Below are 144,179 nucleotides of genomic sequence, written 5' to 3' on the forward strand. Positions count from 1 at the left end.
GATGGCAGGCACCCGTCCAAGGCCTGTGAGGGATAGGAGGGAGGTGGGTTGGGGGTGTAGGACCTGGGGGATGAGGGAGATAGAAACAGTTGCATTTGGGGAAGAGGGGGGCAGGGAAGGACTGGCAAGGTTATGATGAAATGGTAGTGTGTCTGTAGACAGTTGTCTGGAGAGATTGGAAGAGCCTTGGTAGCGGGAAGAGGAAGGGTGGAATATAAGGCCTTAGGGAGGTGAGGGGTACAAACGAGCAAAACAAGACCATCAGTACTAAAACAACAACTTCAAACCAAATGACAAGCTTTATTCCATGTTACAAAGTACAACAACAGGATGACAACACAAAACAAGTCCAAATTCACCTGTGATTATTCAGACACACTTGAATTCAGACACATTCATTTAACAACCAGTAACTAAAACTAAAGTCCCTGAATTCACCTGTCCGTCTGTGTGTGAGAGTGAGTGCCTACTACTGAACAGCGATACAATTACCTTGTAATAGGAGCTGTGTCATTACGTTGAGAAAACAGTTGAGGAACGTTTAGCAATCCTCTCCCCTCTTAGCTCAGGTTTAACAAGCAGCTAAGCTGACCTGTTGATAAATCTTTTATCATGTCAGAATCTCTGATTGTTGTTGGTATAAATAAGGTACATAATAGTGAGACCATTTTTTATCTTCAGATTAGTTGGAACAACTCCAGAGATTCACAGTGTGCACAACAAGGAGGTGAAATGCAATCAACTTGAACTCTTCCAATGAACAGCGCACCAAACTGAATCACTGCAGGAGGTGGAGAGGGATGGCACAAATATCGGAGCTGTGTGGATTCTTCCTCTCTTTCAAGTCAATGTCATAAAGTCTGATTCAGAGTTCAGGGTGTGCTACTCATTCTCCTCTTCTCACTCCTGGAACGGTTTCCCTTTTTTTTTTTTATTATGGCAAATGTACAGAAACGCCCGGCCACACAGCCATGTGCTGAGGCAAGCAAGTTAGCAGTGCAACCACACCTCTAAATCGGGAAGAGGCAGGAAGCCACTGAGGCAGACAGTCAGGGGTCTGAGTCCAGGTGACTCAGGTCACACACAGGTCCAGGAACAGATGGCGGTTTAATGAGAGTGCTGAGTGTAAACTGGGTATGTGAGGTCTGATAGGTCAAGGAGCAGCCGGCAGCAGGAACAGTCAGTAGGCCATCCAGAGACATGGACAGTCCAGTGGCAAAGTATTGGGCTGAGAAACCTTGGGAGGAACTGGGCAGGCATGTACAGTTTGTGTGTGTCACAAATGTAAGTGTGAGTGTATCTGTAACATTATTCCTTGTCATCGTTTCATGATGTTGCCGAGACGCACTTTCTTTTCCTGCTCAAACTGCCGGTGGTCAACTCTCTCCAGAAAATTCTTTCTTTCCACATACCTAAAAACAAACACAGAAAAAATAATTACTAAATCAAACAAACATCTAGCAGGAGATATTAAGAAGCACCCCTGTGTGCGCGGACAGAGACACACACACACACACACTCACTGGACTTTATGCAAACTGGAAACAATATATCCTGAGGCTGCATTTATTGTACCTGGGGATTTTAACAAAGCAAATTTGAGAACATGGCTACCTAAACTCTATCAGCATATTGATTGTAGTACTCGCGCTGGCAAAACTCTGGATCACTGCTACTCTAATTTGCGCGATGCATGCATCCCGCCCTCCCTTCGGCAAACCTGACCACGACTCCATTTTGCACCTCCCTTCATTTAGGCAGAAATTCAAACAGGACGTAATCGTGACAAGGACTATTCAACGCTGGTCTGACCAATCGGCATCCACTCTTCAAGATTGTTTTGATCACGCGGAATGGGACATGTTCCGGGTAACCTCAGAATAATATTGATTGATACGCTGATTCGGTGAGCGAGTTAATAAGTGAACCACCACATTTAACCATGGAAATTTGACTGGGAGTATGGCCGAATACAAACAGTGTAGTTACTCTCGCATTCAAACAAGCAAAATGTCAGTATAGAAACAAAGTGGAGTCGCAATTCAATGTCTCAATCACGAGACGTATGTGGCAGGGTCTACAGACAATCACAGACTACAAAAAGAAAACCAGTCACGTCATGGACACTGACGTCTTGCTTCCAGACCAACTAAACACCTGCTTTACCCGCTTTGAGTATAATACAGTGCCACCGACATGGCCCGCTACCAAGGACTGTGGGCTCTCCTTCTCCGTGGCCGATGTGAGTAAGACATTTAAACGTGTTAACCCTTGCAAGGCTGCCGGCCTTGACGGCATCCCTAGCCGCATCCTCAGAGCATGCGCAGACCAGCTGGCTGGAGTGTTTACGGACATATTCAATCTCTCCCTATCCCAGTCTGCTGTCCCCACATGCTTCAAGATGGCCACCATTGTTCCTGTACCCAAGAAGACACTCCTGTCCCATTCACATCAACGGGACAGGAGTGGAGAAGGTGGAAAGTTTTAGGTTCCTTGGCGTAAGATCCTCCGAAATGGTCCACCCACACAGACAGAGTGGTGAAGTGCTATGATGAAACTGTCTCTCATGAGGACCGCCACAGGGATGGAAGACCCAGAGTTACCTCTGGTGCAGAGGAAAAGTTCATTAGAGTTACCAGCCTCAGAAATTGCAGTCCAAATAAATGCTTCACAGAGTTCAAGTAACAGACACATCAACATCACCTGTTCGGAGGAAACTGTGTGGATAAGGCCTTCATGGTTGAATTGCTGCAAAGAAACCACTACTAAAGGACACCAATAAGAAGAAGAGACTTGCTTGGACCAAAGAAACACAAGCAATGGACATTAAACCGGTGGAAATATGTCCTTTGGTCTGGAGTCCAAATTGGAGATGTTTGGTTCCAACCGTCATGTCTTTGTGAGACACGGAGTGGGTGAACGGATGATCTCCACATGTGTATTTCCCTGCATAAAGCATGAAGGAGGTGTTATGGTGTGGAGGCGCTTTGCTGGTGACACTGTGTGTGATTTATTTAGTATTCAAGGCACACTTAGTCAGCATGGCTACCACAGCATTCTGAAGCAATACCCATACCACCTGGTTTGGGCTTAGTGGGACTATCATTTGTTTTTCAACAGGACAATGACCCAACACACCTCCAGGCTGTGTAAGGGCTAGTTTACCAAGAAGGAGAGTGATGGAGTGCTGCATCAGATGACCTGGCCTCCACAATCACCCGACCTCAACGCAATTGAGATGTTTTGGGATGAGTCGGACCGCAGAGTGAAGAAAAAGCAGCCAACGAGTGCTCAGCATATGTGGGAACTCCTTCAAGACTGTTGGAAAACCATTCCTCATGAAGCTGGTTGAGAAAATGCCAAGAGTGTGTAAAGCTGTCATCAAGGCAAAGGGTGGCTACTTTGAAGAATCTAAAAACTAAAATATTTTGATTTGTTCAACACTTTTTTGGTTACTACATGATTCCATGTTACAAGACTTGTGGAGGTCTACAATTTTTTTTCTGAGATCTTGGCTGATTTCTTTAGATTTTTCGATGATGTCAAGCAGAGGCACTGAGTTTGAAGGTAGGCCTTAAAATACATCCAGAGGTACACCTCCAATTGACTCAAATGATGTCAATTGGCCTAACAGAAGCTTCTAAAGTTATGACATCATTTTCTGGAATTTTCCGAGCTGTTTAAAGGCACAGCTCGGCAAACGTCTGACCCACTGGAACTGTGATACAGTGAATTATAAGTGAAATAATCTGTCTGTAAATAATTGTTGGAAAAATGACTTGTGTCATTGCACAACCGACTATAGTCCTAACCGACTATAGTTTGTTAACAAGAAATTTGTGGAGTGGTTGAAAATCTAGTTTTATTTTGTTTTGTTTTTTTGTTGTTGAATTTTACCCCTTTTTCTCCCCAATTTCGTGGTATCCAATTGTTAGTAGCTACTATCTTGTCTCATCGCTACAACTCCCGCTCGGGAGAGACGAAGGTTGAAAGTCATGCGTCCTCCGATACACAACCCAACCAAGCCGCACTGCTTCTTAACACAGCGCGCATCCAACCCGGAAGCCAGCCGCACCAATGTGTCGGAGGAAACACCGTGCACCTGGCAACCTTGGTTAGCGTGCACTGCGCCTGGCCCGCCACAGGAGTCGCTGGTGCTCGATGAGACAAGGATATCCCTACCGGCCAACCCCTCCCTAACCCGGACGACGCTAGGCCAATTGTGCGTCGCCCCACGGACCTCCCGGTCGCGGCCTGTTACGACAGAGCCTGGGCGCGAACCCAGAGTCTCTGGTGGCACAGCTGGCGATGCAGTACAGCGCCCTTAACCACTGCGCCACCCGGGAGGCCGAAAATCTAGTTTTAAGTGTATGTAAACTTATGACTTCAACCGTATATACTATATTCTATTTTACTGTATTTTAGTCAATTCCACGGCGACATTGCTCATCAATCTAACATTTATATATTCCATTATTTTAGAATTGTGTTTTGTTAGATATTACTGCACTGTTGGAGCTAGGAACACAAGCATTTCGCTACATCCGCAACAACATCTGCTAAATATGTGTATGTGACCAATAAAATGTTATTTGATTTCCATCTCCTATTCCTTCTCCTAGCATGGCCTAGCATGGCCTATGCACACCACATAGAGCTAGAAAGATACCACTGTACCCAAAGTTCCTCCCCAAAGCCATTACCAGCTGCCTCACGGCTCACGCCCACCACTGGTTGTTGTCTGGATCAGAGGGAGGGAGGCCTCCTCACTGGCCCCCCAGCCTGTGTGTGACCCCCCGTGGGAGAGCAGTCCCAGGGCATACCCCTACCATGGGGCTGTCTGGAGCTCCAAGAACAGCTATGTGGTCTCCCAGTGTGGCCTAGTGGACCGCCCTCAGCCCACTGCTACCTCTCTCTCAGGACCCTGGCCTCGGCAACCACATCCCTCCCAAAGAGACAACACAAGAAAACACTGAGAAAAGGGAGGAACTGGGAGAAAGCAGCCATTTAGCGTGTCGGATAGGCTGTATTTCTGAACTCTCCAACTACAGTCTTTAATTTAATGTATATTTACTTCATCTCACCACAATCTAGATTGGCTGAATATACAGTAAGACTCTTCTCTCTCATCTCCTATACTGAAGCACAGACAGACATAGCCAAAACCAGGGTAAGTGGTGGTAGTGTGACATCTCTGCCTGCATGGTTGAAAGCCTCTTCTACTCTCAACAGGCAGTGACAGAGTTAATCATCGCAATGTCTCCAAGGCTGCTCCAATGATGTCATGCTAGATTAGCATCCCCCCTGGTGGAGACCAAATCATCCCAAAGCAGTGGGACTGGAGAAATGAGAGAGCTAGCTCACACAGAGGAGTGCTGGGGTGCTGGGTAGCCATGGAGACAGGTGCAGGCTGGGTTATGATGATTACGGGAAGAGATAATACAGAGACCTCAACCAGTGGCAGCAGGTATGTCATCCCCAGCCCCAGAGCAGGCTGGGTAATCACAGGTGAGCAGATGTCTGACTCCTTTTATTGGGTTCAAGAGACAAATGAACCCTTAAAAGGCCCAGTGCAGTCAAAATTATGTTTTTTTTTATGTTTTGTATCATATTGTACAACATCTAATGAAACAATATCAAAAATGTTATTTCCTGATAGTTGCTGGTTGAAAATAAAATGTACACAGGACATTCTAAATCAGCAGGTTTTGCATGAGTGGAGTTTTTGCTTGCCTGGTGATATCAGAAGGCAGTATAAGTTAATAGACCAATAACAGAGATTTCCAAACCTCTCTGCCAATAACATCTAGTTTTCAGGTTACATATCCCTCTATGTCCCTCACTAAAACCACTCCCAGACAGTCCTAGAATTTTTTTTATTGCTAAAAAGCTATTTTTGTTTATTTTTTTACCATTTTAATAGAAAAGTATTACAGTAAGGTATTTTATTGTCACCAAGACATTTTTTCATTGAGATAAAAACAGCTACATTGGGCCTTTAAATCAGAGGACTAGAAAAAGGTACCTGTGGAAAGCAACCCACCTTACAGAACTTGGCTATATCACCTGACACCTGACTTTCAGTGTCACCCAGGGATGAGCAAAAATTACAAAATACAATGACAAAAAAAGAGAGATCAATGTATCAAAATAAACGACAAAATAATTGTATTTTATAATGAATTTAATTCAAATACATGTATTTTGTATTTTAAAATACAGAAATACATTTGCAAGTAGCCGGGCCGAACTGCAATAAACATTCTCAGTAACAGTTACAGAACATTTTACTTGCTATGACTGTGATTGGTTATTGTTTCTAGTTGAATGCACTGACTGTAAGTCACACTGGATTTGTAAAATGTACATATGAAAATGAACATACAAAAAAACAAAACAATGTGGGGTCATGTCTAGATGGGATACAGTTTAACCTAATTCTACTAATCTGCAGTGTAAATTCTCCGAAACCTGCCTAGAAAAGTCCATTTTGACAAAACCTTGTTTCAGGGCAGAGCTCATTAGAATAATACTCAGCATTCTTTGCAATTGTAATTTTTTTCATACACATTTATATTTAGTTAATTTAGCAGATGGTCTTATCACACCATAGTACCATCAGACTTCTGATACCAATGCAAGGTGAAAGGGGGCCATGAAAAATGGCGAACCTCTATAAAATATGGTATAGAAAAGTATTTTGAAAATAAACTACAGCTCTCGAAAGTATCTTGTAACAAAATACATTTGAGTGTAGTTCAGCCCAGTGTAAAAAATACGTAATTAAAATGCATATTTCAAATACACGTAACAGAAATACTGCCCATCTCTGTTGTCACCACTCAGTTGATAGAGATCCTCGGCCCTCCTGACAAAATTGGGTCATCTGCACACATTTTTCACCCAATCCACATCACTGTGTTATTTTGACATCATTAATTTCTCTGTCATTTCATAATGTGCCCCACAAAGCAGGTCACCTCCCTGTGAGTGAACACTTGAACTAGACTAAGTGATAAGCATCGAGGTGACAGCCTTTTAGTGGTTGAGGAGATAGGAATATAGCGTGCTAGGTAGTTTGTTGTCTACACAGATTACTTTTATCCCTTAGCTCTCACTGTGAGCTACACACACCATAAGACTGGCCTACATCTCTTCAACATTCATTATTCATGATCAAAAGCAAAGAGATGTTCAGAAGAAAGTTGGTTACATAGTTAATTTAGACCAGGGGATGCGCAACTTTAATGTGGGTGGGAGCCACACTAAAAAAATCGGAACTGATGAGGGGCCGCAGTGGCTCGCAGGTCTGCGTACACACATCCATACCCACATGCAGTCAGAGTCAACCCTTGCCTTTTGGGGGCCCTAAGCAACATTTTGTTGCGAGCAAAAAAATATAGCGGCTCTTAACAGTGAAGAGAAACAATTGAAGTTTTAGATTTAATTTCCTACAATTCCACACATTTTGCCATAGGGTTGAGACAAATGTTTGCAGTTTTCAATATGATATCTGATGATCAATGGGGCCCCACCCGGTCAGTAATTCGACCTTGCTTACTACAAGTTTAAATAGCTGGCCACTAAACTAACTTACCAATCTAACAATGTTTAGCTGACATGGGCTTATTGAGTGACTGTCAGTAACTGACATAATAGAACACATCCTGATGCACAAGCACATTTTGAAATTGCACCCTGTGAATTCTATTATTCTAACTTTTAATAGTAAGTTGAGACCAGGAAATTAATCCGCAGGCCTACAAAAAGGAGGTGGCCCGTGGGCCGCCATTTGCCGATTTAGAGTGAACTCTCACTCTCATTTCACGGCCTGACTATCTCCTATGTGGTTTGTGTGTGTGACAGAAATAGGCATATGTATGATGCACACATATCTATTAATATCCACAGAACATAGGGGGAGGGGGAAGTGGGCAGTGTATATGCACCACTTTAGTGTAGGTGTCTTTTCACACTCCTGTGGTTGGCTGCTCTGAAACACTCACTGCATACAACAGGCACATAGGACAAGTGCTTTGTGTATTTGTGGGGTTTCAAAAATGTACTCAGAAAAGAGCAGGTTAAAAATGCATATGAATACACACGCGATCTCACTTAACCACACACCTATACACTGCAGCAAAGGGCAAGCTATAGTAGTGCATTCATCAGCATCAAGGAGTGAAAGGCCTTATCTGCAGAGCTCCTGGGTAAATGGATGTGGACTGCTATTGCTATGTATAGAGCAGGTGCTGCTCTGCACCCGACTCCCTGCCCCCCTCTAACCTCATATATAACCTGTTCTCGACTGTGTTTTCTTAGCTCTGCTCCGTACATTTCCTTTTCTGTGACGCAGGAACAGCGACCAACAGCCAGGCTGCATAGCTCATCAGTCAGAGACACAGAGGAGGATGGAGAAGAGGAGAGAAAGTTGGTGGTGGGGGGGGGGGGGGGGCTGTTCAATTATTCATCTGTTCAACAGTAACCTTTAGGAAAGAATAATGCCACTGCAGGGCCTCTCTGACAGCAGAGAGAAAATCCTGTTCTGGGAGAGGAGGCAGGCAGGAAGGGAGATGAGCGCCACTGAAAGCCCTGGATGTCAGATGATGCTGGTATTCTGAGAAGGCATGCAGATGGACAGCTGCTCCACAGCTACAGGTCAAGCAGGGGGATTATAGGCATTGATTGAAACTCAGTGTTAAATTCAAATCGTCCATCCATCATATCTAAACCAATATCCCAACAATTTCAATGAAAATAATAAAATCAACTCGGTTGGTGGTACACAACACACTCCCCGCCTCTCGCCATGAGCCATCCACCCGTTGCCAAGAACCACATACCGGATTTCTTAATTAACAGGGTTGTTAAAATTGATTTTTAAGAGTATTACTTGCGCCTACCTAGCTCAAATTCTAGATGTCGTATTAAAACTACACTATAGCATCCATTTTTATTTATTTCACCTTTATTTAACCAGGTAGGCTAGTTGAGAACAAGTTCTCATTTGCAACTGCGACCTGGCCAAGATAAAGCATAGCAGTATGAGCAGACAACACAAGAGTTACACATGAAGTAAACAATTAACAAGTCAATAACACAGTAGAAAACAAAGGGGGAGTCTATATACAATGTGTGCAAAAGGCATGAGGAGGTAGGCGAATAATTACAATTTTGCAGATTAACACTGGAGTGATAAATGATCAGATGGTCATGTACAGGTAGAGATATTGGTGTGCTAAAGAGCAGAAAAGTAAATAAATAAAAACAGTATGGGGATGAGGTAGGTGAAAATGGGTGGGCTATTTACCAATAGACTATGTACAGCTGCAGCGATCGGTTAGCTGCTCAGATAGCTGATGTTTGAAGTTGGTGAGGGAGATAAAAGTCTCCAACTTCAGCGATTTTTGCAATTCGTTCCAGTCAGGCAGCAGAGTACTGGAACGAAAGGCGGCCAAATGAGGTGTTGGCTTTAGGGATGATCAGTGAGATACACCTGCTGGAGCGCGTGCTACGGATGGGTGTTGCCATCGTGACCAGTGAGCTGAGATAAGGCGGAGCTTTACCTAGCATGGACTTGTAGATGACCTGGAGCCAGTGGGTCTGGCGACGAATATGTAGCGAGGGCCAGCCGACTAGAGCATACAAGTCGCAGTGGTGGGTGGTATAAGGTGCTTTAGTGACAAAACGGATGGCACTGTGATAGACTGCATCCAGTTTGCTGAGTAGAGTGTTGGAAGCCATTTTGTAGATGACATCGCCGAAGTCGAGGATCGGTAGGATAGTCAGTTTTACTAGGGTAAGCTTGGCGGCGTGAGTGAAGGAGGCTTTGTTGCGGAATAGAAAGCCGACTCTTGATTTGATTTTCGATTGGAGATGTTTGATATGAGTCTGGAAGGAGAGTTTGCAGTCTAGCCAGACACCTAGGTACTTATAGATGTCCACATATTCTAGGTCGGAACCATCCAGGGTGGTGATGCTAGGCGGGCATGCGGGTGCAGGCAGCGATCGGTTGAAAAGCATGCATTTGGTTTTACTAGCGTTTAAGAACAGTCGGAGGCCACGGAAGGAGTGTTGTATGGCATTGAAGCTTGTTTGGAGGTTAGATAGCACAGTGTCCAATGACGGGCCGAAAGTATATAGAATGGTGTCGTCTGCGTAGAGGTGGATCAGGGAATCGCCCGCAGCAAGAGCAACATCATTGATGTATACAGAGAAAAGAGTCGGCCCGAGAATTGAACCCTGTGGCACCCCCATAGAGACTGCCAGAGGACCGGACAGCATGCCCTCCGATTTGACACACTGAACTCTGTCTGCAAAGTAATTGGTGAACCAGGCAAGGCAGTCATCCGAAAAACCGAGGCTACTGAGTCTGCCGATAAGAATATGGTGATTGACAGAGTCGAAAGCCTTGGCAAGGTCGATGAAGACGGCAGCACAGTACTGTCTTTTATCGATGGCGGTTATGATATCGTTTAGTACCTTGAGTGTGGCTGAGGTGCACCCGTGACCGGCTCGGAAACCAGATTGCACAGCGGAGAAGGTACAGTGGGATTCGAGATGGTCAGTGACCTGTTTGTTGACTTGGCTTTCGAATACCTTAGATAGGCAGGGCAGGATGGATATAGGTCTGTAACAGTTTGGGTCCAGGGTGTCTCCCCCTTTGAAGAGGGGGATGACTGCGGCAGCTTTCCAATCCTTGGGGATCTCAGACGATATGAAAGAGAGGTTGAACAGGCTGGTAATAGGGGTTGCGACAATGGTGGCGGATAGTTTTAGAAATAGAGGGTCCAGATTGTCAAGCCCAGCTGATTTGTACGGGTCCAGGTTTTGCAGCTCTTTCAGAACATCTGCTATCTGGATTTGGGTAAAGGAGAACCTGGAGAGGCTTGGGCGAGGAGCAGCGGGGGGGGGGCGGGGCTGTTGGCCGAGGTTGAAGTAGCCAGGCGGAAGGCATGGCCAGCCGTTGAGAAATGCTTATTGAAGTTTTCGATAATCATGGATTTATCGGTGGTGACCGTGTTACCTAGCCTCAGTGCAGTGGGCAGCTGGGAGGAGGTGCTCTTGTTCTCCATTGACTTCACAGTGTCCCAGAACTTTTTGGAGTTGGAGCTACAGGATGCAAACTTCTGCCTGAAGAAGCTGGCCTTAGCTTTCCTGACTGACTGCGTGTATTGGTTCCGGACTTCCCTGAACAGTTGCATATCACGGGGACTATTCGATGCTATTGCAGTCCGCCACAGGATGTTTTTGTGCTGGTCGAGGGCAGTCAGGTCTGGGGTGAACCAAGGGCTGTATCTGTTCTTAGTTCTGCATTTTTTGAACGGAGCATGCTTATCTAAAATGGTGAGGAAGTTACTTTTAAAGAATGACCAGGCATCCTCAACTGACGGGATGAGGTCAATGTCCTTCCAGGATACCCGGGCCAGGTCGATTAGAAAGGCCTGCTCACAGAAGTGTTTTAGGGAGCGTTTGACAGTGATGAGGGGTGGTCGTTTGACTGCGGCTCCATAGCGGATACAGGCAATGAGGCAGTGATCGCTGAGATCCTGGTTGAAGACAGCGGAGGTGTATTTGGAGGGCCAGTTGGTCAGGATGACGTCTATGAGGGTGCCCTTGTTTACAGAGTTAGTGTTGTACCTGGTGGGTTCCTTGATGATTTGTGTGAGATTGAGGGCATCTAGCTTAGATTGTAGGACTGCCGGGGTGTTAAGCATATCCCAGTTTAGGTCACCTAACAGAACAAACTCTGAAGCTAGATGGGGGGCGATCAATTCACAAATGGTGTCCAGGGCACAGCTGGGAGCTGAGGGAGGTCGGTAGCAGGCGGCAACAGTGAGAGACTTATTTCTGGAGAGAGTAATTTTCAAAATTAGTAGTTCGAACTGTTTGGGTATGGACCTGGAAAGTATGACATTACTTTGCAGGCTATCTCTGCAGTAGACTGCAACTCTGCATCCATAAAGTGAGCACTGGACATAAAAACATGCTGGAATGACAAAATTTGTAGGTGCAACAGTTTTTATTAAATGTATAACTTATCACTCTCCCGTGCACATTTCTTATTAAGAAACAACGACGTGCTACCTTCTTGTAGCATCTCTGACAATATGCTACCATCTCTTATTGGCCGAATCTCAGAGTTCTAACACCAGGTTGGTTGCTCGGCAACAACGCAGCTGCCAATCAGGAAGTGTATGCAAACCTAGGTTACTGTATGTAGCTAGCTGGTATATTCAAGCTGAAGTTAATCAATACATGCAAACAGATATTTAGATTAGCTAGGTAGCTAAAGTTACATAGCTAATGTTAGCTTGCGTGTACAAAGTTCAGCAGCTAGCCTCTGTAGCTAGCTAACACCAGTCAGCTGAAAGCTGGCTAGCTAACGAACAGCCAAATAAAAGGTAGCTAGCAAATTAATGTGGTTTTGTTTTGATGAGCTAGGTATCTAAATAACGTAACGTTATACCAGTCAGATGAGAGTTACCGTTGGCTAGGTAGCTAGCAAGCGAGGGAAGCTAGCTAACTATATTTACCCAAATAAGGTTTTTCACATAAGGCTGAAGTCATCATGTGTAAACTGCTGATCTCGTGTAATCGGAGCACAAACAAATATGCACAAATAAACTTGCGAACATCCTTGGCTGCTATGATAGCAACCTTAGCTAGCATTACAATCTTACGTTGACTAACGTGTATGGCCAGTTCATGCACCGAAATAGAGCATACTTTCTTACACAAGACATAACTAGTTAGTTACGTTAACTTTAAAATCACAGACCTTTGGGAAACAGCCATCCTACTTCACATTAATTTGCATTGCACAGACCAAGTTGTGGTAAGATGAAGTATCACAAAGAGACAGAAACAGAAACCGTTTACCTCATCATAAGTAGACATAAGTGCATGTGATTAAATACTTCCAATAGAAGAAAAAAATGTAGTTACGAATTGAACTTCAATTAAATGAGTTGACTCTTCACATGGGATGATTTCACTGAACAACAAAGGGAATATTGAATGATTTCCTCTGCTTGGAGCAACAGGATTGGGGGGGGGGGCAGTACGGATTTATTTTCTTACATCTGCAAGCAGAGCCTGAACATCAGACAGGATGGCATTGTCTCCCTCAATCTGTGCAATGGCTACTGCTATTGGTTTCAAGAGTTTCAGGATGCTTACCACTCTCTCCCAAAATACATAATCCAGAAGGATCCTCTTGATGGGGCTGTCCATATCGGCAGACTGTGATATGGCCATTTCCTGGAGAGACTCCTTCCCCTCCAGGAGACTGTCAAACATGATGACAACACCACTCTGCTCTTATTCTTCTCACTTTGCTTGGTGAGGTAGATTGCTGCTATAACTTGATGACCCTGCCTAACCATTTCCTTGGCTCTCTTGTAGAGTGTATCCATTTTCTTTCAGTGCAATGACATCCTTGAGGAGGAGATTCAATGCATGAGCAGCACAGCCAATGGGTGTAATGTGATGTTAGGACTCCTCCACTTTAGACCAAGCAGCCATCATGTTCACAGCATTGTCTGTCACCTTGGAGCAAATACCTTCTGTGGTCCAAGGTCATTGATGACTGCCTTCAGCTCATTTGCAATGTAGAGACTGGTGTGTCTGTTGTCCTTGTGTCTGTGCTCTTGTAGAATACTGGTTGAGGGGTGGAGATGTAGTTAATTATTCCTTGCCCACAAACATTTGACCACCAACTCTGCATCCAGCAAATGAGTAGATAAAGCATGTCTGGTTGGAGGGGTGTATGCTGGGCGAAGAACATTCAGAAATCTTTTCCAATACACATTGCCTGTGAGCATCAGAGGTGAACCAGTTGCATTCACAGCTCGAGCAAGACATTCATCAGCATTTCTCTGACTACGTTCCTCCATTGAGTCAAAAAAACTTTGATTCCAGGAGGACCATGAGCTGTTGCTATCGATAAGGTGTCCGATTCATCATTTTCACCTCGAATAGAAGTATAGGGACTTTTGTCAGAGGTTGCTTGTTGTGAGCGCTGAGGGAACTTTATGCACTTGGCCAGATGATTCGGCATCTTTGTTGCATTGTTCACATATGATTTGGCACAGTATTTGCAAATGTACACAGCTTTTCCTTCTACATTAGCTGCAGTGAAATGTCTCCACATATCAGATAGCGCCGGTGGCATTTTCCTGTAAAGATTAGAAAAAAATGACAAAAAAAAAATCAAATTCCAGATAAATAGTTAAGCAGTTAGATTAAACAACTCCTTTGTAAGATAAATGTTTTAAAATTATATGTATGGAAACAGGTGTATTAACACTCCTCAGTTAGCAGGCTCAAGCAAGCTAAAATCCACATGGTAGCAAAAACTAACTACAAAAATTGTTAACAAGTTAGAAATGATTTAAACACACTTTTCTGTAGGCTACAATTTACTAGTTAAGAAAAATATAATCTACATCATATAAAATATATTCACCCCACCCAGTATTGTAATCAAAACTTGTAGTCCTTGGCTCAGAGTGTAGTAGTGTGGGCTCAATAGCATCTCATAGTGTGCAATATCTTGAGAAACAGCTGTACATGTGATGGAAGAGTGCACTGCACATGTGATGGAAGAATGCACTGAGGGTTGCAATTCCATTGAATTGTGGATAGTTTAACCAAAATATGCCACAAGACCTAGAATTGCCTTATGATTTTAAGCAAAATTCCCCAAATTCCAGGGCTTAACTTCCTATGGAAAATTTCTGGAAATTTCCTGGAATATTTCCGACCCTTTGCAACCCTACTCAGACTCACTGCTTGCCGAACATTCTGTGTGCCATCCTGGTCTCATGCAAAGCCGGGACACTGAAATTAGTATGATATGTTACGTTTGGTGTGGTTACATAAGATAGTAGGTTACTTAAAACCTCTTAAGGATCCGCCTCTTTTCCCCCCAATTTTCACCTAAAAAGACATACCCAAATCTCAGGACCTGAAACAAGGATATGCATATTCCTAATACCATTTGAAAGGAAACACTTTGAAGTTTGTGGAAATGTGAAATTAATGTAGGAGAATATAACACATTAGATATGGAAAAAGATAATACAAAGAAATGCAAGAGTAAGGCCATAATGTATTATTCCAATCCAGGCACCATTTAGATTTTGGCCACTAGATGGCTGCAGTGTATGTGCAAAGTTTTAGACTGATCCAATGAACCATTGGTTATATGTTCAAAATATTGCACCAAGACTGTCCAAATGTGCCTAATGGGTTTATTAATACATTTTCAAGTTCATAATTGTGCACTCTCCTCAAACAATAGCATGGTATTATTTCACTGTAATAGCTACTGTAAATTGGACAGGGCAGTTAGATTAACAAGAATTGAAGCTTTATGCCCATATCAGACATGTCTATGTCATGGGAAATTTGCATGTTACTTACAACCTCAAGCTAATCACATTTGGTTAACCATCCCGTGGGGGACACACCAATCCTGTAGAGGTTTTAGACCACTTCACTGCAGCCAAATGACCAAATCACCCACTAGTGGCCTCATGAGGTGAAATGAAATTCATATTTTTCAAAATTAAAAAACATTATTTCAAAACACTTGCCGAAAATCTGGTGTTTGTATGTCAAACGGTTTTGTTATATTTCAGTCTCCTGTAATGTATACTGTGCATTCGGAAAGTATTCAGACCCCTTCCCTCATTCCACATTTTGTTACGTTACAGCCTTATCTAAAATGGATTAAATCCACATTTTTTCCTCATTAATTTACACACAATACCCCATAATGACAAAACTAAAATAGGTTAGTAGACATTTTGGCTAATTTATTTTAAAAAAAAAATATATATATATATATATATATATATATTATTTACATAAGCATTCAGACCCATTGCTATGAGACGAAAATCAGCTCAGGTGCATCCTGTTTCCATTGATCGTCCTTGAGATGTTTCTACAAATTGATTGGAGTCCACCTGCGGTCAATTCAATTGATTGGACATGATTTAGAAAGGCACACACCTGTCTATATAAGGTCCCAGAGTTGACAGTACCAAAACATTTCTGCAGCATTGAAGGTACCCAAAGAACACAGTGTCCTCCAACATTCTTAAATGGAAGAAGTTTGGAACCACCAAGACTCTTCTAGAGCTGGCCACCCAGCCAAACTGAGCAATCGGGGGAGAAGGGCCTTGGTCAGGGAGGTGACCAAGAACCCGATGGTCACTCTGAAAGAGATCCAGAGATCCTCTGTGGAGATGGGAGAACCTTCCAGAGAGACAACCATCTCTGCAGCACTCCACCAATCAGGCCTTTATAGTAGAGTGGCCAGACGGAAGCCACTCCTCAGTAAAAGGCAAATGACAGCCCGCTTAGAGTTTGCCAAAAGGCACCTGAAGGATTTCTAAATCATGAGAAACAAGATTCTCTGGTCTGATGAAACCAAGCTTGAGCTTGACCTTTTTGCCCTTTTTGCCCTGAAACCTGACACCATCCCTACGGTGAAGCATGGTGGTGGCAGCATCATGCTGTGGAGTTGTTTTTCAGCGGCAGGGACTGGGAGACTAGTCACGATTATGGGAAAGATGAACAGAGCAAAGTACAGAGAGATCTTTGATGAAAACTTTCTCCAGAGCGGTCAGGATCTCAGACTGGGGCAAAGGTTCACCTTCCAACTAGACAACGACCCCTAAGCACACAGCCAAGACAACGCAGGAGTGGCTTCGGGACAAGTCTCTGAATGTCCTTGAGTGGCCCAGCCAGAACCCGGAATTGAATCCGACATAACATCTCTGCAGAGACCTGAAAATAGCTGTGCAGACACCCCCCCCATCCAACCTGACAGAGCTTGAGAGGATCTGCAGAGAAGAATGGGAGAAACTTCCCAAATACAGGTGTGCCAAGCTTGTAGCGTCATACCCAAGAAGACTCAAGTCTGTAATCGTTGCCAAAGATGCTTCAACAAAGTACTGCATAAAGGGTCTGATATTTCAGTTTTTTTATTTTATACATTTGCGTGTAGATTGATGAGGGGGAAGAAAACTACGTCAAAAAAGTGAAGGAGTCGAAATACTTTACGAATGCACTGTATAAGGTGTCATATTGGGATGCAAACTCAAAATTGAATACTATATCTGACATGGTACATGTCTTATCTTTTTTTGAAGCACATAATCATGTGTGTGAGGTGTACACGTTTGTTTCAAAGTAGATTTGTTTAAGAGAAACTCTGTGTGACCCTGATTTAGCCCACTGCAGTAAAAGGTTTTACGACAAAAATGAGGGTGGTTGGTCGGAGTGGAAGGATGGGCGTATAACGCGAATGTCTAGCAACCCAAAGGTTCAGTGTTCCAATCTCATCCCAGTCAACTTTAGCATTTTAGCTCATTCCCAACTTTGCAACTACTTACTACTGTTTAGCTACTTATAAACTACTTAGCATGTTAGCTAACCATTCCCATAACCTAACCCTTTAACATAACTCCTAACCATAACCTTAACCCCTAGCCTAGGTAAATCTAGCCACCTAGCTAACATTAACGTTAGCCTCCTAGCTTACCTTAGTGACAACAAATTGGAATTCGTAATATATCATACGTAATGGAAATTCATAACGTATCGTACGAATTGAAATTCGTAACATATACAAATTCCAATTCGTAACATATAATGTGAAATGGATGATGGCCATCCACAAATTAATACACACCATACGAAACATAACATATACTATACTGAAGGACAACATAAACGCAACATGTAAAGTGTTGGTCCCATGTGTCTCAAGTTGAGGGAGCCTGCAAATGGCACGCTGACTGCAGGAATGTCCACCAGAGCTGCTGCCAGAAAACTGAATGTTAATTTCTCTGGCTTCCCGAGTGGCGCAGCGGTTTAAGGCACTGCATCGCATCACTACAGGCCTGGGTTCGACCTCAGGCTGTTTCACAACCGGCCTTGACCGGGAATCCCATAGGGCGGCGCACAATTGGCCCAGCGTGGGGGGGGGGGGGGGGGGGTCTTTACTTGGCTCATCACGCTCTAGCGACTCCTTGTGGCGGGCTGGGTGACTTCGGTTGTCAGTTGAACAGGGTGTGGCTGGCTTCCGGGTTAAGCATGCAGGTGTTAACTTGTTATGGCTGCAATCCCGATATCGGGACAAGTGTCATCAACAACCGCTGAATAGCATAGCGCTACATTCAATAAATATTACTACAAATATTTATATTAATGAAATCACAAGTGCAATATAGGAAAACACAGCTTAGTCTTTTGTTAATCCACCTGTCGTGTCAGATTTTGAAATTGTGCTTTTCAGCGAAAGCAATCCAAGCGTTTGTGTAAGTTTATCGATCGCACGACAAAACATTAAGTACACTTAGCATCAGGAAGCTTGGTCACGAAAATCAGAAAAGCAATCAAATTAATTGTTTACCTTTGATGATCTTCGGATGTTTTCACTCACGAGACTCCCAGTTACACAACAAATGTTCCGTTTGTTCCATAAAGATTATTTTTATATCCAAAATACCTCCATTTGTTTGTCGCGTTATGTTCAGAAATCCACAGGAAAGAGCGGTCACGACAACGCAGACGAAAATTCCAAATAGTTTCCATAATGTCCACAGAAACATGTTAAACGTTTTTTATAATCAATCCTCAGGTTGTTTTAAAAATATATAATCGATAATATATCAACCACAAATGTCTTTCACAGTAGGAGAGGGGAAAACAATGGCTGTCCAAACTCATGTGACCACTTGACGCGATGTTATCGTTCTGGCTCATTTTTCAAAATAAAAGCCTGAAACTATGTCTGAAGACTGTTGACACCTTGAGGAAGCGATAGGAAAAGGAATCTGGTTCATATCCCTTTAAATCCAGCAAAGGGAAGCTATGAAACATGGAGTTTTCAAAATAGAAGCCACTTCCTGTTTTGATTTTCCTCAGGGTTTCGCCTGCAATATCAGTTCTGTTATACTCACAGACAATATTTTGACAGTTTTGGAAACTTTAGTGTTTTCTATCCAATACTAATACTAATATGCATATGTTAGCGACTGAGGAGCTGGCCGTTTACAATGGGCACCCTTTCATCCAAGCTACTCAATACTGCCCCTGCAGCCATAAAAAGTTAACGAGTGCGGTTTGGCGGGTCATGTTTCAGAGGACACGACTCGACCTTCACCTCTCCCAAGCCTGTTGGGGAGTTGCAACGATGAGACAAGATCGAAATTGGGGAGAAAAGGAGGTAAAATACAAAAGTATATATAAAATTAAAACTGAGGTGTATTTCTGTCTGTAATAAAGCCCTTTTGTGGTGAAAAATGTATTCTGATTGGCTGGGCCAGGCTACCAAGTGGGTGGGCCCATGGCTGCACTCCTGCACAATCATGTGAAACATGTGAACAGCATAGATTAGGGCCTAATGAATTTATTTCAATTGACTTCTATGAACTGTAACTCAGTAAAATCTTTGAAATTGTTGCATGTTGTATTTATATTGTTGTTCAGTATAAATGGAATGTCACGGATTTACATACAGAATAATACGAAATGCTATACGATCAGGTCAACGTGAGGTCAAAAGAAAACCAAGTTAGCAAGCATTTTGTTAACTACTTGATTAATTTTAACCAAGCAAGATAAATAAATGTGGAATCACTACTGAGTGAATTAACAAAATAATTTTGGAATGAACGCTTCCAAAAAATTTGAATGGTCTGTCGAAGTCAAGGTGTTTAGTTCCTAGTGTAATGGTTAGAGTTCCCAGCTGTGGGTCATAACATTGCGGGTTCATCTCCTGGAGGAGATATTTTGACCATTCTTTTGTTAACCTGTTAGATCTCTAGGGGCGCTATTTCATTTTTGGATAAAAAACGTTCCCGTTTTAAGCGCGATATTTTGTCACGAAAAGATGCTCGACTATGCATATTCTTGACAGTTTTGAAAAGAAAACACTCTGAAGTTTCAGAATCTGCAAAGATTTTGTCTGTAAGTGCCCCAGAACTCATTCTACAGGCGAAACCAAGATGATGCATCAACCAGGAAATTAGCAGAATTTCTGAAGCTCTGTTTTCCATTGTCTCCTTATATGGCTGTGATTGAGCAAGGAATGAGCCTACACTTTCTGTCGTTCGCCCAAGGTCTTAGCAGCATTGTGACGTATTTGTAGGCATATCATTGGAAGATTGACCATAAGAGACTACATTTTCCAAGTGTCCGCCATTTTCGTTTATATCGATCTGTGGACACTGTAGATCAAAATGTCTTGAATTGAGCGATAGCCCTGGTTCCCACGGATACAGGGGCTGCAGTCCAAATTCAAAGTAGACAGACCTTGGCCCTAAACAGCCCTTGAATGACGTTTTACATTGTCATATCGGAGAGCCAATGTCCTTGGTTGAAATCTTGAAATTGAGCTCAAAAACAACCAACCTAAAGCTATGAATGTACCTAGCAAAATAATGTAGTTAGCTAGCACTTCTGTCAGTTAGCTAGCTAGCTAGCTAGCTACAGTTACCCATAGCTGGCTAACTAGTTTTATAGTTTGGTCATTTATTCCAATATGTTTATGAAGCTAGCTACGTTTTATAGGGTCCTCACTACAAGACTAAGCCACTTTGCCAATGCTAAAATCAATGTCATCTATACATTTGTTTTAGTAAGCTAGCTTACAAAATTCATAATTTTGTCTGACATGCCGAAAATGCAGCCGTGTTGATTAAATTTGACACTTTCCGGCCACCGGAGTATGACACGTGACCACAGTTTGCATTGAATTGTGGGTCATATCAACCCCACAAGTTGATATGTGGACCTCCACTTAACTTCTTCGATATAGGGGGCGCTCTTTTAATTTATGGATGAAAAACGTTCCCGTTTTAAACCAGATATTTTGTCACAAAAAGATGCTCGACTATGCATATAATTGACAGCTTTGGAAAGAAAACACTGACGTTTCCAAAACTGCAAAGATATTGTCTGTGAGTGCCACAGAACTGATGCTACAGGCGAAACCAAGATGAAATTTCAAACAGGAAGTGCCCCAGATTTTGAAGGCGCTGTGTTCCGATGTCTCCTTATATGGCTGTGAATGGAACAGGAATGAGCTTACACTTTCTGTCGTTTCCCCAAGGTGTCTGCAGCATTGTGACGTATTTGTAGGCATATCATTGGGAGATTGACCATTTTACACTACATCTACCAGGTGTTCGCTTGGTGTCCTCCCGTCGCAATTATTGCGTAATCTCCAGCTGCGTGTATTTTTCCGTTTGCTTCCAAGGAGAAACCCAACTGCCACGAATTATTTATCATCGAATAGATATGTGAAAAACACCTTGAGGATTGATTCTAAACAAAGTTTGCCATGTTTCTGTCGATATTATGGAGTTAATTTGGAAAAAAGTTTGGCGTTGTAATGACTGAATTTTGGGGTTTTTTTCTTAGCCAAACGTGATGAACAAAACGGAGTGATTTCTCCTACACAAATAATCTTTTTGGAAAAAATGAACATTTGCTATCTAACTGAGAGTCTCCTCATTGAAAACATCCGAAGTTCTTCAAAGATAAATGATTTTATTTGAATGCTTTTCTTGTTTTTGTGAAAATGTTGCCTGCTGAATGCTAGGCTTAATGCTATGCTAGCAATCAATACTCTTACACAAATGCTTGTGTAGCTATGGTTGAAAAGCATATTTAGAAAATCTGAGATGACAGTGTTGTTAACAAAAGGTTAAGCTTGTGAGTGAATATATTTATTTCATTTCATTTGCGATTTTCATGAATAGTTAACGTTGCGTTATGGTAATGAGCTTGAGGCTATGATTACGCTCCCGGATAAGGGATTGCTCGACGCAAGAAGTTAAGACAAACTGCATCTAGTTTCGACAAGGATTCCCGCAAGGCAAAGAGGCTAGCGCGAGTGCGGAGGGCGTAAAAATAACGTTTTTGGACTGCAACCACATTATATTTTCTGAGCCTGTGTGATGTAGGATGTGAAATCTGAAACCACTTGAAGCTGGGATGTCCTTCCTACCATTTAATTCGCTCTTCCGACTGTCCATTAAATCTTGGCATCCCTGCAATTGTTACATCGTAGAGGAGCAGGAGAGTGATTTCAACAAGGTAGCAAATTCAGAGATTGATTTATAGACATTAATATAAAATAGTAGAACGTTTTTGATTAAAATCTATGTGTTTGTCATAGACAGACAATATTAATATGAGATTAAAGTAAATCACAGTATAATGGTTTAAAAGCAGGATTTTTATAATATTACCGTTAAACAACTTTATATCACTTAGGCACAGCAGGCATCAAGTTACTTGCTGATAAATTTGCATAAAAAAGGTCTATCAAATTTACCAAACACAATTAAATGCTTACAATTGCCAACTTATAGGCATGACTCATTTAGGCATCTTAATAAAGCTGGACTGCTGCAGAGCTCAGCAAGGTACAAGCTGTCGATCACAAAGCTCTTGTCTATAGGGGATTCTCTCCATGACTATCCACAGTCCAACCTGCTGATGACTACTGTAGATAGTGTGAGGATTTAGCCGGAAGAAGACGACGCGACAGCACCCTCCTCAGGGGATTGGTACTCAGTGTAAAGCCAATTAGTACATACCTGGGCCCACTGATTGGCTAGGTGTCTCCCTCTATATAGGTGTGCCAGGAGATGAGCTCGAGGTGGATTGGGAGCAGACACCGGGACCTGTGAGGACGTTGGACTTTCCTACCTCAGAGAAAGCTTCTTCATCTGATGCACCTCGGCTCTATGTTAAACAAGGCAGGCTATTGATAGAGGGAAGCGTTCGCCCTGTAAATATGATGTGTAGATGATAGTCTAAAGACAAGGGGAGCCGTTTGTTGTTTCGTGTTCCATTTTTGGCCATGGCCTTTTGGTCAACTGGTTAGTTTATGTGTATTATTTTTACGCTGTTGGACGCTACCTTGTACTGGAATTATTTTGTCTGGCGAAAAGAAAACCCGTTTAGTGACAATACAAAAGAAAAGGAACCACAACCACTGCCTCAGGTCTGTTCATTTCATGCCTGTGTTAGGGTGTTTCAGACTAGCTGATCCATCACAACAGATAAAGGCCACTGGTATCAGACACAGATGTGTTCTGTAGCTCAGGATTAGTATTGGACAGTAGATATTATATAGGACCAGTCCATCAGGATAAGGCTGGTGGGTAGAGGCAAAATACTTTTTAACTGATCTATCAGTTTACCAGCCTGTTGAACTGGTGGAATGGTGTTGCAGTACACTGAATGGCATCGCTGGTCTGACTCACCCCTCTTTGCCGCGGTTGTGGATGGCCAGCTCGTCCCCGATGCCTTCCTCGTCTTTGAAGGCGTTCCAGTCCATCTTAGACTTCTCTAACGTGCTCATCTTCTGTTTCTTCCCCCCGAGGCGGTTCAGGATGCTACCCATCCCTACAGGCCTCTTCACACTGAGGGGGACACATATAAACGTTACACAATAAAAGAGAACACAGAGGAGGGGAGGTGCTTGTGACACAGGGCTGATGAAGTTGGATATTTTTGCAAGCCTCATCTTCAGAAAACAGCAGAGCGAAATTATGAAATTTTCAAGGGAGAGCAATAAATGAAATTGGAGCCTGACTGTTATTGTCAGCCGATATTGGCCTTTTACCGCTATATTGGTATCTGCCTATAATTCCACTAATAAATAGGATGAAAAATGGGAATCTCATGCTTATCTGAACGCTTGATGTGATTCATTTCACAATGTAAAAAAAATCTAAATTTCAAACATATTTGTTGGACAATTGCTGTTTTGGATGGCAATTTATAAGAATTCAGTGTGGAATAATTACACTTGAATTTCCCCTGCGTAAAACAGTTTATCGGCAGATATATCGTAAAGTTTTGTCCCCCCAAAAATCTGAATCGGTATCGGGCTCTAAATGAAATAGTCACAAGCTCTAATGCTCACAATGAAGAAAATTTAATAATGGGGGAAGAGAGCGAATGAGGGAAGAGTGGAGAGAAAAGAGACAGGACAGAGGAAATATAGAGATTTCAGATTATAAAACCAAACAAAACAGGCTTCCGAATTGTAATGATTCTTCTAGCAGTTTATTTCAGAGCATCACCTCGTTTCTTTGTGCAGCTGTGTGAACAAAGATGTCAGTCCATTTTGATACAGAAGAAAGTCATCCTGACACTGAGGTTTCTCTTGGCTGCAGCGATGAAATGCTAAACAATATGTGCTGAGAAATAGCTGAAGACATCACACTGGCACGCCTCCCAGAGTGCTGGCGGAGTGGTTGGGGCACCATCAGACCTTGGAGGTACTGGACGGTGTCAGGATCCAAGGACGAGCACTTTCATGCTCAATTGAGTCATATTGCAGGTCCCTTCTAGAAGAACAGACTCAAAATGTGTTTACACTAATGCTTTCCTCTCTTTGTTTGCATCTGTGTGTGTCAGCAGACAGTAAAGACGGGGTGTGTTTAACAAGGGCGTCTCCTATATCAAGGTTTTTGTGGATAACCAGGAAATGGAAGTGACACTGAAACAGAGGTCAACAAAAGAAGACATGGCAGCATACACCCTTACACACGCGTGTGTTACCCGCACGTGCAAACCCAAACACACCCATGTATCCCACTCTAACCATGTTGATAACAAGCCTGTTTATAGAGTTCCAGCTCATTGGAAGTGTGTTACAACAAGCAGCTCATAATCTAAAATGGATGTAACAGGCTGGCTATAAAATGAAACGGCAAGGAGAGGACAAACACACACTGGCAAACATATACTAATCAATCCAGCTGGAGGTAGGGCCAACGACAAGCCTGAATCAGTAACACATTGTCAGTCATACAGTGCTACTACAGTATATTGCTACTAAAAGTACTGAAGTGAATTAACACAGAGAGAAAGAGAGGAATAGGAGAAAGACCCCTGGTCCACACAAGGCAGATATTGTTCTCATTCCACAGAGAGGATAAGGGTGCTTTGAAGAGAAACAAGGGTAAAGTCTGCCTGACAGAATGCATCTGCCATCTGTACCGGGGCTGTCTGCATCGCTCAGGAGAGAAGAGGATGGCGGGCAACAGAAATGCAAGGGGGAACCTTTCTTCTTTTCTTCTGCATTGTTTTGTTTGTGGGTCTTTCTGTGATGCACTTCAGGAACAGATCAATTTCCTGCAGAATAGCAGAATGCTCACACACACAGACACGTCTTATCCTACCAACACACAACCAAACTCCCCCTCAATAACACACTCCCTTAGTAATGTACACACACACACACCACACTGACTGAACATGTCACATAAGCCCATGCTTACACACAGCTTTCTGCCAGCTGTGCCCACTGAGCACTGTTCCCACGACAGCCTGACATGGGCCAGACTAAACATCCAAATAGCTTAGCACATGCACATACACACCATCGTTCTGCACCTACAAAAACAATAATATCCACTTAGAACACAGTGTGTGGTGAACAGAACTACATGGAGTAGTGATAAATGAAAAATGAATTAAGGTCATATCTAATATTGTTTTTCTTTTCCCTGATCTAATCCTGGAGAAGCTCGCAAGACAAGTGCTGCAAATGTCCCAATCACTGTACTGCATCATCAGCCTCTCCAAAACACTGGGCTGCTGCTGCTCAGTCATGTGCAAGCAGCAAGCCTTAATGCAGCAATGTGAGCCTCAGCCTCCCCCAACACAGGCTACAGCACACAGATCTATAGAGGACAGTTACACAACTCCAGTGTTAATATTTCAACATGTGTGTGACTGTGTAAAGGTTTGTGAGTCTCATATTGTGTCACAACTTCTCTATTACAAGCAATGGCTGCACATTAATGGACAAAGCCATCGATCACATGACACCATTCAACCCTATCTGAAGACTCAATAGCACATTGAAGTGAAATGAAGACGGTTAAAGGAAAATGCCACCCCAAAAAAACAAAATTCCACCCTTTATGTATTGGTTTCATTAGTCCATTGTTGATATGGTCCCAAAATGTTTTTCATGTATGACGCATTTTGCATCAAACCAGCGGTATTTCGGTATTTTGAAAGTATCAAAGTATATTTTAGATTATTCAAAGTAGCCACCCGTTGCCTTGACAGGTTTGCACACTCTTGGCATTCTCTCAACCAGCTTCATGAGCTAGTCACCTAGAATGCATTTCAATTAACAGGTGTGCCTTGTTTAAAGTTCATTTGTGGAATTTCTTTCCTTCTTAATGCATTTGAGCCAATCAGTTGAGTTGTGACAAGGTAGGGGTGGTATACAGAAGATAACCTTATTTGGTAAAAGACCAAGTCCATATTATGGCAAGAACAGCTCAAACAATCAAAGAGAAAATAAAGTCCATAATTATTTTAAGATATAAAGGTCAGTCAATACGGCACATTTCAAGAACTTTCAAAATTTCTTCAAGGGAAGACGCAAAAACCATCAAGCGCTGTGATGAAACTGGCTCTCATGAGGACTGCCACAGGAAAGGAAGACCCAGAGTTACCTCTGCTGCAGAGGATAAATACATTAGAGTTACCAGCCTCAGAAATTGCAGCCCAAATAAATGCTTCACATCTCAACATCAGCTGTTCAGAGGAAACTGTGTGAATCAGGCCTTCATGGTCGATTAACCTGCAAAGAAACCCCTACTAAAGGACACCAATAAGAAGAAGAGACTTGCGTGGGCCAAGAAACACGAGCAATGGACATTCGACCGGTGGAAATCTGTCCTTTGGTATGATGAGTCCAAATTTGAGATTTTTGGTTCCAACCGCCGTGTCTTTGTGAGACGCAGAGTAGGTGAACGGATGATCTCTGCATGTGTGGTTCCCACCGTGAAGCTTGGAGGAGGTGGTGTGATGGTTTGGGATGTATTTAGAATTCTAAGGAACACTTAACCAGCATGGCTACCACAACATTCTGCAGCGATGAGTTGGACCACAGAGTGAAGGAAAAGCAGCCAACAACTTCTCAGCATATGTGGGAACTCCTTCAAGACCGTTGGAAAAGCATTCCAGGTGACACTGGTTGAGCGAATGCCAAGAGTGTGCAAAGCTGTCAAAGGCATACTACATGATTCCATATGTGTTATTTCATAGTTTTGAAGTCTTCACTATTATTCTACAATGTACAAAATAGTAAAAAGAAAAGAAAAACCCTTGAACGAGTAGGTGTGTCAAAACTTTTGACTGCTACTGTATTTTGAAAACTTGATTGCTGACATGCTGCAGGAGGGACTGGTGCATATTGGTACTATATCAACGACGGACTAATGAAAGAAATACCAAAAGATATCAAATCAAAATCAAATTTGATTGATGACAGACATGTTTAGCAAATGTTATTGCTGGTGTAGCAAAATGCTTGTGTTCCTAGCTCCAACAGTGGAATTATAAAATATATAAATATTAGATCAAGCAATGTCAGTGGCATTGTTTTTGGGTGCAGTTTACTTATACTTTTTGCATCTCAAGGAGACATAACATGCTTTATTTCTATTTATTACGATTAAAAGAAATAAACATAGGACATTTGGAGACATAACATGAGCAGTTTGAGCTTCCTCAATGAAGTTCCCTCTCATTGAGTAACTCAAGTTGAAGGCTAACTGGGGTACTACAGGTTGCATTAAATCAAAGTTTATTTGTCACGTCGCCAAATACAACAGGTGAACACCTTACAGTGAAATGCTTACTAACCAACAGTGCAATTTCTAAAAATAAATATTTAAAAAAATAAATATATTAGGTGAACAATAGGTAAGTAAAGAAATAAATAAAATAAAAACAACAGTAGCGAAGCTACAGTTGAAGTCGGAGGTTTACATACACCTTAGGCAAATACATTTAAACACAATTCCTGACATTTAATCCTAGGAAAAATGCTCCGTCTTAGGTCAGTTAGAATGACCACTTTATTTTAAGAATGTGAAATGTCAGAATAATAGTAGAGAGAATGATTTATTTCAGCTTTTATTTCTTTCATCACATTCCCAGTGGGTCAGAAGTTTACATACACTCAATTAGTATGCATTGTTAACTTGGGTCAAATGTGTCGGGTAACCTTCCACAAGCGTCCCACAATAAGTTGGGTGAATTTTGGCCCATTCCTCCTGACAGAGCTGCTGTAACTGAGTCAGGTTCGTAGGCCTCATTGCTCGCACACACTTTTTCAGTTCTGCCCACAAATGTTCTATATGATTGAGGTCAGGGCTTTGTGATGGCCCCTCCAACACCTTGACTTTGTTGTCCTTAAGCCATTTTGCCACAACTTTGGAAGTATGCTTGGGGTCATTGTCCATTTGGAAGACCCATTTGAGACCAAGCTTTATCTTCCTGACTGATGTCTTGAGATGTTGCTTCAATATAGCCACATCATTTTCCATCCTCATTATGCCATTCATTTTGTGAAGTGCACCAGTCCCTCTTGCAGCAATGCACCCCCACAACATGACGTTGCCACTCCTATGCTTCACGGTTGGGATGGTGTTCTTTGGCTTGCAAGCCTCGCCCTTTTTCCTCCAAACATAAAGATGGACATTATGGCCAAACAGTTCTATTTTTGTTTCATCAGACCAGAGGACATTTCTCCAAAAAGTATGATCTTTGTCCCCATGTGCAGTTGCAAACCGTAGTCCGGCTTTTTTATGGCAGTTTTGAAGCAGTGGCTTCTTCCTTGCTGAGCGGCCTTTCAGGTTATGTCAATATAGGATTAGTTTTACTGTGGATATAGATACTTTGGTACCCGTTTCCTCCAGCATCTTCACAAGGTCCTTTGCTGTTGTTCTGTGATTGCGTGGTCCCATGGTAATTATACTTGCGTACTATTGTTTGTACAGATGAGCGTGGTACCTTCAGGCGTTTGGAAATTGCTCCCAAGGATGAACAAGACTTGTGGAGGTCTACAATTTTTTGGTCTGAGGTCTTGGCTGATTTCTATTGATTTTCCCATGATGTCAAGCAAAGAGGCATTGAGTTTGAAGGTAGACCTTGAAATACATCCACAGGTACACCTACAATTAACTCAAATGATGTCAATTAGCCTAACAGAAGCTTCTAAAGCCAAGACATAATTTTCTGGAATTTTCCAAGCTGTTTAAAGGCACAGTCAACTTAGTGCATGTAAACTTCTGACCCACTGGAATTGTGATACAGTGAATTATAAGTTAAATAATCTGCCTGTAAACAATTGCTGGAAAAATGACTTGTGTCATGTACGAAGTAGATGTCCTAACCAACTTGCCAAAACTATAGTTTGTTAACAAGACATTTGTGGCGTGGTTGAAAAACGAGTTTTAATGAATCCAACCTAAATGTATGTAAACTTCCGACTTCAACTGCATATACAGTAGCGAGGCTATAACAGTAGCGAGGCTAAATACAGGCACCGATTAGTCGGGTTGATTGAGGTAGTATGTACATGTAGATATGGTTAAAGTGACTATGCATATATGATAAACAGAGAGTAGCAGTAGCGTAAAAGACTGTTAGCGGGTGGCGGGGGGGTCTTTTTGTCCTAGACTTGGCACTCCTGGACCGCTTGCCATGTGGTAGTAGAGAGAACAATCTATGACTGGGGTGGCTGGAATCTTTGACCATTTTTAGGGCCTTCCTCTGACACCGCCTGGTATAGAGGTCCTGGATGGCAGGCAGCTTTGCCCCAGTGATGTACTGGGCTGTACGGACAACCCTCTGTAGAGCCTTGCGGTCGGAGGCCGAGCTGTTGCCGTACCAGGCAGTGGTGCAACCGGTCAGGATGCTCTCGACATTGCAGCTGTAGAACCTTTTGAGGATCTGAGGACCCATGCCAAACCTTTTTAATTCCTGAGGGGGAATATGCTTTGTCGTGTCCTCTTCACGACTGTCTTGGTGTGTTTGGACCATTCTAGTTTGTTGATGATGTGGACACCAAGGAACTTGAAGCTCCCAACCTGCTCCACTACATCCCCGTCGATGAGAATGGGGGCGTGCTCGGTCCTCCTTTTCCTGTAGTCCACAATCATCTTCTTAGTCTTGGTTACATTGAGGGATAGGTTGTTATTCTGGCACCACCCGGCCAGGTCTCTGACCTCCTCCCTATAGGCTGTCTCGTTGTTGTCAGTGATCAGGCCTACTTTTGTGTCGTCTGCAAACTTAATGATGGTGTTGGGAGTCGTGCCTGGCCATGCAGTCGTGGGTGAACAGGGAGTACAGGAGGGGACTGAGCACGCACCCCTGAGGGGCTCCAGTGTTGAGGATCAGCGTGGCATATGTGTTGCTACCTACCCTCACCACCTGGGGGCGCCCATCAGGAAGTCCAGGATCCAGTTGCAGAGGGAGGTGTTTAGTCCCAGGATCCTTAGCTAAGTGATGAGCTTTGAGGGTACTATGGTGAATGTTTCAAATAGCAACTTCTTATGTGTCCGATTTTAAAATAAACTGATTCAAGGACATATATCTGGTGTATTTTGAAGCAATTATTGGTACCGTGACTGTCTTTGAAACATTTTACTGACACGAAGATTGCCATTTTTCCATTTACTATAATGGGGGATGGATCCAGTTTTCTGCTAACAATAACTGAAGTACCGTGGTCGGCCTTAAACCTCTGTGGCTTCAATGAGAGGGGGCAGTCGTTCTCCCCTGAATAAAGGACCAATGAGGGATGGAGTGAGAGGGATGAAGGAGAAACTAGAAAGCGACACAAAGCAGTTCCTTAGAGAACAGGCACGATAAACAGTGCAGCTATAGACACATACAGTACATGCTCACACAACGCCACTGTAATCCAGGCTCCAAACTGCTGTGACAGGGGATCAATAGACCATCAGGGCTCAACTGATACTCTATCCAGCCTGTCCCCGTCCCTGTGTGGTGGGCTGGGGAAGGTCTGGGCAGTGTGCCAGGCTGCAGCACTCCTCTCTCGGTGTCTTTGTGTCTGTCTGGGGAGAATGTTAAACATACTGCCCAGGCTACAGGGGAGAATGTTAAACGTACTGCCCAGGCTACAGGGGAGAATGTTAACATACTGCCCAGGCTGCAGGGGAGAATGTTAAACATACTGCCCCGGCTGCAGGGGAGAATGTTAAACGTACTGCCCAGGCTGCAGGGGAGAATGTTAAACGTACTGCCGAGGCTACAGGGGAGAATGTTAAACGTACTGCCCAGGCTGCAGGGGAGAATGTTAAACGTACTGCCCAGGCTACAGGGGAGAATGTTAAACGTACTGCCCAGGCTACAGGGGAGAATGTTAAACGTACTGCCCTGGCTACAGGGGAGAATGTTAAACGTACTGCCCAGGCTACAGGGGAGAATGTTAAACGTACTGCCCTGGCTACAGGGGAGAATGTTAAACGTACTGCCCTGGCTACAGGGGAGAATGTTAAACGTACTGCCCGGGCTACAGGGGAGAATGTTAAACGTACTGCCCGGGCTGCAGGGGAGAATGTTAAACGTACTGCCCAGGCTGCAGGGGAGAATGTTAAACGTACTGCCGAGGCTACAGGGGAGAATGTTAAACGTACTGCCCAGGCTACAGGGGAGAATGTTAAACGTACTGCCCAGGCTACAGGGGAGAATGTTAAAAGTACTGCCCAGGCTACAGGGAAGAATGTTAAACGTACTGCCCTGGCTACAGGGGAGAATGTTAAACGTACTGCCCAGGCTACAGGGGAGAATGTTAAACGTACTGCCCGGGCTGCAGGGGAGAATGTTAAACGTACTGGCAAAATGGCGGACGGAAGACAGGGTGGTGCGGCAGGTGCCGCTTCTCATTCGAATGCTGTAATTTTATCTAAACCATCAGGTGTACGCCGATCCCAGCTAAGTAACTCATGCAAAGAGTTAAAGCGCAATTATGTGTTTTATCTCCAGTACTCTGCCATGATTGTCAGTTATGTAGCTGCTCTACTGATAATCTCAGTGCGTCCTTGCTGGGATGACACAATCAGTCTACTACCGGAGAATATCAACACCAAACACATTGGCTCACCGTTCCACGGGAGCGGACAGTACACAGCATACCATAATGTTCTGAATAATGGCCAAGTCTACCTCTCTCCTTATTCTACTGAACCGCTTAGGCGTAACAAACACAAGTCCAACATTTATCGGAAACTGTTAAACTACCTGTTCACTACCCTCCTGCTCTCCGGGGATGTACAACTCAATCCTGGGCCCAATATCACCGAGCCAGTGATACGCACCGGAGTGGAGAGCGGTGGATGGCCTCGTCCACTGGTCGTCGCCGCTGTGGAGGTGGGTGAGTGCTATGGTCCTATGGTTTCTCTCGACTCACCCGGCTCCAGGATAGATTTTGTCTCTTCAAACATACCAGAGTTGCTATATGCGATCCCTGACTCTGTTTCTGGTACGCAAGATATTTTAATTAGTTCCCCGCATCCAGTGCAGGCGGGAGGGATTGTTAATTGCGCTACCGAACTGCCCCTAATCAAAACTAAACAAAACGGCCTAAACCCAGCCGTCAGAAAACACAGAAAATTTAACTCTTTTCAATGTGTCAATCACTCTCGAGTCATCTGGGACCCACGAGCTAAGCCCAAGGGACTACTAGGGGGGCACTTGAACATTCGTAGTGTCATTCCAAAAAGTGATCAAATTCAACATCTACTCACAGACTCCAACCTTGACTTTCTCTGCCTCTCAGAGACATGGCTCCATAAACACTCTCCATGTGCTGCTTTGATTGTGCCTGCTACAATGTTTTCAGGAGAGACCGGATTGAAGGAAGAGGAGGGGGTGTGATGATTTACATTAAAGAACATATCCGATGTAAACAAATTGAGTGGTCATGTGATAATGAACTAGAATGTATCGGCCTGAACGTTACACTGTCTCCCCAAATGTCTTTTACCCTCATTGGAATGTATAGGCCACCTTCCACCAAAAGTGTGTTTTTTGATCAGTTTAATACCATGCTTAGGGAATGTGATTTTGGGAAAGAGGTCATCTTAATGGGAGATTTTAACATTAATTATGAAGACAAGTGTTGTAGGAAAACCCTCAAACAGATCACTAATACCGTTGACCTTACACAGCTAGTTAAAGGGCCAACCAGGGTGACTTGTTGCTCTAAAACACAGATTGATTTGGTGTTCAGTAATAAACCAGAGAGAGTGACTAAATCATTCAATATGGTTACTGGGCTATCTGATCATATTCTGACACTTGAAAATTGGCCAGCTGGCTAAAACCGGCACTTTTACTGAAACGTTGATTAATGTGCACTGTCCCTGTAAAAATAAAAAATAAACAAAAAAAAAAACTGCCCAGGCTACAGGGGAGAATGTTAAACATACTGCCCAGGCTGCAGGGGAGAATGTTAAACGTACTGCCCAGGCTGCAGGGGAGAATGTTAAACGTACTGCCCAGGCTGCAGGGGAGAATGTTAAACGTACTGCCCTGGCTACAGGGGAGAATGTTAAACGTACTGCCCTGGCTACAGGGGAGAATGTTAAACGTACTGCCCTGGCTACAGGGGAGAATGTTAAACGTACTGCCCAGGCTACAGGGGAGAATGTTAAACATACTGCCCAGGCTGCAGGGGAGAATGTTAAACGTACTGCCCAGGCTACAGGGGAGAATGTTAAACGTACTGCCCAGGCTACAGGGGAGAATGTTAAACATACTGCCCAGGCTACAGGGGAGAATGTTAAACGTACTGCCCAGGCTACAGGGGAGAATGTTAACATACTGCCCAGGCTGCAGGGGAGAATGTTAAACGTACTGCCCCGGCTGCAGGGGAGAATGTTAAACGTACTGCCCGGGCTGCAGGGGAGAATGTTAAACGTACTGCCCAGGCTACAGGGGAGAATGTTAAACGTACTGCCCAGGCTACAGGGGAGAATGTTAAACGTACTGCCCAGGCTGCAGGGGAGAATGTTAAACGTACTGCCGAGGCTACAGGGGAGAATGTTAAACGTACTGCCTGGGCTGCAGGGGAGAATGTTAAACGTACTGCCCAGGCTGCAGGGGAGAATGTTAAACGTACTGCCCAGGCTGCAGGGCCTGTTTGGGGAAACACACAGGGTCTGGCTGATAGGAGGCTGGCAGTAATCACAATCCATTTTATTTGAAGATTGAGGTCTCCCATGACCAGAGCCTCTCTCTATAGCTGTCTCAAATAGGGAGACTGATAACACACAGAGCATGAAGACACACACTTACTGTACACAGTACACACACAATAAATACACACAACAAAATGGGAATGATGACACACACACGCAGTTCTGCAACTTTGGCACAAGGAAGGAGAGGAGCAGAAAAGGCGAAGCGAGGTGAGGAGAGGTGGGGCTAAGAGCCTCCTCCACCCCCTGCAGACAGACAGGACTGTGACATGGTGGTCTCTCTGGCAGGATGCCAACCGCATTCCATTGTGCTCCAGAAGAAATGCGTCCCCTTCTCAGAGTGGGACTGACCCCAGTATTCACCCATAACAAACAAATGGACCACTAGAATAGAAAGGAGTGGGTGCTGATGTTTAGTTAGGAATAACGACTACTATGCTCTGTTATACTACAGACCAGAACACCATGGTCAAATCCTCTTCGTTGTGGACCTAAAACTTCCCCTGTCTGTCCCCTGTCTGTCTTACCTGTGCTGAGAGGTCTGTCTGGGCAATGGGCAGGGAGATGCTTGAATGACCCAGATATCAGGGAAAAAATGTGTAGGAATGCTCCTGGAGCAGTGGCCAGGTAGGACAGAGAGGACCTTAACATCAGCCAGGGAGTGGGAGCAGTATCCAGAGAAAAGAGGAGTTATGCATCACAATGGTCCAATACAACCCAATCACAATCCTTTCATTACAAGCGCAAACTTCTAGCCAGTGGACAGTCAGTGATAGGCTATGCATGATTATGAGTGTGTTTTGGATACCAGAATAGGGACAGTAGAGTAGGTTTAATCGTATTTGCTAAAGGCTTTATTCCACTGCAGCCTTGACAGTTTGAATAGAGACCTTTGAAAGACTCATTTTTAAAACAAGCCCATAATATCAAACTAAATGAGCCAACAACAGCCGTACCAGAGGCCCGAGCCCCACTCTGTCCTCCAACTGGCCTACAGTACAGACTCTCTCTCTGGTGCAAGACTCAGGTGACTGAAGTGATGCCAAAATGGACTAAACCGTATTTTGTGCGTGTGTGTGTATTCTGACATACCCATTTGAACTTTCCTCAGAAGATTAAATCCCTCCCTTCCTCTCTCTTTCCATCTCTCTCGCCATCCCTCCCATCTTCAAAGCCTGGTCCAGTCAGGAATGTGTTTCCGGGGTGCTGGTATCTCATGCCCTGCCCTGGGTGAGTAAGTGAGTCAGTGAGTGAGTGACAGCTCTAGGTTAGGGTGAACAATAGGGAACACCTGCTGTGGAGGAGCTCTTTTATACAGCTGCCACCTGTTCCCAGGTCAGCTGGCCAACCACCCTCTGGCTACTGGGACACCGCCACAGGTCCCTTCTGGCACTCTGTGACATACACAGACCCTTCTGTCCCCTAACAGGTCTAGCCACACTGTACCTGCAGCAGTAGCTCATTACTCTGCGCTGCTCTGTCTGGCTGTGATGTGTCGTAAGTGAATAACGAAACAGCACTTTGGTTAATATCTCCTCTCCCCTGCTGGGCCTCTCAACGGGGGCCTCGCTCCACACTTACACACACTCACCAGCCCTAGCTCGCTCTCACACAGGCTATTCATACAGTACTCCTCCCCATGAGTCCCACTCAATATGTCCCCTCTCAGTTTCTCTCCATCTGACTTTCTGTAAAAATCCAGATGGTTTAAACAAATCAGGGATAAAGTGCAGACTAGCCCAGAACTCTCCAGAGGACTGACAACTATGTGATTCAGAAATACATCTCAGGCCAATTTAATCTGGAGAAATGACATAAAAGCAGACACACATAGAGCACCAGAGGTCAGGCTGGACCACAGCTAAAAAGAGAAGGGAACGTCAGAGCAGTGGGCCCCAGTGTGCTGTTTCATCAGGGGCCTCTCCTCTTTCATCAGGCCCTCTAACACAGACTAGGCCCGAACCAGAGGGTGGGGTATGGGGGGGGGGGGTCTCAGGGCACCTCCAACAGTTTAAACTTTTTCTCCCAGAGGATCCCCCCAGCACACATGTTCCTCTGCTGCTGTGGTTGCCAGGGAAACTGTCAAACATACCAGCTCAAAAGGAAAGAGGGAGGTCTGGGGAAATGTGGCTCAGGGTTTGGGTGTCTCAGGTAGGTAGGTTTGTGTGTGTGTGTGTGTGTGTGTGTGTGTGTGTGTGTGTGTGTGTGTGTGTGTGGACATTGTTTGGACAAACAGGAAATAAACATTTGGGATTACAGGATTGTGCATTAGTGGGTTGATGCAGACACACTCATACTGACATATCCACTGACACGTCAACATCATTGCAACATGTCTTCTGTAACCTACTGAGACATCTACGTGGTGAGTGTAACCTACTGAAACATCTACATGGTGAGAGTAACCTACTGAGACATCTACGTGGTGAGAGTAACCTACTGAGACATCTACGTGGTGAGTGTAACCTACTGAGACATCTACGTGGTAAGAGTAACCTGCTGAGACATCTACATGGTGAGAGTAACCTACTGAGACATCTACGTGGGGAGTGTAACCTACTGAGACATCTACATGGTGAGAGTAACCTACTGAGACATCTACGTGGTGAGAGTAACCTACTGAGACATCTACGTGGTGAGTGTAACCTACTGAGACATCTACGTGGTAAGAGTAACCTACTGAAACATCTACATGGTGAGAGTAACCTACTGAGACATCTACGTGGTGAGAGTAACCTACTGAGACATCTACGTGGTGAGTGTAACCTACTGAGACATCTACGTGGTAAGAGTAACCTGCTGAGACATCTACATGGTGAGAGTAACCTACTGAGACATCTACGTGGGGAGTGTAACCTACTGAGACATCTACATGGTGAGAGTAACCTACTGAGACATCTACATGGTGAGTGTAACCTACTGAGACATCTACATGGTGAGAGTAACCTACTGAGACATCTACATGGTGAGAGTAACCTACTGAGACATCTACATGGTGAGTGTAACCTACTGAGACATCTACATGGTGAGTAACCTACTGAGACATCTACATGGTGAGAGTAACCTACTGAGACATCTACATGGTGAGAGTAGCCTACTGAGACATCTACATGGTGAGAGTAGCCTACTGAGACATCTACATGGTGAGAGTAGCCTACTGAGACATCTACATTGTGAGAGTAGCCTACTGAGACATCTACATGGTGAGAGTAACCTACTGAGACATCTACATGGTGAGAGTAACCTACTGAGACATCACCACCACAGCCCTAGCTTAACCTCACTCAGGCTCAGCCTGTCACCACCACAGCCCTAGCTTAACCTCACCCAGGCTCAGCCTGTCACCACCACAGCCCTAGCTTAACCTCACTCAGGCTCAGCCTGTCACCACCACAGCCCTAGCTTAACCTCACTCAGGCTCAGCCTGTCACCACCACAGCCCTAGCTTAACCTCACTCAGGCTCAGCCTGTCACCACCACAGCCCTAGCAGCCCTTGCTTAACCCCACTTAACATACTAACACAAGTGGATGGATACACCCCCCACAAACACAACCCAGTTTTAAGTGCTTAGCTGCAATTAAATGTTTAGTGCCTTCAGAAAGTATTCACACCCCTTGACTTGTTCCACATTTTGTTGTGTTACAGCCTGAATTTAAAATGTATCACATTTAGATATGTTTTTGTGACTGGCCTACTACTACACACAATATACCATAATGGCAAAGTGGTATAATGTTTTTACAAATAAAAAATGAAAAACGGAAATGTTTTGAGTCAATAAGTATTCAACCCCTTTGTTATGGCAAGCCTAAATCCGTTCAGGAGTAAAAATGTGCTTAACAAGTCACATAAGTTGCATGGACTCATCCGATGTGCAACAATAATGTTTAACATGATTTTTTAATGACTGCCTCATCTCTGTACCCCACACATACAATTATCTGTAAGGTCCCTCATTTGAGCAGTGAATTTCAAACACAGATTCAGGCCAGGGAGATTTTCAATGATAAATCACAATTCTGAAAGAAGATGAGGATTAAAGAAAGGGTTGATATAAGGTGGTGTAACCATGTAAGGTGAGGTTAAAAGCTATACAATGGACATTTCATCCCACCGGTCACCTGACCGGGCAGTGTGTACACACAACAAACACACAGATGCTTCTCTACGGGTGACTACGTCAATCTCCTCAACAGTTATCATGACACCACAAAACTCTACCTAAACATAGAAACCTCAACATAAGATACGACACACAGCTCGTGCATTCTAGATGGTGCATGTACAGCAGGTTTCTATAGAGAGGTCTCACTGGTATGTGAGGATGCTCTTTGCTCTGCAGCTGAATGAGGCTCCTCCACTTAAGGTAGTATCTTTTAGCACCCTCTCATTACAAAGATAGCAACGTGTAACACTCAGACATAATAACCTATGGTGGTGAGGCACATCTGATAGCCCTGCTGAAACATAACACCATGACTGGTCCTTCACTTCTGTGCATTGACACTAGTGCTGAGCGATTCATCAAAATGTTGGTTATTTTTAGTTTTTTAAAACAACTTAATTGACCGACATCAGGTTCAATTATTTTAATTACATTTCCTTCTGTTTTTTTCTGTGAGCTCAATGCACACATTGCACAGTTTTTCTAGAAATAAATCAGGTCCAGCCTGAACTGTGGAATTTAATAGGGAGTTGTTGTTTCCAACAGGCCAATATCCTAAATACACTACATGACCAAAAGTATGTGGACACCTGCTGGTCAAATATCTCATACCAAACTCATAGGCATTAATATGGAGTTAGTCCTCCCTTTGTTGCTAATTCAGCCTCCACTCTTCTGGAAAGGTTTTCAATTAGATGTTGGAACATTGTTGCTGGGACTTGTTCCCATTTAGTCACAAGAGCATTAGTGAGGTCGGCACTGATGTTGGGCAATTAGGCCTGGCTCCCAGTCTGCATTCCAATTCATCCAAAAGGTGTTCGATGGGGTTGAGGTCAGGGCTCTGTGCAGGCCAGTCAAGTTCTTCCACACCGATCTCAACAAACCATTTCAAAACCATTGTCATACTGAAACAGGAAAGGGCCTTTCCCAAACTGTTGCCATAAAGTTGGAAGCACAGAATTGTCTAGAATGTCATTGTATGCTGTAGCGTTAAGATTTCCCTTCACAGGAACTAAGGGGCCTGAACCATGAAAAACAACCCCAGATCATTATTCCTCCTCCACCAAACGTTACAGTTGGCACTATGCATTGGGGCAGGTAGCATTCTCCTGGCATCCACCAAACCCAGATTCATCCTTCAGACTGCCAAATGGTGATGCGTGATTCATCACTCCAGAGAACGCAAACAGTTCTTGTGTTGACGTTGCTTCCCGATAGCCAAATCCACTTATTTAAATGGGTGTCCACCTACTTTTGTATATACAGTGTAATTTAAAGCATAAAACATGGTAATTAACTACAATGACCATAATCCATTTCGCATCTACTTGTCCGGTCTGTGTTTTCTTTTACACCTGCTACGGAAGAGACAAAAGAATGCATGAGCATGAGGTGATATAAAGAGCAGCTTTAACTTCGCGAGTTCTCTACCTGAAAATACATGATCTAAGTGATTGATAGTTGGTATTCAGCAGTCATTAAAGTATGCCTTTGAAGAACTACCAAATAGTGATTTTGTCAGCAGCAGCAGTTCTATAGAGATGAGATGATGACCTGGAATGAAATAATAAATTCATCAAATAAAATACACAACATCTCAAATATTGTATTAAAGTAAAGTCATGTCAATAAATGATGGTTAATAAGTGATAATCAGTAATGACAGTCACTACCATCATGGCTTGTACGAATTGTTTTATTTTGTGTTTTTAGAGTATTCAACCCACATAACGCATAGCGCATTTAATGGAAAATAAATATCGAAACTGAAATCCGTGATTTAAAAACTAATCGAAACCGACCTCAAAAAGCACTAATCGCTCAGCAATAGAGGACACACACATCTATGATGAAGGAAAATAGTTTATGTTCCTAAATCTGGGGAGCACTCATCGTCTGTCACACCTCTCTCTTCACTGACAGCGCCGCAGATTCCTCATCTCTACTCTATTACCCGTCATTAATTCCCTCAGTCACACTGCTGCTGGCTCTGACCCCACTTATCCCGTGACCCCTCACCTCTGGAGAGCAACCTGCTCTCAGAGCTCTCAGTGAGATGGGAAACATGAGTGTGCTACAGAGCTCCAGAGGATGGTCCACAAGCCATAGAGTCCAATGATGAGAAAACTACTACTGTTGTCGCTGCAGCATACCTCACTGGTAGTCTCTCATCACCCTCTCTACTGTTCTAGATGTAGGCCTTCCTTTCCCCGATTGATTCAGTTAAGATCAGAGTTGAGCAGAGACCCTTGAAAATAATACTGCAGAACTTTGTAGAATTCATGAGAATGTTCTGATCTGGGAGCAAAATGTTCTGATCTGGGAGCAAAATGTTCCAGTCAGGCTCGAACTCACACACACTTACATACACACACACACGCAAAAACGTGTACACACACACATACGCACTCAGTCACACACTAAATTGAGAAGTGAGTGCACAAAAATACAGACAGACATGCCTCTAATGTATAACTTGGGTGTAGAGTCAGGCCAGACATAATGTATGATAGCTTTCCTCTCCATCTTTGTAAAAACAAAGAAAATGTTTATTTTTAGGCCCCTGAGATGTCCTTCTAGAATTAGAAAAGCAGCCCTCTAAGCTGAGAACATATGGAAATCATTAGCCTTTGGAGACATACTTACTCTCTCACGAAGCATGAGCGTGCGCACACACAAATACATTCACACACACTCACACCGAACATATGTCATACACACAAAAATACAGGAAAATATCAACCAATGCAACTGCCCTGTTAACATTGAAATACTCACACACCATAACACAGGCTTATTTTATAGAGAGCCAGCTACAGTCAGGAACAAAGAGTGGGAAGTTAACAATTACATTAATGAAGAAGGGCAATTCCACGGTAACAGAATAATGCTGAGACCGGGGGTCAAACAAAAACCAATGACTGCAAAGTTAAACAAACCTTACAACTATGCACAAGGACTACTTGTAACAATTTCCACAGAAATTTGTACAAAAACACATTTACTTGAAGAACAGATGCAAAGTTTGGTAACAGAATGATGGTTTGTGCTGCTGTGCCATCATTGTGTTGCCAAACTCTGCATCTGCACTGTTCTTCATATGTTTGATCCTGTCCCAAGATCGTTGTGTTTTGGACAAGTGTTTTTGCAACATGTCTGTAGTTTTTGGAGTCAATGTAGAATTGTGCTCTCTGTTGGCCCTTTTTGGTCTACCACCTACTGCTTTAATGGTGTGCAGGATGCATTTGCTTTTGCTACTATCTTTGCCAAGAAATGTAAAGTCCTGGAGTGGAAAAACGGTCACCCACCATCGCATAGTCAATGGCAGCAGGACCTGATTCACTTTTAAAAACTAGAAAAAAAATGTTACATTTTAAAAAGGGAAACATTATGTATTTCCTCCCTCCTCCAGAGGCAAGACTTTCCAGGTAATTTACTTGACTGACTGTCGCTGATTTTGTAATTATTATTTATTTTCCAAATATCTGACGTGCCTCCATTCTGTTGAACTGAACTGCTGAGATCTGCTACCATACCCGTCCATGTACCTTTGAGCTGTGCTTCTTGGCCCTGGGGACCCATTCAGCCTCTCATTGGGGTTGGGTGCATGCGGGTGCGGCTGGGAATGTGCACCCATTTGGGTCCCCAGGATCAGGATTAAGAAGCACATCCTCTGAACAATGTAAAAAAAATGGCTGTGACCTTGTCTGAAGTTGTCTGAAATTCTAAATCATTAAATATGTAATAACTTGAAAGGTGAAATGAGAAAAACAGGAATACATATATTTATCAACAACCAAATGTGTGTGTGTGTGTGTGTACACAAGACTACAGTAACATTAGGAAGTCTAGAGAAGACAGTCTTACTGTTGTGTCACAGTGGCGATGATGTGCGTGCATGTGTACGTGAGTGTGTGCCCGCCTACGTTCTGAATCAATGTCACCCGGTGTTGAGTAGTGAGGTAGCACCATAGAGACAGAGAGCAATCAATCAACCAATCACTAGAGTTCCCAACAAGCGGCTCTAAATCTCAGCGGTATGCTAATCGATAGCACTTAGCCTGAACCGCCAGTATTTCACAATGCCGCTGTGGACTACTGTTCTGGCAGATTATAGCCAAGCCACCCCCCCCCCACACACACACACACACACAGAGCATGACAGCAGGTCAATCAAATCTATGAACACAACTGCTCTCAATTAGATGGGGGATGGAGGATTGATGAAATGTTGGCTGGTGTTTTTGTTGAGTGCTAGGCTTGGGCGGTATACCGTATACTGGGTTATTTGGAAATAGCCACAAGATGGTTTTTCAATACCGTTTAAACTATTTTTTTGATTTTTATTTTATAAATCAAAATATTTGTAGGTAACTTCTTAAGTAAATACCAGCAGTCAACTTGTGCAATGTCGTTCTTCATTACACCTGCCACATAATTTTTCATTATGAAGCTTACCAGTAGTCCCCAGTCATGTGGTGTTTGTTTACAAGCACACAACGACGAGAGACCGCCTTGTGAGCAGCAAGCACCAGGGGATCTAGTTACAGTATGAAATTCACAATTATATGTTTGCCAGCTAGACATCTTATAACTATTATAAGTGAACTGTCTAAAATGTTCTAAACGCTCTGCAGTTGTGCATTTGGTTTGCTAATTTATTGTCTAGTTAGCTATCTAGCTAAGTGGCTAGCTTCTTCCAAAATCAAGCTGAGGTAGTCTAACAGCAGGTAGTGGCAGTCGGGGTCGTTTAAGATGAGCATGACCTTATTTCTATTACAGCATATCGGATGACTGTCTCCATATTCCATTCAACCAGCTCAATGTAACATTGATAGGATTAGGCTACTACTTGATACTAAAATTGTCCCTATACCCATCATAAGGTTGCTACAACAGGTCGAGAGAACATTTTTAGTAATCAAGGTGACAGACAGTGACACATTAAATACCGCCTTGCACAGTCTTGCCTGCATCTAGCTGATCTAGGGCGTAATCATTAGTCCAACAGTTGCAAACAAGAGTTTCTATTGGACAAATTCAGGTATGTTTATCCCTGTTTCATTCCATTTGCTTCCGTTTAAGATTTTTTTTCCAACAGAATTGGTGGAACGCCCCTGATCACCCGCAAAAACAGTTCACCTTCATAGCAGCGACAAACAAACAGCATGATCACTTTGCTTGTTGTACAACTCGTTCTCGCATCTATGAGCTCTCCTCCTCTCACCTTTTCCCTTCATTTGTGGACTTCAGGGCACAACACAACAGCTGTCTGTGACCAGGCAAAAAAAACAAGCCAAACCTTCATACCATAACCGCTACACACAGCCTACAACGTTGTCACCATATTGGCTAACGTCATAGTCAACATAGCTACTAGAACTAACGCGTTAGTAAACCCGCTACAATAATGCAGTACAGAATACAGAAAGTAGTTTAGCAGTTACACCAGCTGGCCCCGGTGGCAATAAATGAATAAAACCAAAAGTTTACCTTGACTTGGAAGAGTTCCAGTGTTGAATAACCATAGCCAGCTAGCTAACATAGCCTCTGTCTGTTTGAGCCGGGTGTTTGAGTGGGCTAAACTAGCTAGCTGCATTCGCTAGCTAAGCAAGTGGGGGGAAAAAAATATATAAATATAGCGCGCTCTCTCGCTGAGTCAACTACTCACAACATTTTATGCACTGCGGTGCTAGCTAGCTGTAGATTATGCGTTCAGTACTAGATTCATTCTCTGATCCTTTGATTGCATGGACAACATGTCAGTTCATGCTGCAAGAGCACTGATAGGTTGAAGGACTTCCTTCGGAAGTTGTCATGATTACTGTGTAAGTCTATGGAAGGGGGTGAGAACTATGAGCCTCCTAGGTTTTGCATTGAAGTCAATGTACCCAGAGGAGGACAGAAACTAGCTGTCCGGTGGCTACACAATGGTGCAACCCCAGACTGTGCTGTTGAAGCTTCTGTAATTGTAATCAATTATTTGGTGACGTGAATATATTTAGTATAGTTTTATCTAGAAAGGCTAACTTTCTTAATGTTTCACTATGTAAAAAAATATATAAAATTCACTGAGGATGGCCCTCCCCTTCCTCCTCTGAGGAGCCTCCAATGCCTCCTGGATCAAGAGCCTTGCTGCCCAATATTTGTTGTGTGTGTGCAGCAAAATGTGAGTTGCATTTTTTTTGTTACTTGTAAAACTTTATGAGCTGTCCTGCAAATAGTTTAGGTAAGAGACTGTATACAATGTTTGTAATCCGCTCGTTAGTATTTAGTTAGCACTTTCTCTGGGATTTTACATGTACTTGTTAGCATTGCTAACCATCGGATTACAGAGGCTAAGGTGGGTTTGAAAATAGCACCCCTTGTGTTCAGTGCTGACATTACCAAATATCCTGGTAAGGCACAAGGTCGATATGAAGGTATTACAATTTGGATACCGCCAAAGCTGAGTACACCACTATGATGCCTTATGCAACGACAGGCACCACAGAGCTCTGTTTTTAGCCATCTTTCCTTTATTGTGTTTATTTCATGTCTCAATACAGTTATCTTGATAGTGCCTCCCTGGAACAGATCTATAAAGGAAGAATTATATAAAATGTAGATAGAGAAAGACAGAGAGGGAGGGAAGGTGTGGGGATAGTAAGAGAGAAAAATAGATTGAGATGAGGTTGAGAGAGGGGAGAAAGGAGGGGGACAGAAAGTGAATGGAAAAGCAGACAAGAGAGCAGTTTTTTGTGCGCAGTAATGGCAGTCAGAAGGCCAGGGCCACATTACAGCGCAGTAGGAGCTCAGACAGACAGAGCTGAACAGTACGGCAGGGAGGCACGTGTTCATTTAAGAGAGGCTGAACTCAATGGAGATCACATGTCTGGGGCCTGTCCTGCTGACTCAGGCCTTCCACTACCATGCTCACCTCAAATCATACGAGAGAGAGAGAGGCTTAACTCCAATCACACAGGACTCAGGAGACAGAGAGAGAGAGATAAGAGGTGGTGAGATGGGGTGTAGACAGGACAGGAGAGCCGAAGATGGAGAAAATAATGGAGGGACAAAGGGTGGAAAAATGCAGTCAACACTTTTCTGCCTCTTGTTTAAGGCGGGAAACTAGTGGGTGTAACATGGGAAAGAGAGAGCACCATGAGATCTCCGTAACAGCACAACGTTTGCCACCCTTACGTAACTGCAACGTTATCTCAACGTCCAGAGAGCCTTAGGAGCTGATAAGAACAAAATTAAACAACATTTGCCCTGTCCATGCAGCAGGTTGTGATGTGGTTTTAAGGCGAGGTAATTAACTTAATGGGTCTGGTCTACAGGAATGACGAGGGAAAGCTGTTGACTGACTGACGGCTACTTCCTGTTGTCGTACTGTAGGTAAGCCCATCCTCTAAAACAGGAAATGGTTCTGGACACACTGTACATCCTGTAAGGAAAATATCACTTCCTGTCTGGACACAAGCCACAGCCTCAGAGGAAAGATGCGCTCGGCAAATTAAACACCATGGCAACAGAGGGAAGTATTGACATGCAGGGGAGCGGGAGAGTAGAGCAGCTGGAGCTGTCATAGATAGACAATGATACACACACATACACAAAATAATATGCACAAACAGAACATACACACAACACACGCACAGACACTATCCAAGCAGCCAAAAGTACACGATGCACCAATGCATGATGCACCGCCTGCTGCTACAACACACACACACACATCCACTTCAAACTCACAGCTCCTTCCCCTGACATCCAGTGCAAAGTGCAACTACTCCAAAATACTGTAGTCAAACATGCAAGCTTGAACGGAACATGAATTCACAACTTCACATACACTAAAACGCAGTGTTGACAATTGCCAGGGATCCTCACGATAATATCAGGATACTATATGCATTGCGATTTTCACAATATTATACGTTTTGCGATTCGATACTGTGGTTATATGGCGATTTGATGTTCAAACATATTGCTCACTATATATGTCTGCTGCAGAGAGACAAGAGAGCATGAGAAAATGAGTTTTCACCAGTCATGGAAAGGAAAGTGCTGAAAATATGTTGGCTCACTATTTAAAAAGAAGATGCAGTCCAAGCTATAAGACGAACAATACCAGAGTTTTGGCGCAGGTACAGCCGACTAGGGCTTTCTAACTATACCATTAAAAAAAAGGTACCTACAGCATGTTCTCCACCTTGGAGTCAAAGTATTGATATAATATCGTCCAAAATAATATTGCGATATGTAACTATATCGATCCCCCCCCCCCATCACTACTAAAATGCACTCTAACACTCACCCTCACACACAACCGGTTGTATCAGCGTAGTGTGAAAGGCGAGCAATAATCCCCTTCCCTGGTGTCTCGGTAGCAGAGAGAGCGGAATGACAGGATCAAAGGCTTTCTGGAAGAGCTGTCAGAAATCAATGGAGTGAAACCGGCAAGGATTATACCCTCATGTCCTAGACACATACACACGCCTTTCACAAGACTATTCAAACATGGCTGTGGAAACACAATTGACACCACATTATACAGTTAGCATTACTGTAACTTAAAGATGGAATCTGCAGTAGGGAGAAACAGCGCCACTGGCCACCCCACCACCGTTACTATTATTTTTGTTGCCGAGCTGAGAGAGAAGAAATGGCAATACATATTGTGCTCTTCTATCGCGCGCAATGAAGTCCGAGAGGGTAAACAATGTTTGTTATTTGCAGTAACTTTTTCATTGTTGTAATATCGCAACCAGACGTGGTTGTTTCACCATTAAGGGTTCCAGCTTTAAGCAGTGGAAATACCTCTGTTCCTATACAAATGAAAGTGCTAATTAAGGAAATACAGTGATATTTAACTGCTCTACAAGTCAAATATTAAGAGACAGAGGTGGGTGTCTGGGTGATGTAGTGACTAGGTGGGGATGTACCTCAGTCCAGGGGCAAGGGAGGGGGGCTCAAATCTTCTGGGTACAGTCTGTACATATGGTGTCTCCTCCTTGGCCTTCAGAAAGCTCTTGGCCTCCTTGGAGTCAGCATCAACCTCTTTGGATACCCTGGAGACGGAAAAAGACAGACAGATACTTAAACCCGGGACTGTATTAGTGGCAGTCTAACGAACATCAGTAAATATCATCAATTACGTAAGTCTGTACATTTCTCAAGAAAAGGACACACAGACAAGAAGCCATGGGTTGGCTGGCATTGAAACAAATTCCCACTCTCTCTATAATTCTCTCACACACACACACATAAAAACATCAGTTTTTCCCAAAAAACGGCACGGCTGATGTTTCATAAACCCCTTAGGCTGGTCACTGTTTACAAGCCAATGCTTTTGGTTGAGTCCCTCGCTGGTAGTACAAGAATCCCCTCCCACACAAACACGAATCAACATTCTGTAATATCTGACAATACTTTCCCTCCATCTCCTGCCAAGTGGTAATTTTTTATTCAAGGCTATGCCTCTGCCTCTCACTCTTCTGTTTCTTCTCCCTTTCCTCCTTAAACCCTGCACTCACTTCTAGCACCCCATCTACACAACCATGTGGTCACTTAGGGCCCCTGGTCCAAAATATATATATATATATATATATATATATATATATATATATATATATATATATATATATATATATATATATATATATATATATTATGTCGGGCTTCTTACTATTGTGAGTCAGAATAGTAAAACACACCAGGTGCAGGGGGTGAGAACGTTGTGGTGATCTCCATTTGGAGTGGAGAAATAACAACAAGTAGGGCACTGACAGCTCTCAGTGTAGTTAGCTCGCATGCTAATGTTATCTAGCTAGCTAATGTTATCTGTTGTTGCTACACCGTATTCAAAATATTAGCCAGCTGGCTATGCAATTGCAGGTTATTGAGCTGGATTTGTCATAAGCATTTAGGGAAAACTCTGCCACAGATGGATAGGGGAAACCAGTATCTTTGAATTTGCCATCTATTGTTATCTCAAGTTTTGCCATGTTCCATAAATTGCGGCCGCGAGTCCGCCATAGAAATAACAATAATAAAGATGAAGCACCGGTAATATGGATAGCCTGACCAATGAACGATTTGGACTACAGATACATTTTTCTACATTGTAATGACAGGGTGCAAAATTTGGTAGGCTGCTTGCAGGCTATTTTGATGCGCTACAGCAATGCCAAATAAGTCCATGCTCATGCCATTGTTCTCATAGCTAGAAAAAGTGAAATGGCAAAGACTTTGCTCATGATGCATGTCGCAAATTATATGTAACACCATCAGTGCATCGGACACGAAACAAAACACCAAAACAAATGTAAAATCACAAAATAGATAAACAAGTTTGTGAAATTTTATTTTGCGGGTACCTTTTCATTAAAAAACAGGCACTTGTGATTTCTAACTACACTAATCAAAGCAGTAGAGAGAGCATGATCAAAACCATTCATCTTTGGGGAACAGGGGGAGCGGGCTTCCAAAATGCAATCACATGACAAGCTATTTTACCATTTATGAAATGGTCATATTGTTTAGATACAGACCAGTTTACCCAATGGATTATGATAATTTGCTGGTAAAAAAGTGGATGTGCAAAAACACAAGTTTCCACCCTGTATTTTAGAATTGCAGTAAATGTACTGCAATACTGCACATTATATCTCTCTGCCCAATGACAAAATTATAGAATTGAATTAAATGTGTTGTAAAAAATAGCTAAATTCTCTCTCCACCCATTGCAAAATGTGTAGAATTAAAGGAAAGTTGCTCTGCGTCAAGAGAGGGGCCACAAATGTTTTGCCTCGAGGTGGGGGGACCCCCAACCAAATCTCGCTTAGTGCCCCCAAAAGGCTAATGCCGACCCTGAGTGTAGTGGATGATACAGCATCTGAATCCCTCAACAGACACTGCACTCCATCAGATATAATAGACCTAACTCTTCTCAAATAGAACATAATGACTGGGATAAGATGTGTCAATACACCACTGTGTAGGAGAACAGTCCAATACTAAGGTCAACCAGTACATCCCTCTGGGGATTGCATCCATTAGGGTCTGGGTTATAGCTGCCTGTGTGCAATGGTAATCATATGTTGCAATAATTAGGGCTTTCAGAGAAAATAAACAAAGTCCTTTAATGTGCTTCATATTATATAGATAATACTACTGGTGAGACCCCGACTAAGTAAAAACACTTTCCCAGCACATTATTTGGCCTGTAAACTGACATTTGGTGTTGTAACTCATAAATCAAAATGCTACAGTATGCTGTGGAATTCAGACACTTTCTCAGGAACAATGTGAAGGTTTCAACTGTTAGGTTGCACTGCCATCAGGTGGTCAGAGTGTACATCTACCAGTATATGCATAGACCCTTCCTGTCTCAGCCTCCACTATTTATGCTGCAATATTTTATGTCTTGGAGGGCTAGGGTCAGTCTGTTATATCTGGAGTATTTCTCCTGTTTTATCCGGTGTCCTGTGTGAATTTAAGTATGCTCTCTCTCTCTCCCCGCTCTCCCTCCCTCCTCTCGGAGGACCTGAGCCCTAGGACCATGCCTCAGGACTTCCTGGCTTGATGACTCCTTGCTGTCCCCAGTCCACCTGGTCGTGCTGCTGCTCCAGTTTCAACTGTTCTGCCTGCGGCTATGGAACCCTGACCTGTTCACCGGATGTGCTACTTTGTCCCAGACCTGCTGTTTTCAACTCTCTAGAGACAGCAGGTGCGGTAGAGATACTCTGAATGATCGGCTATGAAAAGCCAACTGACATTTACTCCTGAAGTGCTGACCTGTTGCACCCTCTACAACCACTGTGATTATTATTATTTGACCCTGCTGGTCATCTATGAAGATTTGAACATCTTGTCCATGTTCTGTTATAATCTCCACCCGGCACAGCCAGAAGAGGACTGGCCACCCCACATAGCCTGGTTCCTCTCTAGGTTTCTTCCTAGGTTATGGCCTTTCTAGGGAGTTTTTCCTAGCCACCGTGCTTCTACACCTGCATTGCTTGCCATTTAGGGTTTTAGGCTGGGTTTCTGTACAGCACTTTGTGACATCAGCTGATGTAAGAAGGGCTTTATAAATCAATTTGATTGATTGTCCACCAGTGGTCTAAACTTACCGGACCTCTTCCCCAGCAAAGTCAAACACCTTAGTGATGGTGACTTTAGAGGGCTCTTTAGGCTCTGGTAGTTGAGGTTCTGATGGAGCCGAAATGGGCTTCTTCGGACTGTCTGTGGGTGCAGCCTGGTGGAGATAATAAAACAAAACAGGTGTTAAACATCAGAGTAGTGTTCCAAAAACTGAAAACTTGATTCCAATGCAAAAAACATGCACAACCACCAAACTGTAACAGGAACCCAGGTCCAACTATCATATGCCTGGTGTATCTCTACAGGCCAGGGAGTTGTTATATTTGGTGCAATACCTGCTGTTTAGTAGTAGCCTGCGGCACTGGGGTAGGTGGCTTGGATTTGTGACCAACATCACTCAGAAAACTGGCCCACAAATCATCTGCCTTCTTCTTCTTTTTCTCTTCATCCTCCTCCTTCTTGGGCCTGGGAGTAGAAAACTCTCTCTCCTCCCCCTGCTCTACTTTCTGATCCTCCACACTGCAATCATGCAGTGTCTCCTCTAACTTCAGTCCTCCTTTCTTTCTTTTCCTATGAGGATTGACAAGTGCAGTAGGAAAATACTGTACAAATATAGTAGTACATTCTCATCCACCAATTCCAGCAGACTAACAACATGGACTTTACAAGAAAAACTGAGTAAAACAAAGCAATCACTGCACACCAATGGTCTAAAAACTAAACCAAACACAAAAGTGTTGAATCACTCACCTCATGCCAATGTGTTGGCCTTTCTTCTTTTTCTTCTTGGTGACATTATCAGACTGTTGGCCATGCTGGTCATCCCCTTCCAGACCATCCTCTTTCACACATTCATTCATGTCATCTTCACTAAGGTTGTCATCTGTCATTCAATCACACAACAACCATGATTAGAATACTTGAATTGAATGACAAATACAGTAGCTTTCATCAAGCATACATTAAGAATATGACACCTACAGTGCATAACTACTGTATAGAGTGGTTATGATGTTCTGTCACGTGTAATAAAATATATTGTCAACTCTAGCATTGCATGTCTATCTGCTTGTGGAAGTAACCTTACCAGATGGGACATAGTCTTGATCTGCATTTGAAGAATAGCCATCGGAATCATAATCTGAGTAATTCATAATTTCCCCTCCAGAAAGAGCCTACACGTTCTACCAATAGTAAACACAGCGGGGAATGTATGGATAGTTGGCTAGATAGCTGTCTCCAGTAACGTCAGCAAGTTACAAAGGCAAAGCACCGGTTGTCTGACAAACCCTGGCTGTAGCTAGTATCACGCGGTTACAAAATAATTGAGAAATCTATCAACTGTTTCTAGCTGTATAGCTTATTATACCTACAACTAAATTAACGAACAAATACTAAACAAGTTTCTACACTACGAAAACGTGTGGCTTTGGTGACTAGGTACAGGGAGGAGCTCAATGAGTAATTGTCTGGTAGCTGTTGACTTCCTGTTCTACTACGGCAAGTCCACAGGATCAACAAATCGTTAAGAACGACGGGTTTATAGCAAATTTGTTGTTGGAAATTAAATACCGGTTTCTTTATTGATTGCATTGTTATATTTGTACATGTCAATACTCTTTGTAAATTATGTTCAACAAGCTAGCTAGCGTATTGCGATTGTGAAATCGTTTTTGTAGCCCTTTGAGTATGTTAACGGCGTGACGTCAAACCAAGTCGTGTTGACATCAAGCTACATGAGCTAACAGATATATTCAGGAAGATCAACCAACCCAACCCTTGTGGACTTGCTAGATCCAACTTTAATGTTCTCATGGTGTTATTCGGATATTCGTGGTCTCATGTGCATAAGACATGCATAACGGATATAACGAGATTGGATTTGTTCAGCAAATTCTTAGCTTGAATTTGGTCCCAAGGAAAAATGGCACCAATCGAGGCAACGACACATCGCTTAGCGACTTCTCAGGTGAGATTCAATCTCGCTTCGCTCTGTTGAATCCAGCCGAACAGTTTTCGCTGTAAACCTAAAGTGAATGTTTCGTTAACCGATTTAACGTAGCTAACTAGTAAGCAATCTAAGTTAACATAGCTAACGTTAGCTTATGTGAACGTACACTGAGTAGCTAATCTTGTGTTAGCTGGCAATAACAACAATATTAAGCGGACAGCTTTAAATTGCCCCTAACGTTAATCCATATATTAGTCACCAATGCAGTGGTCTTTTTTAGAGAAAGTGCCATGTGTTTGTGAGAAATATTATTATCCAGACTACTGATGTGTCTATAATGTGTAATCTTTAGCAGTTTATATTATTTCGCTGCGTTATGTAGGGGTCAGTTTTACAATATGAATGTGAAACATGGGTACTGGGTAGGTAGTATTGAATTCAGAACACGTGTCAGAGACAACAGGCATGTGTGTAATGTCTGTGTAACCCAGCATTTCCCAAACTCGGTGAACGTTTTTAGTTTTTGCCCTAACACTGAGTTTGAGTTGATTTATTCTTGCTTACAGATAAAACTTAAGAAATGCATCATTTACATTACTAATAATTGCAAAACACTAATTTAAAATACATAATACGTGACATCAATCTCAGCTCTTACTTTCTTAAAACCGCATTGTTGGTTAAGGGCTTCTAAGTAAGCATTTCACTGTAAGGTCTACTACACCTGTTGTATTCGGCGCATGTGATAAATAGAATATTGAACAATTGAAAACATTACAGGAAATGTTTCATGATGGACATTTTAAATATTAAAATGTGATTTTTTTTTTTTTTTTTTTTAAATTTAAAATTTGTTTGATACAATTTTTGGGAGAACCATTTTAAGAGCTAGAGTTATTATACAGTCTGATAGCAACTGATTCAAAAGATCAAAGCTTGGTGAATAGTTTATTATTTGAATCAGCTGTGTAGTGCTAGGGCAAAAACAGAACACGTGCACCGAGTTTGGGAAGCCCTGGTGTAACCTCTGGGCAATTCCTTGGTAACAGAATGACGCTGAGACTCCGAAGGTTCACTTTAAAATGCCCGCCATACAAAAACGATACAACTCAATGCACAAGGACTAGCTAGATTACTTTTAACAGTTAACACAGGAAATAAAATAACACATTTAGGCTACTTGAAGAACAGTGCAGATGCAAAATGTAGTAACAGAATGATGATAAAATCTCTTTATGTGACCATGTTTCCCAAAAACTGTTAAGTCTACTCTGAATTAAGATTCAAAATTCTGCAGAAATAATTAATGGGGTGTCAGCTATGACACCTTGAGCTGAAAAACAACAACAGAATGACATCATGGATACCTGATCAGTACTAAAGAAATGCATAATTATGGATATGAATGTCATTCTCTTCACGTTGATGTATCCTGAATAGGTACACAAAGGTAGAAATATGCAATATCATGCATATTTGGGTATTATTCTACAAACTGGTTATTTTAATGAGCTCTGCCCCCGAACAAGACCACATTAGGTCTGGACTGGACCAAATCTGTATCAATCATAGACTTCTGAGTTTCACAAGTTTGGACATCATCAGTACAGGGGAAAGGGGGATACCTAGTCAGTTGGACAACTGAATGTATTCAATTGAAATGTGTCTTCCGCATTTAACCCATCCCCTCTGAATCAGAGCACAGTATAGTTTAGTTGAGTATAGTTCAGTACTGTAGAGTATTATACTGTACTCTAGTTTGCTCTACTGTACTGAACTCTACTCCACTGTAGTACTGAACTCTACTCCACTGTAGTACTGAACTCTACTCCACTGTAGTACTGAACTCTACTCCACTGTAGTACTGAACTCTACTCCACTGTAGTACTGAACTATACTCCACTTTTCTTTACTGTACTGAACTGTGCTGTCCAAACTTCTGAAACTAGGCGTCTATGATTGGTTCAGATTTAGTCCGAAGTCAAGGCTATTCCGAACCTGACCAAAAATCAACGTTGAAATCAAGGCCAGGGCGGACTGACCAAATTGAAATTACTTTTCAATGTCCAGGGACGTCTTGTATTGGTTGGTGGTCAGTGGGTGAGGATGCTAGTTACAGTAAATGGAAAGAGAGTGGTGAATTTAACTGGAGAGAGAGGGGGGAAGGGGTTGCCCAGGCTGTTTTCACACTCTTGCTTTTACCACAACACAACAGAAAAAAGCGGTATACTAGTGGAAGGGAAGACCGTAACAGGTGACCCAACTGTGGTTTGTGACTACTATGATTTCCCATTGTAGACAATTCTATTGCAGTAATTCTGTTATATATTTTTCCTTCATTCTGTTACTGATTTGGTAACAGAATGATGCATTTTAATTAGGCCCACTTAATAATTAATTAACAAAATTGAATTGTCATCAGTAGAAACACGATAACTAATTGGTAGCTCTACTATTACTTTTACTATCCTCCCTCCTCATGAGGGAGAGAAATTTGAAAATATCTTAGATACAGTTCTGTGAAAGTATTTGCCCCCTTTATAATTTTGTCTACTTTGGTGTATTTTTTTTATACTGAATTATCAGATCTTCAACCAAAACCTTATATTAGATAAAGGAAACCTGAGTTTATAAATAACAAAACAAATACCAACGGTCAAGCATGGTGTGATGGTTTGGGGATGCTTTGCAGCCTCAGGACCTGTACTACTTGCCTTAATAGAAGGAACCATGAATTGTGATCTGTATCAGAGAATTGTACAGGAGAATGTCAGGCCCTCTGTCTGTGAGCTGAAGCACAGATGGGTCATAAAGCACGACAATGATCCAAAACACACAATCCAAGTCTACATGAAAATGGTTATACAGTTTTTGTTATTTGTAAACTCAGGTTCCTTTTATCCAATATTAGGTTTTGGTTGAAGATCTGATAATATTCATAATAAAAAATTGAGAGAATCAGAAAGGGGGCGAAAATGTTTTCGCAGCACTGTATGTGGGTTTTTTGGTAACAGAATTACAGTACAGTAGGCAATATTTTTTTGAACTTAAAGGCAATTAATTTCTCCAAAACTAAATATAAATGTTGATGTTAGGCAGGGGTCTTTACTTCAACATTGTGTTTCGATGTATTTCTAATATCTTTTAAGACTTTTTCTGGTTGATGTTTTTTAAGACCTCTTTTCCATTTGTTTGACCAGAAATCAAAGCATTTGCTTATTCCTAACTTTAGGATAGAAATTGGTTGGAGAAATGTGTATACATACCCTAATAAAAAAACTGACTCTTGGCTTTCCTTTGACATGCTCCTATGAACTTCGCCTGTTGGTGCTCATGGGTCCATTTACATGGAATAGCTCTATTATATCATCATGCGCTTGCAGTTTTTAAATTTTAGTCATTTAGCAGACGCTCATATCCAGAGCAACTTACAGCGGTAGTTAGGGTTAAGTGCCTTGCTCAAGGGCACATCGCCAGATTTTTTCCCCCCCCCTAGCCGGGCTTGGATTCAAACCAACGCCCTTAACCTGCCTACACTTACTTCCTTCAGTTGCTTAACTCCCTCTGCTCTTTCGCTCAGAGATGTGGTATGGAGTCTTCTTGTGGGCTGCTGTCTCTTCACTGGTGTTCCACCTCCCCGCTGCTCTCCTGGCCCTCGCCACCCTGCGACAACACAAGATGGCCCGCTTCATGCCCATCGCCATCCTACTGATGGGCATCGTGGGCCTTGTGTGTGGTGGAGTCCTTACCAGTGAGTTACTCACCTCATCTTCTGATAAGCTATAAACATGATCCATTATAGTACACAAACATCACTACTCATCAACTCAGTGCTCAAAGCCATGATGTTCAAATTATTTTATACATTGCTCTAAACAAAACAAAAATATTTGTGCTTGTAGGTGCTGCCATAGCTGGGGTTTACAAAGCAGCAGGGAAGAGGATGATCTCCTTGGAGGCCTTGGTGTTTGGAGTGGGCCAGTCCTTCTGTGTTCTCATTATATCCTTCCTCAGAGTCCTAGCTACACTCTAGCACAAGGACACAGGGATTCAAGAACGGAGTGCGAGGGGTAAGAACATGCAATCAGCAGGACGGCATATGCAAGAGACAGCTGTTCCTTCAGAGGCCTTATTTTCTATAACTGTTACCGGATGACTCTTGGTTTGATACATGATTCTTTTCCAAAGTGGTATATTTCAGGGCTAACCAGAGGCTCTGTCTTCTTCGTTCAGATTGTTGTGTGTGTGGCTGTGGCACTATACTCTGAACTAGCCTTCTCATTTTGGGAGTTATATGTGTATCATACACATGGCTGGGAATGAAACATTCCAGAAAAATTGCACTCTACAATTTGGTTGAGTAAACTCTTAAGTTTTACTGTTCAACGGCCTATACATGTCTGAGCCTGCATGCCTTTAGAGAAACACTAAAGGAGAACATTCTCTGCTCCTCCCCAAGTCATTCAGCTTAATACAATGTCTTGACTGTGAGGTGTAATATCTTTACAATGAGGCACAGTGCTCGATGATATGACATTGGTATTGACATTTTAAATATTTTAAGTCAGACATAGCTACAACTTTAAGCTTTGTTATTTCCACGTGTTTTATAGCATTAGAGATTGTCTATACTTTAACGTTCCTACTTGGGGTTTGTACATAATATTTAAGCCCATTCCAGTTTATTCTGTAAGCATAGAGGCATTCTGTATATTGCTGAGAACCATGGGGCCCTAAACTCAACTCTCGACCTCGAAGCTAGTTCCGCAGTGGTTTTTTTCATTGTTCCCTTCTAATCAAGGACTGATTCAGACCTGGGACATCAGGAGGCTGCAATTAATTGTCAAGTAGAACAGAACACCATCAGGCTCTGGACTTCAATATACCACTGCCATAAGGAATAGAGTTGATCCATCGATTTTATTCTCTTAAATATTTTTCTATGTTGTTAGGGGTATTTTCAGATTTTTTTATTTATTTTATTTTACCTTTATTTAACTAGGCAAGTCAGTTAAGAACAAATTCTTATTTTCAATGACAGCCTAGGAACAGTGGGTTAACTGCCTGTTCAGGGGCAGAACAACAGATTTGTACCTTGTCAGCTCGGGGATTTGAACTTGCAACCTTCCGGTTACTAGTCCAACGCTCTAACCACTCGGCTACCCTGCCAGATGGTTGATCAGCGGGTGACGTCCAGTGTGTATGCAACATACTTCTGAGTGAAATCTTAACATAAAACAGTAGCAGACTGGCATCAACACGCTTATAGAATTGTACATCTATTTCAAGAACCTTTGCAGCATTGCTCAGTTTTTGTTAATTTTATATTGGCCTTGGTGTTAATGGTGAACAGTATATAGGAATAGTGTAATATATTGTTACTTTGGCATTGATTATGCTAAAGGAAGAGGCAACCTCACTCTAAACCATGAATGTGAATCTAATTTCTTTAAAATCCCTTGTGGAATTTCTTAAACTTTTACCAAAGAGAACCGATTTAGTTTGAACTGAAAGCCCCCATGTCCCAAAATCCTACTTTAAGGATTTTGACAGTGTATCTTGAGTATAAATCTGGAGTCGTGTGTAAGGACAAGGGTAAAGTCAAATTTAGCAAGAAAAAAAAATCACATACCATCATAGGAAAGCACAACTTTGCAGAGATCTCTATTACATGCCAAGAGTAGCAAAGACTAGCGAAATCAAGCATTAATTACAGTTAAACTCAAATGTTTTTTAGTATTCAGCACCGCTGCATGCAGATTGTCCAAAACTACCAGCAGATTAGTGACCTCAGTGTAGTGGTCATTATAAGTGCAGTAATAATACAAGGGGTGGATTGAGAGCAGACAGGTTATAGGAATAAATTAGGATATTGAGGTTGGCTTGGCGATAACACTACTGGGTTATGAATCATTATTGTAATGTAGACATTTGTGGTGATTAAAGTTAACAGCAGGCCAGAGCTGGTCTACATCCTGGCAGTGACATGTTGAAAGCCATGCTCTGCTTATCTAAGCCTTGGACACCTCAATTCCACAGAGTTGATTTTTTTCTAAAGTTCTTTAACTTTCCTCATTGTAGCATGACTGCACACTGTTTGTTATAGATGGTTGGTTTGTCTCAATTTCCATTAAGTTAATGCTCTTTATTTACCATGTGATTTGAATCCATGGATTGATTTTGTTTTTTACAAGGTTGATTTTATTACAGTAAATTAAGTGCCAATTGTTTAATATTTTCATGTATTAAAAAATGTTTACATTAATGGTTTGAGTAGTGTATTGATTTACACCAGACTGATTTCAACTCATTTTGACAATACTGCATAACACCAGAGTAAATACTGATTATTTATCTCCTGCCTCTCCATACACACAGATGGCACTCCTGTGCCTTTACTGCCTCCACTAGCCAACTCCCAGCAGCAGCATGGCTCAGTGGCGGACGGAGGGAGTAATGTGGCGTTACCAAGGAGAAACTACACACAGATGACTCATCATGAGGGGGCCACTATCCAGGCTGCACTCCATGAGACAGCCTGGCGCTTTATATGATCATCACTGAGATAATGTTTCCTTGGCCGTTTCATGTTTTCCATGCACTTCAGGCAAAACATTTGATAAATGAATGAACCAAGGCTTTGTAGCTTTGTGCATCAAATTAAAGCAGTGAGGAAAGTGCACTTAATGACACTTCAAAATCAACTTTTTAATAATTAACAAGTATATGTATGGATTTACTCTTTTTAAAACATTTTGTTTATAATTATTTTTTTTCCATAATCTGGCGTGCAAGGCAAAGGTAGACATGATAGAAAATAGACTATGCGCAGGTCAATCCATGTGTGTCTCTGGTAAGGGGGGTTCAGTTCTTTGGTCTGATGTTTCTGCCTGTGCTGTGTGCTGCTGTGAGACAGTCTCTCCCCTCTTCTCTACTGTGCTCTCTCCCTGACTGGTCCCCACTGGGCTTGGCCCTGGCTTGTCCTCTGTTATTGGCCAGCTGTCCATCCCCTCGCCAGTCCTCTCCTCCACTGCTGTTTGGATTATTAATAAAACACAGCAGAGATTAGATTTTCAATCTCAAGGACAACAGAGAACAAGACAACCTGACTTTTTTTACAGGCAGAAAGATAAACCTAACAAAATTGAACAGAGAAAAGAAAAAAGTGTCTTGATTAGATTTATCATTCAATAAGTAATTTTTGTTTAAACCAAAACAAGGTTATTCTAGATGTTAATAGCTGCACTCTATAGCATGCTGTAAGGTAGATATTTACTGAGGGTTGTGGGCATAATGATGAAGCATCGCTTTAATAAATCTGTCACATTAAGGACCTGATATTCAGAATGCAAACAAGTATGAGAAATAATAGGATGGTAATTGCACTACAGTGTATGTGGTGCTGAGGGCCTGATGGGTGAGTTATTATTATAGAACAAAGCAGAAAGAAGGGGAGGAAGTGAGCATATGCCCATTAGTCCAAGGCTTATAGGTCCCAAACCAAACATTTGTACATTTGGCACAATGCCTCAAAAAGAGCATCCATTTTACAGCCATACACATCTTAAAATCTCTTTCAAACCATTTTCACTTAGTAACTTATTATCCCCCCATGTGTAAAAACACTCAGTATAAAATGTAATTGTCAAGATTTCTTCCTCTGAGGATTTTACTCACCATCCTTCCCCTCAGGCTGGTCCTCACTACAGGTAGGGAGCTCCCCGGGGTTGGCACGTTTCTGGGCTGGTGACCTCTGCAATCGTGGCAATGTTGCCTTCAGCTCTGAGAAGGAGAGGAAAGAAACAACCTGCCTCAGGAATTTTCCTCATATCCAAAGTGCAGCAGGACATCTATGAACACAGCTAGTATTTTCAATGTATTTGACACACACCTGTGTCAATCAATACATTAGAATCAGCGATTCCACTGAGTCTTTCTGGGTAAGTCTCTAAGAGCTTGAACACCTGGATTTTACAATATTTGCACATTATTCCTTAAGGAATTCTTCAAGCGCTGTCAAGTTGGCTGTTGAATCTTGCTAGACAGACATTTTCAAGTCTAGCCATAGGTTTTCAAGCCGATTGAAGTCAAAACTGTAACTCAGGAACATTCAATGTCATCTTGGTAAGCAACTACAGTGTATATTTGGACCTGTGTTTTAGGTTTTTGTCCTGCTGAAAGGTGAATTTGTCTCCCAGTGTCTGTTAGAAAGTGGACTGAACAAGGTTTTCCTCTAGGATGTTGCCTGTGTTTATTTTTATTATAAAAATTCCCTAGTCCTTGCTGATGACAAGCATACCCATAACATGATGCAGCCACCACCATGCTTGAAAATATGAAGAGTGGTACTCCGTGATGTATTTTGTTGGATTGTATTTGTATTCTGTACAGGCTTCCCTCTTTTCACTCTGTCATTTAGGTTAGTATTGTGGAGTAACTATAATGTTGTTGATCCACCTTCAGTTTTCTCCTATCACAGCCATTAAACTGTTTTAAAGTCACTATTGGCCTCATGGTGAAATCCCTGAGCGGTTTCTTTCCTCTCCGGCAACTGAGTTAGGAACAATGCCTGTATCTTTGTAGTAACTGAGCGTATTGCGAGGCATTGGAAAACCTCCCTGGTCTTTGTGGTCGAATCTGTTTAAAATTCACTGCTCGACTGAGGGACCTTACAGATAATTGTATGTGTGGGGTACAGAGATGAGGTAGTCACTCAAAAATCATGCTAAACACTATTATTGCACACAGAGTGAATCCATGCTACTTGTTAAGCAAATATTTACTCCTGAACTTGTTTAGGCTTGCCATAACAAAGGGGTTGAATACTTATTGACTCAAGACATTTCAGCTTTTAATTTTTTATGAATTTGTAAAAATGTCTAAAAACAATGTTTTTCCACTTTGACACTATGGCGTATTGTGTGTAGGCCAGTGACACAAGCTACATTTAATACATTTTAAATTCAGACTAACACAACAAAATGTTAAAAAGGTCAAGGAGTGTGAATAGTTTTTAAAGGCACTGTATACACACAGTATAGGCTTTATATGGCTCTGATCCTCTGCAGTAGCCTGTGGTGTCCAGCAGGAAGTGCTCTCTCTCTGCTGCTGAGCTCACCTTCATAGTCCAGCAGAGCAGCATGTTCTCGGAGGAGAGAGTCGTCGTAGACAGACACAGCTCTCCGCTGGGGAGAGGGCTTCATGCGGGGCCGGGGTTTAGGAAGGCTCTCTAGGGGACGACCAAGACACACAGGACTCAGATACACAATCACACACAACATAACTGGAGTTGGGTTTAGGCACTTGACACTTGAGTCACAATGACATTCATGTTCAAAAAAAGACCAGACCAGGCATTGCACTACCCAACACATGTTTGGCTCACATGTTTGGGATGCCATCCTCTGCCATAATCTGAACCCAAAACCAATACAGTCCAACTCCTGGCAAATGGACTCCCAAGATTGATCTCAGCTCTGTTCGATTGTGTAAAACAATCTTTCCAATACAGACAAGTGCATTAGGAGCTGCCATCCACAAAATATTACAGTATATGAAAACAGAGAGACACTGAAGTAATTATGATCTGAGCATTCACTGTTCTTGCATTATTTAATATTAAGCTCATAATGGAAGACAAATAATCAAAGAGAGTTGGAGAGAAAGAGAAGAGACAAATACAAGCTAGCTTGGTCTTTTTCTGCTCAGACAGAAAAACACCAAAGCTGCTCATATGTTTTGTCACCAAGGAGAAGTGAGGACTGTATATAAGTGTACCTTCAGTAACTGATTGTGCTCTCTCAGAGCGCTCCCTGCTCTCCAGGGCAGAGGGTCCCCTGCGTGGCGATGGGGCAGGAGGAGTCTCCTTGCGGGGGGAGGGGCAGGGGGGCTCCCTCTGCTGGGGCTGGGTCTGGCTCTGGGAGGGCTCTGGTTCCATTGGCTGGGTCTCTGGGCCTGTGGCTTTGCTTGGCTGCCGGGGGAACCCCGGGGACGTCCTAGCTGCAGCAGGGGGCTGCTGGGGGGCAGGGAGAGGGGGTTTGGCTGCCACTGTGGGCTTGGGAGGGAGGGGGCCGATGGGTCGTCCTGGGAGGAGGGGCTTATCTGTTCGGGGAGCCTCCAGAGGAGTTAGGCCTGCTCTGATTGGCCACCTGGTGTCTGAGGAGAGAAGGGCGGTAGCACTGAAGTCATTACTGCAACATAACATTTACATATTGGTTTGGAGTATGGGTGGATTTATAACATGGACATCCATTCACCAGCTTTAAGTGTCAGAATTACCTGAAGCTGATGTGGACATAGTGCGAGGCTTCATCAACGTGGTTGGAGGTTCAGGTTTTTTGTCAAGAATTGCACCTGAGAAAGAGAAGAAGATTATAGCAAACGGGGAAGTTCACCTACACATACGATGAGCCCCTCCATAATTGAAGCAGCCTGACACGGAAAAAAACGAACAAATACACACTAAAAAGACATCAAAGGGAGCTGTCACTGTCACCTTTAGAGCACAAGCCATTGGCTGATAGTGCCGAGTTCCCCTCTGAGTGGATGTGTGAACTGACCCCTGACCTCCAGCACTGAGTGACAGATGGACGAAATGACTCCCAGGCTGGCCTGTCTGTGTAGCTCTGACCTCCCGTGAGCCTCTCTGACCTGCTCTAAATTTCGGTCAACTCCAGGTATCACTTTTATTTATAGATGTAGGATTGATTTCTCTGTTAACCTTTACCTCTCTGGTCTTCTCACTGGCCTTCACCATCTGAAGGTGAATTTGACAGAAATAAGCACAGTTTTTACATTTCTATCAAATCAAAATTCAGAAGAATATTATCTATAGGTTCCTTTGTATTTTCAAGGGTTACTCAAGAAGCACAACAACTGCAGTTGACATTATACTAGCATCTACTGTCAAATCACATCACTAGTGTCACAGCAACACTTTTACTTGACAGTCTACAATTCAACAACTATAAGATGAGACATTGACATCTAGCGCAACCAGCCAACTCTAAGTTGACTTAGTCTCCACGTCTACAGCAAACCTGAGATGCTGCCACATTCCTATCAGCAGGAAAGGATCTGTAGAGGAGACCGGGGGTTGGATGTCACACAGTATGTGTGTGTGTGTGGGGGGGGCTGTGTAATAATTTCAAGATACAAATGTGTGTCCTCTATAGGAGAGATCATCCATCTGGTCAATTCAGGTCAGGATAACAAAACACTGAGGTGAGAGGAATAACTGCATTTTTCATCTGTGAAATTAAATATTAATATGCTTGTTATTTCTTTAATAAATAGTTGTATGATGGGAGTATATTTTTTTGAAAATAGGAAAGGGAGAGCTTTATTTCAAGCCTATTTGTGAGTTCCTAGATCAAGCCATGTGGTAACTAGCATCTTAATTAGCATGCTAATTAAGATTGGGAATGGTTGTCACATTGATGTTTAGGTTGCTTGTCACATTCTGACAACCATCTCCATTGTAACAATGTGCCCAGTAAGCTAAATTACATTGAGAAGATGCATAGAATACTTGTTTTCTGGATGTTGAAAAGACAGTACAGTACAATAGAGTTTAATTCAGCAGAGTACAGTACAGTACAGTTTAATTCAGTATAGTAGAGTACAGCAAAGTAGAGTACCGTACAGTTGAGTTTAATTCAGTAGAGTACAGTACAGTTGAGATAGAATACAGTATAGTATAATGTATTGTATTCTACTGAACTATACTCTACTGAATACACTACTTTTCTTGACTGTACTCTACTGTATACTGTGCTGTCAAAACTTGGGAAACATGGATGTCTATGATTGGTTCTGTTTTGGTCCGTTCCGAACCTGCTTCTCCAACAGAGTCAGCAACATTCACAAACACGCACACCTCTTCCTGTTTGAAAAACCATTCCTTGTTTTCAACAAAACATTGAGTTAACACAAATGGTTTACAGCTTTACTTTTTTCACTTATGAATATACTACACGTGACAAGTATAGGGACAGCATGGAGGAGCAATTCAACAGGTCGGATATGAGGCGTATGTGGCAGGGGCTTCTAACGATAAAGGATTACAAAAATAAAGCCTGTCATGTCTCGGACACCAATGCAAAACGACCGAGCTGCCGAGGAGAGCCTCTGAGGAGAACTTGAGTTACAGTGGGGCAAAAAAGTATTTAGTCAGCCACCAATTGTGCAAGTTCTCCCACTTAAAAAGATGAGGCCTGTAATTTTCATCATAGGTACACTTCAACTATGACAGACAAAATGAGAAAAAAAAAATCCAGAAAATCACATTGTAGGATTTTTTATGAATTTATTTGCAAATTATGGTGGAAAATAAGTATTTGGTCAATAACAAAAGTTTATCTCAATACTTTGTTATATACCCTTTGTTGGCAATGACAGATGTCAAACGTTTTCTGTAAGCCTTCACAAGGTTTTCACACACTGATGCTGGTATTTTGGCCCATTCCTCCATGCAGATCTCCTCTAGAGCAGTGATGTTTTGGGGCTGTTGCTGGGCAACACGGACTTTCAACTCCCTCCAAAGATTTTCTATGGGGTTGAGATCTGGAGACTGGCTAAGCCACTCCAGGACCTTGAAATGCTTCTTACGAAGCCACTCCTTCATTGCCCGGGCGGTGTGTTTTGGATCATTGTCATGCTGAAGGATCATCCAAATGCTCTCTAGCAAACTTCAGACGGGCCTGGACATGAACTGGCTTAAGCAGGGGGACACGTCTGGCACTGCAGGATTTGAGTCCCTGGCAGCGTAGTGTGTTACTGATGGTAGGCTTTGTTACTTTGGTCCCAGCTCTCTGCAGGTCATTCACTAGGTCACCCCGTGTGGTTCTGGGATTTTTGCTCACCGTTCTTGTGATCATTTTGACCCCACGGGGTGAGATCTTGCATGGAGCCCCAGATCGAGGGAGATTATCAGTGGTCTTGTATGTCTTCCATTTCCTAATAATTGCTCCCACAGTTGATTTCTTCAAACCAAGCTGCTTACCTATTGCAGATTCAGTCTTCCCAGCCTGGTGCAGGTCTACAATTTTGTTTCTGGTGTCCTTTGACAGCTCTTTGGTCTTGGCCATAGTGGAGTTTGGAGTGTGACTGTTTGAGGTTGTGGATAGGTGTCTTTTATACTGATAACAAGTTCAAACAGGTGCCATTAATACAGGTAATGAGTGGAGGACAGAGGAGCCTCTTAAAGAAGAAGTTACAGGTCTGTGAGAGCCAGAAATCTTGCTTGTTTGTAGGTGACCAAATACTCATTTGCAAATAAATTCATTAAAAATCCTACAATGTGATTTTCTGGATTTTTTTCCCTCATTTTGTCTGTCATAGTTGAAGTGTACCTATGATGAAAATTACAGGCCTCTCTCATCTTCTTAAGTGGGAGAACTTGCACAATTGGTGGCTGACAATGCGTTTTTGCCCCACTGTATGTGCTTACGGTCTCCACGGTGGACATATTTATGTCATTCAAACCTGTTAACCCTTGCGAGGCTGCCGGCCTAGACGGCATCCCTAGACGCACCCTCAGATAATGTGCAGACCAGGTAGCTGTTGTGTTTTTGGACATTTTCAATCTGTCTCTAGCTCAGGCCTGCTTCAAGATGTCCACTATCATCCGGTGCCCAAGAAAGTGAAAATAACTGAACGACTACCAACCCGTTACACTCACTTTCGTCATCATGAAGTTCTTCGAGAGGCTAGTAAATACTACTACCCAAACCGACCCTCTGCTCCCTCTATGTACATTTGTACAGGGTAAAAGGGATCTTGAAGAAGGAAGGCTATCACTCCATTTTGCAACGCTATGCCATACCCTGTGGACGGCGCTTAATTGGAGCCACTTTCGGCCTACAACAGGGCAATGACCCAAAGCACAGCTCCAAACTATGCAAGAACTGTTTAGAGAAGAAGCAGTCAGCTGGTATTCTGTCTATAATGGAGAGGTCAACACAGTCACCGGATCTCAACCCTATTGAGATGTTGTGGGGGCAGCTTGACCATATGGTACGTAACTAGTGCCCATCAAGCCAATCCAACTTGTGGGAGGTGCTTCAGGAAGCATGGGATGAAATCTCTTCAGATTACCTCAACAAATTGACAACTAGAATGCCAAAGGTTTGCAAGGCTGTAATTGCTGCAAAATTATTATTTCAATTAAAAATTATTATTTATAACCTTGTCAATGTCTTGACTATATTTCCTATTCATTTTGCAACTCATTTCATGTATGTTTTCATGGAAAACAAGGACATTTCGAAGTGACCCCAAACTTTTGAACGGTAGTGTGTACATGTTATTTTATTAGGGTTATTGTTTCATTCACACTGTTAGCACTTTAATCTAAAATAATTATAATGCTTGATATATTTTTGTCATTATGGCTAATAATGATATATATATGTATATTATAATATATCCCAACACATATGATCATTTTACTGTTATATCTTATTATGAAAAAGGTATCTTCAATATATTTCATTTCCGTAAGGAGTCGCAAGCTGGCACAGCCACAAAGTCATTCAATCGGATTTTAAACCTGACATTAACACTAACCTTAACCACACAGCTAACTCTAATGCCTAACCTTAAATTAAGACCAAAAAGCTAATTTGTTTTCATGAATTTTTACAACATAGCCAATTTTGACTTTGCAGCTGGCCTATCTAAGGGGAAATCGCTCAGTTCTGCCTCCAGGGCAAGATTTGTGACAATAAACTTGAACCTGAGAGGAAAACACTAACCAGTAAGTGTGACAACCAACCCCAGTCTCTCCTACATACAGTGTGAAGAGGAGCTAGGAACAGGAAGTCCCAGATCCCAGACACATAGCTGAGGAGGAGTGGGGAGAGTCTTACCCTCTGAGTTGGCTTTTCTCAGCTCCTCTTCTTTGTTCTACAAGGGGATATAAGACAATGTTATTCTTGAGTTATCCTCCTATGTGCTCCTACCTGGACTTAAAATGCAGGCTGCAGTGGATAAGCCCTATTAAATCATTTACAATACAGAGGCTAACACACCCTCACCATCAGGTACTATACTGAGACATTCAAGGCCATGCCACATTAATGTCACAAAGGTACTGTAATCCTTAATGAATCCCACTACAGCTGTGTGCTCAGAACAGAAAGGAAATAGTCAAGTAGAGAACAGGAAGGGTGGTCCACAACCATTCATATCACACATTAACACACACACACCTGGCTGGTCTTTGTGTCTGCAGGAGGTGTCTTGGTCACCCCCATGCGGTGGAGCATGACGTGGAGACGCTGCTCAAGGCTGGATGTGCTCTCAGATGCGTGTTTCTGGAAGAGGATGACCAAAGGCATATCTAAATTATGTGCATTTTGTTTATCACAGATTGGTTCTATGTGCTTTCTGACCAGTGCAGAGTGGTACCTACCTTTCCATGTGTGGCAGTGCCTTCCTCCAGGCCTGTCAGCAGGATGAGGGACTGGGACTTCCCATCCCTGAGGGAGCGCCGTGTGGCCTTCAGCCTCCTCTCTCCATCTGGGGTCCTGCTCTTCTCCAGAGTCCGGCTCTTCTCCCTCTCCACCAAGAACCCCCCAATAGGGCTGATGACGGGGCTGGGGGTCAGAGCGCTGGGGGACATGGAGGTCCCCTTCTCCTGGGCATAGGCACTGGTGGGCAGGGAGGCGGAGGTAGTGGCGACGTCAGAGGGAGTGGCGGGGGCCATGGTGTTGTCCTCTGCTGCTCTTACTGTTGTGGTGGCATCAGAATCATTAACACTGGTGGCCTTAGCACCCCTCTCCTCTTCCAATTTCCCCTTTTTGTCTCGCTCCCTCTCTTTTTCCTTCTCTTTTGCCTCCCTGAGTGGTCTGATTAGATCTGCAATGGAGGTCTTTTTGACCTTGCCCTCTGGGCAAACCTCGCCCTTCGACCCCCGGCTGGCACGGCCTTTCTTGAAGGCGAAGAAGTCCCCAAACTTCTTCTTGATGTTTTTGGAGGGGGCGGAGGAAAGGGTGGTTGTTTCAGTCGCGGAGGAGGAAGAGGTGCTAGAGGAGGTGGTGGTGGAGGGGGGCAGGGCCGGGGCAGACGTGCTGGGAGGGGCAGGGGTGGTGGAAGTCGACTCTGTGGGTTGTGCTTTGTCAAGGATCTCCTCCCTCTGCGCTTTTCTGCAATTGAGGTGAAGCACAAAACAGCAACAACACTTCTGAGTCTCCATTCAGTGGTGGTGCTTGTTCAGTGTTCACACTATCTAGTGATGGGATGTTGTGGCTTTTGGGATGGGATCAGTGGGATGCTGTGTATTTGGGATACATCATTTTCAACCACAGTAGACAAACATTCTGTTATCTTTCTGTTTGTACAGTATGTATGCATGGTGTGTATTGCCATATCTGTCAGTCTTCATGGAGAGTGTGGGAACATGCATGTGCAGAGAGCCAGTGTTAGTTGGTTTGTTTAGTGTGGGTGCAGAGAGCCAGTGTTAGTTGGTTTGTTTAGTGTGGGTGCAGAGAGCCAGTGTTAGTTGGTTTGTTTAGTGTGGGTGCAGAGAGCCAGTGTTAGTTGGTTTGTTTAGTGTGGGTGCAGAGAGCCAGTGTTAGTTGGTTTGTTTAGTGTGGGTGCAGAGAGCCAGTGTTAGTTGGTTTGTTTAGTGTGGGTGCAGAGAGCCAGTGTTAGTTGGTTTGTTTAGTGTGGGTGCAGAGAGCCAGTGTTAGTTGGTTTGTTTAGTGTGGGTGCAGAGAGCCAGTGTTAGTTGGTTTGTTTAGTGTGTGTGCATGCAGTAAATCCATGCCGTATCTGTGTTAGTATGGAAAGGTGTATTCACTTGGAGGTTTACTATATGAATACTTACAGAGAGTCATCATGGATGATCTTCTTAGTGAAGAACTCCTCTACTCCCTCATCCACCCTGCCAATGGTCTCATTGGCTCCATTCTCTTCACTCTCAGCTGCCTGCTCCTGCACACACAAGACAGAGAGGCTTGGCGGATGCTTATGGTAATACCATTGTGTGACTGAATAGTGTAGGCTGAGTACACTCGCACAGTATACATACTGATTATGATGCTTGCCAACAGATATGCAATAGAGAAAAATATATGTTTAAGAACACACACACACACACACACACACACACACGATCATCCTCTCTATTCTATAGACCATTAGTGTGTGTGTCTGCAGCAGGCACATCTGTGCTTCAGGTCCCAGCAGAGAACACAACCCCTCAGTCCCATCCTCTCCCTGATCCTCCACAATATGATTATATCTCTCAGACACCCCCTTCACCACCACCACTCTCTCCTCTGTTCCAGTCTGAAGAGTAGCTCTTTAGTTTGGATCATACTGTGATGATTTAAAATATTCATTATTCACTGTTATTTAGCAGGCTGGTGGGAAGAGCAATCTCTTAATGGTTGTCTGTCGCTTACTCAAATACAAACAGGCAGTGCACGATATTTTGACATTTAGTATTGGCTGACAATTTTCAGGGGTGGAAAGAGAGTGAAGGCGAGGACTGTTTTCTCAGTGTCTGAGACGATGTTCTGTATTTAGCCAGTCTATGAGTGCAGCTGCTGCTGAACAGACTGTGAGGGAGGAGAGAGGCCTTTAGGCGCTGTGGTTACAGAGAGCAGGAGAACCAACCCACTGCAGAACAGCTATAACAAACGTATGCAAATGGTGTGCCACGCCGCATGAGAAATGGATTATAAATCATTTAGTACCTCCCAGCCAATCAGAGAGCAACGATCCCCATCACTCCACTCTATCTTCAGGAAGAGAAAAATACTTGCCATAAAGCACAAGGATGGTGTTTCCATTGATGACGACACACTAACACTTTCATATATATATATATATACCCTATCTAGCATAGCAACAGTTACTGATAGACTGTGTGGTAGGGGTGTGTCCATTGGTTTCGTCATAATGTAGAAGGGGGTGGGACTCTATTGTCTTTGCAGTGTATTTTCTATTATGGTAAATAGGACATCAATAGGTGGCCTTTTCCCACATACAGTACATGTCAATGTAGGTAGAGGGCTCTGCTCATTCAATGATATTTCAATCTAATTCTATAAGTCAATTAACCGTGAGCATCAAATCTAAGGGAAATCACTGACATATGTTTGATAATATGATATCTTGGATTTCAAAGGAATGGTCTCACCCACATTCCCAGAGCATCATTCAGTAGGAGTTCCCACCATTTGCAGAATTCAACTGCTAGGCTGTCTGTGAAATTCCTCATATAGCACTGGACTGGCTGTGCTTTGGCTTCAACATTGCACTAAGTGATGGCAAGTGAATGGTTTATGAGCAAACCTCATGACAACAAGAAGCTCTCTCTCTGCAACATTAACGCAAGACATTTTCTGGGGAGGAATGCTGTTACATAAAAACCCAAAGCAGATTGTTTTACATTTTTCTACAGCAGGAATAATATACAGTCGATAGTCATGAGCATATTCAAAGTGGGCCAGGCAGCTGGCACACCCAGATGAAGGAGCAGTCCCACCACCACCACCAACCACAGTGAGTGTTACAGCAGAATGACAGTAGACCCTGCCCTTTCCTTTTCCACAGTCAACACAGCCAGCAAGCAGCCCTCCAAGCTACAATCACCACCTGGCCCCTTATTTCACCAGGCCAACTAGCTACATTATCAACATGCACATTAGACAAACCTACTTGTGATACACATGCATGTTTTATGTTCATAAAAACCTATAGATCCAGGCACAAAAAAAAACCTAGAAATTCTGCTACATAACACTTAGCTTCAAGTATATGTGAACTTCTGCCTTTTCCATAGAAGGGTAAAGCGGTTCTATCTGCCTCTCATCTCTGTGGTAACTGAGGAGTAGAGTCGTCCTCTCCAGAAAATCTCTGATCTGAGCTGGCCTCCCGTCCTTCCTGACTGCATAGTGACCCCAGAGGCTCAGATAACCACACAGGGATGAACTGCATGAACAATCACTATACAGAAGCACAGGTAACCATGGACAATAGCAATGAATAAACTGTTTCAATCATATTACAGGCACACAGGTCCCAGGACTGTTTCAATCACTATTCAGGAAAACAGGTGGCCACAGACATCAGCACTGGAAATACTGTTTCAATCGTATTACAGACACACAGGTCCCAGGACTGTTTCAATCGTATTACAGACACACAGGACCCAGGACTGTTTCAATCGTATTACAGACACACAGGACCCAGGACTGTTTCAATCGTATTACAGACACACAGGACCCAGGACTGTTTCAATCGTATTACAGACACACAGGACCCAGGACTGTTTCAATCGTATTACAGACACACGGGTAACCAGCGACAGCACTGGAAATACAGAAGTACAGAATACAGGCACAAGGGGCACCTTGAATACAGTCTAAATAACAAAGTGTAAACACTGTGTTCCAGTAATGACAACACAGGGGGTACAGACACCCAGTTAATGTGGTATTGGTAAACATTCCATTGCACAGTGTTACCTGCAATAAGAACAACAATTCCCTTGTTACTACACCAACAATGAATCACACTACAACACCAATGTAGCAGCACAAACAACAACAGACACACAAAACGCAGACGCACACACACACAGATGATGTTACACAGAAAACCATTATTTTAAACAAGTGCTGCTTATAAGATGGCTGCAGCATTGTTTTTCACACATAACAGAGAGCTGTCTTTGATCAGTTGGCAAAACAGATCGTGTCAGAGGAAAATACACACACACACACACACACACACACAGACAGACCACCATCAATCATCACCAAGCCCCAGCTGAACATTGAGACATTCTAATCAAACACGACGATGAATATATACATGCAAACACATACCCACAGGCACACACCCACACAACCAGTTCCCATTGACAATCCTTAACAATATTACACTGTAAAAGAGGGATTCTCCTAAGGGCATTGACAGGAGAGCGATAGTGAAAGAGAGGGAGCACTCCTTGATGTGAAAACATGAATAATTAAAATGCTACAGCAGTCACACAGAGCAGAGCCATCCAGAATCAGAGTGGGGAGAGCGCCCTGTTCTGACAGCCCCCAGTCCACCACTGAGAACCACAGGACCGCCGTTAATGCAGGGGAAATATGGAGAAAACACACAGAAATGGCTCCTCAACACATCAACAGCTACAGCAGCAGCACTGACAAGACGATGACATAGAATCAGATCGACAGAGAGAGGGAAGGAGGGAGATGTAGAGAGAATGCCCAGAGCTGCAAGCCACTGACACTGCCTCTGCTGCTGTGGCTGCAATAACCTGAATACCGCCATCACAACTCTTCTTCCCTCCCCCTCTATCACCATCCTCTCTGCTCTCCCCTGATTTTTCTCTTCCCTCATCTCTCTTTCTCGCCATCCCTTCTCATCCAGCCTTCTGTCAGAAAGCAACTCTGTCACTACAATTGATTAGCCTCTCCCTGCATCCCACCCGCTCTCTCTTCTTCTGTCTGTGCCTCCCTTTCTTCCCTCCATCCCCATCCTCCATGGTGCTCGTCGTGTTGCCTCTTACCTGGGTCTTGCTGGGCGGCTTGCTGTTCCGGCGGTTGGGTCTGGGCCTGGAGCGGGTGTAGTGCCTCAGTGTGTGGCAGTCGATGGGCAGGTCCATAGGGGCCTGAGGAGGTGCGGGCTCAGGGCGCCGGGGCTCACTGTTGCTAAGAGCCGCAGCAGCTGCAGGAGCAGGAGCAGCATCCGCCTCTCTCCCTGTGTGGGAGGGGCCTTCGGATTTCAGCTGGCCTCCCACTGTGACTGACAGTGTCGTCGTTGACGACAGTGCCTGCACCTTCCCTCCTACCCATGCTCCTTCCTGCTGATAATGCATGCTCTCTCTTGCCTGCTGCTCCGAGTCCACATCCAGGAGACCTGCAGAGAGAGAAACACGAGAGAGAGAGACAGAGAGAGGGGGACAGAGAGGAGGACAGAGAGAGAGAGAGAGAGAGAGCGGGGGACAGAGAGAGAGAGGACAGAGAGAGAGAGGGAATGGTACCAACACACAAAGGCACAGGACGTATGATAGGATGCATGTAAAAATAGGGTAACTATGTATAACGGAGATAAACTGGGAGGGGATGTAAGATATAATGGGGGAGAGGGAGAGAGAGAGAGAGAGAGAGAGAGAGAGGGGGAGGACGAGCTGAGAATAGTGATTGAGAGACCATTGACGAAGAAAGGGGGAGGAGAGAACAAATAAAAAAAATCTGAGCTACAAACAGAAAATATGGATGGAAGAGGAGTCCGACGGATGACAATATATATAGGCTCAACAGCACAGAGAAGAGAGGAGACTAATCAGACAGATTTACAACACTGAATCTAAATGACGGAAGAGAGAGGGAGAGAGCAAAAAAGAGATGGTGCAAGAGAGAAAGAGAGATGGGGAGAGAGACAGATTGCAGGTAGCGGCAGAGCAGGACGGCTGGAGAGAGTGGCAAAGGAGGGGGAGGTGTTGTACAATGGTTGTAAGCCGGTGCCCCCCTCTCCCTCCCTCCCTCCCCTGTCCCCCCAAGTGAGGTTCAGTGGTCTGAAAGTAACCCGGCCATGCTCCAGTTAGCCACAGCCCTTTTTATTGGACAGGCAGCTGATTATCTTTTGTTGAGGCTAGAGTATTAACCCCCCCCCTACCACCTCCATCACTGCCCCCCAGAATATCCCCTCCGATATGGGACCTTAACCCTACAGCACCATGACACAGCACTATCACAAGGAGGGGGAACTCCCAAGACGCATTGGGGGACAGCCCCTCAAGTGTTCCGGGCTGCATGAATGACACACATAAGCAATAACCCCTTCACGTTCAGTAAAACACATGGGCTTAAAGGTGCCTCTTTTGACAGAGTTTTCCACAGACAAGGAGCTAAAAAAGTGCAGTGTTATTTCTACTCACAGGAGGAGTGTAACACACTGAAACATTTTGACTGGTTCTAAATCTGATTTGGGATGTACTTAAGAGCACATTGCACTAAAGGAATTTACACAGAACAATCCAGAAACATATTGCTCTAGTGGAATCTCCCTCTTTGTTGTGACTGCTCCATTATTTTCATGTTACTGCCCTTCTGACCCTCTTTTGTTAGAGCTCACTCCTAACTGGATAATTAAATGCTTTAGACACGACCCCTGACCTTTTCAACTGTGAATTCTGGTTGAAACCTTTTTCTAAGCCAATCACAGTGGCGGTTGATTGCAGCCGCTGACATCACAGGTCAAGGGCATTTTGCTGTAGCAGACTGCAGCCAATAACTAAACCTGATTAACACTGTAATCAATCTGCCTAGTTTCATCCCAGACTCCAAGCTTTCCTACTAAAAAGTCTGTATAATAAATCAGAATTAGACTGATGACAAGCCTGGTTCTTACTTTTCACTGAGGGTGCTGGACGGATACTCTTGGAGTGGATGCTGCTCCTCCAAATGACAGGAACATACTGAGAAAGAGAGAGAAATTCCGATAGTTGTATTAAACAAGAACTAATGCAGGTCATGTAGATACTTGTGTAGACTGGTACAATGGTATGACATATATTGTTTAGTATGGTGGGTTGTGTGTGTTTTAGGAAGGGGCTATGTTAGAGCTCTTACATCATCCATGGGGAAGTCATGGTCTACCACTCGTAGATGAGGGACGTTGGTTTTGAGTCCAGAGGTGGTCTGCTCCCTCATATGACGGTCCTGAGGTGAGGGAGGGTGGTGATCAGTTATACTAATCGGACACACCCAACACAACGAGTGTTGCGGAGTAGGGAAATACATAGTTCAACTAGTAATTTAACTACATTATGGAGTAGTTTGGTGGTAGTTGAACTCAGTGTTTTCAGTAGTTAATAACTTGTTTTTTCCATGTATAGGTGTAGCTATCTATTGGAACCTCACACTACTTTTTTGCTAAAACAAAATAAAATATGACCCATCAGACCTGTCTAGTTCTTACATGAAACAGTTTTTCTGTTTAATAGGCTAAATGACGCATTCTGTTAACATCCAACTCCAGAGTGATCTGTTCTTCCAATTTGTTGTCTAAGACATTTCAAATTTAGATATGATCATTTATCACAAAGTAGTTTGGATGTAGGGAACAACTTTTGTGAAGTAAACTGTTTCTTAAGGGTAGATGTAGTGTAGCTTAACTTAACTTCTCCCAGTGTGTGCTTGGCACACACAGACACACACACACACACACACACACACACACACTCTCACCAATTTCTGCTGAGCCACAGACAAGTCCAGCAGAACCTCATCAATGATACTTTCCACCAAGGAGACACTAACTGACAGTTTGAGTTCACTGAAAAATAAATGAAAAACAAAGAAATATTGGAAGGGGAGAAGTAAATCCTAAGCAACACCAGTGAGCTTAATGAGAGATGTGGGAGGCACTGGGTGGAACAATTCCATGAGCATGACACAAAACAACAAGGATTATGTACGATGTAACTGTTTGTGTTCTACATGAGCTGTGTTTTTGTTTCAGGGTGGATGTGCGTGTATTCAGCTGTTTACCTTAGTTTGTTACTGATGAGTTCTCCTATGTGCTGCATGAAGGTGTCCTGGATGAACAGAGCTGTCTGTCTGGACTTCTTAGCCACACAGTCAGCCAGCTGCTCACAGACACTTGACCTGTGGGTGACCCTAGGACAGAGGGTCTGGGCTGACTGCAACAAGGCCTGAGCCAGCTCCTGGAACACACATGGCATATCAGTCACCTGGATGACCTCTCCTGACAATTTCCCTACCACATGTTGCAGGTTTAGACATATCTCTTCAATTTGTCTGAATGTTGATCGTCATCAGTGGTTGGTAACTGACAATGATACCAGGTGCCTCATATACATTGTTCACACACATGATGCGGAAACAAAAATGGCAGTATTACCTGAATCTCCTCTGTTATTTCGTTGGTGACTGTTTTGGCCGTGTCATTCAGTATGTGTTGCAGCATTGCACCACTAGAGGGTGTCTTCACCAGATCATAAAGTGAAGGCAATAGCTAGAGATTGAACACAAACTTATTAGTGACATTTCACCATTCTCAAAATCCTTCATTATTAGGCATTAGATGTTTATGTTGAATCTAGACCTCTCAAAAACATAGATGAACATTTAGTATCAGTGGGACTCAAAGATACCTTACCATAATGGAGGTTTTAGTATTATGAAGCACTTCCTCTGCAGCCAATATGTCTGACTGCACTTCCTGTATATTGCAGGGGGCTAAAGGTCGGACACTCTCCTGTAACCTCTGACACAGACCTTGAACCAGCTGAGATGTGGGATGAAGACAGACAGATACAGGGTGAGAATGGCAAATGTGCCAGAAATGTAGGACTATGGGAAAGGAACAGACCCTCATACATACAGACACTAATATACTGACTGCACAAAAAAAATTAGGAACACCTTCCTAATATTGAGTTGCACCCTCTTTTGCCCTCATAACAGCCTCAATTCATCAAGGGGCATGGAATCTACAAGTTGTCGAAAGCATTCCACAAGGATGCTGGCACATGTTGACTCCAATGCTTCCTACAGTTGTATCATGTTGGCTAGATGTCATTTGGGTGGTGGACCATTAATACACACAGGAAAAACCCAGCAGCATTGCAGCAGCATTGCAGTCCTTGACACTCAAACCGGTGCGCCTGGCACCTACTACCATACCCTGTTCAGAAGGCACTTAAATCTCTTGTCCACTCACCCTCTGAATGGCACACATACACAATCCATGTCTCAATTGCCTTAAAAATCATTCTTTAATCTGTTTCCTTCCCTTCATCTACACGGATTGAAGTGGAATTAACAGGTGACATCTATAAGGGATCAAAGCTTTTACCTGGATACACCTGGTCAGTCTGTCATGGAAAGAGCAGGTGTTCCTAATGTTTTGTACACTCAGTGTATATTTCTGTTGCCTCCAAGAACAAGGACTGACCCACCTGTTCAGAGCGTACGGTCTTCAGGCCCTGTTGGAGGTTTAGTATCTGGTCTGGGCTTGCAGACTTTCTCTGGCTGTTCCTGATCAGACACGACTGGATCTGGACACAACAGGCGTTTTATACCAGGGTGACTCAGACATCAATTTTTATCATGCACCCCGTGAACAACCCAATCTCACCTTCTGCAGAGCCTCCTCTGTCTTCTCAGGACTGTTACGATACCCGTGTGTGACATCATTCATGGGGATGGATATGTGCTGCAGTGTGAAGTTCCTGTGTTTATGTATACACACAGAGAGAAAAGAATAAGGAATTAATCAACCATTCAAAGGCAGGAAAAGAGGGGTAACGTTATCTTTTAGGCAATATTCCTGTTTGATGGACTGAGACTCTTCCTCTCTATGACTTACCTCTCTAGAGCATTGGCCACATCCAGAAATCCCCTGGCTGTCACATTGTTCCTGTCCCAGACCAGAGTCCTGTGTAGAGATATACACTGGGCAGGTCAGGTGTTGGTTAGTTCACGGTTATATAATTCCAGATTGCGGCTAGGGCAGGCAAGGTTGGGGCAGGTCAGTTTATGGTTAGGTTGGGTTATAGCTAGGTTACCTGAGTTTAGTGTTGATGAGTAAGGCCTTGGCCAGCATCTTGGCTCCAGTGTCTCCGATGCAGTTGCCACTGATGTCTATCTTAGTGAGGCTGGCATTGCAACCCAGGCTGTTGATGAGGATGGTGGTGCCTGTCTTCAGCTTGGAGTCGCACACTGACAGAGACTCCAGGGGCTGTGGGCATGGCACACACACATGCACACACACATACACCACTGATCTGATCCGTCCAATCAGAGCCCAGAGTCTGGGGCTCTGGACCTGAGAAAACTTCAGTTGGATTACATGACCTTCAGCCTGACATCTGGCTCTTTGATACTCAGAGAAAATGTCTGCCTGATTTCAATGAGCCTTGTATACTGTACGAGTCTCAGCTGCTCAATGTGTAATTACTGAGGCGGGCCTCGTCTCGCTGGAGAAGGATTTGGGGTAATTAAAATACTTTCTTTCACTCAAGGGGAGGTCCCAGAGGACTATGCATCCACAGAGACTCCATCATTACAAAGCTCTCCTAGCAGGGAACAGGAGAATACTACAACCCAGAAGGCGAGGTCAGTACAGGTGCATCAAAGCTGGGACCGAGAGACTGAAAAACAGCTTCTATCTCAAGGCCATCAGACTGTTAAATAGCAATCACAGCTGGTCTCCACCCAGTACCCTGCTCTGAACTTAGTCACTAGCCATCTACCACCAGGTTACTCATCCTCTAACTTCGAGGCTTCTGCCCTATGTACAGTGCATTCAGAAGGTATTCATACCCCTGGACTTTTTCCACATTTTGTTATGCCTTATTCTAAAACTGATTAAATTGTTTATTTTCCTCATCATTTTACAAACAATGCCCCATAATGACAAAGGTAAAACAGGGTAAAAATGTTTTACTGATGTATATAAAAAAAAGCTGAAATATGCCATTTACATAAGTATTCAGAACCTTTACTCAGTACTTTGTTGAAGCACCTTTGGCTGCGATTACAGCCTCGAGTCTTCTTGGGTATGATGCTACAAGCCTGGCACACCTGTATTTGGGGAGTTTCTCCCATTCCTCTGCAGATCCTCTCAAGCTCTGTCAGGTTGGATGGGGAGCGTCGCTGCCCAGCTATTTTCAGGTCTCTCCAGATATGTTCGATCAGATTCAAGTCCGGCATCTGGCTGGGCCACTCAAGGACATTCAGAGACTCCTGAATCTACTCCTGCGTTGTCTTGGCTGTGTGCTTAGTATCATTGTCCTGATGGAAGGTGAACCTTCGCCCCAGTCTGAGGTTCTGAGAACTGTGGACCAGGTTTTCATCAAGGATCTCTCTGTACTTTGCTCCGTTCACCTTTCCTTCGATTCTGACTAGTCTCCCAGTCACTGCTGCTAAAAAACACCCCCACAGCATGATGCTGCCTCCACCGTGCTTCACCGTAGAGATGGTGCCAGGTTTCCTCCAGATGCTTGGCATTCAGGCCAAAGAGTTCAATCTTGGTTTTATCAGACCAGAGAATCTTGTTTCTCATGGTCAGAGTCTTTAGGAGCCTTTTGGAAAACTCAAATCAGGCTGTCATGTGCCTTTTACTGAATAGTGGCTTCCGTCTGGCCACTCTACCATAAAGGCCTGATTGGTGAAGTGCTACAGAGATGGCTGTCCTTGTGGAAGGTTCTCCCATCTCCACAGAGGAACTGGAGCTCTTTCAGAGTGACCATCGGGTTCTTGGTCACCTCCCTGACCAAGGCCCTTCTCCCCCTATTGCTCAGTTTGGCCGGGCGGCCAGCTCTAGGAAGAGTGGATCTAAACTTCTTCCATTTAAGAATGATGGAGGCCAGTGTGTTGTTGGGGACCTTCAATGCTGCAGACATTTTTTGGTCCGATTCCCCAGATCTGTGCCTCGACACAATCCTGTCTCAGAGCTCTACAGACAATTCCTTTGATGTCAGGGCTTGGCTTTTGCACATGCACTGTCAACTATGGGACCTTATATAGACAGGTGTGTGCCTTTCCAAATCATGTCCAATCAATTGAATTTACCAAAATCAAGTTGTAGAAACATCCCAATGATGATCAATGGAAACAGGATGCACCTGAGCTCAATTTAAAGTCTCGTAGCAAAGTGTCTGAATACTTATGTAAATAAGGTATCGGTTTTTGTCATTTTTATAAATTAGTAAAAATGTCTAAAAACCTGTTTTTCGCTTTGTCATTAATGGGTATTGTGTGTAGATTGATGAGGACATTTTTTATTCAATCAATTTTAGAATAAGGCTGTAATGTAACAAAATATGGAAAAAGTCAAGGGGTCGGAATACTTTCTGAATGCACCTTAAGAAATCAAGCACTCACACACTCCTCCTCCTGAATGAGCTGGACGATACGCTGTAGGACATCTGTTAGAGCTCTGTGGGGAGAGATAGAGAGAGACAGAGAGAGAGAGAGAGAGAGAGAGAGAGTGAAGAGACAGCTGACAGGTAGATGAATAGAAAACAGTGGTTCTGACAGATTAAATTACTCACCTGGACTTCATGGCAAAGTTGCGTCCCAAAGCCAGATGGCGAATGGAGTGACTACGACCGATGGACAGCACCAAGGTGACCATGTCACTCTCAAAACCTGAGAGGAGAGAGATGTATATCAGTAACTCACTGTGGAAGAGTAGACATTCTGCATGCTGTATATCTGTATGCTTTGAGGAAGCCATCTCATGTCAGCTCAATTTATGTTGAGCCTACTCAGTCATAAATACACCATTTAGGATTCCCAGGAGCCTTTTGAAAGGTGCATTCTCCATGAAAACGAATGGTCTCTATATCTGAGCCACTGGCTAGTGTAGGAGATTGTACCACATCATCATAGTCTTGGTCAGTGTGAAGTCGGTGTGATCCCCAGAAGTGCTCATGCTACATGGTTACAGTAATACACCATAGTATCCGCTCTTCATTATAAATTGTTGTCCAAGCTCTGTCTGTACCGGATGAATATGGATGAGGAAATTGGTTGGGAGACAGGCAGGTGCAGGAGCCTCAGTGTCCCAGCAGTGCTGTGTCTATTCTGACTGACACTGATGTGTCTGCCCTTGGTCACTCTTCAGTGCTGCATGGAGGTTTGTCTGTGGGAGGCTGGGAGCCCTGCCTGCCTGATCTTATCTGCCTGTTCCAGAAATAACATGGCCTGATTTGAGCTATTCTCAGCGTTCCAGCTTTTGACTGTGTTTCCAGAACCAGGTTTAAATTACAGTGCCTGCAAAACTATTCATCCCCCTTGGTGTTTTCCCTATTTTGTTGCATTACAACCTCTAATTTAAATTGATTTCATGTAATGGACATACACAAAATAGTCTAAATTGGTGAAGTGAAATTTTAAAAATAACTTTTCAAAAACTTGTGCATATGGATTCACCCCCTTTGCTATGAAGCCCATAAATAGGATCTGGTGCAACCAATTACCTTCAGAAGTCACATAATTAGTTAAATAAAGTCCACCTGTGTGCAATCTAAGTGTCACATGATCTGTCACATGATCTGAGTATATATACACCTGTTCTGAAAGGCCTCGGAGTCTGTAACACCACTAAGCAAATGGCACCATGAAGACCAAGGAGCCCTCCAAACAGGTCAGGGACAAAGTTGTGGAGAAGCACAGATCATGGTTGGGTTATAAAAAAATATCAGAAACTTTGAACATCCCACGGAGCAACATTAAATCCATTATTAAAAAATGGAAAGAATATGGCACCACAACAAACCTGCCAAGAGAGGGCTGCCCACCAAAACTCACAGACCATGCAAGGAGGGCATTAATCAGAGAGGTAACAAAGAGACCAAAGATAACCCTGAAGGAGCTGCAAAGCTCCACAGCGGAGATTGGAGTGTCTGTCCATAGGACCACTTTAAGCCGTACACTCCACAGAGCTGGGCTTTACGGAAGAGTGGCCAGAAAAAAAGCCATTGCTTAAAGAAAAAAATAAGCAAACAAGTTTGGTGTTCGCCAAAAGGTATGTGGGAGACTCCCCAAACATATGGAAGAAGGTATTTTGGTCAGATGAGACTAAAATGTAGCTTTTTGGCCATCAAGGAAAATGCTATGTCCGGCACAAACCCAACACTTCACATCACCATGAGAACAACATCCCCACAGTGAATCATGGGGGTGGCAGCATTATGCTGTGGGGATGTTTTTCCATCGGCAGGGACTGGGAAACTGGTCAGAATTGAAGGAATGATGGTGCTAAATACAGGGAAATTCTTGAGGGAAACCTGTTTCAGTCTTCCACAGATTTGAGACTGGGACGGAGGTTCACCTTCCAGCATGACAATGACCCTAAGCATACTGCTAAAGCAACACTCGAGTGAGTGGTTGGGAAACATTTGGGAAATTTTTAAATGTCTTGGAATGGCCTAGTCAAAGCCCAGACCTCAATCCAATTGAGAATCTGTGGTATGACTTAAAGATTGCTGTACACCAGCGGAACCCATCCTGCTTGAAGGAGCTGGAGCAGTTTTGCCTTGAAGAAAATCATAATGGCTTGATATGCCAAGCTTATAGAGACATACCCCAAGAGACTTGCAGCTGTAATTGCTGCAAAAGATGGCTCTACATAGTATTGACTTTGGGGAGGTGAATAGTTATGCACGCTCAAGTTCTGTTTTTTTTGTCTTATTTCTTGTTTGTTTCACAATAACAAATATTTTGCATCTTTAAAGTGGTAGGCCTGTTGTGTAAATCAAATGATACAAACGCCCCCAAAAAATTATTTAAATTCCAGGTTGTAAGGCAATAAAATAGGAAAAATGCCAAAGGGGGATGAATACCTTCGCAAGCCACTGTAGATCATAGTAAGAGAAGAGAATGGTATTTTCTCATTTCTATTGGTAGTTCCAAAAGTATGCCTAGTTATAATAATAACGCAGAAAAAACAGGTACTTTGCATTTCATATTATTAATGGAAAACCAAATGTTTTCTTTGGCCTTGAATATAAATTGCCTGCAGCATTCGGTTGCCCTCTGAGATTCCTGCTCAGAAATGTATACAGAATACTCTACTCTAGTGAAGGGGTTTGATCGTAATGATGCCCACACACTGGTTCCCCTGAGTCCCCCTGAACAGTTCCCAGAACAGCCCTTCAGCCCCCTCCACTCCCCCTTGGTGAGGCTGGGCTGGTCCTGGCCTCTCCTCATTGTGCTATAGAGCAGGGGATCATCCCATGAGACACACACACACTGAGAATAATATATGTTATATTATCTGAATTGTGTGTGATTTATCACCTGCTGGCACCACCTAACACACACACACACCTCCCTGTACTCTCTCCAGGTAGGAAGAAAATGAGAGCATCTGATTCAGAGAGCGATAGAGAGAAGGCAAGAGAGAGAGAAGGTGAGAAGGAGAGAGAGTGAGAGAGAAAATGGGGAGGTGAGGAATCATACCATTGTCAGAGAGGTCCAGACTGCTGATGGCCTTGGCTTCAAAGATGTGCTCCTGAATCACCTGGGCCCCAGCAGACCTCAGCTGCACATATAATACACATGATTATCAGCCAGACAAAACCTAGCTCAGCTACCTGGTTAGTGATGATAAAAAAAAGTGAACGGTGTGTGTGTGTGTGTGTACAGTACATTGTGATAGAAAAATGTGTAAAGGTTAGGTTACTCGGTCTAACACTCAACGGTGGGCGGGGGGGGGGGGGGGGGGGGGGGGGTCGACCAGCCTCATTATTGCAATAATTAATCAATATTAAATCATGATTATTTGAAGAAATGACCAAATCTCTCTCAGTACTGAATTTCCACGACAACATGCGTGTGTGCGTGTGTGTGTGTGTGTGTGTGTTTATATATATATATATATATATATATATATATATATATATATATATAGGTACCTCACAGCCACTCAGGTCTAGCTCCAGTCCACACAGATGAGTATTTGTGGCAAGACCCTGCAACAACAATCTGCATACAAGACCGATTGGGTTCATTTCACCACAAAAATATGCGTATCAAACAGCAGTATACACAAATATGTCAATCAAAATGCAAACACATAATGCACTGGTTTAACATTCCATCAGTGCTCACCTGAGAGCCTCTGGGGGTAGTTTGGTTCCTGCCAATCCCACGTATCTGAGCTCATTGCACTTACTGAAGAATTCCTTTACAGTCCTCGTCACTTCCCTCACCTTCCTGGGGACAGAGACCGGTCAGTGGACAGGTTGGGCAACACTAGTCAGAGATGACAGCTGGCAGGGAGCTCACCTGTGGGAGAAGGGGTTTCTGGACAGGTTGAGGTGGGCCAGGTTGGGGCAGCAGCCTGCTGACAGAGATACAAACAGCTAGGGAGAGAAGGAAGTTGGGGATGTAAAGGTTCTTGGTTCACATTGGCACAAACATGTGACATCGAAAAGCAGATCAGGTTGTGTATTTTAAGTTGATGAATATGACAGAAACTGGCTGGAGGTGAAAGGGCAAAGGCCACTTACAGTGTCCACAGGGCAGTCTGTGCCACTCAGGTCCAGGTAAGATACAGCATTGGTCCCAGACAGGAACTTAAACAGGTTCTGACAGGTAAAGATGTAAAGCTATTCAGTGCTATGGTCCTGTAGACTAGAGCCAAACCCAACTACAGGGCAACTCAATTCAATACTGTACAGTGGAGTATTACATTTACTCTGAGATTCCTCCTGTATCATTAAGTCATATCAGTATCAAGTAGCATGCATATCCTGTCACATATCGATATCAAGTAGCATGCATATCCTGTCACATATCAGTATCAAGTAGCATGCATATCCTGTCACATATCAGTATCAAGTAGCATGCATATCCTGTCACATATCAGTATCAAGTAGCATGCATATCCTGTCACATATCAGTATCAAGTAGCATGCATATCCTGTCACTTGAGACTGTACTGGCAAAACAAACTCCCTTTGTCAAATAACCACAGAGTTAATGTTCCATAGCATACACCCTATACATTACAAAATGCATTTAGCTGAGATTAGCAGTGCCTACAGTATGGAGCTTTCCTCAAGTGTAATAGTGTATGGAGCGAGCGAGACTGAATTCTAAGAAGTGAACTGAAAACAAGTGCTGCCCCCGCACTCACCACAGCTTCCTCTGTAGCCAGAATGCCTGTATTCCCTGACAGGTCCAGGTGACACAGAGAGCTGGAGAAGGCCTTGTTCTGCCGTAACGCCTGAGTCAGATTTCCTAGACCTGGATAGATGGAAGGGAGGGAAAGGAATCAGAGAGAGAAAAGAAGCTGCACGGTTCTCTACTTATTCACAGTATGTAGCACTAACAAAAGCAACCCAAGTAGTCAAGCATGCTTTCAATAGAATATGTAAAAGACATTACATTCACATCTTTGTGGAAGATGGACATGTCAAAAGGGTGCAGCAGACAGAAGAGTTGGAATGTACCTTTGTGAGAGACACTAATCCTGGAGAGGGACAGCTGAGTGAGACCATTGGGCAGATTCTCCAGTTCCTGACTGAGAGCTATCACACCTGATGACAGATATCACAACGTTACACACATGAGCAGATGAGTAGTCACTAGCCATTCCAGGGAACACTAGCAATGGACATTGACAAACCTAAAAAGTTTTCAATGGTAACTAAATGCTTGCCTTTGTCCTCTATGTGATTGGCTGACAGGTTGATGGTGTGGATGGCGGAGCAGGTGTGATCTCGCAGGGCACAAGCCATCTTCACTGCAAAATCCCTACAAGAGGAAGGGCAAGGAGAGAGAAAGAGGAATGGAAAAGAGTTATTCCTGTGAACTAAAATGAATAATAAAAAGTGTCAACCAATCACATAAATCAAATGTCATCCAAAGATTTCCCACGTCCTCTGTGCTTCTGGCACCAGGTAGACTGTTTTGGGAGAGAAGGAGGGAGATAGAGAGGGAGGGAGTAAGGGATTTTTTAATGAGGTGAAGGTGTATCAGGTAGTAGACTACTCACAGTTTGAGCCCACATCCCTCTAGACACACCTCCTCCAAGGTGGAGGATCTGTTGATCATGAAGAGAACCTGCTCTTGGACCTCTGAGCTCTGCGGATAGATACAGAGGGGGATTATTATTCCTCTGATTTCTATTGAATCATTAGCCATCCCGCCTCCATACACTGACAGGAAATCTAATCTCAATGAGAATCTCCATATGATCTCCATCTTCAGTGTCAGCCCTTTTCTCTGGTCGCAAACCACCTTAAATACATTTTCCTGTAAAATATAACTACATCTGTGCAGTTCCAGACAGCTTCCCTCCCTTATCATGAAGGTCATTTCACCTGAACTCCATCATAGCCATGTGATTGCCTAAAGGCACTCCAGTATCACTAACACAAAAGTAGCTAGATTATGAAGTCATTATCGTGCCCTGCCTCCAGGGAATAACAGTCTGTGTGTACATGTGATGACTGTTGATAAGCCCTGCTAGCCCCTGCAGCCTAGACCAGGCTGCCAGTTCGGTCAGCCACAGGATCCCATCATCAGCTCACACTGCCAACACGTACAGACAGTCATGACAGGCCCAGAGAGAGCAGTACTCAGGGATAGAGAGTGATAACATGAGACAGTGAGCTCTCCAACTGGACCTGGAGAAACAGACCAAGATGTGGCTAAAATGTTTACCAGTTTGAGGTCTTTGCTGGAGATCTTGGTGAACCATTGGTTGAAGGAAAGTGCGGCCACTGATAAGGCCAAATCTCTGTTTTCCAGATGACTGAAATCCAGGAGGTTGAATTCTCGACAATTCTGGACATAGTAAATGTTGTCCACATCCTGAAAGAATATAAATCATAAACACCTTTACTAATATTCTTGATGTATGACTACATCCGTTGATATTAATAGTAGATTTTTTTAAATTTTTAAATCAGAAACATTGAATGTTGTGTCGTCATAGGGGGATGTAACCTACTGACCCATTGGACCTCCTCTCTGCAAGGTAATTCATTGAAGTCACATAGAGCAGCATACGTCTCTGAGAAGCCTCCTGTAGTGTAGAGAACCAAGGAATGGCAGAGCGGTCAAATACTGTACAAATCCACGTCCACACACCTACACAATGTCAACATAGTACGATACACACAAGTGAGGGGACAATGCTGCAGTGCTCGGATTGATTCTACTGACCACATGGTCCCAGTGTTCCAGTCAGGTGTTCCTCCACCCGGGTTGCCAGGTTCCACAGCCGCTCCTGCAGGTCTGGAGGGATCTTCTTCAGGATCTTCCTGAGGGCAGGAAATCGACACACATACAAGTCACATTTGAATCCTCTTAAAATGACAGATATTTACATTAGGTATCCACTTTATCATCGGCATTGGATTGAAATATGATTCAGAAGTGACCTCTGAGTAAATAAAGCTCCATTCCTTGGATAGAAGAGGAGCCCTAATCAGTTGGTTAATGGGTAGATGTTTCACCTCAGGGGTTTCTGCTATAAGTATATCACAAGCAACTCTCACCATGTTTGAGGGAGGAAAATATCCATCTGCATTGCCACGACACTCACCCTGGAGATGAATCAGGGAAGATCTTCTTCAGAGAAGCCGTCACATGACTGACCATAGCCTCGAGGTCCTCAACAGACGTCAGACTGAGAGAGTAGGTCTGTCTGTCCGTCTCAATCACCACCTGAATGGTCGACACACACAGTACAAAGGAGACTTTCTATCGGTCTGTCAACACCATTACATACATCCACCATGCAGAGACACAGATACACATTCTGACAGAAAGATTGTCTAAATGGTATAGTGGTTAGTGGACACATGAACTCGGAAACACATTAACACAGTCTCTTTAAAAAAAAAAAAATGTTTTACCTTTATTTAACTAGGCAAGTCAGTTAAGAACAAATTCTTATTTTCAATAACGGCCTAGGACTAGGACTGCCTTGTTCAGGGGCAGAAGGACATATTTGTACCTTGTCAGCTCGGGGATTCGATCTTGCAACCTTTCGGTTACTAGTCCAACGCTCCAACCACTAGGCTACGCTGCCACCCCACCGTCTCTGCTTGTTCATTTGGTGTAACTAAATACCTGTAGAGGGGTCGACTAGCTCGCAGTCCCGGTGGGTTTGGGGTCATTAACTATTGTGTGGATGGATGTGTGGTTGTGAGGTGCTATACATATTCGACAGTCACAAGATGGGACTTACAATAGGTTTATGGTACGTCAAGGGAACTGCAGCCTACTGTTCAGATGGGTTAAATGGAAACTGAAATCTGGACTGTAGGTCTATAACCTCTCACATAACCTTAATATTAATGTAGGCAAAATGTTGACTAGGGAACAGGAGTGGAGAAACATGACTTATTTCTTTCAGCATCTTGAGAGAATGTGAATGCCCAGTTAGATACTGTCTGAGGTGCTCTTTATCAGCATCGGAAATTTTAGGAAACATTTAAACCTGGCAAAAAATACTGCACCCCCTGTCAAAATAAACATTCCACCATCTTTGACTGTAGCTACAGTGTATTTCCTATATAGCGGTTTAGGCTCAGGTGCAGGTTTTCACTTTATCACATATAGTCAGGCAGTTCTGGGTGAACAAACAACTGACCAGTGCCCCACTACTGTAGACATTGTGGTGAGTGGTGACATTGGCGCCTGACTTTGTCTCAAAGTGGGGGGTGCAAAAAAAATGAAAACAAGAACGCAAATGTATCATTCTCCACATTTCATCTCAGCAAGGGAGTTCCATCATTAACATTTCAAATTTCCACTCGCATAGCCCTCGAGACACAAGAACTGAGCATGTGTAAAAAGCCTTTGCTTACGGAAAAGCATATCAAGCGAAGTCGACATTAAAATGCAGTTTAACCCTATTAGGCTCATTCATTCCCATTGGAAACGACAGGCTGTGATCTATCTTGGGTTAGTTCTAAAACATATTTGGTGTCACTGAACTGAGCAACAGTCAGAGAAAGAATGACAGTGTCTGCACATGTTTACCCCCCCTCGAGTACCTGAATCAGTGGTGGTGACTAATGTTTCCTACCAACAGGACGTAGAGTGTTAACCTCTGCAGCGCTACAGAAGACAAACCACCACAATCTCAGAGCCCTGACTGAAGTGTGGTGACCTTTGACTGCATCCTGTGTATATGGAATGGGACCAGAGGTGCGTAAGGAGGGGATTCTTCAGATGAGTGGATGGAAATCTGAAGTTTACGCCATTTCTTACTGGTATAATTCCATCTTCATATGTGGTAGGTCAAATACTGTAAACATATGGTGATGAGTTGAGGACATCAACAGCAGCAGGTAACCTAGCGGTTAAGAACATTGGGCCAATAACCAAAAGGTCACTGGTTTGATATCTCCAAGTTGACTAGGTGAACAACCTGTTGATTTGCCCTTGAGCAAGGCACCCGAATTGCTCCTCTATGTCTGCTAAATTACAAAAAATGACATCTGGAATATTTTACTGTTCACATTTAACAGCATTGAGTTGGATAATTTGCTATGTGCTTCTGATCCCGGTTTCTCTTATTCAGCACAAAGCATGTTTTTACAGCAAATAATTTACATGACCAGCAGTGATCAGAGCTAGCTTATTGTCCATCAGGGCTGCTATTTTTCCAACAGACATTAAAACCTCTTAACACCCAGGCAGTGGTAACCATGGGTCACAGTGGACAGGCAGTGGTAACCATGGGTCACAGTGGACAGGCAGTGGTAACCATGGGTCACAGTGGACAAGCAGCCATATCCCATTGTTTCCGCTCCCTTTATATACACAGTACAGGTACTGTATGTGCAACACATTTTTGCATCCTGGTTCAGGCACTGAGTACTGAGAAACATACGTCATTCAAGCTGAACAGAACAGACAAGTTAGAAGTGACACACACCACAATACAAAACATGTCACTTAAACACATATACAAGGACATTATTTGGTTTACCTGATTAAGACTCTCAATGCTGATGGCATAAATCTCTAAATAGCTGAAGGAGCTTTCCACCTGCAGGAAGAGACCAGACTGTGGACAACAGTGAAGCACTGATACAAACACAGAAAATGTATACTGACTCACACAGGTTAATACATGAAAGGGAAGGTGACGGGAAGAGAGAGAAAGAGAGGGGGGGGGGGGTGAGTGGGGGAGACTGAGGTCCTGGTTGGGGGGGGTCCGGGAGCTACGGCTCCAATGAGAGTCAAAGTAAGATAAGAGCTCTCATTACTATGTCAGCTAACAGGGGAGAGTGGGGGAGGGAGGTCATTACGACTAAAACTTAAACAAAACATTTGCCTTCATGGGCCTCCAACCATGGTCACGGTACCTATAGCAAAGTACACAACTGACATATGCATAAGTAAAGTCATGTCCACTTTCAGTCACATGAGATGACATTTTATTTGTGTTACTTCCCTTTTTCCATGTGAGGCATTTCTGCTTTATAAGTATACAAACAACACAAACTGAGGCCAGCATAACTTGTTTCTACACTGTATAACAATTATTAGAATGTACTAATACAGGTCCCATCCTCTCTCTAATGCCTTGAGTCGCTCCATTTAACTCTCCCTCTCTATCTAGCGTGCCATGCTCCCTTCCTCCCCTCTCCAGCTAGCGTGCCATGCTCCCTTCCTCCACTCTCCATCTAGCGTGCCATGCTCCCTTCCTCCACTCTCCATCTAGCCTGTCATGCTCCCTTCCTCCAGTCTCCCTCTCTATCTAGCGTGCCATGCTCCCTTCCTCCCCTCTCTATCTATCGTGCCATGCTCCCTTCCTCCCCCTTTATCTAGCGTGCCATGCTCCCTTCCTCCACTCTCCCTCTCTATCTAGCGTGCCATGCTCCCTTCCTCCAGTCTCCCTCTCCATCTAGCGTGTCATGCTCCCTTCCCCCGCCTTTATCTAGCGTGCCATGCTCCCTTCCTCCACTTTCCCTCTCCATCTAGCGTGCCATGCTCCCTTCCTCCAGTCTCCCTCTCCATCTAGCGTGTCATGCTCCCTCCCCCCCCCCCCCCCCCCCTTATCTAGCGTGCCATGCTCCCTTCCTCCACTCTCCCTCTCCAGCTAGCGTGCCATGCTCCCTTCCTCCACTCTCCATCTAGCGTGCCATGCTCCCTTCCTCCACTCTCCATCTAGCGTGTCATGCTCCCTTCCTCCAGTCTCCCTCTCTATCTAGCGTGCCATGCTCCCTTCCTCCCCTCTCTATCTAGCGTGCCATGCTCCCTTCCTCCACTCTCTATCTATCGTGCCATGCTCCCTTCCTCCCCCTTTATCTAGCGTGCCATGCTCCCTTCCTCCACTCTCCCTCTCTATCTAGCGTGCCATGCTCCCTTCCTCCACTCTCCCTCTCTATCTAGCGTGCCATGCTCCCTTCCTCCAGTCTCCCTCTCCATCTAGCGTGTCATGCTCCCTTCCCCCGCCTTTATCTAGCGTGCCATGCTCCCTTCCTCCACTTTCCCTCTCCATCTAGCGTGCCATGCTCCCTTCCTCCAGTCTCCCTCTCCATCTAGCGTGTCATGCTCCCTTCCCCCCCCCCCTTATCTAGCGTGCCATGCTCCCTTCCTCCACTCTCCCTCTCCATCTAGCGTGCCATGCTCCCTTCCTCCACTCTCCCTCTCCATCTAGCGTGCCATGCTCCCTTCCTCCACTCTCCCTCTCCTTCTAGCGTGCCATGCTCCCTTCCTCCACTCTCCCTCTCCATCTAGCGTGCCATGCTCCCTTCCTCCACTCTCCCTCTCTATCTAGCGTGCCATGCTCCCTTCCTCCACTCTCCCTCTCTATCTAGCGTGCCATGCTCCCTTCCTCCACTCTCCCTCTCTATCTAGCGTGCCATGCTCCCTTCCTCCACTCTCCCTCTCTGTCTAGCGTGCCATGCTCCCTTCCTCCACTCTCCCTCTCCATCTAGCGTGCCATGCTCCCTTCCTCCACTCTCCCTCTCTATCTAACGTGCCATGCTCCCTTCCTCCACTCTCCCTCTCTATCTAGCGTGTCATGCTCCCTTCCTCCACTCTCCCTCTCCATCTAGCGTGCCATGCTCCCTTCCTCCACTCTCCCTCTCTATCTAGCGTGTCATGCTCCCTTCCTCCACTCTCCCTCTCTATCTAGCGTGCCATGCTCCCTTCCTCCACTCTCCCTCTCTATCTAGCGTGCCATGCTCCCTTCTTCCAGTCTTCCTCTCTATCTAGCGTGCCATGCTCCCTTCCTCCACTCTCCCTCTCTATCTAGCGTGTCATGCTCCCTTCCTCCACTCTCCCTAGCATGCCATACTCCCTTCCTCCAGTCTCCCTCTCTATCTAGCGTGCCATGCTCCCTTCCTCCACTCTCCCTCTCTATCTAGCGTGCCATGCTCCCTTCCTCCACTCTCCCTCTCTATCTAGCGTGTCATGCTCCCTTCCTCCACTCTCCCTAGCGTGTCATGCTCCCTTCCTCCACTCTCCCTAGCGTGCCATACTCCCTTCCTCCACTCTCCCTCTCTATCTAGCGTGTCATGCTCCCTTCCTCCAGTCTCCCTCTCTATCTAGCGTGCCATGCTCCCTTCCTCCACTCTCCCTAGCGTGCCATGCTCCCTTCCTCCAGTCTCCCTCTCTATCTAGCGTGCCATGCTCCCTTCCTCCACTCTCCCTCTCCATCTAGCGTGCCATGCTCCCTTCCTCCAGTCTCCCTCTCCATCTAGCGTGTCATGCTCCCTTCCCCCCCCCTTATCTAGCGTGCCATGCTCCCTTCCTCCACTCTCCCTCTCCATCTAGCGTGCCATGCTCCCTTCCTCCACTCTCCCTCTCCATCTAGCGTGCCATGCTCCCTTCCTCCACTCTCCCTCTCCATCTAGCGTGCCATGCTCCCTTCCTCCACTCTCCCTCTCTATCTAGCGTGCCATGCTCCCTTCCTCCACTCTCCCTCTCTATCTAGCGTGCCATGCTCCCTTCCTCCACTCTCCCTCTCTATCTAGCGTGCCATGCTCCCTTCCTCCACTCTCCCTCTCTATCTAGCGTGCCATGCTCCCTTCCTCCACTCTCCCTCTCTATCTAGCGTGCCATGCTCCCTTCCTCCACTCTCCCTCTCCATCTAGCGTGCCATGCTCCCTTCCTCCACTCTCCCTCTCTAGCTAGCGTGCCATGCTCCCTTCCTCCACTCTCCCTCTCTATCTAGCGTGCCATGCTCCCTTCCTCCACTCTCCCTCTCTATCTAGCGTGCCATGCTCCCTTCCTCCACTCTCCCTCTCTATCTAGCGTGCCATGCTCCCTTCTTCCAGTCTTCCTCTCTATCTAGCGTGCCATGCTCCCTTCCTCCACTCTCCCTCTCTATCTAGCGTGTCATGCTCCCTTCCTCCAGTCTCCCTCTCTATCTAGCGTGTCATGCTCCCTTCCTCCACTCTCCCTAGCGTGCCATACTCCCTTCCTCCAGTCTCCCTCTCTATCTAGCGTGTCATGCTCCCTTCCTCCACTCTCCCTCTCTATCTAGCGTGTCATGCTCCCTTCCTCCACTCTCCCTAGCGTGCCATGCTCCCTTCCTCCAGTCTCCCTCTCTATCTAGCGTGTCATGCTCCCTTCCTCCACTCTCCCTAGCGTGCCATACTCCCTTCCTCCACTCTCCCTCTCTATCTAGCGTGTCATGCTCCCTTCCTCCAGTCTCCCTCTCTATCTAGCGTGCCATGCTCCCTTCCTCCACTCTCCCTAGCGTGCCATGCTCCCTTCCTCCAGTCTCCCTCTCTATCTAGCGTGTCATGCTCCCTTCCTCCACTCTCCCTAGCGTGCCATACTCCCTTCCTCCACTCTCCCTCTCTATCTAGCGTTTCATGCTCCCTTCCTCTGCTCGGTAAGTTAATACTCAACTTGACCTGCAGGTCTTCACTGTTATTTCAGGTGTGTGCTGGGACTCAGTTGGCACTGGCTGGGTATTTCTTCTAAAGGGAGATACATACCTGACTTCCAGTAACCAAAGTCTATTTTTACAATCATTTCCTCATTCTTCTGTAAGCTCATTTCAGACTGTAAATGAGTCCTGACTGACCATAACCAGACTCAAGCAATGGTGTTAACATGTAGTTGATTTACAGTTGGAGCAACTGTGTTCAAGACAAACACACAAACACTTACCCTAGCAGGTTGCTTTCTGTGGACAACATAAGCTCTCCATAGAGTCATCACCTGGTTGCAAAGTGTAAACAAAAACAAACATGTCAGTAACCACTACAAGATCAATGACTGTCTGTCTAGTGTGTGTGAGTGAGAATGGACTACATTGTATGTAGCTAACTGTATTGGAGGTTTATTCAAATTCTCCCCCATTCACATTGCAGTGTAGACTGTCAGCTGTCAGCTTAATAGCTCCACTTGCAGGTGGAACCTGGTAACTTCAGCCACATTACGAACAGATACACTGTATTTCTCTAGGGGTGAACCTTCCTCCTGGAGACCCTCCGGTAGTATTTTGTTCCAGCACAACATGCAAACACACCAGATTCCAGATAATCGGCTGCTGCTCTTTTGCACATTTAAACACACACAGCTAATATAGTTTAACCCTCTGTGGTCAACATAAACAAATGCCAACAGCGCCAAATAAGCCCCAGCCGATGCCAAGAAGCAGGGTTTTCTTAACCAGAACAGGTTAAAAACCACCCACCACAGTGATTTGTTGGACCCAGGGACCACGAGGTCCCTACTCACCAGAGCCCTGCTCTCAGCCTTCCCCTTGGGTTGGTTTAGCTGCACCTGCCGCATGAGACAAATCTTCTGGGGCTTCAGCAGCTGAGTGATGTGCTCTTCTCAGGAGAGAATAGAGAAGAATGACAATAACAGGGACAGCGAGCCATTCATACAATAAATAAAATATTTCAGATTCAGCCCGGCATTCAGACAGATCTTTGGCAAGAGGACACAGGCACCGCCGTAACACAAATATATATTTGGGGTGGGTGGGCGGGGGGAGACAGGAGAAAAAAAAGAGGCCATCTCAATCTTAAATGAGCAGACAAACAGGAATACATTGAGAAAGATAAGTGGCAGGAAAAACAGTGGAGCTCCATACCTTGCAAGCTGTAAGAGATGTCAGTATTGCCAGCCATGATGTTGGGCCCAGCTCTTGTCAGTAGGGGTAAGAGAGAGCGTGGGAGTAGCAGCAGCAGAGGCAGCTCAGGCAGGTCTGGGAGGTACACACACACACATCCTGCTGCTGTCTACCACACTCAGAGTGAAACCATAGCAAGCTAGGAGCCCTGAGACAGGAAATGACAACCCTTTCAGTATCACCTTTGCTAAAGATCCTTACATGATCTTCTGCAATAACATAGTAACGTCAAACGCACTTCAACAAAAAATACAAAGGAAAAAAACAGGAGTAGGCCAATATCTTTTTATTAGCTGTACAGTAAGACATTCCGCATACCAACATGCCCTCTCAACCCAACAATACATGTATTTATGTTGGTTTTCAGATCATTGTAAAATTCACACAGTACAGCCAGGTACAAAAATGCATCAACCTATAATTTTTAAGAGCTTGACAAAAGCAATTTAAATGCAATTACATATAGAAGGAAGCTTCATGTTGTATCAGCGTCAAATGGTCTACGAAAGAAAGAACATTGTTCTCTGAAACGACTAACAACCTTTATACAAAATATCTTTCCCTTATAGTTCTCTTCTCCCCTTTTTGAACCTCCTAATCAGAATTCCACAAGGCCCTCTGACCGCGTCTGTATACATCCCACAACACAACTGCACCATTAGGACAAAATGGTTTGAGAAATGAACAGTGAACTGGGAGAAAGGTTCTGCTTCACAAGATTACCAAAGCCTTAATAATCTTTCCTTTACAGTTAAGACCTGAAGCTAGTTCAAGTGGACACCTCCCTCCTTTACAGTTTAACACACAACTAGATTCTAGCTTTCCAGAACATGGGCGCAATTTACATCCCAATCTCTCTACCTTATCTTGAAAAGCAAAACAAGACGTACATGGTCATCTTTCAAAACCTCTAACATTAGTCCATGCGGTCGAGATGTTAGGTAGGTTAAGAGTGAGTAAAGCTTCCAACCTCTATACCTCCAAAAAGAACAGTAGATATTCAGGCTAAAAAGCTCAAAACTGGAAAGATCATATCTCCAACATGATTTACAGGGTGGGCAAAGCCTCCCATGTAAGAGATTAGAAATCTCCATACTGCCTGTGTTCCAAACAGCTATGGTTAATAGTTCCTTTCTCCCAGCATTAAAGTTTTTTAGATCACTAGAAAAAGATTCAAATATGTTTGTAATAAAACTAAAAAAGTATTTACAGGCAAAACCAGCCGATGACCGTTTGTACAACATAACTGCAGTCTTAAAAACTTTGTGGGTCGATGCATGTCACTGTCCCCGATTATAGTAGTTAATGTAAAAGCCTCTACAAACTCCATAATGTGACAAGTATAACAGTAAGTAAAATGTAATATGCAGTGAATAAAGTGTTAAAAAATGGAAGGACTTCCTTTGACAGTGAAAGTAATAGTTTTAGTCTACCGCAGAGGTCCTAGATAACAAGGCTGAAATTACTGGCACTCACTGTTGCCATGTCAAGCTCACAAACAGGTTAAGAAAATAGTTTATTAGTTGGAGGGAAAAAAGAGAAAATGTCCACGTGTCAAACCTCAGCTACCATCCCTCCATGAAGGGATTCATTATTACACGTTTCTACAACATTCCTCCCACAAAAAAAGATCTACATTTCTACAGACCAAGCAGCTAGAACTTAAACTGTTACAGTGAATGCATGGAAGGAAGTGGGTTTGAGAGTGATAAGAAAACACACCGATTAGTTTAAGACAAAAACCAAAAGTGTAAAGCAGAGTGGTTTGTAAGATGGCAGATCGTATGAAGAGGGTAGACTTGTTGAAGGGAAAGGTTGAGACAAGGGGATGTCTTTGAGCAGTCTGTGTGGGCTAGATCACCGGTCCATCATGCTGAGGATCATCTCAGGGGTGAGGTCTCCGTTGGGGGCAGCGTCTGCTACAGGCAGCTCCACCGTCTCCACCCCTGCCTCCTCTGGTTGCTCCACCACCACCTCTGGGGCAGCCTGCTCAGCCTCTTGCTCCTTCTTCACTATGATGTTCTCTATGGCGCCGGTATTCTCATCCTCCACCTGGATGACGGCTGCAGCTGAGGAGACAGATAACACCCGGTATTATAACTCAACATTAAAATGGTCAGTAAAGCATAAACTGGGCATAGATTTAGACCAGGGATGGGCAACTGGCAGCCCGTCCCCTTTTTGTAGAACCGCAGATCAATTTACCCAGAATGTTAAAAAAAATACTAAGTGCAGGCACTTTTGCCCTCAAAACAGCCTCAATTCATCATGGCATGGACTCTACAAAGTGTTGAAAGCGTTCCAAAGAGATACTGGCCCAGGTGGACTACAATGCTTTCCCACAGTTGTGTCATGTTGACTGGATGTCCTTTGGGTGGTGGCCTATTCTTGATACACATGGGAAACTTGAGAATCGCAGATTCGTGGCCATCCTTGATTTAAACATTGCATGATATTGGATCAGGGAGATTTAACTCACCTGCAGCAGCCTTGCTTTTGGGGGCAGCCTTGCTGGCTTTGGCGGGAGGGGAGGGTTTGGGAATATTCTTGGGAGGTCTGCCGCGTTTCCTCTTGACAGGTGGCTCTACAGGGGCAGGAATAGGTTTGGTGGGTGGAGCCTGCTCCAACTCCATCATCTCCTCCTCCTCCTCCTCTTCCTCCAGCAGTGCTTCCTCAGCCTCCTCATCCTCTTCATCAATGTCATCCAGCTCAGGATCAGCATTGTCCTCTGGAGGTGTGAAGTTAAGAGTCTTAACACTGATCTCATTACATCCAAAGAGCAATAGTTTATAGGACACTACCATTAGATATGTTTCAGTATTAGAAAGGGCCTCACCACTGTCGTCATCGTCATCATCATCGTCTTCGTCCTTCCTTGAGCGCATCTTCCTCTTCCTCCCACCTCGTCCCCTCTTGGGTGGGGATCCGTTCTCTCCTTCACTAGGATCCCCGTTACAGTTCTCTGCATGTCTGGCCATGGTGTTCTGAGGAGAGTTTAACAAAAGGATCAAATGAAGGGCTATACCAAAAACAATGGATGTATTCTTCCACTCAATAAATATGTGTTTGAGTAAGTGTCCATACCCTGCGGGTGAAGGCCTTGCCACACTTGGTGCACACAAAGGCGGTGGGCACAAAGTTGGGGTCATGGTAACGCCGGAAGTGCATGTCCAGGAGCTGCTTCTGACGGAAGGTCTTCTCACACTGGCTACAGGCGTAAGGCTTCTCTCCTGTGTGGGTGCGCCTGTGCATCAGCATGTGGCGCTCCTAGTCAACGCAAGGACAGCAAGAAAAACACAAGGACAGAAAACTTTTACCAACTCCATCTCAAAACTATGCTGATTGTCCAGTATCCATAATGAGTGAACATTTTTATATTGAGGGACACCTGGAGGTAATTGCAATGAAATTAAAATGGATGGTCCCCCTGAGGAAAATATATATTTTCACCTGGCCCTTCCAGAGCGCTTGAAACTTGACTGTCTGTTTTTAACCTTCCCCCTCCAAAATGATCATTAAAACAAAATAGCAGGGAATATTGAATCCCTTTTTACTAGGTGATCAATGTTGCAGTCGTGATTTCTATCAAATCAATCCCTGGTTGAGAACCACTACTGTATTCATACCATATTCATATTATCCGCTAGAGGGCAGCATTTACCACTTTAAGTGTTAAGGGACATCCGTTAAAGGATGATAACTATAAATTACACATGACTTTAACTGTTAGTGAGCATCCACACTAGAGGAAAGTTTGTTCTACAGTAGCCTACAACGGTCAATCAACTGATCAAAGCATCCTACTGCTGTATATCCTACTGCACGCTGTATATCCTACTGCACGCCTATTATTAAGGAGGTAAAACAGACCACCCAGTGCGTGTTCATGGTCATAAACTAGGTTTCCATCCTTCTGGCAACAGATTTTCATGCGAATATTCTAAAATCTGCATAAAAACAATATGCGCATTTTCCCAGAAGAGATGAGTTTCCATCAAAATGAATTGTTGCAGATAAAAGGCTGTGTGTGACAACGTAGTGCAGATAAAAACAAATTCCCATGTACCGAATAAAAAATACAAGTTAAATGAGTTTCCATTGCATTTTCAACTCTGATGGTTCTCACAAAAACAAATCCGCTATATAGTGATTGTGCCCACTCTGGTATTTTCACTTGCGTTCTAGCAAACAGTGTGCAGAAACAGTACTGTATTCACACACTGTTGGCTAGAGCACACCTATAGCCTACATGAGATTATTATGGACAAAAGAGCGAGATTATTTGTATTTGTCAAACGGCAGCCAAGCATCGATGATCATGTCACCAGAATAAGACCCTGGATATTTATTGAAAAAGAGCAACAAGCTCATCACCGTGAACCTTCACCACCCTGTGAAGTTCATCATAACTTTACATTTCATTTGTAGCCCAATAAACGACATGTTTTCCCGACCAGTTGTAATGGGAGGACAACACGTCATCGGATGACTGCATGTTTACTTTGATATGATGCTTGTTATATCAATATTTGCGCATAAAAGCATTTCCACCGTCATTTCTCACATAATGAATTTTCCCAACACAATAAGATCCCACCTTCTCTAGCGTCTTTTGTTTTGTCAACATTTGAGAAGTTTACCTATTTTCTTTTTCAATCAGCCCTGTCATGACAATTTTAATCTGCTAAATGTATTTTACTCTCATAAAAAGGAAACCTGGGTAGTGTGACAACTGAAAACAATACTTCAAATGTAGGCTACACGTAGCCTAATAAAACTATAAACAAATGTTTCAATGAAATGTACATTTTCAAACGCGTTTTACCCTGCCCATCTTTTAAGTCATGTCATTGCTTGCCTCATTGCTCAAGTGGTTTGCAAGCGATTTCCATTGTTCTAATGGATGTCAATTCATTTGGATCTTCTTTTTCACTGTGCTCCTCATGGTCTGTCCTGCACAGCCATTTAAATACATCAGTGAAACAATGTTATAACTAGCCAGTGATAGATACTCAGTGAATCTTTCCCCAACATTTCATTTTACATTCAGCAATTAACAAGAGCAAGCCTGCTTCTCTCCATGAAAAGCCTATTAGGCTAGGATATATATATATATATATATATATCTATATCTCTATATATATATATATATATATATCTATATATCTCTCTCTATATATATATATATATATATCTCTATATCTATATATCTATATATATATATATCTATATATATATATAGATATATCTCTATATATATAATATATCTATCTATATATCTCTATATATATATATATATATATATATAGATATATAGAGATAGAGATATATAGATAGATATATTATATATATAGAGATATATATGTATAGAGATATATATAGATATATATATATCTATATATATAGAGAGATATATAGAGATATATAGATAGATATATATATATATAGAATAAAAAAATATATATATAGAAAAATAATCTCCTACAGATTTTGTAGTCTATAGGTTTTCCTGGGATTTCACAAAAAGAGGAATAGCAGAGAGTCCTGAGTCTGTAGCCTATAACGCGCAGGAATAGAGGCTAGAGTTGTGTAGACGATTAGGCAACTCATTAGCTAAATATTAGGGCTACAAATATTTACCTGTCAAAGTGCAGGTCAGTTAGGATCCCCACTTTATTTTAATGTCAGAATAATAGTAGAGAATGATTTATTTCAGCTTGTATTTCTTTCATCACATTCCCAGTGGGTCAGAAGTTTACATACACTCAATTAGTATTTGGTAGCATTGCCTTTAGATTGTTTAACTTGGATCAAATGTGTCGGGTAGCCTTCAACAAGCGTCCCACAATAAATTGGGTGAATTTTGGCCAATTCCTCCTAACAAAGCTGGTGCAACTGAGTCAGGTTTTGTAGGCCTCCTTGCTCGCACACACTTTTTCAGTTCTGTCCACAAATTTTCTATAGGATTGAGGTCAGAGCTTTGTGATGGCCACTCCAATACCTAGACAAAATGTCCTTAAGCCATTTTGCACCAACTTTGGAAGTGTGCTTGGGGTCATTGTCCATTTGGAAGACCCATTTGAGAACAAGCTTTCACTTCCTGACTGATGTCTTGAGATATTGCTTCAATATATCCACATAATGTCCTTCCTCATGATGCCATATATTTTGTGAAGTGCACCAGTCCCTCCTGAAGCAAAGCAACCCCACAACATGATGCTGTCACCCCTATGCTTCACGGTTGGGATGGTGTTCTTCGGCTTTCAAGCCTCCCCCTTTTTCCTCCTAACAGTTCTATTTTTGTTTCATCAGACTAGAGGACATTTTAAAACAAGTTTTAATGACTCCAACCTAAGTGTATGTAAACTTCCGATTTCAACTGTATGTGCATTCCTCCAGGCTGCGCTCGGCAGCAGTCAGGGACGCAAAGCTCCACTATTGATTAGGCCTACGTTATTAGGCAATAACATTGTTCTACCTAGGCTACAACAGTGCAATGAGGAAAATTATTATTGTTATCAAATGAGTACACAATTATTGTCTCAGACTAAACTGCAGTGATGTAGGCCAATTCGATTGTTTTTTAGGAGGGGGGGTGGTATTTTATTACGATCCCATTTGTTGTGGTGATTGCAGCAGCTACTCTTCCTGGGTCCACATAAATCATTACATAATACAGAACATTAATAGAAAAGAACAAACTACATACATTTCAGACGTCACACATAGCTAGTGTGGTAAATGCGGTGTCAGTTGACTGTGCAAACAATTTGACATTTTTAACATGAATGCTTTTAATAATAAAACTAAAAAAATATGCAGTCAGTCTCCTTACGGAGACTTAGAGACCGACATGCATAGTATCGATATTAGCCCTCCGATTACAGTGAAGAGCAAGACAACCACTCAAATGTCCCGTTTTGAATGCTTCATGATGAAATAACAGCCTAAACTCAAATTAGATTTGCCAAATGCAGCAAATACAAGAGTTGTAGACTTCACTGTGAAATGCTTGATTTACAAACCATTCTCAACGACGCAGAGTTAAATAACAGATAAAAATAATAAGACGAGGAATAACATATATACACGGAGTACCATAAAGCCTAGGCCTGATTATCCAACCATTTAGATCAGTTATGGGTCTATTGTCAACAGTTTACTCATATGGTGCATTTTGATCGCACCATCGCACACGCCCTCTCTCAGCCAGGGGTGTATTCATTATGAAACCATTTATAAACTAAGAGCAAAACTAGTTTTTAAAATTTGACAAATTCAGGTTAGCCTATACCTGTTTCGTTTGTTTCTGTTTAACAGCTAGGTCCTGGACGATCATTATGTTGTCATCCATAGTCACATTTTATTCATTTCCCAAGCTATAGCACACTATTTTACATAAAGCATGTTTTTAAAGGACCAAAGAGTTGTCTGCTTCGTGTTTTCATGGTTGACATGGAACAATTATCACGATACTGGTTCAGTCAAAGCCCAATTTACAGCATTAGAAAGCCAAAATTCTTCCCCCTTTTTACCAATATATACCCTCATTTGGCATGTTGCTTTCTTTTGCCCTATGTTTGATTTGTGAGCTTAAACTTAGTGGGCAGGCTTTTGTTAAACATGAAACAAAGTAGGCCCAGAGACTAATGAATACACTATTTGCCTTCATCAAAACAATGTTTTTGTTGCCTATTTCAGTCCAGAACCTGCCAGGGTTTAGGGGGGGGGGGTTGTAACCTATTCGAAACAGAACACTATAGCAGTTCGCAAAAAAAGATGCCTAAAATAGACAAAACACATATATTATTCCAGAACTGCAGTTCAGGGTTGGAACACGTATTTCTCTACTTTAAATCAATCAGTCCATTTTGAAATTGTGAAAAAAATGTCATGATTTGGCAAGGAATGTTGCTGGTCTACAGCTTTGTTAGTGTATCCCGTCAGTTAGATATGTTTTTGTAGGCAGTCATTTTCGTAGGCTTAATGTGAGCTTGGGCGCGCAACACACGTGTGTGTGTGTGTGTAGAGGGAGCGATCAGATCAAAACTGTGAGAGAGACAGGTAGGCCTAATGCAGGGAAAAGAGAATGCAGGGAGAAGAAGTGTGATCACTTGGCTAGAGTAGCTAATGCACATAACAAATGGAAGGAACACGAGTCAATGTGAATTAACAGCGGTCGTCAGGACAAAATCTCACCTGGCTTTTCAGGCAGCCACAAAGCAGATTCCAGATGCCTTAGCCTACTTTATGACTGCGGTAGAACTTCACTGCCCCTAGTGGTTATACAGCACAATAGGATTTCACATGGAACGTTATTACACTTTCTTATTGTTTTAATGAAAAACTGATTTAAAAAAAGGCAGTTTAAACATGAAAAAAAAGCATCCATTTGTCACATCCCTAGTTAATGTAGGATGCTGGGCTATGAATTCAGTCCTCCTTTGTCACTGAATATCCAATCAAGGTCATTGGCAGGAAGGTAAGGGTTTAGGGTCCGATCTAAATTCACACAACGACATCAGCGCAAAAAATATTCCTAGCTTAACCGTTAGCCTACAATTGGCACCCCCCGCGGAAATCTAATTAACGTAAATTAATAAAAATCCATCTGTTTAAGCTGCGTCTCAATCCCCCGCATTTGCAGATATCGCCTTTCCGCATCTGCGGTGAAAGGTGGCAGAGCTAGAGCGATGTTTATCAGACCAGGAGACATCCCATCTGCGGTGAAAGGTGGCAGAGCTAGAGCGGTGTTTGTCAGACCATGAGACATCCCATCTGCGGTGAAAGGTGGCAGAGCTAGAGCGGTGTTTGTCAGACCAGGAGACATCCCATCTGCGGTGAAAGGTGGCAGAGCTAGAGCGGTCAGACCATGAGACACCCCATCTGCGGTGAAAGGTGGCAGAGCTTTCTATTGAAAGATGACTCTCACAAACACAATGGTGTTCTCAGCTTTGCTCTTATTATCATCGCCATCATCATTATTATGACCCCTCTATGGAAAGATGACTCACGAATATGATGATGTTCTCTTGCTCTATGACCCCCACAAGCGTCTTGGGACTCGTCTAAAGTCTGTACAGCCGATTTGCCAACTTCTGTCTGTAGCGTCCGAACAGTTTGGGTTACACACTAACACACTAATATGAGACTTTCACGAACATGTCAGTTGTTTTGCTCTAGGAGACAAGTTTGAAGGTCCCGGGTACCAGTTGAAAATAATTAATGGAAGTAAATATGGAGACTGTTTAGAGCCAAAAGTAAGGGGTTAAATACATGGCTTTTTAAAAAAACATTTTTTATCCCTCTCAGATATAGGACAGACACTTCAGAACAAACTTCCCTTTGATGTTTTGTTCCCATCTGTTGTTCCATGTAGTGAATCTGTTATTCAAACTAATAGCAGTGATGCCCAAAATAATTATAATTGTAATATATATATATATATATATATATATATATATATATATATATATATATATATATATATATATATATATATATATATTTTCAAGGGGTCTTAAAATTCTAAATCAATAGCTAAATCGTCCTTGGTATGACCTTCATAAACAATTCCATATAGCTTAGTGCAATTTGAAGCGCTGCTTCTTAACGCCTGCTCGCTAAACCCGGAAGCCAGACCCACCAATGTGTCAGAGGAAACACCGTTCAACTGACGACTGCAGTCAGGTTGCAGGCACCAGGCCAGCTACAAGGAGTCGCTAGAGCATGATGAGCTAAGGAAAGACCCCCGGCCAAAACCTTGCCTAACCGCAGGACAATTTTCTATGCCACACAGCCAGGTCAATCAAGGTGTGGATGTAGGACCACCAGATCAAGACCCTGTCATGGCCAGTCCAATCTCTAAACCTGAACCCCATTGAAAACCTCTGGAATGTGATCAAGAGGAAGATGGATGGTCACAACCCATCAAACAAAGCCGAGTTGCTTGAAGTTTTGCTGCCAGGAGTGGCATAAAGTCACCCAACATCAATGTGAAAGTCTGGTGGAGAGCATGTTGGTGGTGGAGAGCAATATTGATTTGTGAACTCTTCCTAAGTTAAAACCTTAGTATTGTGTTGTTTAAAAATGAATATCAACTTATTTTCTTTGCATTATTTGAGGTTTGACAACACTGCATCTTTGTTATTTTGACCAGTTGTCATTTCTGCAAATAAATGCTCTAAATGACAATATTTTTAATAGGAATTTGGGAGAAATGTCAGTAGTTTATAGAATAAAAAATGTTATTCTCATTTTACCCTATAAATAGTACAACCAAAGAAAATGATCATTTTGCAGTGGTCTCCATGTTTTTCCAGAGCTGTATATGGAGCATACAACAATCACAGCTCTGTAGATTTTGCTGCGAAGAGACAGAATCAATAGATTATTTATTCTGGAATTGCCCCTATATAGCTCGTTTCTGGTCACAGGTTCAGGAATGGCAACAAAAAAAAAATGTTGAAAAATAATAATTCATTAATTAATCACAACATGCACTTAAAATGTACCTTACAAATAACAGTTTTGGGTGATTTGGATAGCCGTAGTTAGTCAACAAACAATATAATAATACCCGTAGGAAAGGTATTCATCTTTAGCTCACAATATGTGGATAATATACGATTACATTTTGTAAAACATCATAGCACAATTTAAATATATATGGCACATGGAAACCAAACAAGGGTGGTCTATAGTGAAAGAAGGGACGAGCTGAGAGTGGTGATTAAAGAGCTTATGTTTGGTAATGTATTACTGTTATGTGACTGCTTTAAATAAAAGTATCATGTATATGTAGCAAAAAAGCTGTAAAAAAACGAAGATATTTGTCCTCTGAAAAGGGGGGTGGGGGAGGGGTTAATAAAAATAAAATAACCCCCCTCCCTTTAAAAAAAAAAAAAAGGACTGACGCCTCAACACTGCGATGCAGTGCCTTAGACTGCTGCGTCACTTGGGAGGCCCTACATACATTACAATGCTGTAACAAACCGGGTTAGGCAGGCCTTGTGTTCATTTTTTAAACTTTATGATGATCAGGACCTGTTAACGGCACTGTGATTTTAATTTTGTTGTTTTCTTAATATTAACAATTACATTTTTTTTTTAACATTTTTTTTTTACAAAAAGTTTAAACCAGGGGTTGGGTCCAAAACTATTTTCCAATCGTTTTGTTCTAAAACAGAACCACTGTTTTTTGTTTCACTGTTCTGACCAGTAAAACTGGTTAGAACAAAAAAGTACAGTTTTTTATCATTTCTTTCTGTTCCTTTTTAAACCTCTGGGGGGGGATAAAGGGTGGAGGCAGCGTGGCTTAAAGCGCTGGGCATCTGGTGATGACATGCATTATCTGAATTAGGCCCAGAGAATTATACCAATGGAGGGGCGGCCTAAACGGAGGAACTTTTAATGTCTGAACTTCAGAGTTGGCTTAACGTTGGACCCGAGAAGCTAGCTAACGAGCTTGTTTTTGCAGTGCGGCAGCAGAATTTTAAAAAGTAGTTGTGAAATGTGATAACTATAATATCCTAAACTAGCATTAAAAAGGTGAATCCATTCTTCTCCAATTAAACATGTCTCTCACAATCATATGAATTGCTGTTTTAACGTCCATAGGCTAGGCTACAGCGTCTGCGGGGGGAGGGAAAGGAAGCCTACATGCGCACACACAGGCAAATATTTTCAGATGGCAGGCAGACACTGGAAGAAGTTTCTGATTGAAAGGAGGGTTTTGCATAGGTGCTTTGTAGCATTTTTTTTGTGGGACTGGAAAAACATGTCCGCAAAGCAAAAGGTTATTAACCGGATCTAATGAGTTTAAAATAATGGTTCTGTACAGGAAAAGTATTGATCACTTCCATTCCAGTTTTCGAGTTCTGTTCCCTGAACCGGTTCCGACCCCTGGTTTAATCGTTCATACCCCTAATATTTACTCCAGCCTAGATTCTCTATCATCCCAGGTTAGAGACAACAGGACCTCACCTGTCTGCAGCAGTAATCACACTGGTCACACTTGAAGCGTTTCTCGTTCTTGTGGGACTTCTGGTGCTGGATGAGTGCATAGCGCTCGTGGAACACAGCATCACAGTAACGACATTTCCTGCCCTGCTCAATGAACGAGTGCTGTTTTCGCAGGTGGACACCTGAAGGGGAGGAGAAGGGGGCAAAAAAAAGCTTATTGAGAGAGATGTCATCAATATAAACAAGTTCAGTCACAATTATGGCTGTGGCGATCACGAAATTGTCAGCCGGTGAATGTCAAGCAAATAACTGTCGGTCTCCCTGTAATTTACCGTTAATTAACAAACACATTTAGCATCTCCTGGCTTCCACACACAGCCTACAAGCCAATGATGCAGACAATTGGAACATTTACATTTTAAAAAGTCCAATAAATCCATGTTATATAGCCTACACCGTCACAATAAATCCATGTAATATAGCCTACACCGTCACAATAAATCCATGTAATATAGCCTACACCGTCACAATAAATCCATGTAATATAGCCTACACCGTCACAATAAATCCATGTAATATAGCCTACACCGTCACAATAAATCCATGTAATATAGCCTACACCGTCACAATAAATCCATGTAATATAGCCTACACCGTCACAATAAATCCATGTAATATAGCCTACACCGTCACAATAAATCCATGTAATATAGCATACACAGTCACAATAAATCCATGTAATATAGCCTACACCGTCACAATAAGTCCATGTAATATAGCCTACACCGTCACAATAAATCCATGTAATATAGCCTACACCGTCACAATAAATCCATGTAATATAGCCTACACCACAATAAATCCATGTAATATAGCCTACACCTTAACAATAAATCCATCATTTATTTTAGACAGGTCTGAAGAAACATGATATGAAGAAAATGTAGTCTATTTCAGAAGAACAGAATACTCTGTCCTTATGTTAGGTACTAGTTCATTTAGCAGACGAGATTTGCTTAATATTCTGTGGCATTATTTAATTGTAGGGTTGCAAACTTTCCAGGAAATTTTTGCTTAAATTCATCAAAACAGTTAGCTTATAACAGTGAACCTTTTTTGTGGGATACACATAAGGCAATTCTAGTCCTGTGGCATATTTTGGTTAAACTATTCTCAATTCAATGGAATTGCAACCCTCTGCATGCACAGTGCATTCTTCCATCGCAGGTATGTTCAAGTGCACTCTTCATCACATGTACAGCTGATTCTCAAGATATTGCACACTAATGAGATGCTATTGAGCCCACACTACTACACTGTCTGAGCCAAGGACTACATGATTTCTGGTAAGTTTTGATTGCAATACTGGGTGGGGCGAATATATTTTTTTAGGACATACAGGATTTTTTGTTAACTAGTAAATAGTATCCTACAGCAAATTGTATTCAAATCATTTCTAACTTGTTAATTTCTGCTAGTTAGTTTTTGCTACCATGTGGGTTTTAGCTTCCTTGAGCCTGCTAACTGAGGAGTGTTAATTCACCTGTTTCCATACATGTTTAATTTTAAATATTAATCTTACAAAGGAGTTGTTTAATCTAACTGTTTAACCACTTATCTGTACATGGAATTGTATTTGGGGTTTGTACAATTTTTCCCCCTAATCTTTATAGGAAAATGCCACGGGCACTATCTGATGCGTGGAGACATTTCACTGCAGCTAATGTAGAAGGAAAAGCTGTCCATTTGCAAATGCTGTGCCAAATCATATCTGAAGAATGCAACAAAGATGCAGAATCATCTGATCAAGTGCATAAAGTTCCCTCAGCGCTCACAACAAGCAACCTCTGACAAAAGTCCCTATACTTCTATTTCAGTAAAAATGATGAATCAGACACCTTATCTACAGCAACAGCTCATGACCCAATGGAGGAAAGTAGTCAGAGAAATGCTGATGAATGTCTTGTTCGAGCTGTGTACGCAACTGGTTCACCTCTGATGCTCACAGGAAATGTGTATTGGAAGAGATTTCTGAATGTTATTTGCCAGCATACACCCCTCCAACCAGACATGCTTTATCTACTAATTTACTGGATGCAGCGTTCAAGTGAAGGTCAAGCAAATCATAGAGAAAGCAGACTGTCTCAACCATCTCTGATGGGTGGTCGAATGTTCGTGGGCAAGGAATAATTAACTACATCATCTCCACCCCTCAACCAGTATTCTACAAGAGCACATACACAAGGGACAACAGACACTACATTACCGATGAGCTAAAGGCAGTCAATGACCTTGGACCACAGAAGATATTTGCAATGGTGACAGACAATGCTGCGAACATGAAGGCTGCTTGGTCTAAAGTGGAGGAGTCCTACCCTCACATCACACCCATTGGCTGTGCTGCTCATGCTTGGAATCTACTTCTCCAGAACACCGTGCCACTGAAAACAATGGATACACTCCACAGAGAGCCAAGGAAATGATTAGCTATGTAAAGCGTCATCAAGTTATAGCAGCAATCTACCTCACCAAGCAAAGTGAGAAGAATAAAAAGCACCACATTGAAGCTGCCCAGCAACACCCGTTGGGGTGGTGTTGGCATCATGTTTGATAGTCTCCTAAAAATGAAGGAGTCTCTCCAAGAAATGGCCATATCACAGTCTGCCGATATGGACAGCCCCATCAAGACGATCCTCCTGGATTATGTATTTTGGGAGAGTGGTAAGCAGCCTGAAACATATAGCAGTAGCCATTGCACGGATTGAGGGAGACAATGCCATCCTGTCTGATGTTCAGACTCTGCTTGCAGATGTAAGAGAAGAAATCTGTACTGCCCTGCCCTCTTCACTGTTACTCCAAGCAGAGGAAACTGCAGTTCTGAAATACTTTAAAAAGCGAAGACCTCTGCCTGAAGCCCATACACGCCGCAGTGTACATGTTAGACGCCAAGTATGCTGGCAAGAGCATCCTATCTGGTACAGAGATCAACAAGGCCTATGGTGTCATCACTACTGTGTCTCGCCACAGTGGCCTGGATGAGGGCAAGGTTCCTTGCAGTCTGGCAAAGTACACTTCCAAGCAAGGGCTTTGGGATAGAGATGCAATATGACAATCGTGCCAACATATCTCATCAGCCACCGGGTGGAAGGGACTTTGTAGATCTGAGGTTCTTTTCACCCGTTGCCTCCATCATCCTCCAAATCCCACCAACTTCAGACGACTCAGAGGGCAACTGGTCCTTGTTAGGGAAGACACACACACACCAAAGCACGCAACAGGCTGACTAATGGGGTGGCAGGTAGCCTAGTGGTTAGAGCATTGGACTTGTAACCGAAAGGTTGCAAGATCGAATTCCCGAGCTGACAAGGTAAAAATCTGTCATTATGCCCTTGAACAAGGCAGTTAACCTAGTGTTCCTAGGCCATCATTGAAAATAAGAATTTGGTCTTAACTGACTTGCCTAGTTAAATAAAGGTAAAATGTAAAAAATATTTTTTAAATGCAAGGGTTGAAAAATTGGTGGCCATTGAGGCTTTTTGAGCCTGACAACGAGCCGTCCTCAACAAGGTTGGAAAGTGACCGTGAAGATGAGGCCTCAGAGTCTGATGTTCAAGAGGTGGACATTGAGGAGGTCCTTGGAGAAGACATGGAAGCCTGAGGAAGACAACCAACGCTTTAGTTTTTAGACTATCATTTTTTGGGAGATGAGATGGATCAGTGGGGATCATTCAATATTCCCTTTTATTGTTCAGTGAAATCATCCCATGTGAAGAGTCAACTCATTTAATTAAAGGTCAATTCGTGACTAAATTGTTTTATTTATTTTTGGGGGGAGGATTTAATCATGTGCAATTATGTCTACTTATGATAAGGTAAAAGGTTTATATTTCTGTCTCCATATGATATGGTAAATATATCCAATGCAAAAAACATCACATTTAAAATGGCATTAAAATGTATTTGCATTTATTTCCATTAATTCTCATATATTCCCACAAAGTTTCCACCTCTGAATATTCCCCAAAATGTGCAACCCTATTTAATAGTATGAAGAATACAATTGAACAAAGCTGAATAAAATAGAAAGGATATTTTCTCCCAACGATTTGAGGGAGTGCGCTCATGCGGCTATTTTGTGTTGAGCGGTTAACATAAAAATAGGTACTTCTATATGCTTAATTTAGAGTTATTAATGTAACTTGTTCTACAAACGTTGGGCTATATGTTCACCCTGACTATACCGCTCACGGCGCAAGCGTTGCAAAATACATTTAGAAATCTAAATTATTCAATTATTGCGCCCAAAGAGACAAACTGTTTTGTCGGTCGTCGTGGTAATACTATGAAAGTTTAGATGCCAATCACCATCTAAGTTTAAAGAAGAAAAAGAATGGAAGGAAAAGATGACTAAAAATGATTCGGTTGACCGTTTTATCTGTGGATTAATTGTCGGAGTTGAGGACCTTGTGCATTTCAGGTAAAATAACAGCTCAATGTTTATATCCCAGGACAAATTAGCCTGCTAGCTAAATAGGACAAATTAGCTAGCAAGTGCAAGCCAGCCTAGCTAAATTGCCATAAATGTTTAATGCTTTCCACCTGTCCCCAAATGAATGTAATTGGTTCCGTTTGTTTTGATATTTTAACCTGCGCGTTGTGATCGTGTTTGGTGTGGGGGGACAAAACATGTGTATGCACGATGGCGCACACGCACAGCCAGTTTGGGTTCCATGTAAGGCTGCATGATGCAACTAATGATGATTAGAAAAAAGTTGCTTGAAAGACTGAGCTCTGCTTTGATTTTGAGCAGGTTGAAAATACTTCATTAACCTCTCATTCACACAAGCACTTGATAATGCCTCAAATTTTACGACGGCACCCCCTTTGTGGCCATAATGCACCCTAAAAAAAATCTAGGCCTTTTGCGGCCAGTGGCTGTTGTGCCCTTGGCCCGGTGTGCTGTGCCCTTCACCCTGAGTGCTGCGCTAAGCACCTCTCATTCACACGGCTCCCCATCATGTGATCAGGTCTTTCTCACAGGCTAAAGTGAAGACAGACACATCCTTATCCAATTCCGAGGTGCATATTGAAAATATTGGAAGAAATGTCCACATTTACTGTCAGCCAACAAGATGAGTAGACTTAACGAACAGCTAAAGCACTAGCCTATGTCAATCTACTATCCCCCATAGTACAAAAGTCAACCTATTCTATTCTGTGCGACAAATAAATATTCTAAACGTAGTCTGGGACAGCTGCGGGATGGAATAGATCCCAAATTAATACAACCACTAGCACCAAAAAAACAACAATAATTCACAAGTGATCGGCTAATACGGTCACCCATCAGACTATTCTTGATTTATCTTAACTTTACATGTACTAAATAATATACGTGGGAAATTTGTTTCGATTTAGAATGAAACAAAACAGGTGCAGCATGAAAAAAATACATGTCATCTGTGCATTTAAATAGCAAATAGGGGACGCTTTCCCCATGGTTCATTGTCATGCCAGCCAGGTAGGCTATACCCCTGTTGTAAATATAAGCAATGTGCTGAATATTAGGAAAGTTGAGAAATAAATATAGTTAGGCCTAGCCTATAGAAAGCTGATGGGGTCCTCCTCTTTTTTTGTAGAGGCCATCACTCTGTTTTCTTGCGCAATTGCATAGTCTATAGGAAAGTATTTGATTAGATTTCCAATTACATTTGCATTGATGTCAGAGTAATTAGAGGGACAATAGAGTGCCGAGTACCAGGCAGTTAGCAAGTTCGGTAGGCTACTAATGACCATCAGCAGCAGAGCTTGGAGAAGCCTAATTACCGTGACTAAACAGTCATGTGGAATTTTACTTCCTTCATGACTCGTGACCGCCAATACGGTCACCGCAACAGCCCTAGTCACAATTAAGTTTACGGTGGAGATTTCCAAATTATGCTGTCAACATATTGGGATAATCAGGCCAAAAGTCAATGACTAGCTATCTAACCCAGGTCACTCTTTCGGGCGATGACTGTGTCACAGTGGGGGCAGTGGAACTTAGCCACGTTCTCTGTGTGCTTCTGCAGGATGTGCATCTTCATGGTTCCACTCTGGGTGAAACGGGCGTGGCAAATATAGCACTCGTACGGCTTCTCTCCTGGAAAACAAAGCAGGAAAACATGAGTGTACAAGTTCAACAAATCAGGCCAGTCACTAATTGTGTTAACACAGTATCCCTGCAGCTGTGCCTCACCCGAGTGTGTCCTCATGTGTCTCTTCAGCTTGTAGGTGTCTCTGCTGGCGTAGCTGCACAGACTGCACTGGAACGGACGCTCCCCAGTGTGGGAACGGATGTGCCGCTTTAGCTTGCTCACCTCTACACTGGCATAGTCACACATGGAGCACTTGAAGGGTTTCTCATGAGTGTGCTTGTAGCGACGATGTCGGACCAGCTCTCCACTGGTCACGAAGGCCATGTCACAATCTTGACACTTGTGTGGTCTGGTACCTGTAAACAGAAATAAAGTTATAATAGTATCTAACATGGTAATATGGACAGGAATATAGAATTGTCTGTCAATGTGCCTATGATGTCACCATACCTGTGTGTGTGTTGAGGTGGTTCCTTAGCAGGGTAACAGTCCTGAAGGCCCTTCCACACAGATGGCACTTGTGGGGCCTCTCATCTGTGTGACTTTTCATGTGTCGGTCCAAGTTGGAGCGGCGGGGACAGGTGTAGCTACACAGCTCACACTGGAATGTTTTCTTCACACCTGGAGCATACAAAGTCAGCACTTGCAGAGGCATTTAGCACCACAACTTGAGTTACAAAATACCTCATAAACAAAGGACACAGAAAGAAGGGGTAATCTTACCCTTCTTCTTAATTTTGGTGGGTTTGGGGGGTTTCATGTTGCCCACCACCTTCTCTGCGTTGACCTCAGAGAGCATCCCTTCCTGCTGCTCCTCCTCAAAATCATACACAGACACGTCCATGTTGTCTTTATCCCCCTCTGTGTTGTAGCGCAGCGTGCTCTTTTTTGCCTTCTTGATGGTCTTCTTGGCAGGGGGCTGGTAGTCGGGGTCCTTGGACCATTGTGGTTCTTCAGGCTGGGGCTCACACTGCAGCTCCTCCTCCTCCTCCTCAGGCTGGACCTGCTGTTCCTCTTGGTGCTGGAGCTCATCCTGCTCCACTGTTTCCACCTCACCATTCGCACCCACCTTCACCACCTGAAGAAGCAGTAGTGTTTTTAATTTCTCTACGACTAGTACATTTAGATAGGCACCTGTGGTAGAAAACATTGTTGTACACCCATAGTGAAATATGCTCCCATTAGTTCTGAATTAATGTAATATTTAGTCATGAAGTGCAGTCTCTCTTACCTGGAATCCCTCTGGCAGGGGCAGGGTGTGGCAGATAACAGGGTTTCCGTCTTTGGGCATGGCCGTGGTGTCCACGAAGGTGCCCTGTAGCGCCTCTACAGTGGCCTGGGTGACAGGGACAGCAGAGACAGGGACCTGGACCAGCTGTAGCTCCCTGAGGCCCCCCAGCTGCTGCTCATCCATGTTGACAACCTGCAGAGTGATGATCTGGGTCTCATCCACCGTGGTGACCGTGGCCTCGTGGGCTGTAGCCACAGGGGCATCCATCACCTCAGTCTTCAACTGCAGCAGGGCCGGGTCCAGGGAGTCCATTACCATCATCTCCACATTGACTCCCTCCACCAGCTGCTGGGTATCCAGACCAGCAACTCCCTCTGGCTGCTGGTCCATCACCCCTTCTGCTGCTTGCTGGAGCAGGTCTGCCACCACCTCCTCCCCCTCATAGGTGAAGTCCTTGGCCTCAACCACAACATCTGTTGGTGCTCCGTCCATCGGTAACACCTGAGAGAATCACCCCAAAACCAATCAGCACACATTCTAAAAATGTAACCTTAACGCATAACCATTTATTAATAAATGTTGAAAGTGTACCAGGACGTATGATCAATCTAGCAAGGCCTAACAGACTGAAAATGGCAGTTCAGTTCAGGCAAGATCTCAAACATAATGCAACTTCCCCAGCTTTCTAAATTGTTACCTGCACTAGAAAGGAATACTTCATCTTTCTAGATCTGCTTGGCTTGCTCAATTTCTCACTCAACTCTCCTGACTGTTACCTGACACTCAACCTGTGGGGAAGACAAACAAGTTGAACGTCTACATAAACCTACTACATGTATTGAATGCAGACACATCCGTAGCTAGTTAAGCCAGTCTAGCAAATGTGGCTGACCTGGTATTATTAAAAACAACCTACAAGTATGATGTGACATTCATTCACAGTGAACATGGCCAGCGTTTTGATAGTGGACATGAAGTCACATAGGGAGTCATGTTTTTGTACCGCTACCAGCCGGGTTGTAGAGGGAGCTCTACCCTGTTTTTGTCCATTCTAGCTCGCTTACGTTAGTGCCGTTGTAGCTCAAAGTAGGCTTTGAATCAGACAGCGGACACTGGATGGAAGACGAACTGCAGCAGAGGCATTTAGATCTTTTTTTTTTTTAGATAAGTCGCATTAATTTGAGGCCGGAGGAAGACGTTGTACTAGTGGAAACGCTCGCATTAATGACTACCGGAGACATTTACGTTATGCATCTTCCTTGTTTGAATTCGTTCTGCGCAACAAGCCAAGCCAGCTAACTTTTATATTGCTAGAAAAATAGCGTCTGCTAAATTGTGAAGTCTTTGCATCTAGGACCTTACCATTTTAAAACGCTCGTCAGCTAACGCTAGAAGTTATAGTTAATGTGGTCATATTAAAATAGTGAACGTTAACTAGCTAATTAGAAAGTTATTTAACGTTAGTTTGATCAACGGAAGGGGTTACTAACGTTAGCTTTTGCGAAGGCCGTTATCAAGGTGGGGCAATATTGACAGTAAACCGATCTTGTAAATTATAGCTAATTTCGATTGATGGCTTTACTAGCTAACAAAACTAACGTTGTGTAGATAGGGGTCTAACTAGTTAGATTATGATTGTGAGATTTAGTAAATTCCGTGTACTGAGCTACAATCTGTCGCTCGCTGACTTCATAAGCAGCCGCGAGTTTCTATCTTGGCACAAAGAAGAAAAATAAAATGGACGCCTGGCCTAAACACTAAACCAACACGTTGAAGTATTTAATGATCGAGCCATACCAAAGTGCAAACTAATATAGCTCTAAAAATACTCCTTAATGAGACATTTCGTTGAACTTCTGGATTATAATGTATTTTTTGCTGAATGTTCGATAACGATAGAGGGAGACAAACACCCCCGTCTACCGCCTGGACCGGGAGCCCCATCGTGACACCTAGAGGCCGATTAAAGCTCCTGCAAAACTGCCCCCTTTCCTGGAAAGTACTGTTACTTTACCTGCTCTACGTCGTTTAATTCCTCACTGAATTCGACAGAAAGCCCAGAGTATGTTCTTCAATCAGATCGAGATGGCTGAGAATTGCGCCCTTCTTCTCCTGCGGTTTTAATCCTCTCCCGCTTTTGCAGAGTGGGCTCCGCACAAAATGGCGGCCTTGTGAAAGTTAGTGCGCCTGTGCATTGAAGGGGGGCGGTGGCGAGAGGGTGGGTGTAAACGGTTCTAAACATTGAATTATGGGGATTGGCCATGTGGGGCGCTACTTTTGAAATACAGTACACCGTAATGAATAAATCATTTATGAGGTTATTTGTCATAAATCTGATTGAATTTCCAACTTCATACGAATGTCAATGTCTGTTTTATGATCTTCACAGGCAGTTAAAAGCGGTTGTCACAGGCTGTATTCTATATTTATTCAACAGGCCTATAATAAATACTCCAAATGTGTAGTTGTACCAAAATTATTAAAAACATATACATTTCATTGAGCCATTCAATTTTGTCATCAATAATTTCCAGATGTTTCTATCAGTTTGAACAATCATTTAAGTATGTATACCCGTGCCAAACACCAAGGCTACAATATATAGTTTGTATCACATTTGATGCCAGACATGATATTTGCCAGACAATATAACAAATATATATATTTTAAAGCTGCAGTCAAAGGTAAATACATATACTTTGTTTCTATTAGCACTGTATCTATTAATTCTTACAGTATTTCATCTCAAGTCTAATTAAACCTCGCTCCACTGTAACTTGAGCCACTTATACATTGAAGAAGCCACTGAAGTCCATTGTTATTTTGAAGTGCTATATAATAAAACCGATCAATCTGAAAACGTAATAATGTACAGGGAATGCCCGTTCTCATCACACCCTGATTCTACTCTATATGGCCAGCAGGTGGCCAGTACAAGCAGTTTGGTTGTCTGTTTCAGTGAGAAGTTTTCTGCTCCAAAAAGGCAAAGTCCATCACAGTTTTAAGTTTTCAATAATAATGATAATAAAAAGGAACTCCACCACCCATACAGCTGAAATTATCTTCAGTTATATCACCTAGTGGCAAGTCTCAGGAAGTGAATGGTGACTTATTGAGGTATCAGCACTCAAACCAAATATTAATTTACTTAGAATGTTTCAACAATGCCAACTGAATTACAATTCAACTACATAATGTGTACACTTCCAGTGGAATATATATTCCCATGAAACATAGAATGATAGTATGGAATGATGGCACTGTAATAAATGTTTTTCCAGACGACTTCTTCCTGGCCGGCATGGCAACAAGCTCCTCATCAGACTGTGGTCCTAGAGTGTGGAACTGCACCACCATCATCTCCCGAGGAACAACCAAATCCCTTCCACCCCCATGATTTACTTCATTACTCCTTCCACACGCTGACATTCTCCACACAGACCATCAGAAAACCAGCTTCATTACAAATACAGCAGATCAAAAGTGCATTTAAGTGAGGGGGCCCCCGCAGGAGGATGGCTCCCTTCACCACCTCTGGGGAAATTATTTGATTTGTATAACTCAGATTTTTAACAATTCAGAAAACGGTGCATGAAAATAATGAAGTATATACAGTACCAGTCAAAAGTTTGGACACACCTACTCATTCAAGGGTTTTTCTTTATTTGAAAACTATGAAATAACACATGGAACCATGTAGTAACCAAAAAAAGTGTTAAACAAATCAAAATATATTTTATATTTGAGGTTCTTCAAAGTAGCCACCCTTGTCTTAATGACAGCTTTACACGCTCTTGACATTCTCTCAACCAGCTTCATGAGGTAGTCACCTGGAATGCATTTCCATTAACAGGTATTCCTTGTTAAAGGTAATTTGTGGAATTTCTTTCCTTAATGTGTTTGAGACAAAAAGTTGTGTTGTGACAAAGTAGGGGTGGTATACAGATGATGGCCTTGGTAAAATACCAAGTACATACTATGGCAAGAACAGCTCAAACAAGCAAAGACAAATGACAGGACATCATTACTTTAAGACATGAAGGTCAGTCAATCCGGAACATTTCAAGAACTTTGAAAGTTTCATCAAGTACAGTCGCAAAAACCACCAAGCGCTATGACAAAACTGGCTCTCATGAGGACCGCTACAGGAAAGGAAGACCCAGAGTTAGCTCTACTGCAGAGGATAAGTTCATTAGAGTTACCAGCCTTAGAAATTGCAGCCCAAATAAATGCTTCACAGAGTTCAAGTAACAGACACATCTCAACATCAGCTGTTCAGGGGAGACTACGTAAATCAGGCCTTCATGGTCGAATTGCCGCAAAGAAACCACTACTAAAGAACACCAATAAGAAAAAGAGACTTGCTTGGGCCAAGAAACACGAGCAATGGACATTAGACCAGTGGAAAAATGTCCTTTGGTCTGATGAGTTCAAATATGAGATTTTTGTTTCCAACCGCTGTGTCTTGGTGTGGGGGTGCTTTGCTGGTGGCACTGTCAGTGATTTATTTAGAATTCAAGCCACACTTAACCAGCATGGCTACCACATCATTCTGCAGCGATACGCCATCCCATCTGGTTTGCACTTAGTGGGACTATCATTTGTTTTTCAACAGGACAATGACCCAACACACCTCCAGGCTGTGTAAGGGCTATTTGACCAAGAAGGAGAGTGATGGAGTGCTGCATCAGATGACCTGGCCTCCACAATCACCCTACTTCAACCCAATTGAGATGGTTTGGGATAGATCGCAGAGTGAAGGAAAAGCAGCCAACAAGTGCTCCGCACATGTGGGAACTCCTTCAAGACTGTTGGAAAAGCATTTCAGGTTATGCTGGTTGAGAGAATGCCAAGAGTGTGCAATGCTGTTATCAAGGCTACTTTGAATCATCTTTATTTAACACTTTTTTGGTTACTAAATGACTCCATATGTGTTATTTCATAGTTTTGATGTCTTCACTATTATTCTACAATGTAGAAAATAGTAAAAAATAAAGTAAAACTGAATGAGTAGGTGTGTCCAAACCTTTGACTGGTACTGTAAACATTGAGTGTACAAAGCATTAGGAACACCATCCTAATATTGAGTTGCACCCCCTTTTGCCCTCAGAACAGTCTCAATTTGTCAGGGCATGGACTCTACAAGGTGTCAAAAGCATTCCGTGTTGATTCCAATGCTTCCCACAGTTGTTTCAAGTTTGCTGGATGTCCTTTGGGTGGTTGACCATTCTTTATACATACGGTAAAATGTTGAAAATGAAAAACGTATGCTTATCTCGCTAAACATATTACATTTTTTACTAATACTCCAGGTTTGACTACTTCTACTGTATGCAGACTTGGGAGAAAACCAGGCAACTTTTTTTGATAAGATTGCTCTCCCCTCACTCTTTCAGAAACATAGAGAATCTCTATGCCAACCAATCTCTGAGGCTGAGGTCTTAGAGGTAGTCAGCTCGCTGCAAAGCAGGAAAGCATGGTTATGGGCCCGATATCTTAGGTGCTGGTCCCCTTACTCGTATGTACAGTCGTGGCCAAAAGTTTTGAGAATGACACAAATATAAATTTTCATAGTCTGCTGCTTCAGTTTGTATGATGGCAATTTGCATATACTCCAGAATGTTATGAAGAGTGATCAGATGAATTGCAACTAATTGCAAATTAACTGAATCCCCAAAATACATTTCCACTGCATTTCAGCCCTGCCACAAAAGGACCAGCTGACATCATGTCAGTGATTCTCTCGTTAACACAGGTGTGAGTGTTGACAAGGACAAGGCAGGAGATCACTCTGTCATGCTGATTGAGTTCGAATAACAGACTGGAAGCTTCAAAAGGAGGGTGGTGCTTGGAATCATTGTTCTTCCTCTGTCTACCATGGTTACTTGCAAGGAAACACGTGCTGTCATCATTGCTTTGCACAAAAAGGGCTTCACAGGCAAGGATATTGCTGCCAGTAAGATTGCACCTAAATCAATCATTTAACGGATTATCAAGAACATCAAGGAGTGCGGTTCAATTGTTATGAAGAAGGCTTCAGGGCGCCCAAGAAAGTCCAGCAAGCGCCAGGACCGTCTCCTAAAGTTGATTCAGTTGCGGGATCGGGGCACCACCAGTACAGAGCTTGCTCAGGAATGGCAGCAGGCAGGTGTGAGTGCATCTGCGCGCACAGTGAGGCGAAGACATTTGGAGGATGGCCTGGTGTCAAGAAGGGCAGCAAATAAGCCAATTCTCTCCAAGAAAAACATCAGGGACAGACTGATATTCTGCAACAGGTACAGGGATTGGACTGGCTGAGGACTGGGGTAAAGTCATTTTCTCTGATGAATCCCCTTTCCGATTGTGTGGGGCATCCGGAAAAAAGCTTGTCCGGAGAAGGTGCTACCATCAGTCCTTGTGTCATGCCAACAGTAAAACATTCTGAGACCATTCATGTGTGGGGTTGCTTTTCAGCCAAAGGCGTTGGCTCACTCATAATTTTGCCTAAGAACACAGCCATGGAGAAATAATGGTACCAACACATCCTCCGAGAGCAACTTCTCCCAACCATCCAGGAACAGTTTGGTGACGAACAATGCCTTTTCCAGCATGATGGAGCACCTTGCCATAAGGCAAAAGTGATAACTAAGTGGCTCGGGGAACAAAACAGCGATATTTTGGGTCCATGGCCAGGAAACTCCCCAGACCTTAATCCCATTGAGAACTTGTGGTCAATCCTCAAGAGGTGGGTGGACAAACAAAAACCCACATAGTCTGACAAATCAAATCAAATCAAATGACCTTTTAATGGCATCAGACCGAGGCTCTGCATCTGTCCTCGTGCTCCTAGACCTTAGTGCTGCTTTTGATACCATCGATCACCACATTCTTTTGGAGAGATTGGAAACCCAAATTGGTCTACACGGACAAGTTCTGGCCTGGTTTAGATCTTATCTGTCGGAAAGATATCAGTTTGTCTCTGTGAATGGTTTGTCCTCTGACAAATCAACTGTAAATTTCGGTGTTCCTAAAGGTTCCGTTTTAGGACCACTATTGTTTTCACTATATATTTTACCTCTTGGGGATGTCATTCGAAAACATAATGTTAACTTTCACTGCTATGCGGATGACACACAGCTGTACATTTCAATGAAACATGGTGAAGCCCCAAAATTGCCCTCGCTAGAAGCATGTGTTTCAGACATAAGGAAGTGGATGGCTGCAAACTTTCTACTTTTAAACTCGGACAAAACAGAGATGCTTGTTCTAGGTCCCAAGAAACAAAGAGATCTTCTGTTGAATCTGACAATTAATCTTAATGGTTGTACAGTCGTCTCAAATAAAACTGTGAAGGACCTCGGCGTTACTCTGGACCCTGATCTCTCTTTTGAAGAACATATCAAGACCATTTCAAGGACAGCTTTTTTCCATCTACGTAACATTGCAAAAATCAGAAACTTTCTGTCCAAAAATGATGCAGAAAAATGTATCCATGCTTTTGTCACTTCTAGGTTAGACTACTGCAATGCTCGACTTTCCGGCTACCTGGATAAAGCACTAAATAAACTTCAGTTAGTGCTAAATACGGCTGCTAGAATCCTGACTAGAACCAAAAAATGTGATCATATTACTCCAGTGCTAGACTCCCTACACTGGCTTCCTGTCAAGGCAAGGGCTGATTTCAAGGTTTTACTGCTAACCTACAAAGCATTACATGGGCTTGCTCCTACCTATCTCTCTGATTTGGTCCTTCCGTACATACCTACACATACGCTACGGTCACAAGACGCAGGCCTCCTAATTGTTCCTAGAATTTCTAAGCAAACAGCTGGAAGCAGGGCTTTCTCCTATAGAGCTCTATTTTTATGGAATGGTCTGCCTACCCATGTAAGAGACGCAAACTCTGTCTCAACCTTTAAGTCTTTACTGAAGAATCATCTCTTCAGTGGGTCATATGATTGAGTGTAGTCTGGCCCAGGAGTGGGAAGGTGAACGGAAAGGCTCTGGAGCAACGAACCGCCCTTGCTGTCTCTGCCTGGCCGGTTCCCCTCTTTCCACTGGGATTCTCTGCCTCTAACCCTATTACAGGGGCTGAGTCACTGGCTTACTGGGGCTCTTTCATACCGTCCCTAGGAGGGGTGCGTCACTTGATTGGGTTGAGTCACTGATGTGATCTTCCTGTCTGGGTTGGCGCCCCCCCTTGGGTTGTGCCGTGGCGGAGATCTTTGTGGGCTATACTCAGCCTTGTCTCAGGATGGTAAGTTGGTGGTTGAAGATATCCCTCTAGTGGTGTGGGGGCTGTGCTTTGGCAAAGTGGGTGGGGTTATATCCTTCCTGTTTGGCCCTGTCCGGGGGTGTCCTCGGATGGGGCCACAGTGTCTCCTGACCCCTCCTGTCTCAGCCTCCAGTATTTATGCTGCTGTAGTTTATGTGTCGGGGGGCTAGGGTCAGTTTGTTATATCTGGAGTACTTCTCCTGTCCTATTCGGTGTCCTGTGTGAATTTAAGTGTGCTCTCTCTAATTCTCTCTTTCTCTCTTTCTCTCTCTCTCTCTCTCGGAGGACCTGAGCCCTAGGACCATGCCTCAGGAATACCTGACATGATGACTCCTTGCTGTCCCCAGGCCACCTGGCCGTGCTGCTGCTCCAGTTTCAACTGTTCTGCCATATTGTTATTGGACCATGCTGGTCACTTATGAACATTTGAACATCTTGGCCATGTTCTGTTATAATCTCCACCCGGCACAGCCAGAAGAGGACTGGCCACCCCACATAGCCTGGTTCCTCTCTAGGTTTCTTCCTAGGTTTTGGCCTTCATAGGGAGTTTTTCCTAGCCACCATGCTTCTGCACCTGCATTGCTTGCTGTTTGGGGTTTTAGGCTGGGTTTCTGTACAGCACTTTGAGATATCAGCTGATGTACGAAGGGCTATATAAATACATTTGATTTGATTTGATTAATTGTCAATAAAAGCCTTTGACACTTATGAAATGTTTGTAATTATACTTCAGTATTCCATAGTAACATCTGACAAAATTATCTAAAGACACTGAAGCAGCAAACTTTGTGGAAATTAATATTTGTGTCATTCTCAAAACTTTTGGCCATGACTGTACACTGAACAAAAATATAAAACTTAGCATAAAACAATTTCTGAGATTTTACTAAATTCCAGTTCAAATAAGGAAATCAGTCAATTGAAATAAATTCATGAGGCCCTAATCTATGGATTTCACATGACTGGAAATAGAGATATGCATCTGTTGGTCACAGAGACCTTGACAAAAAAAGTAAGGGCGTGGATAAAAAAAAACTGTCATTATCTGGTGTGACCACAATTTGCCAAATGCAGCGTTACACATCTCCTTTGCATAGAGTTGATCAAGGCTGTTGATTATGGCCTGTGGAATGTTGTCCCACTCCAATGGCTATGCGAAGTTGCTGGATATTGGCGGGAACTGGAACACGCTGTCTGTCGGACATGTCGATCCAGAGCACCCCAAACATGTTCAATGGGTGACATGTCTGGTGAGTATGCAAGCCTTCGAAGAACTGGGACATTTTGAGCTTCCAGGAATTATGTACAGATCTTTGCAACATGGGGTCATGCACTACCATTTGCAACATGGGGTCCTGCATTATCATGCTGAAACATGAAGTGATGGTGGCAGATGAATGGCACAACAATGGGCCTGAGAATCTCATCACGGTATCTCTGTGCTTTCAAATTGCCATAGATAAAATGCAAAGGTGTTCATTGTCCATAGCTTATGCCTGCCCATTGTCGTGCCCATTACAACACCAAACTGCAGTAAGGTCAAGACACTGGTGAGGATGATGAGCAGGCAGATGAGCTTCCCAGTTTCTGAACGTTTGTGCAGATATTCTTAGGTTGTGCAAACCCATAGTTTCATCAGCTTCACATTCTAAATTGGCATTTTATTGTCCCCAGCACAAGGTGCACCTGTGTAGTGATCATGCTGTTTAATCAGATTTTTGATGTGTTACACCTGTCAGGTGGATGGATTATCTTGGAAAAGGAGAAATGCTCAATAACCGGGATGTAAACAAATTAGATAAATAAGCTTTTTGTGCATATGGAAAATTTAAGCTCATGAAACATGGGACCAACACTTTACATGTTGCATTTATACTTTTGTTCAGTGTACATCCTGACCCATCTGGGTTGGATATGATCGAACAACAACTTTTAGAAAAGCTGCTTTTGTTGGCAAGGAAATGTATTCTTTGTAAATGGGTTGACAACACACCACCTACTGTAACAATGTGGTACAGAGAAATATTTAGGATTCTCCCTTTGGAGATGCTGTTGGCAGTCCTACACTGTAATGAAAATAGTGTTATTAAAATGTGGAAGCCATTTTCCAGGGGAGCTTGGCAATATCCTGTCCAGGGGTTTCAATAGCAGGTAGGCCTATTACACTGGAACGGTGTCTCCCAGTCCTTGTCCTGGGGGCCTGTGCATTTTTGTTTCTGCCTTAGCACTGACACTTTAGTCAGCCAATTAAAGGTTGGATAAGTTAGTTCGTTGGTGGAGACTGGGTGTTTTCGTGCTGGGGCAAGGATGGGGATGCTGTATTGGACAGATGCAATCCTCATATGTAATATGAGTGTGAGCGGGTCAAATACTCTATTTTGTTTTTCTGGGTGCATCTCCGACGGCCTGTACTGGTCTGAAACGATGCACCCATTTTATTTTACTACAATACACAGTTCTTCATGAGTAGCTCTTATTTATTTACACACAGGTTAGTAATATGCAAGTATATTTTGGTCTGTGTGTGTGTGGGGGATGTTAATGGCTCTGTGACAGTGTGTTGACATTAGCATGACAATCTCAGTATTCTGTTGTAGTGACATTAGAAGGTCGTGCTGCCAGGGGAGAAGAGGTGTGGCACTTCCTCCTCAACCGGTCTGTGGGCTAACTTCCCCTCCTCACCTGGATGGAACACAGAGAACGTCAATCACACACACGTGTCTCCTTCCTCTCACACATCTTACCCCATTATTCCCTCATTTACTTTTTCCCTCATACAGAAATCCCACTCTCTATGCCCCTGTATTCCTTGATCTCACTCAGTCCCCTATCAAACATGTACTTCTTATCCTTCTACTCACCAAGAGCCAGCAAAACTTGTTTGCCAGTGTCTCTAAATTAATCCCTACCCATCCTACAAATAGAATATCAAACTAAGTTCAGAGTGTGATGTCAACATCCCTCACATCCTTGTCAGATCAACAGAGATAGGCCAGCTGGTCGATGCTCTCTTTGGTCTGCAGAACATAAAAAACATAGATTGGATTGAACAGTCTGACTCCAGACACTAGCAGGGATGCACACTGGTAAGGGCCAAAAAAGGTTAAAAAATGTTTTTACGCAGAAACACTTACATTGATTAGGCATATGCATCCTACCTTTTAAGTAGGCTATCTATCCCTTTTACGTTTTTCCTGTGCCATTCAAATTTGTGCATAGCCAAGGTAGAGTACCACGTTGTTAGCAAGCTAGCCAGTGAACCAGAATCTGGGTTCCAGTTTTTCCATGGCCTGCATACTCACCAGACATGTCACCCATTGAGCATGTTTGAGAAGCTCTGGATCGATGTGTACAACAGTGTGTTCCAGTTCCTGCCAATATCCAGCAACTTCACACAGACATTGAATAGGAGTGGGACAACATTCCACAGGCCACAATCAACAGCCTGATCAACTATGCAAAGATGTGTCGCGCTGCATTAGGCAAAGGGTGGTCACACCAGATACTGACTGGTTTTCTGATCCACACTCATACAGTTTTTTTTAAAGATATGTGACCAACAGATGCATATCTGTATTCCCAGTCATGTGAAATCCATAGATTAGGGCCTCATGAATTTATTTATATTGACTGAGTTCCTCATATGAACTAACTTCTTTAGGAAAGAGCCATAATGTTGCAAACAAACATCATTATCTTGTCATCCAGTCACATTTGTTTATTTTCCAAGCTATAGCACACAATATTTTACATACAGTAGGTTTTTAAAGGACCAAAGAGTTTGTTCTGCTTCGTATTTTCTTTTTTGCCATGGAAAAAATATTGCGATACTGGTATCTTCACAGCACTAGCATTAATGTGACTCCTGTTCATAGCAAACCAGTGCTCACCTCGGTAACACTTCCCACACGTTAGCTAGATAAATAACAGTTAGATAAATACTACAGTATGAATGATCTTAATAATTTAATTGACTTTGCATTTGTGCTCAGATGAGATTTGTCAAACTGAATGAATATGCTTCTGGTGTTTGTACTGTAGCACTACCTATCCATCCACCATTTCCCAACATTTCCCAACCAGCACGTTTTTGCCACAACATTGGGAAAGTAATGGGGGGGGGGGGGGGGGGGGGGGGCGGGATGGGTCAGATACGTGTTCTTGAGGATTTGAATATTTTGAATATTTCTTTTGAATATTTTTTTCACCCCTGGACAGTTTTTCCCATAAATCTGAAATGCTATCGCTTAGTAACATCAACACAATGTTTACAGAATGCTGTTTTATGGTTTCTTTGAGACTTCGTTTGCCCAATTATAAATGTGCACCACAAGAGGTGCTGCTGTGTAGCTGGAATGAAATATTTGTAAACCCTGGGGCAATATACATAGATGCATTTACAGATCTAACGGCACTAGAAAATAAAACATCTTCAACTACAGTTTGGCTTAACATGTCAACCTTTCTATATAAACTATAATGTTCTAGCTTAAAAATCCAAGTTGGCCGTACTTGAAATTTGAGGGAAAAAAGTTGAGTTTACATGGAATGCTCCACCAACCCAATAACTTTTGTTCAAATTGAGCTGAAATTTAAATAATTGTTGTGTTAACTTCAGAATTGCAACTCAAATAGCTGAGTTGATCACACAAAAAGTTAAGTTTGCTAGGGCTGCAAATTAATATACTATGTTGAAAATACATTTTTCCCAGTGTGTCTTTCTGCAAATTGTATTTCACTTATGTTATTCCATTTAATTGTCAGGGACTAGTTTACAATTAAAACAGAGACTGAAATATGATGCTTTAAAGCAGGGGTGTCAAGGAGAGCCTAATGTCTGCAGGTTTTTGTTTTTTCCTTTCAATTAAGCCCTAGACAACCAGGTGTGGGGAGTTCCTTACTAATTGGTGACCTTAATTCATCAATCAAGTACAAGGGAGGCCGAAAACCTGCAGACACTCTACCCTTTGTGAACTGAGTTTGACACCTGTGCTGTAAGGAGTAGGAAGCATTACTTTTTGCTCACCAATGTAACAACACAGTGTGGTCAAATACTTAGTAACTTAGTTGTAGTCATGATAAGTACATAGTTATGTTTAGGGGTTATTACATATTTATTACCTTATTTCCGGATAGCTTCTAAACTACCCACAATGCACAATTTCTCAACGTCATATGGAGGATCTACTCTGTACTACGAGTTTGTATGCTAGCTGGGTAGCTAGCACAAGCTGGCTAATTTTAGCCACTAACCATGCTAGCATGTAATTACATTCCAGATCAAGTGTTGGTGGTCGTGAGCTACAATCGACCAATCACAGGAAGTATGAAGGAGGAGCTTGTGCGGCCATGCAGCATGCTCTTCACATAATTTGTAGCTGTGTTATCTAGTTGGAACCGCTTAGCATGACAGGCTCTGCTGCCTTCTTACTGTGGGCTCAAAACTAAAGAGAAAATCATACCTACTTGCTCTGATTATGTAGGACCTCGTCTGTTCTCAGTTTTGTTTTTTTACAACTTTTCGGTATGTTCTCTGCGAAGTAGGCTACGGGAGTTTTGTAACTTCTTCCACCTTGACTTACAGTAATGCAAGTGCGCTAGCTGACGGGCATCTTGAATCTATCTATTTTGGATTATCCTGACTCTCCATCGGCTGGTGAAGTGCCTGTCTCCCCCTGGCTTTGGTAGCGAACTAAGCTTTAAGTTTTACCATGGGATGTGCCCTAGACATCAATCTGTAAGTCTCTGCTCTCTCGATGCTTTGATCTGTGGTTATGTTTTAGTTGTGTCTACAGTGGTTGGGCTCTAGCTTGCTGAGTAGGCTAATAGCTAGTTAGCTAAATAGAAAACGTTAGCTGACTGGCTAACATAACTGCATATAGCTAACATTATTTGATAACTGGTTATGCATTCCCAAAACTTGGTTTACTTTAATGTATCTGTAAGCTAGGTGTTGATAGCAACTTGCTGACTCGTGTAGAGCTAATGTAACATTAGGAGGCTGGTAGGGCTAACATTAGCAGGCTAATAGGGCTATCGTTAGCAGGTTAATAGGGTTAGCAACCTTGCAAGTTGATATGGAACATTACATTCATAAAGTGTTTGCTTGTAAGTTGCCTGACATTTTTATTGAAACCAGTAGATGCGAGTGCAAACAACTTTAAGTTATACATTTGAAGTTATTTCTGTTCAAGTTTACATTATTGGGAATAGGCTGGCTTGCCGGGGCCTCCATAGTACATGAATCTCTGGAAAAAACATTTTCCAACATGACTTTCTTCGGAATTCTGATCGGATTTATGTAATAACTCGGAAAAAAATACAAGCGAGGTGTAACTTTACTTTGAGGCTTTTGATGTGTATACTAATGCAAATCCATACATGACATTTATGCTACCTACCCTTTAAACCAGATATAGCAAAAAAGTATGAGGAGTTGTTCTCACCATTAGGGATATTGTTGAACATGTTCATATGGTTTGTGGTTAGTCAAGACAGATTTAACCAGACTATTAATTGGATCATAACTGAAAGTAGAAAAGAGTCGAAAGGGACTTTACTTGTCTTAAGGAGAAGTGAGCTTTTTTTTTACAATCTTTATTATTTTCTCTATGTAACCAGCGATTCACTTCCTCATCCTTGTTGGCTCTGAAAAAACATGAACAAATGCTCCCAAAACACCTAAATACATCCTTTAAAAACTGAAATGCTCAGTATAGCGATGCTGGTCTTTAGATGTAATACACATGAAATTATGTAATTCAGATCATTATATTCCATTTTGTGCAGCTCGAGCTGTTCCCCTATCCAGCTGTTCCATTCTCCATGTAGCCTGCTGCTAGAATGGACAGAGAGGTAACGCTCAAGTAGCAACACAGTGGAATATAACATTGCGGATGAAGTTCAGATTTTAAATTGTGGTTGTAAAAAAACAGACATTGATTATCCCTTTGAGCATTGTGAAGTTATTAATTAGACTTTGGATGGTGTATCAATACACCCAGTCAATACAAAGATACACACATCTGTCTTAACTCAGTTACCGGAGAGGAAGGAAACCACTCAAGAATTCCACTATGAAGCCAATGGTGACTTTAAACAGTTGCAGAGTTAAATGGCTGTGATAGACAACTGAGGATGGATCAACAACATTGTAGTTACTCCACAATATTAACCTAAGTGTGAAAAGAAGGACGTCTGTACAGAATAAAAATATTACAAAACATGCATGTTTGAAACAAGTAACTTTTTGTCCTGAACACAAAGTGTTATGTTTGGTGCAAATCCAATACATCACATTACTGAGTACCACTCTCCATATAGTCAAGCTTAGTGGTAGCTGCATCATGTTATGGGTATGCTTGTAATCATTAAGGACTGGGGAGTTGTTCAGGATAAAAAAAAACTAAGCACAGGCAAAATCCCAGAGGAAAACCTGGTTCAGTCTGCTTTCAACAAAACACAGAGATGAATTCACCTTTCAGCAGGACCATTACCCAAAACACAAGGCCAAATGTAGACTGATGTCGCTTACCAAGAAGAGAGTGAATGTTCCTTAGTGGCCGAGTTTGAAGAGCTTGAAGAATTTAAAAAATACTAAATGTGCAGATATTGTACAATCCTGGTGTGCAAAGCTCTTGGTGACTTACCCAGAAGGACTCACAGCTGTTATCGCTGCCAAATGTGATTCTAACATATATTGACTCAGGGGTGTGAATACTTATGCGAATAAGATACTTACAAACCCTTAACCAACAATGCTGTTCAATAAATTGTGCAACAAAAATATTTACTAAATAAAATTAAGTAAAAAATAAAACAAAGTAACAAAATAAAATAACAATAACGAGGCAAAATACAGCAGGTACCTTAACGTCTGATCCCTTGAACGCAGCTCACTTTCCAGCTCACACTCTCAAACATGTAGATCCCCCTCAACGCAGCTCAACCTCCAGATCCCAATCACGTGAATTCTAATCACCTGTTCAACCACCTGTATGTCATTATCACACACTGTTTAGTTCAGTTCTTTGCACCCCATCACTGGGAGGTATTGTTTGTTTTGTGACACATGGTTTTCAGAGTGACTTGGTTCCTGTGATTTACTCCTCCCATGTATGATTGTTGTTGCCCATTCCCTGCCTGTACTTTAACCTATCGGATTTCCTGTTATCTACCTATACACACTTTTTTTTACATTCAAATTTCAATAGCTCATTGGTCATTTGACCTACTAGACGCAAACAATGTCCAGAATGTCCACTGACTACCCTTCTATATTGCACACCCTTTAGTTTGTCCATTTTCATCTCACATGATTTTACATGAATTTTTTTAAATTTAGAATTTCAATAGCTCTTTGGTCATGTGACCTACTGACCTCAAACAAGGTTCAGAATGTCCACTGACTATACCTTCATATCTCACACTCTGATGTTTGTCTACTTTCATATCATGCTATTAGACTTCAATCTGTAAGCTTTGCAGTCCTTCATTTCACATGGGTGTTAAAAAATTTTTTTGAAGATAACAAATGTTGCAGCCTCGCAATAACCGTCTTTCACATGGACACTGAAAAAATCCGCAAATGGCTGTATATGATATGGATCAAGGACAGGAGAGGTGTTCGAACAGAGATGCTTAAAGGAAGGCGCACAGGTAGGCCTCATGAAAAACAATGTTTCGTGTGCTCTTTTTAATCATAGTAATAAGCAGTGATTTGTCAGTCAGAGTGAGCTTGATAAGGTGAAAGAATCCTTTTCATAGCATCACTTTCATATACTGTACATTAAGACAAATCCTTCTATGTTGAGTATTAGAATGCAGTTTACATAACCTGATAATGACTTGATATTTGAGTGCATTCACAACAAGCCACCTGCAGACAACCTACAAATTGCAATAGTCAAATCAAATCAAATCAAATTTTATTTGTCACATACACATGGTTAGCAGATGTTAATGCGAGTGTAGCGAAATGCTTGTGCTTCTAGTTCCGACAATGCAGTAATAACAAGTAATCTAACTAACAATTCCAAAACTACTGTCTTGTACACAGTGTAAGGGGATAAAGAATATGTACATAAGGATATATGAATGAGTGATGGTACAGAGCAGCATAGGCAAGATACAGTAGATGGTATCGAGTACAGTATGTACAAATGAGATGAGTATGTAAACAAAGTGGCATAGTTTAAAGTGGCTAGTGATACATGTATTACATAAGGATACAGTCGATGATATAGAGTACAGTATATACGTATGCATATGAGATGAAAAATGTAGGGTAAGTAACATTATATAAGGTAGCATTGTTTAAAGTGGCTAGTGATATATTTACATCATTTCCCATCAATTCCCATTATTAAAGTGGCTGGAGTTGAGTCAGTGTCAGTGTGTTGGCGACAGCCACTCAGTGTTAGTGGTGGCTGTTTAACAGTCTGATGGCCTTGAGATAGAAGCTGTTTTTCAGTCTCTCGGTCCCAGCTTTGATGTACCTGTACTGACCTCGCCTTCTGGATGATAGCGGGGTGAACAGGCAGTGGCTCGGGTGGTTGATGTCCTTGATGATCTTTATGGCCTTCCTGTGACATCGGGTGGTGTAGGTGTCCTGGAGGGCAGGTAGTTTGCCCCCGGTGATGCGTTGTGCAGACCTCACTACCCTCTGGAGAGCCTTACGGTTGAGGGCGGTGCAGTTGCCATACCAGGCGGTGATACAGCCCGCCAGGATGCTCTCGATTGTGCATCTGTAGAAGTTTGTGAGTGCTTTTGGTGACAAGCCAAATTTCTTCAGCCTCCTGAGGTTGAAGAGGCGCTGCTGCGCCTTCTTCACAATGCTGTCTGTGTGAGTGGACCAATTCAGTTTGTCTGTGATGTGTATGCCGAGGAACTTAAAACTTGCTACCCTCTCCACTACTGTTCCATCGATGTGGATAGGGGGGTGTTCCCTCTGCTGTTTCCTGAAGTCCACAATCATCTCCTTAGTTTTGTTGACGTTGAGTGTGAGGTTATTTTCCTGACACCACACTCCGAGGGCCCTCACCTCCTCCCTGTAGGCCGTCTCGTCGTTGTTGGTAATCAAGCCTACCACTGTTGTGTCGTCCGCAAACTTGATGATTGAGTTGGAGGCGTGCGTGGCCACGCAGTCGTGGGTGAACAGGGAGTACAGGAGAGGGCTCAGAACGCACCCTTGTGGGGCCCCAGTGTTGAGGATCAGCGGGGAGGAGATGTTGTTGCCTACCCTCACCACCTGGGGGCGGCCCGTCAGGAAGTCCAGTACCCAGTTGCACAGGGCGGGGTCGAGACCCAGGGTCTCGAGCTTGATGACGAGCTTGGAGGGTACTATGGTGTTGAATGCCGAGCTGTAGTCGATGAACAGCATTCTCACATAGGTATTCCTCTTGTCCAGATGGGTTAGGGCAGTGTGCAGTGTGGTTGAGATTGCATCGTCTGTGGACCTATTTGGGCGGTAAGCAAATTGGAGTGGGTCTAGGGTGTCAGGTAGGGTGGAGGTGATATGGTCCTTGACTAGTCTCTCAAAGCACTTCATGATGACGGATGTGAGTGCTACGGGGCGGTAGTCGTTTAGCTCAGTTACCTTTGCTTTCTTGGGAACAGGAACAATGGTGGCCCTCTTGAAGCATGTGGGAACAGCAGACTGGTATAGGGATTGATTGAATATGTCCGTAAACACACCGGCCAGCTGGTCTGCGCATGCTCTGAGGGCGCGGCTGGGGATGCCGTCTGGGCCTGCAGCCTTGCGAGGGTTAACACGTTTAAATGTCTTACTCACCTGCATTTGAGGGTTGGTTTTTCTGATGAAAATAATTATTTGATGCATGGCCTACTATTTCTAACTGGGGAAATAAATTCCTACGTCTTTTGTGAGTAAAATCCTTTTTCCAAAATTGATTTAGGTAAATCTTTGTGATGGTGTATGAGGGTTGTGATATGGGTAATTTAATAGTAAAATAATTTAAGGGATCAATACATTTCTATATTGCTTCCCCAGTATCTGCATGAACCATCAGGCCAAGTGTTTTTGGTTGACCCTGCTGGACAGAAGGAGAAGGAGGAATCTGAAACACGCTGCAATCAAATTCAGGTCTTAGTTATTCCATTGTACTGGATCTAATACATACTAGCATTTTACATACATTCATAAGTGTAATTATTTTTCATGACATACTGTGAAAAACTCTTGACTCTGTCACTTTCAGACATGCGCAGAGCAGACTGAAAGGGGAAGGGTAATGCTTGACTTGAACCACAGGGGTTCTCTGTAAAGAGAGAGTAATCCAAAAGGCACAGACACACACATTGACTTTCAATTGGCACCGTTTGTATTCTCTCCTGATTGGCTCTGTGGTGCAAAATCTGGCAGTCTGACTAAAGTGTCAGAGGTATGAGGATAGACATCCCCCTTTGTATTTGTGGGAACAAATATTTCCTAACACTTTGGATCCTATTCTTGGACAGTTAGAAGACGCAATGCATCAATGCAAAAAATAAATAAATGACTAATTACTGTCCATGAGTAACCTCAACCTTGTGGGTCTGTAGGTGTTTTGGCCAATAAAGTGCCAACTCAATTCTATCAGTGACGAGTCTCTCATGCCCATATGAACGGGGACACAGGTCAATAGTTTTTAATCTAAACCAGCCGTTTTTTACTGGACTACACTAACCCCTAATTGGGGCTCTTTTCTGTACACACAGTAGCAGTTTACCAGATAAGAAGTCAAGGAGATCAAAAAGTAGATTGTTGTAAGGGTGTATTACGTCCTGTGCTGGCCACATTGTCATATCCATTCTGGATTCTGAGTGGTAAAGTCATAGCTGAAAAATGCCTCTATGTACTGTATGTGTATACATTTTCCGCCAAGACAGAACTGCCAAAGGGGGTGGAGTTGCAATCTACTGCAGAGCTCTGTCATGCTATCCAGGTCTGTGCTCAAACAGTTTGAGCTTCTACTTTTTTTTTCAATTTAAAGTTTTATTAAGTTTTCTTGTTTTTCAATCAACCAACAAAACAAAACATTCACAGACGTGAATGTGGACCCACAAGGTTGAGCACAGAAGTGCTTTCCTCACCATCTTAAATAAGCATGCCCCGTTCAAAAATGTTTGAACCAGGAACAGATATAGCCCTTGGTTCACTCCAGACCTGACTGCCCTTGACCAGCACAAAAACATCCTGTGGTGTACGGCATTAGCACCGAATAGCCCCCGCGATATGCAACTTTTCAGGGAAATTAGGAACTTATCGGCAGACTCAACACCCTTGGATTCTCAAAAGACTGCCTCTCCTGGTTCACCAACTACTTCTCAGATAGAGTTCAGTGTGTCAAATCGGAGGGCCTGTTGTCCGGACCTCTGGCAGTCTCTATGGGGGTGCCACAGGGTTAAATTCTCGGGTCGACTCTTTTCTCTGCATAGATCAATGATGTCGCTCTTGCGGCTGATGGTTCTCTGATCCACTTCTACGCAGACAACACCATTCTGTATACTTCTGGCCCTTCTTTGGACACTGTGTTAACTAACCATACAACTCTCCTTCTGTGGCCTCCAACTGCAAGTAAAACTAAATGCATGCTCTTCAACTGATAGCTGCCCGCACCTGCCCGCACGCCTAGCATCACTACTCTGGAAGGTTCTGACTTTGAATATGTGGACAACCTCAAATACCTAGGTGTCTGGTTAGACTGTAAACTCTCCTTCCAGACTCATATTAAGCATCTCCAATCCAAAATTAAATCTATAATCGGCTTCCTATATCGCAACAAAGCATCCTTCACTAATGCTGCCAAACATACCCTCGTAAAACTGACTATCCTACCGATCCTTGACTTCGGGATTGTCATTTACAAAATAGCCTACAACACTATGCCATCCATTTTGACACCAAATTTATGATTTTGACATCACAGTGCCATCCATTTTGACACCAAAGCCCCATATATTACCCACCACTGAGACCTGTATGCTCTCGTTGGCTGGCCCTCGCTTCATATTCATTGCCAAACCCACTGGCTCCAGGTCATCTATAAGTCTTTGCTAAGTAAAGACCCGCATTATCTCAGCTCACTGGTCACCATAGCAGCACCCACCCGTAGCACTCGCTCCAGCAGGTATATTTCACTGGTCACCCCCAAAACCAATTCCTCTTTTGGCCGCCTTTCCTTCCAGTTCTCTGCTGCCAATGACTGGAACGAATTGCAAAAATCATTGAAGCTGGAGACTCATATCTCCCTCACTGTCTTTAAGCATCAGCTATCAGAGCAGCTTACAGATCATTCCACCTGTACATAGCCCATCTGTAAATAGTCCATCCAACTACCTCATCCCCATATTGTTATTTATTTTATTTATATGTTTTATTTGTTTTGCTCCTTTGCACCCCAGTATCTCTACTTGCACATTCATCTTCTGCACATCTATCAATCCAGTGTTTATTTGTGAAATTGTAATTATTTCGCCACTACGGCCTGTTTATTGGCTTACCTCCCTAATCTTACTTCATTTGCACACACTGTATATAGACTTTTCTATTGTGTTATTGACTGTACGTTTGTTTATTCCATGTGTAACTCTGTGTTATTGTTTGTGCCACACTGCTTTGCTTTATCTTGGCCAGGTCGCAGTTGTAAATGAGAACTTGTTTTCAACTGGCTTACCTGGTTGAATAAAGGTGAAATAAAAAATGTAAGAAATGTTAAAAATACTGTATGTGGGAAAGTCTTATGTCCTTCCTACATGTAGTGTTGGTACATGGAATATTCCTCAACTGCATATATCATAAATTGCTATTGCAAATAGAAGTATTATGTTCAACAACTGACATTTTCAGATATTATTTTGATATTATTCATATTATTCATTCTCTATTGTCATAGATTTGGTTGGCACTGTCATCTGTGATCTTTGTGATATGACTTTCTTTAAGCACGTACTGATGAACCTGTCACTTAATATGTTTTTCTTAAAGTCTATAAACGCTCTACATTCATTCACTCTGTGATAGGGTTGGATCCTATATGCTACTTTTATCATTGTCCCGTAAATGGTTCAGTGACTATAATTTAGGCTGTGTGTGTAGAATGGGGCATTAAGGAAATTACCTCTACTACTAAATTACTACTAGATTATAGTGATAAGGAAAACAGCATACACATTTGGCTTGTGTATTCATTTGCCTATAACTAATCAGAATTCCATTATGTTTACATAAAAAAGAGAATAGTTCAAAATGAGAAGATCCTGCCATGGAAAAGACGACTCCGTGGACATAAAGTGGAAAGGAGGGGAAATAACTCCCACCATGCAGCAGGACACCTTCAGCTGCGGGGTCTTTGTAATGCAGGTTTTATAGTTATATTTTCAATAATGAATGTTATGTTGTTGTTGTTGTTATGCTGTTATGTGAAAATTAGGTCAAAAATTATATTTTATTCTTTGGTGTAGATGGCCAAGAAGTTGCACAGAACTTCCCCAACATCCCCTCCCAAATTGATATGGAACCTCAAAAACACATGGAGCAACTGCGAAAAGAAATGGCTGAGGATATGCTAAAAATGTCTGGTATGAAATTACATTAAATTCAAAGCAAATGTCAATTATTTATTTTTATGTAGTTGTGTCGGACAGCCATATGTTCAGATCATGCCTATGATTTCAGAATTCAACAAAGCCAACAACTGCTTCAGGTGTGCCACTGATAAAGAACCTGGATGTGGCCCAAAGACTGACTGGGTTAGTAACTTAATTTAACATGTTTATCATCTTTTGACAATTTATGATATAACACAATCGATGGCTAATTCGTCATTCGTCATACTACATTGATATTTGATATGACTTATAACGTGTTACGCTTTGTTTGTTTTAGATTGAATGTTTTGCATGCCAACGGTGGTTCCATGTGCTGTAACTAGGAATGAAGAGGCTCTGAAATGTACATCAACCAGGGATAAAGAGGAAGTTAACACTGTGAAATGTTTCATACTTATTTGAAGTTAAGTGTCTGTTGACATGTTGGAAAAGATTAAAGGTGTACAATTTCTGTTTAATTTGTCAATATTACATTTTTCTTAATTGATTTACTGGCCACCATTACTGTGGTTACATGTTCAGTATATGTATTGACCAGCAAACCCACTGCAGCCTACCTCACCAGCTCACTCTCCATCCCTGCTTTGGATAATTAATAGCATGACTCTCGTACTTTGCCCTTTTCCTTTATGGTTGTTATTAACGACGAAAGGAGATATTATCTGTCTCTCTCCTATTGTGCACCACTGTTAAATACTGTAGAAAAATAAAAACCTGGGAAAATAAGTCATTATTATGGATAAATATTAAAGAAAAGGGTAAACACAACACTGGACTGAACCCCCTAATTGTCAAAATAATGTTAATGTACAACAATATAGAAGAGACATAACTAGAGGTTGTGCAATATGAGTGTATATCCACTGCACGCTTCTTAAGTGTGTAATTGACATGACCAAAGTGATTTTACAGTACACAAGCAAGAGTGTGCGATATAGAAGGGTACATTCTGCACCATGTTTGAAGTCAGTAGGTCACATGACCAAGGAGCTTTTGGAATTTTACATTTGGAAAAATTCATGTAAAATCTTGTGAGATGAAAATGGACAAACTAAAGGGTGTGCAATATAGAAGGGTAGTCAGTGGACATTCTGAACATTGTTTGAGTCCAGTAGGTCATATGACCAATAAGCTATTGAAATAAAAAATGTAAATAAATGATTTAAAATAGTGCAAGGTGTAAATTGACAAAAAATAAATGTGTGCAATGTGTGTCTATGCCATCGGGTTAGCTAGAACCAGTTTTGAAAGTTTTAGGAGTAGTGGTTAAATAGCTATTGAAATTTGAAAATTTTGATTTGTCACTATGTTGACGGTCCCTAACTGCTGTTGGTGGACGTAAGGAAAACTACAGGCGAATATCCAATCTGAAACTGTCTTTACCTCGGTTACAATCTGCTAGCTTAAACCATATGTTGGTTCCCACCAAATAACACAGCCACGAAGCTACACAAATTAGCTTTTTGGTATTAATTTAAGGTTGAGGTTAGGCATAAGGTGAGCAGTGTGGTTAAGGTTAGGTTTACAATCAATTGTAGAAATGGGCGGGGTTTAGCCATAATTATGATTTTTGTGGCTGTGTTAACTAGTGATAACCTATGTTTGTGTGGCTAAAATGTGATATACAAACTTATTTCAACGTGGTTAGAAATAGGCTATATTATGTTGTGATGTGATTTCCATGGCAAAGTGATTTGAATCCATTCCAGGGTCAACCACACTTACACACACAGGGCAGGGCACGTCATTGTTGATAAATGATTCTGAAAACCCATTTGTTATTGTTGCAGCATCCTCTATGCTGATTTACTTTTGCCCGTGGCTACTTGCGCTTTTGAACATCGCTTCGGAGGCTGCTAGCCCATCTGCAGTAGCAGCTACATGTATGTAGAGGAGCGATGATGATGCAGGACCTATGAAATGACTAGGCTACTGTCTTTAAATCAAGAATGGTGTTAACCTTTTGATCACCAAATAGATAGGATGCTGGATCTTATTCGGTTTGATATCAGTGCATTGCTTGATGATCTGTTTGTGTAGGCTACATCAGGAGCGTTTGTAAAATATACCATCTCTATAGCCTATATTTGACAGGCAGGTGCTTGTTTGCTGCGATGGTTCGGATGATGGAGTCTCAGTGCGAGTATTTCATGTATTTCCCCGCGGTGCCAATCTCCGACCTTTCGGACCCTGCCCGTTACAGAACCTTACCCCGGCGCAGTCACCTCTACCTCGGCGAGACGGTCCGCTTCCTCCTGGTGCTTCGGTGCAGGGACGCGTCCAGCGGAGAGACACCGACAGGGCCGGAGATTGGGATAGTGGGAGGCGGGGAAGGTGTTGCTGGGTTCGGCTCGGAGACCCCAAGTGTCCGGGCATGGAGGGAGCTGGCCGGTTCTTTGTGCGCCGTGGCCAGCGTCAGCCCCGGAGAGAGCAGGCACCGGTCGCATCATCTCCACCACGATTACCAGAGCAGCGGGGACGAGGGCACGGAGGAGGCCGAGGATGAGTACGGGGCTCCGGCTTTGACAGGCAGGGTGGATGCGAGATGCCGGGGCTTCAGGGACTGCAGGCCGCTTCTCATCCACAACAGCACGGGGAGTGGGGTTCGGGAGTTCCGCAGGGCGCCGTTGCAGGTATGGTGATCATTATGGGTAATGGGGATCGTTATGGGTTATTTGGTATTGTGTGTGTTTGTTGTGTAACTTTGGTGTCCTAGATTCTGGTATGAACATTTTTGATAGGAATCTAATTATGTATTTCTTTCTATATGCCCTTCTAAGGGAATTCATCTCTGTATCTGCCCCTATCGGTCTGTTCTGCACTAACCCCTTACCTTAGCTATATTTACTCTGACCTGCTCTCACAAGTCACCTCAGAATGCAAACTGACAAGGTTTTTTGTTTTTAACGGATGGCCTCTCATCTCTATTCTGTAATCTGCATCATAACATCAACACCCAGCAGCACCCGCACTGTATATTGGCTGACATACTGGGAACTTTCTTATAAGCCTCATATTAGTGTCAGTATAGAAATTATTTCTGATTCCTACTTCTATGATAGAAACTGACATGACATCATAAGGGGTTGGTTGGTTGGTTGTTTGGTCAGTCCAGAGTCTTTCCTACTGGCCTGTGGAGATGTGTGATTTATATGGGCTAGGTAAAGTCCCTTCGTTTGAATGAGTATCATAGAGTTGTAGCTAGCTAGTAAAGTATCAGCAGCAACATCACAGATCACACTAACTAAATCCACTACTGTACTGTTGTCTCATAGGCATAGAGATCAGAAAACATCTACAGTATTTGTGTCTGCCGCTGTCTTTTGTTGACCCCGTGACAATAGTGTGTGTGTGTGTGTGTGTGTGTGTGTGTGTGAGGAGAACAATAGGGACTCCCTGTGTTGTCTCTTAATGACTGACTGAAGATGGAGAGGCATTTTGTGTAACAATGACCTCTCTCTGTGACTGCAGTAAATAGAGCATGGGTAATGTTCACCCTCTGTCTCTTTCTCTGCCTCTTGTCTTCTTCCATCTCTCCTTTTTTTCTTTCTTCTGCTCCTTTTTTGTCTTCCCTTTCCCCTCTTACTTCCTCCCTACCTCTCACTCTGCTGTCTGTCTGTCTGTCCCTCTCCCCCTCACTCCCCCTTCTTTCTCCTCTAGTCTCCATTGGACGAGCCTGTTGTGTTGACTGATGAAGTCATCTTCCCCCTGACCGTGTCATTAGACAAACTTCCCGTCGACACCCTCAAAGTCAAGGTGAGAGGTCAGACTAATTCAGGGTGTGTCCCAAATGGCACCCTTTTCCCTATGTAGTGCACTACTTTTTATTGCACTATATAGGGAATATTCCTTTTGGGATGCAGCCTCAGTGTTCCATTAAAGCTTTACATTTTGCGTAAAGAAATTGCATTCATACAGTAGTACCCTTGGAAGGCTTGGTTTTAGATCAAGTGTGAAAAGTGAACAATGTCAGCTTTTAAGGGGCTCATTATCTGCATATTGTTTGTGTGTGTGTGTGTGTCCAGGTGATGGTGACAGTGTGGAAGAGAGAGGCAGAGAAAGCGGAGGTTCAGGAACATGGCTACCTTAGCATCCTACAGCAGCGAATCCCCACACACACCTTCAGACAAGACCTTAACACCTTCAAAGCACAGGGTACAGAAAAACACACACACACACTTGTCAACACTGCATCACTGACAAAGCCATCCTACCATCTCTTTGACCATATCAGATATGGATATGAATCCGTTATCTACGTTTATTGACTTAATAAAGCATATCAGATTTAACTAAGCACCCCCTCTCTCCTCTCTCCTCAGTGAGCACCACTCTGACAGTGCTACCACCCCCTACTGTTCGCTGTAAGCAGATGACTGTCTCTGGGAAGCATCTCACTGTGCTCAAAGGTATGAGGGCCAGATGGCCAGTACTGACAACTCATTTGAGAGTCAATACTAGTTCCACTGACACAATAATTGGATTAGATAGATGGATCAGATTGATGTTACTTAAACTACTGCCTCCTGCCCTTATTTCTCTTCTCTCAGTCTCCTATTCCCATTTCAACCCTTTCTTTCCGCCTCTCTTCTCTCCCCACTTTCCAGTATTAAATGAGTGTTCTCAGGAGGAGGTGACTGTGAGGGACATCAGGATTCTGCCAAACTTCAATGCCTCCTACCTGCCCATGATGCCAGATGGATCTGTGATGCTTGTCGACAACGTGTGGTACGACTGTGTGTGTGAGAGGGAAAGGGGGGCGGGGGTCTGTGTATACGTGTAACTGTGTTATTTGTGCATTGTGTTGACTGGACAATGTTAGTACCCTACATTGTAAGTTGGTGTCCACACATAGTGTATTTACTGGTACATTAAATTATTGTCTTCCTCACATCCGTGTTGTTATATTTTGTCTATCCTTCCAGCCACCAGTCAGGAGAGGTTGCCATGGAGTCGTTCTGCAGGATGGAGAGTGTAGCCTGTCGACTACCCAGCATGCTCAGCGCCCTGGAGGAATACGACTTCCTGTTCCAGCTGCAGCTCAGCGACATGCCCCAGGATGACTCCAAAGAGGTGTGTGAGTGAGTGAGAAGCCCGTCTTCCGCAATTAAGGTGCCACCACCCGGCTGTGGTGTGTATATGAATATGTTTTTTTTCCTGAGTTAAGTTAAAAACACTATGCAGAAAGACATTTCTGGTTGCTGAAATTCAAATAGTTTGCCTAATTTGAGTTTATGTGACAAAGCAAGTATAGTGTAGAGAATCATTGTACCATCTAAACCGCTGTGAAATATCTTTTCCATAACCAAATATATTGTATTTTCAGCTGTCTGAATCTGGTGTACAAAATCTAAAGTAAAATACGCAAAAAAATGAAACTTAAGAAATAGCGCACATAGAACAGATTGACCACTTCTTATAATTGCTTTCAATGAGAATTACAGAACTATAACTCACATTTCTATCTGAATTTGGTTGGTTCCCCAAAAAGTAACTTTTGTCACTTCAGAGTGTGATGTGTCACTATGTGTTTATTCAGGGTCTTGAAGTTCCTCTAGTAGCAGTGCTTCAGTGGTCAACTCCCAAGATGCCCTTCACCAACTGCATCTACACACACTACAGGTGCCACTGAATTGCATGTTTGTTGCATGTGCACAATGTCACTTCACTACTCATCTCTGTCTGGCCTACAACTGTTTATGATGTTGCTACCATCCACCCAGAAACTTCAGTTTTCTTAGATTAGTTTATTAACTCTCCTCTCCTACCCTTCCCTTTTCTCTCCTCCATCCATCCCACTTTCCCTCCAGACTGCCCAGTATCCGGTTGGACCGTCCCAGGTTTGTGATGACTGCCAGTAGCCCCAGCACTGTGCAGACCAAGGACCACTTTAGGGTCAGATACACTCTGCTGAACAACCTGCAAGACTTCCTGGCTGTACGTCTGGTCTGGACACCCGAGGGTGAGGAGTGTGTGTGTGGAGGCTCTGGACAGCCGAGAAAGGAAGATTCCTTGACAAATGTACAATCATTGTGACCAATTAGTTTATTAAGTTGTTTTTGCCAATGGTGACGGGTGTCTTATTTCTGTGAAGAACAGTTTTCAAGCACCTTTCCATTTTCTCAGTTTCTTCTCTCCTTTCTACCCCCTTTCTCCTCCTTCACCTCCCCTTCCAGGTCGTGGGCAGAGTGAGGATGCAGCGTTGGGGGCTGTAGTGTGTCACTCCCCCCTCAGTAACCTGGGCCACTGTCGGAAAGGCTGCACTCTCTCCTTCACTGTCGCCTTCCAGATACTCAAGGCAGGACTCTACGAGGTACAATACACACGGGATGGGGATACACTGTGTGTGTGTATTCGCCTATTCGGGTGTGTCTGATGATAAAAAACATTGTATACTGAACAAATATGTGAAGTCAACATGTTAAGTGTTGGCCTCATGTGTTATGAGCTGAAATTAAAGATCCCCAAAATTTGACCTATGCACAAAAAGCTTATTTTCAAAATTCTAACTAACAGGTATGTAAACAAATTTGTGCACAAAATAAGCTTTTTGTGCATATGGAACATTTCTCTGATCTTTTATTTCAGCTCATGAAACATGGGATCAACACTTTACATGTTGTGTTTTTAGAAATTTTGTTCAGTGTAGTAATAATCATTATTATTATGTTATCCTTTCTCCTCTCTCTCTTTCTCTCTCTATAGCTGAGTCAACATATGAAGCTGAAGCTGCAGTTCACAGCATCTGTCTCCAACCCACCCCCCGACGCCCGCCCTCTCTCCCGTAAGAACCTAGAGAATCTACAGAGTCTATAGAATGGCATGAAGGACAATCTATATGAAGGACAATAGGCTATGATACATTAATGCGTCATTTTTGGAGACCCCTTTGAATATGCATATTGATAATGTTCATCAGAAATTGTGAAAACTAGATTTTTCTGTTCTATTTTTGCTTGTTATGTTGCCATGCATGTTGCTAGACTACTATTGCTATTGTACCTGCATGATTCTAAATGTACAGTGCCTTCGGAAAATATTCCGACCCCTTGACTTTTTCCAAATTTTGTTACAGCCTTATTCTAAAATGATTAAATAAAAA

General features: G+C 43.0%; 5 protein-coding genes and 1 long non-coding RNA gene across 12 annotated transcripts in view; 3 read left to right on the forward strand and 3 right to left on the reverse strand.

The window, feature by feature from the left end:
- Nucleotides 1-278: 278 nt before the first annotated feature.
- On the reverse strand, nucleotides 279-51,831 carry LOC110494926 (craniofacial development protein 1). 2 transcript variants are annotated; one of them, XM_021570267.2, is made up of 7 exons: nucleotides 51,433-51,830; nucleotides 51,096-51,228; nucleotides 50,681-50,915; nucleotides 50,375-50,499; nucleotides 47,186-47,311; nucleotides 23,304-23,462; nucleotides 279-1,412 (listed from the first exon to the last, which is right to left on the reverse strand). In XM_021570267.2, exons 1-7 carry the CDS (start codon nucleotides 51,497-51,499, stop codon nucleotides 1,319-1,321), a joined length of 939 nt encoding a protein of 312 aa, XP_021425942.2. In that variant the 5' UTR covers nucleotides 51,500-51,830; the 3' UTR covers nucleotides 279-1,318. The 2 variants fall into 2 exon arrangements, with proteins under 2 accessions (XP_021425942.2, XP_036810471.1); XM_036954576.1 differs by lacking the exon at nucleotides 23,304-23,462 and having other exon boundaries at nucleotides 51,433-51,831.
- A 30-nt stretch (nucleotides 51,832-51,861) lies between these two features.
- On the forward strand, nucleotides 51,862-59,075 carry LOC110494936 (transmembrane protein 170A). Of its 3 annotated transcripts, none has more exons than XR_005037694.1 (4): nucleotides 51,862-52,314; nucleotides 55,877-56,047; nucleotides 56,199-57,817; nucleotides 57,850-58,561. XR_005037694.1 is itself a non-coding variant. In XM_021570282.2 (4 exons), the coding sequence occupies exons 1-3, from the start codon at nucleotides 52,200-52,202 to the stop codon at nucleotides 56,327-56,329; spliced, it is 417 nt and encodes a 138-aa protein (XP_021425957.1). In that variant the 5' UTR covers nucleotides 51,862-52,199; the 3' UTR covers nucleotides 56,330-56,366; nucleotides 58,675-59,075. The 3 variants fall into 3 exon arrangements, 2 of the variants coding, with proteins under 2 accessions (XP_021425957.1, XP_021425951.1); XM_021570282.2 differs by lacking the exon at nucleotides 57,850-58,561 and adding an exon at nucleotides 58,675-59,075 and having other exon boundaries at nucleotides 56,199-56,366; XM_021570276.2 differs by having other exon boundaries at nucleotides 56,199-58,561.
- LOC110501833 (capping protein, Arp2/3 and myosin-I linker protein 3) lies at nucleotides 58,984-95,043 on the reverse strand. Of its 2 annotated transcripts, none has more exons than XM_036954547.1 (39): nucleotides 94,843-95,043; nucleotides 94,482-94,576; nucleotides 93,909-93,959; nucleotides 89,764-89,823; nucleotides 87,364-87,485; nucleotides 86,982-87,079; nucleotides 86,771-86,841; nucleotides 86,478-86,627; nucleotides 85,807-85,895; nucleotides 85,471-85,565; nucleotides 85,262-85,348; nucleotides 84,946-85,055; nucleotides 84,317-84,394; nucleotides 84,093-84,169; nucleotides 83,916-84,020; nucleotides 83,720-83,789; nucleotides 83,265-83,346; nucleotides 80,351-80,447; nucleotides 80,181-80,235; nucleotides 77,861-78,033; nucleotides 77,662-77,730; nucleotides 77,431-77,524; nucleotides 77,252-77,350; nucleotides 76,450-76,578; nucleotides 76,192-76,305; nucleotides 75,819-75,994; nucleotides 75,516-75,603; nucleotides 74,898-74,987; nucleotides 74,677-74,743; nucleotides 72,833-73,182; nucleotides 69,128-69,234; nucleotides 67,712-68,444; nucleotides 67,509-67,613; nucleotides 67,167-67,203; nucleotides 62,575-62,649; nucleotides 62,074-62,451; nucleotides 61,415-61,525; nucleotides 59,974-60,078; nucleotides 58,984-59,326 (listed from the first exon to the last, which is right to left on the reverse strand). In XM_036954547.1, the coding sequence occupies exons 1-39, from the start codon at nucleotides 94,877-94,879 to the stop codon at nucleotides 59,130-59,132; spliced, it is 4,926 nt and encodes a 1,641-aa protein (XP_036810442.1). In that variant the 5' UTR covers nucleotides 94,880-95,043; the 3' UTR covers nucleotides 58,984-59,129. The 2 variants fall into 2 exon arrangements, with proteins under 2 accessions (XP_036810442.1, XP_036810439.1); XM_036954544.1 differs by having other exon boundaries at nucleotides 58,984-59,329.
- Nucleotides 95,044-95,152: 109 nt separating this feature from the next.
- LOC110494911 (transcriptional repressor CTCF) lies at nucleotides 95,153-116,431 on the reverse strand. 2 transcript variants are annotated; one of them, XM_021570256.2, is made up of 11 exons: nucleotides 116,228-116,431; nucleotides 114,214-114,714; nucleotides 113,706-114,060; nucleotides 113,433-113,603; nucleotides 113,084-113,338; nucleotides 112,838-112,987; nucleotides 106,867-107,027; nucleotides 97,966-98,148; nucleotides 97,718-97,865; nucleotides 97,361-97,609; nucleotides 95,153-96,950 (listed from the first exon to the last, which is right to left on the reverse strand). In XM_021570256.2, the coding sequence occupies exons 2-11, from the start codon at nucleotides 114,703-114,705 to the stop codon at nucleotides 96,739-96,741; spliced, it is 2,376 nt and encodes a 791-aa protein (XP_021425931.2). In that variant the 5' UTR covers nucleotides 114,706-114,714; nucleotides 116,228-116,431; the 3' UTR covers nucleotides 95,153-96,738. The 2 variants fall into 2 exon arrangements, with proteins under 2 accessions (XP_021425931.2, XP_021425923.2); XM_021570248.2 differs by lacking the exon at nucleotides 116,228-116,431 and adding an exon at nucleotides 114,911-115,001.
- Nucleotides 116,432-136,928: 20,497 nt separating this feature from the next.
- On the forward strand, nucleotides 136,929-137,758 carry LOC110533850. Its single transcript, XR_002475053.2, has 3 exons — nucleotides 136,929-137,047; nucleotides 137,145-137,218; nucleotides 137,355-137,758. It is a non-coding gene; the product is annotated as an uncharacterized LOC110533850 (long non-coding RNA).
- Nucleotides 137,759-138,574: 816 nt separating this feature from the next.
- Nucleotides 138,575-144,179, forward strand: part of LOC110494959 (microtubule-associated protein 11) — a 9,356-nt gene continuing 3,751 nt past the window's right edge. The window contains exons 1-10 of one of the 2 annotated variants that reach the window (XM_036954591.1): nucleotides 138,575-139,710; nucleotides 140,738-140,833; nucleotides 141,103-141,232; nucleotides 141,400-141,486; nucleotides 141,628-141,805; nucleotides 142,003-142,150; nucleotides 142,617-142,699; nucleotides 142,888-143,039; nucleotides 143,254-143,390; nucleotides 143,783-143,861. In XM_036954591.1, the coding sequence (XP_036810486.1) occupies nucleotides 139,192-139,710; nucleotides 140,738-140,833; nucleotides 141,103-141,232; nucleotides 141,400-141,486; nucleotides 141,628-141,805; nucleotides 142,003-142,150; nucleotides 142,617-142,699; nucleotides 142,888-143,039; nucleotides 143,254-143,390; nucleotides 143,783-143,861 (1,609 nt within the window). In that variant the 5' untranslated portion in view covers nucleotides 138,575-139,191. The remainder of the gene's footprint in view (nucleotides 139,711-140,737; nucleotides 140,834-141,102; nucleotides 141,233-141,399; nucleotides 141,487-141,627; nucleotides 141,806-142,002; nucleotides 142,151-142,616; nucleotides 142,700-142,887; nucleotides 143,040-143,253; nucleotides 143,391-143,782; nucleotides 143,862-144,179) is intronic. The other variant, XM_021570305.2, reaches the window with a different exon arrangement.

The sequence above is a fragment of the Oncorhynchus mykiss genome, chromosome 2 (genome assembly GCF_013265735.2).
Source record: "Oncorhynchus mykiss isolate Arlee chromosome 2, USDA_OmykA_1.1, whole genome shotgun sequence".
NCBI classification, from domain to species: Eukaryota; Metazoa; Chordata; class Actinopteri; order Salmoniformes; family Salmonidae; genus Oncorhynchus; species Oncorhynchus mykiss.

What these genes read in the sequence shown, in the direction of transcription:
- LOC110494926 (XM_021570267.2), bottom strand. Translation starts at nt 51,499, where the DNA reads ATGAATTACTCAGATTATGATTCCGATGGCTATTCTTCAAATGCAGAT. An exon ending in TCAAGACTATGTCCCATCTG is followed by an intron (nt 51,229 to 51,432) that starts GTAAGGTTACTT and finishes ATTGAATGACAG; the next exon opens with ATGACAACCTTAGTGAAGAT. An exon ending in CACAACCGCGGCAAAGAGGG is followed by an intron (nt 1,413 to 23,303) that starts GTGAGTCAGACC and finishes GTTTGTTTTTAG; the next exon opens with GTATGTGGAAAGAAAGAATT.
- LOC110494936 (XM_021570282.2), top strand. Translation starts at nt 52,200, where the DNA reads ATGCATAACGGATATAACGAGATTGGATTTGTTCAGCAAATTCTTAGC. An exon ending in ATCGCTTAGCGACTTCTCAG is followed by an intron (nt 52,315 to 55,876) that starts GTGAGATTCAAT and finishes TCTTTCGCTCAG; the next exon opens with AGATGTGGTATGGAGTCTTC. An exon ending in GTGTGGTGGAGTCCTTACCA is followed by an intron (nt 56,048 to 56,198) that starts GTGAGTTACTCA and finishes TTGTGCTTGTAG; the next exon opens with GTGCTGCCATAGCTGGGGTT.
- LOC110501833 (XM_036954544.1), bottom strand. Translation starts at nt 94,879, where the DNA reads ATGGCTGGCAATACTGACATCTCTTACAGCTTGCAAG. An exon ending in CATCTCTTACAGCTTGCAAG is followed by an intron (nt 94,577 to 94,842) that starts GTATGGAGCTCC and finishes TCTCCTGAGAAG; the next exon opens with AGCACATCACTCAGCTGCTG. An exon ending in CTCATCAACACTAAACTCAG is followed by an intron (nt 77,731 to 77,860) that starts GTAACCTAGCTA and finishes ATCTCTACACAG; the next exon opens with GACTCTGGTCTGGGACAGGA.
- LOC110494911 (XM_021570248.2), bottom strand. Translation starts at nt 114,934, where the DNA reads ATGAAGTATTCCTTTCTAGTGCAG. An exon ending in CCACCTCAACACACACACAG is followed by an intron (nt 113,339 to 113,432) that starts GTATGGTGACAT and finishes TTCTGTTTACAG; the next exon opens with GTACCAGACCACACAAGTGT. An exon ending in GCAAGGCCTTCACCCGCAGG is followed by an intron (nt 97,866 to 97,965) that starts GTATGGACACTT and finishes AACTCTCCTCAG; the next exon opens with AACACCATGGCCAGACATGC.